The 144,179-nt window shown below is 35.2% G+C and overlaps 1 protein-coding gene and 1 pseudogene across 2 annotated transcripts; one reads left to right on the top strand and one right to left on the bottom strand.

Annotated features, from left to right (window-relative positions):
- Positions 1–31,833: 31,833 nt before the first annotated feature.
- LOC149547099 (ER membrane protein complex subunit 8/9 homolog) lies at positions 31,834–94,580 on the bottom strand. 2 transcript variants are annotated; one of them, XM_089791512.1, is made up of 8 exons: positions 94,446–94,580; positions 80,191–80,248; positions 79,890–80,087; positions 79,495–79,736; positions 53,154–53,306; positions 52,954–53,013; positions 32,492–32,664; positions 31,834–32,254 (listed from the first exon to the last, which is right to left on the bottom strand). In XM_089791512.1, the coding sequence occupies exons 4-8, from the start codon at positions 79,696–79,698 to the stop codon at positions 32,224–32,226; spliced, it is 621 nt and encodes a 206-aa protein (XP_089647638.1). In that variant the 5' UTR covers positions 79,699–79,736; positions 79,890–80,087; positions 80,191–80,248; positions 94,446–94,580; the 3' UTR covers positions 31,834–32,223. The 2 variants fall into 2 exon arrangements, with proteins under 2 accessions (XP_089647638.1, XP_089647639.1); XM_089791513.1 differs by having other exon boundaries at positions 93,621–94,455.
- A 20,147-nt stretch (positions 94,581–114,727) lies between these two features.
- LOC149547098 (glucose-1-phosphate adenylyltransferase large subunit, chloroplastic/amyloplastic pseudogene) lies at positions 114,728–116,289 on the top strand (annotated as a pseudogene).
- The last annotated feature ends 27,890 nt before the right edge of the window (positions 116,290–144,179 follow it).

Here is a 144,179-nt window from a genome sequence, read left to right as displayed (position 1 = left end):
AGCCTCTAATAGAATGTAGATGTATGATATGATCAAGGATAAATAAAAAGGAAAAGAGGTTGCAACTAAAAATTGACACCATAGAAAAAGCATATGGGTAAAGTTTATGAGAAGAAAATCATAGATGGAGTGGAAAAAGAAGTTACAAGATGGAAAACCAAGGAGGAATGTCAACATATTAAGAATGAAAAAATCTTAGAATTTCAGGAGAAAATATAGACAAAGCCTACTAAAGTAAAAGGCTCCATGGAATCTCTTATTAGAAAAGCAATGGAAGTTCAAGAAATGGGTAAATATCTTTAGTTAAGTGTTGTCTTCTATATTTTAAGCAAAGGGCGTGCCATGATAGACTACTCATTATTGAGTAGTTTATTACACTTTGCAAAACTTTTTTATTATACGAGGAGAACTGGTCAGTAACCAACAGATGAGAATGGGAAATTTTTCTTACTGAGGTTGAAAAGTAAGATATCAAAGCAAAAATTAAAGAGTCAAATTTTATTGCATTATCTTTTGATGAGGTGACATCAATAGACAATACTTCCTATGTATGCATGCATGTCTATACTGTACACAATTTTTTTTGCCAACCTAATCTACTAATTTTTGTTAAAATGAACAAGAATTCAATGGCAGAAAACATATTTGAACTAGTAAAGAGTTCCTTAATTAAATATAAAGGTATAGATGAAATGGTGATTACCCAAAAGTTGGTGTGTGTTGGAGTAGATGGAGCTTTAGTAATGCAAGGCCACAAGAATGATGTTTTCACAAAGCTAAAAGAATTTGTTGTGCCTTATGTTGTTGCCATTCACTGCATGACCCACAGAATGAATCTGTCTTTTGGAATTGTCAGCAACTCTCCACAAATATATAGAGTTGAAGTTTTAATCAAAGAGATCTATAGGAACTTTTGTCAAAGTCCTAAATGATTCAAGAAATTTCAATAGTTTTTTGAGGGCCTAACTAATGGGAGAAAGTTTCTTAAGGATAATGATACCAAATGGATCTCTTTAGATAGACTAACTCATCAAAAAAATTATGAATATCCATTGTTGCTTGTTACAATGGAATCAACTCACGATGATCAAGGTGATCAACAAAAAAATGGTGATCTGCTTGAAAGGTTAAGTAATGTAGAGACACTCTTACCATTAGCAACCATTCTCCCTATGCTAGAGAAAATGAGAAATATAGTGAAGAAGATACAACAAAGATATATGTATATTGCAGAATATGATATGATGCGTAAAATGACATATACGACCCTCAATAATCTCTATAGAAGTTCAGATTCATTTTCTAAGGATGAAAAAATTTCAAGGTGGATGAGAATCATAGATTTGGATAATCCTAATAAATTTTTAAATATTGATAAAAAGGGGGAATTACATTCCAGTACATGCAGTGTTGAGATACCAATGCACTACTACCCGTGTCCATGAGAAAAGGAAAGAAACCCACATAGCAAAAATGAACTATTACAAAGGAAGTGTTTGAATAGATTGTTGAGTTTGTAATGAATCTTGTGAAGGATATTTCTTATAATCTTTCCTTAGAAATTAGAGAAATTTTTCCTCAACACGAATTGGTTGAATCAATGTGTGTTGTATTTCCCCATTATTGGAGTTTAAGAAGTGCTAAAGATTTTTGAGATAAGTTAATAGTTTTGACAGATCAATTTTGTAAAAGAAAAGAAATCAATGGGGTGATTATAAATGGAATTTAGATTAATCTCATTTGGTAGAGAAGTCATGTCATTTTTCCTATACAATGATGGAGCAATATGATCTTATGTGGAACCCCAAAGAAGGATCAGTAACCAGACTTCGGACAAATCTAGCTCAGAGCAAAGTGTTGCGAGATTCAATATTGGAAATTTTCAAGCTTTTTGAATTATGTTTTACCATGATATTGCAATTTGTGGAGGATGAGAGAGTTCTCAGTGCTTTTGGGTTCTGAAAATCAAAGGTAAGAAATAAACTAGACAAGAATTTGGAAAATTGTATGACATTGTATACATCCAGATATGAAATCAATACTTTTCCTTACGAAAGGGCACTAAAATTGTGGATGAAAAAATTCCAAAGAAGAGGTTTGGGCTACATTTCAAAAAATGAGATTTGTAACTCAGGTAGTGGTGCTGGTAGTGGTAGCATTGATGTTGAAGTTGAGGATTCATATCAGGATGACAAATGTATGCCTATTGGAGAAAACATGAAGCATGATGGACTATTTGAACTTGATGTCGAGGAATTAGAAGATTCAGATGATGAGATGATGTGGCAAGTTTAACAGTTACATTATGACATGTCAATTCTAAATTATTATCTAAATTTAATCATGATTCATCGATCATGCATAATAAGTTATACCATTTTTTAAATGTCTAGTGTCAAAAAAACAAGAACATTTTAAGTTAGATGATGCCATGATTCATGAATCAAGATTCATTCAAATTTTACCATTACTATTATTTTTTATTTGCATTGTTATGCTCATATGATACGTTTTTATGGTACAATGACAATCCTTGATGATTTTTGTGAAAATATAGCAATTCAAATGATAAAATTCAATGAATTCAATTTGAAAAAGTTAAATTTGAATGTCCAATTTCATAATTATGAGTTAAAAGTACTAAATTTACAACTATAATATTTAGAAAATGACCCTGAATTCCCTTCTATACAAATATGGAAATAAGAGAGCAACAAAAGCTTCAAGTCATTTTGCTTCATGGGAGGATTCTTAGACTAGCATCAAAATCAGTATCAAAAACATTTTTTGCCTTTGCATTTGATAGGCTTGGTAAGCAAAATAGCATTTTAATTCTGCTACAAAATCATATCAAACAATTACAAATAGAAATAACGTAAATGCTACAAAGATGATTAAAATCACTTTCCAAATGTCACATACTCTAATGCGTAATGGATGACTTATGATATGATTGAAGATTTGGTATTAGGATGTTGAAGTTTGCTTCGTATAGTGTTTTAACATTTGTTATGTTATAGTAGATGACCTTTAACTTTGTTAGACTTCCATATTTAGAAGATTTACTTGAAAGAAATGCTACATCCAATAGTGCATTCAGATTCACCAATGGTTTGATGCAGTTAAAAATTCCATCAGTTGTTGAATCCTAAGGAAACTTGACTACTTCAAACATCATTTTGGCCTCCAACTCTTTTTGGTAAGTTTCTTTGCCAATTAATGTCATTGATGAATTATTAGAACAAGGAGTAGGAAAACAAAGACTTATCATTAATATTTCTCTATCATCCATCTTGGTGAGTTTTCTCCCAATTGAGTTCAAATATTCCTCTCCTTCCCTTATACTCTAGCATTTTTGAATGATAGTTGATGACTTTACTGATGCACTAACATGGTCATGAACTCCTTAGCTGGCCAAATACATGTCAATATGTGTGTTGATAATGTGTATAAAAATTCTTGCAGTCTTCTCAAGATTAAAAAGGTCATTGTTCTTCTCAATCTACTCTTTGATACTCACACAAATAGCTCAAAAACTATGATGCAATTCAAACCAATCACACAACCTATCAGTAGTTTCCATAATTTCCCCCACATTTTTTCTTTAATTAACTTGACTGAATTTTTTATTTTTTTCATTTGAGTCAAAAAATTTGTTCTCAAATGTTTCGATTGTATTAGCCTTATGTACCTCTTACACCATTTGTGACAACTAATTTTCACTTTGTTTCTTTATTTTCTCTTCTTTCTCTTCTCATTGTTTTGCTTTTTGCTTCTCATTGTCCAATTCATTATTTATGTTACTAATTGTATGTCCACTAGACTCCAACTTTTTAAAAATATCTAGTACAAATGTTCTTTTATCATCAAGTTATTTATTTGTTTCTTGCAATTTGTCCTGGAGTTCTTTGAGTTTTTCATAGGCTTTCATATTAACATGGTTTAGAGTATCACTAAGTGTTTTATTGCTTTGTTCCAACTATTCCTTCAATATATTGAGTTCTGCTTCTCTCTCTACATTTACATCAAATAGCTCTTTGTTGCCTTCTTCTAATTTTTCCTTTAGAATTTTTATTTTTGCCTCCATATTTTCTGGCTAAGGTTGTGCACTTGGTCCTTGAGAGGAAGCACTTGTAATCCTTTTCTTTATATCTTTGCACCTATTATTTGTTGCTTTCTCCTTTGCCTTTGTATTTTCTAGGTCTTCTTTTAACTTTTCAATTGCCATCTCCAGCCCTTTTTTCTCTCTCTCCACCTTGAACAGTGAACTGTAGACCACAGAGTTCATCTTTTTTGCTACACTGACTTTGTCCACATTTTGTACTTCAAAGAAATCCATAGATAGTGTGCTAACATGAAAATTTGATGGATTTATTTCACTCTCTGGTGGATTATTATCTAGTTGTGGGGGAAAAACAATCATAAACTCCATTATTTCTTTATTGGTGTTATATGTTGGAAATATCCTACTCGATGCAGGTTCTTGAGAATGAACCACCTCTAGTACATCCTTCTTGAATGCCTTATTATTTTTTCTATTCATCTTTGTGGTTTCTTGAAAATTTGATACAAAACTATTGAACTCAAAATTTGGGTCTACTAATATAATACAATGTTTGAAAGGAGAAAGAGCACTTGCAACATTGTACTTGTCTCCAGACTCTCCACCAATTCCTGAGGTTGTAATAATTGCATTTTAAGGACTACCAATACCAATGGCATCACCACTTCCTAATACTATCCCACTACCACCAACAAGTGGAGTTTTGGACTATTCCAAAGGTTTTGTGCTGAGGGAGTTGAGACTAGCATTATATTAGTATTAGTATCTAAAACATTTTTTTTCTTTGCATAGTGACCTTCAACTCCAGGGGCAGGGATCTTGTCAAATTTCAGTCACATAGTATATTTTCTAGAGGAAACAACTTGGGAGGTTATATATCCACCTTGGACAAAAAATTGCTTGGGTTCACCTTTTTTTGAACCTGATGGGTCATCTGACTCATCTCCAATTTTTGATTTATGACCACATTTCGGTACATCTGGTACTAGGAGTGGATACCAATTTCCTTAACCTATTATGCCCAATGCACCATCACCTCTAGATAACCCATTTTTTCTATCAAATTTTCCCCTACACCATATTTTTCCCTTCTCTACTGATTAAGTACAACATATTGTCCAGTTGAATCAAATGTACTACTACTTGGAGCAGTGGATTCAATGGAACTAGTGGTAGTGTCTGTGGCTATGGATGAAGGATCCTTACAAACCTCATACTTAGTTCCTTCATTAGTTGCATCATGTTGTGTTGTTTTTGCATTTGGATGTTCATTATCCCATAATTTGCTAAATATTTCATCCTCAAGCAAGTCTTCAAAATCTAGAGAGGTGTTTGGTTCGTTGAGATTCTTCCTCATCTCCCAAAATGCATTAATTTTTTATCAACAACACTTTGTAGTTGCACAATCATGATTTATGACATCTAAAAGATTTTTTTTACTTGGATGATTCGCTTTTTGGTAGAAATTTTAGGATGTCACAAGCTGCACTTTTTCTTTTTGTCTGTGCAATTTTTTAATTTGTGCTGACAATTCTTGTATTGAAATATTTTTTCACTAGAGCATTTTTCCATCTCTATTTTGACCTCTTCCCATGAGTCCATATTTTTAAATCTTTCAATCAATGGCACACTCTCATGTTGACATTTTCTTGTGAAGTTCCCATCTTGTACAAGCTTTGTACCAATTATGTTTAGTGGGTCATAGTGCCAGTGCTTGGAAACATCAAATTTAAAAACTACAAACAATTCTTGTACCACATCGAATGCTCTTCTCTCAAATGTAAACCCTCTGCATCTCACAGGAAAGGAAGGAAAAATGGTTTTCTTTTGTTGACCATGAAACATACATCTGTGCTTTCCATTTGTCATACATATTCCAATGCAAATACTATCTCTATCACATGTATAGGAAGTTTGTAGGTTCTACAACTAAACTATAAAATCTTGATATAGTGTACTCTTCCATAAAGTACCAGTCGGCCAATAAAATTTGACTTCCCAATTGAATTAATCATTTACAAGACAGCTAATATAGGCATTGAAGTGCCTATAAGTGTATGATAAAGTGGTTCCAAAAAGAAGTCTACAAAGTGGTTGTAATTCCCTTGGGGATCACCAATCCTAATCAGAGATGTCCATTCAAATATTGGTTTACCAAAATTAAGTTGAAGCTTGCTTGTTTCAAAAATTTGACTATGCTTTGATAATAGAAGATAGCATAAGTAGGCCGTGTATCTAAATGCCTTCTGTGATAGAGGATCTGCCACTCTTTTAATTATTAACAATTGTTCATTCATGTGATTTACAATGTACCTAATATAATTATATCTTACAGGTTGTTTTAGACAATGAGTATTGAAAATTATTTCCAAAACACTGGCACCCACTTTCTTGTTACATTCCAAACCTAAACACATTGATAGTTGAGATACAGTATCCTAAACCCACTGCGAAAAAATATCCAATTTGTAAGGAGGTTTATGATCACGAGGAAAATTGAATGCATCTGTTAACCCTCTAATATAACAATGTTTTTTATCTTAATCTACCTTGTCATATATTTCTGCTAGTTTGTCTAGGTCAATGTGGGTTGGGTTTTTTTTCTTCAAAACCCTAGGTTCAATAGTCTACCAAATTCACTCTATGTGATAGAAAAAATTACCTCTTGTGTGTTTTGATTCACAATTGTCTTTCGATTTTCATCATAGTTTTCACCACAAACTATTACAAATTTTGGACAAGGTAATACTTGAAGGAACCCCAAGCAGGCAATTCCACCAGTCCACGTTGCCACTTTGTTTACAATGGTCCCTATCATGGTGTTCGATTTAATATATTTTGATTCCTTTTGTGCATCATTCAACTTATCTTCAATTACATATCTTATTGCCTTAATACTCCTTCCATAGATAACAAGATCCAAAATATCATGGAATTCATTAGTAAAACCTAGCATTTTAACAAGTTTATGCATGTCAAAAACTAGTTTCTAGGTCCATTGTATTTTCTTTTAGGTTGCAATTACACTGCTAGTGCCACTCCTTTTGTATGTTTTTGTTATCATTGAAAATTTTATAGAACTATACACAAACACAAATTACAATTTACAGAAATGAATAACATTTAAACCCTAAATTGTATTTGTAATTTTTTAACTTTTCAAGTTACCTAGCCGCTAAAAAGTAAACAATTTAGGCTTAAAATGCATAATAAATTGGCGATTAAACCCTGAATTTTACAATCGATACTAGTCACAAAACTATCAATAATAATTGTGATCAAGAATCAAGATCTTACCTAGAAAGTTGAAACTCTAATTGATAACTATTTTCTGTGATGTTTTGAGTTGTCTGAGAAGACTAGGTTTCTGATGCTCGTGGCTCCATTACTCTTACTGAATCTTGGTCTTTGGATTGGTAATTTGTGCACACTATAGAAATCCAAGTTTGAATAATGAAAACTAAACCTTACAATATGCACAAATGTAAATTACTCAAGCATGTGTTTGACATTAATTCTAACGTACATTGTACAGCAGACAACTACTATTATAATTATTCGTGAAACCATAAACATACGAAGTTACAATATAATTTAGGATTAACTCTACTATTTATTGGTAATTTATGAAGACTTATTTTTGAATGTCTTTTTGGGGGAAATTTTGAAATAAAATTGAAGGTAGCCAAATTCAGCCTGAAATAAATCTTGAGTCATCGATCTTTGATGCTCCAATGATGTTAGTCGTCAATCTTTACATGTCCCGTTACCTCACCATGGTCTACGTCAATGCCACGTGTCTTCTTTCTGACCTGATTTGTGTATGGTACATGTCTTGTTTCTGCAACATTTGAGAAAGCAAGACTACTCTAGTCAATATCAGCTTGAAATACGACTAGGGCCATTCCATCTTTGTTGATCAAATGGTATATAACATTGTAATGGATGCAGATGCTGCAATAGATGTTACATCAAGTATGTCACATGTCTTCTTCCTGAGGAATATGTGAATATAAGTCAACTATTTCTGAAATTGGCCTGAAACTCATTTGGAGCCGTTGATCTAAGTTGATCGAACGGTGGTCAGCTTGATTCCCTGTCTCGCATTTTAGTATGATATCCACCATCCATGTCAAAATGATTATCGAATAGTCACTCGTATTACATGTATACCATGTATCTTCTCTCTGGACTGATTTGAGAAAATGAGTTAAGTGCTGACCAAATCAGCCCAAAATACATCTCGAGTCATTGATCCTTGCTCATCCAATAGTAGTGGTGGCATCCCCTTTATTATATTAACACTTGCATCATCATATTAAATTATAATTATTATATTATAATAATTACAAGATTCTATTAACAAGGGGAACCCTGGACATGTCGGTATTGGGGCTATTGGTAGAGGCAATGATGGTGGTGCAGTTTTTCTCCTCTCTATTTACAAGGGTCAACATTCTAATAATATGATGGAGGCCCTAGCTATTAAGGTTGCTATTGAGTGTGGTTACTCGTTAGGGTGGTGGAAGATCATCTGTGAGTCTGACTCTCAAATTGTTGTGGATATGTTGAATAACCATAAGTTGGAAGATGTTAGTTGGCAACTTGCCTCTTTAGCCAAACAAATTCTTAGTCTCTATAGGTCCTTGGGCTCTATCTCCTTTCATCATATCCCTCGCGAATGAAATAGAATGGAAAATTGTCTAGCTAAGCGGGCTTCAAAGAATGTGGATAGATGGGATATTAATGGTAGGGATGAGTTACCTTCTGAGTATTGTAAGATCATTGATCAAATATTATTGGAGGACAGGAGTTTGTAGTGTTGTTTTGGGCCTTTGGCCTTTTTCTATGTAACTTGGTTTTGATTGAATAAATTTGTATCCCTCTTTTTTCAAAAAAAAAAGATTCTATTAACACTTGTGCATTTGTGCAATGTGCATTGAATTTCAAACTAAACCATTTACATTGACAAAATATTTATCTTATTTTATGCTTTTTTCGATGCTTAAAATATAATTAAGGACCTAATACGGTATAGTTAAATTATTCTAATTCATATAGCATACTTAAAGTTTTAATTAAAAAGTCATTACAATATGAATAGTTGAGTGTTCTTATATAGCATATTTTAGCCAATAGGCTATTTGTGGGAACTTTGTTCCTAGAAATTGAAATTTTGATGGAAAAGTTGTTGGTTAGAAAAGTTGTGAGTTGGTCGATAATTTGTCGGTTTTAGTGAAAAATTATAAATCCTTCCCATTAATTATTTACTGGCCAATTTTTATCTCACTCCACTTTTAACTCTTGTTTTGATATTTATTAGTTGTTATCTCCATTTTTAACTATAGTTTTTTCATTTTCTATTTATTTAAAAAATTAAATACTTGTGATCTCCAATTAGCTCATGTTGTGATCTCTATTTATTTAACTTTTGATTTTTAAAATTGATTTAGATTTTAGTTTTTAAATTATTTTAATTTATTATTTATATTAGTTTAGTTCTTTAAATATTATTTTTTAGTTTCTATAATTTATTTAATTAATAGAATATTTGTTAGAGATGTTATTTTTTCATATTTCTCTTATTAATTTTTCATAATAGATTTTCTATGGGTTCTTTTAAATGATTTTTTTCATATTTGATAAATTGAATTTTAATAAATTATATTTTTAAATCTATTTAAAAGATATTAGTAAATATTATGTTATTTAAATTGAAAATTATTAATAATCTAATTTGTTCACATAAGATTATATTATAAATCTTCACTTTTAACTATTATTTTTCTTTTCATATTTATTTAAAAAATAATTACTTGTGATCTCCACATTAGCTCATGTTGTGATTTGTATTTGTTTAACTTTTGATTTTTAAAATTGATTTAGGTTTTAGTTTTTAAATTATTTTTATTTATTTTCTATATTTATTTATTTATTTTAATATTTTTTTTTAGTTTCTATAATTTATTTACTCAAATATAATATTTGTTAGACATGTCATTATTTTTTCATATTATTATTTTTTATTTCTCTTATTAATTTTCATAATAGATTTTTTTGATGGGTTTTTTTAAATGATTTTTTCATATTTCATAAATTGAAGTTAAATAAATAATATTTGTTAATCTATTTAAAATATTTAGTAAATATTATTTTATTTAAATTTAAAATTATTAATAATCTAATTCAAATAAGATTATATTTTTTTTAAATAATTATATTATCAAGCACCTATCACCTTATTGTTGCAAGCAGAAAAGCATGCAACTGTTAGTTATTAGTTATTAGAGACTAAAGATGGCACATCTTTTTCTGGTTGCATTTATAAAATTGGTTGAGTGTGCCCCACATTTGCCTGAAAATCATCTCTAGTCGTTGATCTAACTTGATCAAATGGTGCTACTATGCGCATAGTGATTTCACACTTGATCATGTTTGCCACATGTCTTGTTTTTGGGGCTTTTGTAAAAGCTAGTCGGCTATTGCCGAATTCAGCCCGAAAATCATCTGAAGTCATTGATCTTTGTTCATCCAACAATCCTCACAACATGACCTTTTAACTTTATAATATTACTAACTTAGTTCTTAAATATATTAGAATATTTCTAATTTTGAAAATGAAATAGTTTTTCAATGATACTTTAAATTTGATTGTAAAATAAGCCTATCCAATGGAGAGTTAAATCTGATTGTAAAAGTAACTATCGATTACGTTCCACATATTCTATTATTTTGTACTAATAGCATTGAAACCAAATACTGAAGTAAGTGTCAAGTGATCTATTAATTAAATTGATTGTTAAATGTGAAACGTCAATAAGTTAATTTTAATTCAATGTTAAATGTTATATTTTATTTCTTAATGATTTAATAGAAAAATTGGAAAATGACAAAATATTGCATATTTAGGCATAACAATGAAATACAATTTTATATGAAACTTCAGAAATTTCATTGTTATTCATTGTTACTTGAAAATTACAATCTGAGGTAGACTCTAGAGACTCTAGAGGCATGTACAGTGATTGTAATTTTATTAAACAAAATAGAAAGTGAAACCAAACTTCAGGGGAAAACCCTAATACTAATATACTAATGTGTTAGTGTTGACACGGTACCTATTCTCATTCTCCAAAAACTGGCACCCTGTAACCATTTCCACAGCATGAATAATGAAGTTCACAGTATTAGTTAGGAACAACCTCATTGCAAATTGACAAGAGGTTTTCATTAGGGACTTCACCTAAAAAGGTCTTCTATTCCTCTTCCAATTTGCATGTCAGGCAAATTGGAGTGGCCATCTTGACTACAGAGAAAGGCCTACAACTCTACTAGACTACCACCAAGTAAACTAGACTAGAATTGAACGAGCACTAAAAGTATATACTTATTACCATACTATTGACTACCAAAAACAAGATGAGCAATGATGAAAGAAGCAACTCAATTGCCTATAAATAAGTTGAGTCACTAAGAAATGGTCCTGACTCCCTACATATTTGTCTGTCTGGCTTCCAGTTCATTTCTTTTAAATTATTAAATCTTTGCAAATCTTCAACATAAATGCAAGTTCATGCCAAAAAAGTTGTTATGCGTACGAAGCCAATGGAAGAGGGAATTCCACCAATAGTGACAAAGACATGTATGTACTATTTATTGCAAGTGGTACATGCTAGAAGGAAATATGTCACCATTCTAGAAACTTAAACAAGGTCGAGGCTTCATTCCAGACGTTTGGCTCGAAATAAACTTTCAACCATTGATATATTATCATCTGACGGACAATAGTCTATAAATGGATGTTACTTGTTACACATGTATGTTGGAGATATGAAATGATATTAGAAACATTTCCCAAAAATCCATTACTGCATACATCAATTCCTGGTCACATGCGACATGTGTGTTATGTACTATGTACTACTACTAACTAGTAAGTACTTACTAGAAAGTGAATTTACGATTAATGTAAAATAATTAGAGCCCAAAGAAAAACACCATGCCCACTAAAATATCAAATGTCAACAAAAAGGGTTTTACTTTGCATTATATTCTTTGCATCTGCTTTACATTTCATATATATATATATATATATATATATATATATATATATATATATATATATATATATATATATATATATATATATATATATATATATATATATATATATATATATATATATATATATATATATATATATATATATAGTATACCAATAACAGTTGTGGTTTCCCTCAAAAAGGGAAGCGACAAAGCTTCGAACCCTTACATTTAAAACTCATACACTTTCAATAATATGTTTTAGAAAATAAACCCTAACTAAACTGTCGATTCTTCATGTAACACTTCTAATATCCTTCAAAACATCCAAAAGTGTTGAAGTTCTAGTTTTGTTGTTCTGCCACATGTGCAATTTGATCTTCAAAATTAGCAGGGTCAAGACCCATTTCAATAAACATCGCTTGAAGGTCTTCCTTTTCCTACTCCTTTTTGAGCTCTTTGATGGTGTCCCTGGAATTAATAGAGAGGACTTGTGAAGCTACAATAAGCCCAATAGTAAGATCACTTTGTTCCTCATCCTCCTCCACAAACAAATCTAGGTTGACAACAAGGCTTGGATTTTCATTTGACGATCTCTCTTCCATAGACAGTCCCATTTTTGGCAATCAAATACTTTTCTGATAATGGCAACCACTAAGTCGGATGTCTGCAATTTAAAGAATGTTTTTTCAAATAGATTCCACCATCTCATAAATGCAATAGGACATTCCACATATCTATCATCCAGCCACATTCGCCAACGCATTATATAAGTTTTTTCAATAGAAAGGAAAAATCACCTAATGAGAAAAATTGCCTAATCAAATTTTATTTTTTTTCCAAAAAATGGGAAAAATCTCCTAATGCAGTATATATATTTTTCCAATAAATGGGAAAATTTGCAATATACAATATGTACCCTTTGTATGAAAAGGGATAGAATCGCCTCGATTTTATGAAAAATTTTAATGGTCGAATAAAATTTGCATCTAACATTAAACTTTTTGTGAAACAAAAAAAACCTGCTAACAAAAATTATTTTTTTCCCCCGAAAGTAATGTTGGATTCACCACGAATTTATATATTTTTTGGGGAGGGGATTTCTTAAAGTTATCCCTACCTAAGAATCAACATAATTGACAATAGAAAGGAAAGTTTAAGCTTAATTGGCTAAGTCATTGGACAATTGTTAGCACCAAATATAAAGATGGAACTGAAAATGCAAAAACAACAATGAGCGAAAAGAGCAGAAGCGAACTAGAATAATGAGCAGACTTGAAATTGTTAATATTGTGCCCTAAGATTTTATTGTTTATCTATTGATCTTATCATGCTATTTTTAACTCCAAGTTTGTGATCGTGCGGCAAGTGTTGCAGGGCTCTCGACATAATTATTCTTAAGAAAGAAGTTTTTTTATATGAAATATAAGATCACACCAATAATTTCATAGAGTAATCTAGAGATCTCACCAAAAATTGCACATAATAGCGGAAGTCTTACAACCTCTTGAAAACCCTCATGCATGGCCCTAAAATCCACGAAGCTTAGGATTTTCAAATAGCAATACCACACTGAAAAATGCCCTTCGCCTTAGTGTAGTTTAAAAAGTTCCCAAAACTCTATAAGTTTCATTCAAAAAATACTTCTTTGCACTCAATATACCTGGCATATTCAAATCCCAAACCTGAGGCAGAAAAGTGGAAAAATGGTGAGCTTAGAGCTGGCACTGGTCCAAATGATGAATGATTGTTCAAAGACCAGTGCACAGCAAATAGGTCATGACAAGAATCCAAGGTTTTTGGGGAAATCTCAAAACCCTAAATATGTTTCCCATTGCAAGCAAACAATGAAACATCCTTCGCCTTCGTTGCAGAGAACTAGAGTAGAAATGAACAAGTCTAGGAAACCTTGCATCGGCAACCTTCTTGCAAAGTTGAGGTATGCAGTGAAGATGTCAAATGCATTTTTGGCTCTTAATAAGCCCATTGATTTGGAACATGCTAATATCCAGTAGATGAATTTCAATCATAAGCGTAGCATTAAAAATCCAGGTGCGACTATTCCAAATAATCTAGAGGAATCCTCAGAAAGGCTAAGGTTGCAACTAGTGGTAAAACCCAAAAGAAATATATGTGCCAGGATGACTCTGGATTCAAACCAGGACATTTTGGCCCAATTCTCACTGAGTCGGTACAAGGCAAGTAAGCGTCTAGAAAACCCTCAAACCTTTAAAAGTGACAATTTCCCCCATTTAATAAATTTTTTTGCCAAGAAAGGATTTCAACCTAATATCATATTTTCCACTTAAAGTCTTGACAAAAAATTCCACTTTTTTAAGCATATGAAATATGCTACCCATTATATATTTCCAATGTATCCTCAGCAAATAGGTTCTCTAACTGAACCCAATGAGATTTCCCACAATACCCATGAAGCACATTTTCATAAGTTTGATACCTCAATTTCTAACCCATCATATAACCCCCATAATACATATATCCCCCCTCACCGAAGGATTTTTTTTCCCAGATCTCCTCAACAACTCCCCTCTCATCCCTAAATGGCTCCTCACTCCAATATTAATATAATGAAGGAAAAGGTCTTGATTATACGCAATCAAGACAGCGAAGATCATTGGAAAGATTGCCATAATATCAGTGTATTCACATTTTGGAATGGTCCAAAACATGAACCTTGGTGGCCAACCTGGGCAGTTTAGGTCCCAGCTTTAATGTAACTAGTGTTATTGCATGGGGAGTTAAAATGGGTCTGGTCCCAAATTTGTAATAGCTAGTTGGAGAGAATCCACTATAAAGGAAGCATGGCATTCATCATTAGAGATCATGGAATTCAAGATCAAGACAATGGTCAGCGAATTCAGAGTTTGACGACAGAGTAGTGGAGCAGCAGAGGACAAGTGCAGGAGTTGGTCTTGATCACTGGGTTGTCAAAGTTGTATACTAGGTCATAATTTTATAAGCGTGGAGCTCGTTGTAATAAGGACGGCTAAGAGGCTTTAGTCGATCCAATATTGGAGGCAATTTGTGTTTGTTAGCACTACATCCTATCCACTTATTCATTGTGAGTTGGTTACTTTTGAATCAAGCATACTTGGGGAGATTGCCCCACCAAATCTTATGCTCCATGTTATTTGCATTGCACATGTTATGTTTTGATTTTACCTTGCATCCAAAATGGGAGATCTCGGATCTGTAATTAAAGCTTTCGCATAAGCGCATATTTGGGGCAGGCATAGTCTACTATCCTTTATGTAAGCTCGGCTTGCGTTATTCTACAAGGATAGCTAGTGTCACATTGTTCATCTCTTATAGATCGTGACAGGAATTAATAAGTAAATACTTTATCTCTAGTTTACTCAAGCTAAACTTTGGGCATATAATAATTAATTCTTGTATTAATTATTATCATGCATGCTAGGTTTTATCTATTAGGGCTTTGATCTCCTTTTATAAGGATTGATCTCTTTGTAATTGATTCATTCACTTTTGATTATAGCAATCTCTCTTTTTGTTCATCAAAAATGTCTCATCTATGAATCTGGGAATTCCAACCTCCATAGTTTTTGCTTCTCTCTTTTTGTGATAGGTGTTTGCATGCAAGTCATTCTTGGGAGTTGTGAGGTTGACCTTTCATCAACTTCAACATGGTATCAAAGCTCTAGATCTTCATGCCCCTGTTCTATTTATGAGAAGTTTGGCTTGGCTTTCAGATTTGTGTCTTTTCTTTCAAAGGGTTTCATTTTTTAGAGTTATTTTGTATTGAATCTTGGAGGTCACTAATTTTTGTGTCACTTTGAGCCCAAACGGACATCACCATTGAGCTCTGAGCACCCAAAAACCCTTAGTTTCATATAAAATTTGTCCAATTTGGACATAGTTGAAATTTGAGGCAAAAAATATTGCACTCAAATCAAGCATGTTTCCCGAGTCGATGACTTTGTGATTTTCAGCATAGAAATTGACATTTTTTGCACAAAAATCAAGATTTTTTGGTGCATAAACTAAAAATTTTGGCACGCAAATTGAGATTTTTTTCGCATGCACTTAGAGATTTTTTGGCATGCACCTCAAGATTTTTGTACACAAATTAAGGTTTTGGCATGCAAACTGATGCACTTAAGTGCAAAAATTAATGCATCTTTGCATGAATCGTGAGGTAAATTTTGTTGTTGGTGAGCACACTTCCTGAGGCATCCTAGCACGAATCCTGAGACATTGATTTTTTTTGCCTTTCTAGCACATTTTTGACCTGCCTATGGTTTTTTGGTTGTAAGTTCCTCATCTGGACTATTTTTTGGTAAATGAGATAAGTTGATTCTGAGCCCGTTGTGATGGTGTAGTTTATTTCAACTTTTGATGTTGTTTGGTTGCCAGTTTATGAAATCAAAGTCAAAGGTTCTATTTTGCACTATGGGAGACATATCTTGAGACATTTTATTTTCCAGATTCGGCTCCAAGCACATCCCATTCAATTTTTTTAATTTGTTTTTGCATTTTGGTGGATATCTTGGTTGTTTCGAGTCTGAAGATCGATTTTGTTGTTTTAGATGATTTTTATGGATTGTACTCTCTTGTATCATCCTTATGTCTCTTTTGATCTTTGTTGACATCCTTTTGTAGTATTTTTGCAAATGGACTGAAATAAAGTGCCACTTTATTGCATTTCGAGATCTTACACATCTTTTTATTTTGTTGTAGTCACACTACATTATAAAGTGCCTTGGGGGGTTTTCATGTTGGCCATATTTGTCATCTTCCTTTGTCAAGTGAGTGTTCCTCCCACAATATTAGCGTCATGAAGTGTCAATGACACGTGTCATTATAATTTTTTGCACTCATTTTGCACTCTTGATGTTCCTAGTTTTTCTTTCTGCAAAAGATATTGCATTCAGTTTTAGTGTTCATGTCTTACCTCTCAATGTTATAGGGGGGTTATGTTGATTCGATTACTTTCTTGGTTTAATGAAATGAGTTATGTATTCAATATTTGATCCTATGTACTAAGAAATTGCAGTGGTTGGATACCTATGCATTTCAGTGAGACCATATAAACATTCTTTCATTCCTATTTTTGGAGGTCATGAAGATATCTTCCATCTTTGATTGATCAGCTCTTCAGACTTAGTCTTTTTTACCTAGTCATGTTCTTTACAGTGGAGGTTCTTCAAATCAACAGTTTGTACATGTTTTCAACTTCATGCTCCAGTGGTGCTCTCCATAATCATCATTTTGCTCCTATCTTCTGGGACATTCCCTAGTTTGGAGGTTCCTTTAGTCCTTCACTAGTCCTTTTCAGCATTATTCCCATCTTTTTTTGGGGTAAGGTTTTTCTCGCGTGGTTTTCTCTATTTCTCCTATTTTGAGATATTTGGTTGTGCTTCAGTACTTCATCAGGCTTTGTTATTGAGACCCAAATTTGCTTTCACTGGTAGTTTCTAGGTTTTTAGGTACTCCCTAAGTATATCTTAAAGGGGGTTGTTCAAGTAATAAAGTATTTACTTATTAATTAAATCATATTGATTTAATTATTAAGTCACTTATTATCTTTAGTTTACTTAAGCTAAACTTTGGACATATAATAATTAATTCTTTTATCAACAATTATCATACGACCTAGGTTTTATTTGTTAGGGTTTTGATCTCCTTTTATAAGGATTGATCTCTTTGTAATTGATTCATTCACTTTTGATTATAGCAATCTCTCTATTTGTTCATCAAAAATGTCTCATCTATGGATCTGAGAATTCCAACCTCCATAGTTTTTACTTAGCTCTTTCTGTGACAAGTGTTTGCATGCAAGTGATTCTTGGGAGTTGTGAGGTTGATCTTTCATCAACTTCAACAATTTTTTTCTCTCTTCATTAGGTTAGGACATTTTTGTATGCCAATTATCCATTTACTCAAATTCCTTGATTTGCCTCAACCACATCTTTCTACAGATTAATCCCTCTCCAATCACTAACTTGGGGCCAACAATGACTATCCATATTGTCAAATTTTGTTTGTCTTAACAAATTAAAGAGAGGCTTCCAACAAGAACAAATTTGCTTCATCCAAGAGAACCTCATATGGAACTGCTAAATTGACTTAAGGCTAGTGTTGATAAGATGTTTTTCTACTCTTTCAATTTGTTTCCACTTGTGGTTAGAAACATTGCTCCCCAACCCTCACAACCATATAGCACAATTATAGAAAGAGAAGCCCAACTTGCTCTTTTAGAAAATGAGGACAAATTATACACCAGCATGACCACTTAGCCTAGAGGTTTGATTGGCTGATATTCATTTTGCCAAGCATGGCTTCATGATTGTTTGACCTTATGAATCAACTGCGGGAAAATTAAATATTGATCAAAGCTAAAAGATTGCAATGGAAATAAATAACAGAGGACTACACAAGAAAGGAAATAATAAGATAGAGGCCAGCTACACAAAAGCACAGCATTAACCAATTTATACAATCTGAAAACAGCTACAATATAACAAGATCCTATACAGCCAGTTAAACTAAACCATATCACAAAACATGGTACATATTAAGGTTGAAATTTGAAAAGATTGTGAAGAAACTTCAGCACTACAACAATTAAGGTTTTCGGTTACATCCAACAACAAAACTAATTTAATAGATCCTTGTATAATTTATTGGCAAATAGCAACTATTAAAAACAAATCCATGTCTCAAATGCTTGTGTACCATAATTTTTACCAATATTAGCATGCAAATATGGATTGTTAAATATTGTCTATAAAGAGAGTGACAATGATCATTCTTTATCATCTCTTGTCCAATTTCCTTTAGGTGTTTATTCAATTATTCATTTAGGCAACAAAAGCATTAACATGTCAAACAAGCAAATTTTGAAATATGTGCTTGCTATGTACATTTACGACCATTCTTTGCATAATGACAGTTTCTCTCAATCGTCACAAGATACAACTACTACATTAACATTCCATCAAGATACAACAACCACATTAACATGCCACCAAGATTCAAGATTATGATATCAAGAATTTTTAATCAAAGTTTACCAACATCCATTCTTCTATTGGAACTTGTATCAAGTCATGTAATGAATCTCATAATTGTCTTGCTTAGTTGCATATATTAACAAAAATTGAGAACTCAAAATCTTGGTACTTCAAAATTTCATAGTTGGAAAACTCTCACTCAGCAACAACTCGCCAAGCCCCCAATGAAAATTAGGCAAAACTCAGCTAGCTTATGTAATTTTACAAGGGAAATATAGTGAAAACAAAAATCTAAATACTAGTTATGCTCCAAACACTTCTACAACTGCAACTGGAACCACAAAGATATTTAACTCCAATGCTACATACACCATGAACAACTCAACTGGAGTTTTTTTCATTTTAAAATATTAGATGAGGTCAAAAATTTCCAACACTATGATGGTTATATACATCTACATTGTTGTACTATATACATATACAAGCATTTTGACGAAACAAAATTAATAGACTTTAAATACAAAATGTCACTATTTTAATCTCATGAAAAACTAAATAGTAAGTTAGGTCATAAATACTTTACCATGAAGTTGGGTTTTTACCAACTAGGGCTTTTTAACTAAGATGTTGATGTGTGGCCTAAGAGCATGGAAGTCGAAGCAGAGGCAGATAAGCACGTGGAGGCATCATGATGTCCTGTGGATGTCATCTAAATGCCATCTGCAAGCATTCAAATGCATCAAGAAGCCTTTTATAGGACATCTATAGGGCATCCTAACGCCTTCGGACACCTCCGCTAATGTCTGATTATAAAACCCAAAAAAATGTCTTCGACTTGAGTTGCAATTAAAACATATTCAATTTAGGCTTATAATATCATATTTGTTTTTGAAAAACCCTAAAATAGCCCTAATAGAGGCCTTTCAACCATTCAACCATCATTTTGTTTACAGTTGGCTTTGCTCTTCTCATTTGGCTTCCATTTGGCATTTTGAAGACAACTTGATTGTTTTTTAGAAGGAACAATCGTAGGGTGAGAGTTGGCTTCCACAAGTACATTAAAACACTAAGAGGTAATTATTTTATCCCATTCTTGAGTGTTTCAATGATTTTTTTTGAGATTTTGATGAATATTTTCAAGCTTGTGAAGAAATTTTTAAGTTCTTTCTATTTTATTTTTTAAGAAATTGAGAAACAAGTTTAGGTATCTATTTGAATGGTTTTGTATCATTGTTTTTTACTTGTATGTTTGATATTCATAATTTTTTATTGATTTAAATCTATTTAATTTCTTGTTATAGAAAGAAACTACATTGTATTGTGCAAGAATGGTTGCCACTAGTAGTCAGAGTTCAATGGGAGGACAAGGTGGGAGTTCAGTGGCAGGGCAAGGAGGGGATAATTTCAAAATTGATTTAGGGTCTCCTCTATGGAGACATACAACAAAAATATCACAAGTTGCAAGTGGTGGCTCCTATGTTTGGAGCTGTAATTATTGTCTAAGTAACAAAGGAAAGTCTTTCAATAGCTTTTATTCTAAGTAAAACTTCATTTCATGGGCCCTGCTTGTAAAGGTTTTGGAATGTGCAAAGGTTTTATAGCTTTGTGCATAAAAGAACGAGAGGTTGTTGATCATTTGGTTAAAAGATCAAAAAAGGGTTATTATCAACCTCCTTCCTCAAAAAAGAACAAAATGCAACCACCCGTTGAAATGGAACCAATTGTGTCTTCCAAACACCCATTCATGAAAGTCCCTGTACCGGGAGACGAGGATGAAGTAGAAAATTTTGCAACAACACAAAAAAGAGGCCCATTGCACTACATTTAAAATGGAAGCAAGAGACTGTGTTGATGAAGCCATTAGACATTTGTCTCTATGCTAATGGCATTACTTTCAAACCGGTATGATCACCATATTGGAAAGAAATGGTAAAAGTCATCAAAGAAGCACCAAATGATTACACAAGTTTTGAGTATGAAAAGGTGTGTACCGCACTCTTGCAAAAGAAGAATGTTTCCATAAAGAAAGTGTACACTCGAAAGTGTCCCACTCTAAACCCTTCTATCCAAACGATTCCATAAGTTGGAATGTTTGAATGCCGGCTTAGAGCTCCCTATCCATGGAGTGCAAGAGAGTGTATTTCAAGAATAAGAAAGCTCTCAGATGAGCCTTAGAGATACTCTTCTTGCTAGTAAACCATGCAATGGGAGGTTCCAAAGACAAGATGCAAGAATGCAAATGTCCCAAGGAGTTCCTCAAGAATGCAATGCAACTAAAGATTAAACTAGAATGAATATGAAAAGTGCAGCTATTCTAAGCATGGATGAGAGTGTTACAATCCAAATATTAAGCTATGTGAGATAGATTATTGCAAAATAGAAGCTAAACTAACATGCAAATGAATCTAAGCTAAAATGCTATGGTATGAGAGAATGTAGACAAGAAATAGAAGTTTTCCACAAAGCTCCAAAGAAACCTATTAGAAAACCTGCAGCATAACAATATTCAAAATGAGGATTGATGAGGGGGAAAGCTCTCTCCCTTTTAAAGTTGTATGGACGGTAGAGATCAAGATGAAGATGGTGGATGATCAACGGTGGAATTTGAAAATAGGAGTGATCCATGTGCACACACAAGTCAACCAATAGAATATAAGTTGACTTGTCATATAAGACAAAAGTCACAAAGCCTTTTCTTTTAATTGCAAAATAGAAAAAAGACTTTATGTGTGCACTTTAAGTGGGTTAGAAGAATGGGGTCTTTTATTTAATTAAAAGGGGACATCTTCTTTTAATCAGATAATGAACTTAGGATAGCATAGTCAAACTATAGGTTATAATCAAATAAATTGATTATTAGCAATTTGGCTTAGGTAAGTGATTAAATTAATTTAGCCAAAATGTTGAAAAGGGGGCTAATAGTCTAGATGACCATTTTTAGGTGATTACATTTGCCCCTCTTTGACTAATGTGTGATCGATCTAGGAACACATTATGTCAAAGAAAATAGAAAGCCAAGTAGGCGATGATAGATATAGATATCTGATTCCAAAGAATGAAATGCAGAAATAGATAGCAAGTCCTGAATGTACAGCCTGATAGTGATAGTACTGAACACTGGGAAGATGATGTTAAGATCCAAGAAGAATACTAACACTTAGAAAAGCAGATAGAGTGAGAGCAAGTGAGAAGATCAAACAAATGCTCCTAAGCAATGATAGAGTATTTCTGCCCCCTCGGGATCGAAATTGAAATGAGGTAAGGGGATGCAAAAACTGGCTAGAAATGAGAAAATTAGAATATAGCAATGTCCAAGATGATAGATAGATGATTAGAACCCAAGAATGACTATATAAAAAAATTGATAAAATGCCCCAGTTTGACTAGAGTTGACCTTGAAGGATATAGCATAAAAATAAGGTCGAAATGAGTAGAAAGGTGATTTTAGACATGAAATAGTGAATTTAAGTAGATATGAAGTATAGAAATGATGAAGACATGGAGAAATGAAGATGCCCCAGTGATGATTCAGAGATTAGACCTCAAAAGGTCAGCTAACTGCTCAGAAGAAAGTAGAATTTTAAAAGACAATTTTGACCATCAAGATGAACTCAAATTTGGATTTCGATCCCGAAAATGAATCTAGGACGTCAAAATTATTTAAGAGGTCAAAATTTTATATAATGTGATGATAAGATAGAAAAGAGATGAAGCGAAAGATTAAGAAGGTGAAAAGACATGAACAAGAAGAAAGTAAAGAAATATATGAAAGGAGTTAGCTGATATGTCCACAAAAAGATGAAGAGAGAGCTCTCCCCATATGCAAGAATGCAAGACTAAGCTAGAAAATGAACCGAAAATGCAAGCTAATATGCAAAGTGGTTTACCAGAAAGAAGCGCATAACATTTAGACTCTTAATTTCATCATTGAGCATTTATTAGGGACATCATGAGATCATACAACCATCACTAGTATAACTATGAGGATATAAATATGATCGATATTAGATAGGTATGTGGAAATCCAATCTAAGCATCAGAGACATGTAAGTCAAGATAACTACACGATTAGATTCCCTAAGTTTAATTTAGCAAGATTACACCTGTATCAAGGCATAAGCGCCAAGATAAACCCTGAGTGCGATCTTGCAAAACAATCAAGGATGATACATTTATAAGTCAAAGTGTTGAATAGGACAAGCATGAATGCTTACAACACTATAGACAAACAAAAGTATACCCACAAGCAGAAATCAAGAAAATATGTCCCATGCCCCCAGTCTTCTAGTCAATGACATCCTTGAAAGACTATTAGGGAGGGAATACATGGCAAAGAAATCATCATAGACAGCACACAAAGTAGATAAATGTCAGCATAGCTCAGTCATTTAAGTGTTAAAGTGCGTGTGTGTAAGTCAATTGGCCATTTCTTCCAGACTTGATTCTGATAGTGAGATATCGCGACATCGGAGACCGTAGGTAAACTATCTGTAAAGTGTTAAAAAACACTTGATGTCAAAGTGGGGGAAGTGTTGAGAAACACTATTTTGTGAGTTGTCAAAGAAACCCTAATGCAAAAAAATACCTCAATAGGCTAAGTAGCTATGCCCCCAAGATGAGGACAAGAAACAATTCCAAGCCAGGAAATGTGTAGCGAAGTGGATGATTGAGACTGATAGACATAGGTGCGAGGGTTTCAAGTAGTGCCTGTTTCCAGGTTTTCACCACTTTGACAGATTTTTTTTTTTTTTTTTTGGTGATACATCAAAGTGAGGTCTTTACTAAGATGATCATTTTTTCAGGACATTTTCTGATTTTTAAGATTTTTTCAGCATCATATATGATTTTTTGAATTTTTTAGAAGGTTTTAGATATCACTAGTTCTCAAGGAAGATCACATCATTTTCTCCCAATGTCTAGCAAGGTATAGGATATGATGGAGCAATGAGCTAGTGGATAAGCAAAGATGGATGAAAAAAGAGTATGAAGCAAGTGAAAGTGATCCTCAAGGACTGACTCCTCAAGAGTACCCAACCTAGGGAAAGAGGTGAAATAGTCATAAGAAGCATATTTTGGATAAGCAATGGAAGTAATGAGAAAGATAGCATGTAGGATAAGCAATGAAGCCAACAAGTGAGATAGCATGAAGTGTGTAGTCCAAAAGAGTAGCCATGTCAAGAGACCTATAAGAACCATGTTTCATTTATTATGATCAAGACCAAGGGGTCAACTAGATAGGATAGCGATAGGATAGAGAAATAAAAATAAAGCTCAAGATAGAGGCTATGAGTGAATGGGAGAGCACAATAGAAAATTTGGTGGATAAGATAGCCAATATGCAAAGATAGCTCAACATTGTCAAGATCAAAGAGAGAAGAAGGGATAGATGGATGATGGAAGAATTACACATGATGTATGTTTGCCAAGTTTTCATCATGGTACTTATCCAAGGTGCCACAAGAAGTAGTTTTCATCATAGAATAAATTTATTTCTCTTTACTTTTGCTACCAAGGTGCCACAAGATGTGGTTTTCACCAAGGCACATTTTCATTTTTTTCATTTTTTTTTTTTTTTTTGAATTTCTGAATTTTTAGAAAGAGCTCAAGCTTTTTGAATGTAGACAGTGCTCCTATAGGAAAGATAAGTCATGATAAGCCAAGACCATAAGCCAAGACCATAGAAAGGTATGCTCAAAGATGTTGATAGGGTGATGAAAGAGAAATGGTAGTAGGAAGAGTATATGGAGGATAAGAGTTCATGTATAGAAAGTAAGTGTAAGCTTTAAAGGATTTCATGAGGGTAGTTGAAATATTGGACAAGATCAATGTTGACACACACCCTTAAGGGTATTGGAATGATGGAGGAATCATGGATGAAATAGCTTGAGATTTAGATCTATGAGGTGGTAGAAGAGATTTGGAAAAAAGTGGAGTGGAAGGCTTTCGAATATTTTTAGGAAGATTTTTGGAAGAAGATGGAATGGAAGCCTTTGGAAGCATGAATGTCAACTTTGAAGTATTTTCAATATTCAAGTCTTTTAAAAGAGACTTGGGAATCCACATAGCTTTAGATTTTCCTCGTTCTTTGGTTGCTTGAGAGTGCATTTCTTCAATGATGGATTTAGGAACCCACATTTTCTTTGATTTAGCTCTCTTAATAGTGGACCTTTGCGGTCTCTTTTGTGCATTCTCCTTCTTAGCATTCACATGTCGATTAGATGGGACATAGTGATATTTCTTTTTCAATGGATTCTTATGTTTATTCTCACTTCCAAAGGACTTGGGATTTGTGGATGAATAAGGATGATATGACTGGTTTAGATGTATAGATGGGTGAAAAGTCATCAAGGATGAGTGTCTTTGTTGATCTTGAGGTAATATAGGAGAGCTAGGGAATGAGCTAGGAGTGAATGTAGGAGATGGAGGAACATAAGGCCCCAAAATGGATGGAAGGTTTGAATGCTTTAACTTAGATGGATAAGGACCAAGGATAGATTTAGAAGATGCAAAGGGATAGTGGGAAGGGATATCAACATCTTTAGAGTGAGCAACATGGTCAAAGCCATCAATAGACTCATGAGTAGCTTTGATAGGAGCAACATTTTTAATAGAAGCACTTGAAGCTTGAGCACAATTTTTAAGTGGATGTGGAGAAGTAGAACACGAGGGGATGCTTTGATCTTGACAAGTAGCTTTGGATAGCATATGAAGAGAACTTTTCTCATAATTTTCAGTAAGCTCAAGGGAGATAATGGAAGTGCTATCTTCATCATACTTAGGAGGTGGACAAGATATAGGATACGGAGGGAAAAAATATTGAAAGAGATGAAAGGGTGCTTGATCTTGATCTTTCTTGACATTTATAGCTTTTTCCTTTTGAGAGTCCTCTTGACATGGAGCCACTTCTAAGGACAAGGGAGAATTAAGAGAGAATGGAGTAGTGCTTGGATTAGGCATAGTAGTGCATGAAGGTTGAGGATGTTTAGGATTGGTAGCATGGAAAAGGTTTGCAGCCAAGTGAAGGTTAGCTTGAGTTTCTTTTAGAGGCAGCCCTTGAGGATACACATAGTCAATGTGGAAAGCATTAGGTTCTTTATTTGATGGAGGCATATTGGAAAGCTTTGACGTGTTGGGAGATGCATGAGTGTTGGAAGAAGTGGAAGATGTAATGGAGCCACTACTAGACATAGGTTCATCAATGTAATCTTGCTCAAGAGAAGTATCCTCAGCACATGAGTCACTAGAGGTTCCAATAATTCCATTATCAATAAGATCTTGGATTTTATGTTTTAGCTCAATGCAATCTGAAGTACTATGCTCATTATGTTGATGATAAGCACAATAGATATCCAAGAATGGGTTTCCATATGAGCTAGACTTAGGTAACATGATGATCTTGGTGCCAAGAAGTTTTTGCAAAGTGTCATCATAAGAATCTTCCAAGGGAGCAAAAGTTCTATTAGAAGTATGTCTAGGATCTTCTTGTTGTTTCTCAAGTGAATAGAATGCATTCATGTCTTCATCATTATCTTGGTCAAAGATAGGTCCATCATGAAATTTTGGCATAGGCTTAAAGGAGGTATCACTTGCTTGTTCTCTAAAGAGGTCTTTAGATCTAGAAGATGAAGACATTTGATGTCTTGAAGTAGAGCATGTAGACCTAGAAGAAGAGGATGACCTCAAAGAAGGTGACTCACATTCATGTAAAGACCTTAAGGAAGATTCATGTAATGATGCAATCTTCTCCTCCAACCTTTTCTCAAGTTTAGACTTCATTTCTATCATGCGCTTAGAGAGATGAAGGTAAGAAAGATCATTTGTCTCTTCTAGTTCTTTGTATTGTGCATATAGATCTTGAAACTCTTTAGTGACATGGAGGATATCATGATCATCTAGATTTGGTTGAATTTTGGTAGCATAAGGTTTAGATCCCATAGTTTTAGATGCAAAGCCAAGCATAAAATAGTCTAGAAGATAACTTGATGTTGAAACTATAGGAGGTAGAGTGTTCACTTGCCAAGATAGTAGAGGGAGATTCAAGCAACTTGTCAAACAATATGTCCAAGAAACTTACGACATGAATGACTTAAGTCAATAGCTAGGCAAGATGCCCAAATAGCCAAATAGATAGAGCAAGCAAGGTGACAAGTGAACAACTCTCCAACCCAAGCGTATAGTCAAGAAATCAAGGCAACCATTTCAGCAAAAAGATAACTAGCAAGCAAACATAGACCATGAAGATAGAAAGCCCAAGAGCACCAAGATTAAAGAGTTACTTTAAGCATGTTCAAAAACTAGAGACATAGAAAATCAAAGTCAAATGATGAGACTCCCCTTAGCAAGCAACACAAGAAAAATGTTAAGACTTGATGCTTTGACTTGGTTGACAAAGTTTGACAATAGTTGATAGCATAGCAAGTTTGATGTTCAAAAGCAATTTCTTTCCAAGCAAGATAGTGACACATGGAGTAGTCTTCAAACAATCAATCAAGGGACAAAGCAACCTTGCATGATACAAGCATATGTGACGTCTCAAAAGAATTCCCTAGAATTATCGTCATGTGTATGTTCAAAAGATTTTCACAAGTATACCACACTCGAGAACACATCAAGCAATATCTACCTAGAAGTCATGGTTCATTACTCAACAACTTGGCCCACGCTTGATGCTCCTTTGCCTCACACCAAGTGGTTTCCCACAAGAGATATTGGCTTTGTCATGGAAATGCCATAAGCATAACCAAGGGAACACATATGGTGAGTGTAAATCTTGGGGTGATCCGGGTAGTCCACTAGGATCAATCCTTGCACCAAGAAGTTGAGCGGCTAAAAAAGGTAGTTACTAACTTAGGGTGTTTAGATAGGGCTTTCGTTCATAGTGTTCCTCTTGCTCCCAATTACGGGACACCTCACCTTGCGATGAGTAACCGATCTCGCGATCACAAGAGTACCTTAAGCATTCTTGCCTAGTGATCTCCCTATGGTCGAAATCCCATAAGTGATCACACTAGACGAAGATAAACACTACGTCTACCAAGGTTTTGTGTCCTTGATAGCCTTGAGTTTATAGTGGGTTGGAAGAGCCAGGTAATCGGCTTGTTCCCACTTGGGTCGTTCCTCTCAGGTTGTCCGAGAGCAGGCCCTCTAAAGGATTCTAACTACGCAAAGTGGATCAAATTTTGGAAGTCAAGATTTCTGGTTCACCACAAGGGTGAAGAGCATACTCTCCTATTCCAATCATTTTCTCCCAAACACGCCAAGAAGATTCAATTGCCTCTTACTCTTGAAACCAAATGGTAAGTCAAGATTTCTGATTCACCACAAGGGTGAAGAGCATACTCTCCTATCACCAAAAGATCCCAATTGTAAGTTTTAATGTGCCTAAAAATAAACAACTAGTATATGCCGCACATGAAAAAGTAAAGAACAAAAAAAATTGGGTTTTTATGCATTGGGCAGCCCTGCAAACAATGTTAGTAGCCCTTGCGCATTTGAAGCTTTGACATGCGTTCTTTTTATGCAATGTTTTAATTTTTTTTTTTTCATAAGGATGGCAACCTGTAATCACAACTTGTTAGCACCAAAAGTTAGTATGAAATAACATAAAAATATGTAGTAAAAAGTGGTGAGTTGCTTCAAAAATCTAATTTATCTTCCAACCAAGTACATGCAAAGAAAGTGCAAGTTAATCACAAATGCTTTCATTTTTACTCTTTGGTTTTGACTTAGTGAACAAGATTGGACTTGTTTGCTATGATTTCGTATCCAAAAATGAAAATGAAAAGAAGAGACCCCTATTAAAAATCAGAGAGCTTTCCAAAAATACAAGAAATTTTAAAAAATCTCTTCATTTTCTCCCTAGAGATTGATTTTGTCAAAACAGGCCAAATTTATCAAATCGAGTTTTTGATCTTTAATACGGTCTCAAAATTCAAAACACAAAGAAATAACTCCCCTTAGAATTCAAAAATATTTCTGAAAATGTAAATTTTTCTGAAAAATACGCTGATTTGCGATCAGAAACGGCTTTTTATGAAAAATAAAGAGAAATTTATAACTCACGCAAATCATGTCAAAATGATCTGAAAATCGAATTGGGACATTTTGGGCACATAACCAACCCAAAAAAAAAAATTCAGAACCAAACTCTAACTGGTTTAAAAGATATGATTGAATCTTTTAACCAACTGGATTTTTTGCCTGCAAACCAATCTATATATGGCTTGGCCTTAAAACCAAAGTGATAATTCTACAAAAGCATTTGATTAGACCCAATATATTGTTGTAAAAAACCAGAGATAAGAAATTAAAGCAAATGGAGCTGAAAATTTGATTCAAGCCCCACGGTGGGCGCCAGAAATGTACACTCGAAAGTGTCCCACTCTAAACCCTTCTATCCAAACGATTCCATAAGTTGGAATGTTTGAATGCCGACTTAGAGCTCCCTATCCATGGAGTGCAAGAGAGTGTATTTCAAGAATAAGAAAGCTCTCAGATGAGCCTTAGAGATACTCTTCTTGTTAGTAAACCATGCAATGGAAGGTTCCAAAGACAAGATGCAAGAATGCAAATGTCCCAAGGAGTTCCTCAAGAATGCAATGCAACTAAAGATTAAACTAGAATGAATATGAAAAGTGCAGCTATTCTAAGCATGGATGAGAGTGTTACAATCCAAATATTAAGCTATGTGAGATAGATTATTGCAAAATAGAAGCTAAACTAACATGCAAATGAATCTAAGCTAAAATGCTATGGTATGAGAGAATGTAGACAAGAAATAGAAGTTTTCCACAAAGCTCCAAAGAAACCTATTAGAAAACCTGCAGCATAACAATATTCAAAATGAGGATTGATGAGGGGGAAAGCTCTCTCCCTTTTAAAGTTGTATGAACGGTAGAGATCAAGATGAAGATGGTGGATGATCAACGGTGGAATTTGAAAATAGGAGTGATCCATGTGCACACACAAGTCAACCAATAGAATATAAGTTGACTTGTCATATAAGACAAAAGTCACAAAGCCTTTTCTTTTAATTGCAAAATAGAAAAAAGACTTTATGTGTGCACTTTAAGTGGGTTAGAAGAATGGGGTCTTTTATTTAATTAAAAGGGGACATCTTCTTTTAATCAGATAATGAACTTAGGATAGCATAGTCAAACTATAGGTTATAATCAAATAAATTGATTATTAGCAATTTGGCTTAGGTAAGTGATTAAATTAATTTAGCCAAAATGTTGAAAAGGGGGCTAATAGTCTAGATGACCATTTTTAGGTGATTACAGAAAGCACTTCAACCTATTAGAAATTCTTGGAAAACATCTGATGTGACAATTATGTCTAATGGTAGGAAAGATACAAGAAACATGTCATTAATTAATGTGATTGCAGTGTCCCCCAAAGGGGCAATGTTTCTAGAGGCAATTGATTGTCAAAGGGAGGTGAAGGATTCACAATTCATCTATAATATTCTCATTGAGGCCATTGATATGGTGGGTAGTGCGAATGTGGTCCAGGTTGTTACAGACAATGCCAAAAATTGTAGGGGAGCTGGTGCTTTGGTTGAGGGTAGGTATGACCATGTTTTTTGAACACCATGCACTGTACACTCCCTCAACTTGATTATACAATAGATCGGCACTCAAGTAGATTGGATGAAGCAAATATACGAAGAGGGAGAGGACATACAAATGTTTGTGACTAACCACATGTCATAATCCTTTTTTAGAACATACTCACAATTGAAGTAGTTGATGGTAAAATTAATTTTTTGAAATTAATAAATTTCATCGATTTGTAATTTTAGTTAATATTTATAACTTTATTGTCAATTGACATATTGTTGACTTGCTTAGGTTACTGAGACCCATTTTGCATCTCATACTATTGTTATGAGAAGACTTCTCAAGGTGAAAGATGCTTCAAGCCAAATGGTCATTTGTCCTTAATTGGGTGCGTGGAAGGCTTCAAATACAGAAAGAGGCCTAAAGATTAGGGGTATCATCTTGGATGAATGTTGGTGGGTTCATGTGCAATATGTATTGGATATCATCAAGCCCATCATGACTATGCTTCACTTTGCCGATACAGATACTCTTTTCTTGGGAGATGTGTATGATGGCACGAACACCATGGTTGAGAAGGTAAAACATTCTATACAAGCACATGAGAGTAACCCTACAGAATGTCAAGCCTTATGCAAAAAAGTGGAAGCAATAATTATTCATCATTGGGAGATGATCACTACCCCATTGCACCTCCTTTCCTCGTGTGTGTGTGTGTGTGTGTGTGTGTGTGTGTGTGTGTGTGTGTGTGTGAATGTGTGTGCATGTGTGCGTGTGTGAGTTCTAATCAAGTGATCATCGTTGGGAGATGATCACTACCCCATTGCACCTCCTTTCCTCGTGTGTGTGTGTGTGTGTGTGTCTGTGTCTGTGTCTGTGTCTGTGTGTGCGTGCGTGTGCGCGTGTGTGAACGTGCGTGTGAGTGTGTGTGTTCTGATCACCCTCTCCATTGGATGTGCACTCCAAAGAAGCATATCTCATTCAGTAGCTAAAATCATAGAACAAAGATCAAAATAACCAACTTAGTTGACCGTGAATATACAATCTGCACAAATTATTCTACAGCCAGAATAGCCTAAAGATAATCCTTGAGAGCAAAAAACAGAGTGAAAGCAGCAACAGAAAAAAGTGCCAGCGATGCTTCAACCAAAAACACACTAGCAATAGGATATGGACTAAAAGATTTTATTACCTCTGAAAGGAAGAGGAAAAGTGGAAAGCTGACACCAGGTTATTGGAATATAATGTAGATTGACCAAAAAACAATTGAGGAAGCAATCTCCAAACACCACATAATGGAGAAAATAATCACCAAACCTCTCAGTATCATTAAAAAAACTTAAAGAAAATGCCTCTCCACAATGGAAAACAAGAGATTCAAAATACTAGGCTTGCAATTAAATTGCAAATAATTAACCCGCAATAACTATATCCTGTCAGAAATGACAGGAAAATGGACCTGAAACAGGCACTTGCGCCATAAATTCTAACCTTTAGTTGCCAACCTCTATAGATTATAATACAGAAAATATAATGATCTGCATTCTAGTGAAATGTAAATCTAGTTGAAGAGATTGGTGTTCAACCAGTCCCTGCAGAAAACAAGCAGCAGAAGCCAAAAACAATTAGTCCACAAATATGATGCCCAAAAAAGAGAACCAGTAAAAAGACTATTTATTGTACTCACAACTCGCAAGAGATTAGAGAAAATCCACAATGATACATAGTAACTTATCTTTCTATTTCCATCAGGATAGAAAATTATTAGGTGTTTCTGTGTGTGAAATCTAGCATATTTCTTAAAATGGTTTTGTCATATATCCCCTTACTTGCTAATATCATCCAGATGTTCATCAAAGTCCACTACACGTTCCTCCCTTCTCTCACTGATATAGTCCCAAAGAACAGTGTTAGCAGCAGGTTCTTTAAGCACCAACTGAATACCTGGGCTGTTACTTGATCCAGCTTGGCGCCAAACTTTTGACGCATCCTTGGTGTAAAGCTGCATCAATGACAAAGATTTTAAGATCTTATCACTTTCTTATTCGTGAATGCAAAGTGAGATAAAACCAAAATCAAGAGTGCATAGATTAAGCCAAAAAAAAAAAAAAATCATCATAGAAATCTTTGCAATGGCTCTGCCTTACCCTTAAAATATCTCTGTTCCAGAAATGAACCCAAATTTGTTACATTCTCCAGCATGGTTTGGATCTCTATCCTGATCAAACCTTTCGTTTTAAATTCATTTTTGGCAAATCACTGCAAATCTTCCTTTACAAATTATTTGAATTGGCCTTTTATAGAAGCCCCAAGTACAATGTGTAGCTCTAAATGATTTAGAATCAATGGCCGAGATTTAGCCAACACAACCCTAATCCAACTAATAGCTAAAGCATTAAATGTTGGCCAATTACAATTAAGCACCACCCTGTGGGCCACTAAGAAAATCACATTGCCTTTATAAACCAATGAGAAAATAGATTAGGTAGAAGCTCATGGAAAATGGCATCAATCTGTGGGCCAATGATAAAATGCTATGTGGGCTTACAAAAACATCTTCCTGAAGTCGATGGATTAATCCTACCTAATGGGGAAGAGTAATGTGCAATTTTCTGATGATACAGCAATATTGACTGAATTATTGGAAGACAATGTGAGCAACCTCATGACCAAACTTGATCTCTTCAGTGCAGCTTCAGGAAGCAAAGTGTCTCTCCCTAAATCTATTATGCCAGGTTGGATTGATCTCCCGCTAAGTTGGTGTAACAAGTTCTCTCTAAATTGGTGTGGCCATAACCATCAGGATAGCTACCTAGATATAGCTTTCTCCATCAATCCAAACCTAAAGGAGATGTGGGATTGGATTAAACAGAAGATTGACAGAAAGATGAGAAAATGGAACTCTCTATAACTCTCTCTCACGGGAAGATTCCAGAATTATCAGAAAAAATTATCCTCCTACTCAATCTACTATGCATCTTCCTAGCTTTTTAGCCAAGCTCAGTTCAATTATAAATAGAAAAATATCAGAGAATTCATGTGGTCGGATAGTGAAGGACAAAGGAAAAAACATGCAGTCAGATGGGATTGTGCACAATGAGTAAGAAGTTAGGGGGGCTGAGATTAAAAGACTTAAGGATTCAAGGCATCACACTGGCAGTTAAATGGATTGCTAAAGCCACTCTGGGGCAAGAAACATGGAAGATACTCATTAGGAACAATATTGCGAGGGCTACCCTTGCTAAAGCCTCAACCTGGAAGGGTTTACATATCAATGATCTGCACACAGGTAAGTTTGAGATTAAAGTGGCAGGTTCCAATATTTTCAACACCATTTGGAAAAGTTGGGAAATCATTAGACACCTGATCACTACCAATGATTCCCTTGATGAAAAGAACTATATATGTGGTGAAAGGTCTGTCTGGTGGAATCTTAAGCATGGTGAGAAACCCCTTGCTCTCATCCAGGGTGCTCTGCCCGAAGCTAGGCTAATAAATGTATCACATACGTTGAAGACATTATACAAGATGGGAATCTCATCAGTTGGCATTAACTTGTGCAGAAATTTGGAACTCGTCTCTCCCATTGGAGAGCATACTCCATGATCAAAGATGCTCGCAACAAACTGTAGCTTCCCTAAACAAATTGAGACCAGAGATGAGTCTCCCTTCTTAAATGCATGATGGCGCCCTGCTTCCTTACACCAAGGCTAATCTCATTTACAAATTCCTTGCTGATAATTTTAAGGAACTATGGCATAAGACCAACTCAACCCCAAAAAGCATGTTTCTTGTGGCGTCTCTTCCTTCACAGATTACCAGTTAAGAATCGCACCGGAGACTATGACGTTTGCTCCTTCAGTAGGCCCTTTCAATCCATTCATCATATCTTTTGACTGCTTTTTTCTCCAAAGAAGTGTGAGGTCTCTTTGGTTTACATTTGCATCACAACTTTAGTCTAATCCATATTTTATCTGGGAAATGCTTGAGCTTAAAGAAAAACAGTAGTCTTTTTTGGTCTGTTCTTTCTCCTAATATGTTATGGTCATTTTGGAAGTTAAGAAATGATGATGTTTTTTAATGGCAAACCAAGGAACCTTACTGAGTCTCTCAGAAGACTCAAATTTCATAGGGTTGCAATGCAGGTGACTGGCATCCTGAAAATTGGAGAGAAAAATTTACTAGAGCTAATTAATGATGGAGCAGCAGAGATGCTTAAAAAGGAAATAGCCTTTGGGTTCCCAAACATCCAGAATCAAACAGAGTGTAAGACATTTGAGCACAATGAACCAGTTTGCTAAAGAACTGAATGAGAACAAAGACAAAAGTGAAGTAGGAAATTCAAGAAGATCCAATACAGGCTATACCAGTTGCAGCCATTCCACCAGCTCCTGTTCCACAACCGAGAGCAGCTGTCCCAGCCCACCCTTAAAATGCATTTGTACAGAATGACAAAAATGATGGAAGGCCCCAGTGGATGGACCTCCTGGGTAGACAGAAAAGGAATGAGCAATGAGCTCCCTATTAGGTCTTTGCTATGATACGTCATAGACTTCCAATACTGTTTTGTATATTTTGCATGTTAAACTTTCTGTAGAATATTCCTTAGATATGGGAGTGCTCTTATAAGTAATTTGTAAACTTAATCCTTGATGTTAATATCTTATAGTAGAAAAAAAAATCTTTAGAAGATAATCTCTTTTCACTTTGACTTCTTCCATTTTGAAAAACTCGATTAATCTCGACATAACATTATTGAGCTCTTCTATGGGGACACTTGGCAAGATCTGAATGATTGGAGATGAATGGGTGCCACCTCAGCATGCTTATCTTATAGACTTGATCAATCCTTTGGTAATGTGAATATATCTCTTGATACTCAACACTATCAAGCCTCCAATTGATGTTGATAGCTCATATTCCCAAATTGCTTCATCTTCATAAGTTTTCTCTGTCCTCTGAAATTGTTCACCTTGAAACCTCTTCATTGACATGGCCTGAAATTGCTTGTTCTGGAATTCTTGATTTCTTGGTCTTGGTCTACTTGAAGTGATGAGGTCCTTCTTGTACTTGGACTATTGCTCTTGATCCAATTGAACTTAGATTCCCAAAGGGAATTCAAGTTAATGATAATTCTTCTTTACTTGTAGCCTTGTCCATTGCTAGTTCTCTACTCTCCATCTTTTTGAAACTAAAGCCCAGAAATCCATGAAAATAACCAGACATAAGAAAGAGACAAAAACTGAAATAGAGAACACCAGAAATATCCTGGGAAAACCCTTTGAGAATGAAGGGAAAAACCCAGCCACACAACACAAAAATATCTTTATTGAAAATGAAATGTTCAAGTGTACAATATCCTTTGCATGATGCAAATATATAACAATAGGAGAGACTCTTCACATGATAACCGAAAGGTCTCTTGAGATTCCTATAACTCCTATAATTAATGATAACTCCTCGAATATTCATGCCACAATGCATGTGAATGACACATGTCATTACATTCAATATTACAATTTAAACATAAGTGTCCTTTTCAGCTGAACGTAACAATAACGGTAATAACGTTCATATTTCCAGAGATAAGATCTCTATCGCAGCTACCATATTCAACACATCTTATCTAGATCCCTTGGGTTTGCATCTTTACTTTGATCATCAACCTTGAATCATCTACTTGCTTGAAGTCTTGGGTGTTGCATCTCATATTTTATTTTAATTAAAAAATGTTCTGAATATAACTTATAGCCACTGAGATTTCATGTGAGTTGGAAATGTTTGGTTAGTTTCGTTATTCGTTATGATTTCATGTGAATTGGAAATTGTTGGTTAAGATGGTTATTTGTTGTGGTTAGATAATTTGCATTAAAATTTATTGGAAGTGTACTTTCACAATGTCATTTTCTTTGAAAGTGTGCAATCAAGGGGGGGAGCATTGACTGAGAGAGGCTAGGCCACAAACACCAACCAGCCACCGAGTTTATTAGGTATTCATCCAAACCACTTTGGCCAGGGAAAGCAGACTAGGGCAGTCTAAATAATACCAAGTTCTCACTCTGAACTGACTAGGTCATCTAATATAAAATATATATTTATATAAATAATAAAATTGTTACCTTTAAATTGGAATCTCGAAGTTTTGCATTATTTGATGTCGGATGTATTATATCATATACGTAATACCCATAGTATTTGTGTATATTTGTACATATTATAGATAGATAGATAGATAAATAGATAGATATATACTTATATTTTTGATATAACTTATATGTATATATATATAGATAAATAATACATACAAGTATATGTAAATAGTATAAGTATTATTTATATAACAGTATGGAAAAGATTCAATTTCCATATCAAATTTTAATTTAACTCGTGAAAATGTCCATCGGCCTCTTATAATTCTTTTTATTAATTTGACCTTTTTATATTTCTTCCAGTATTGCCATCAGCCAAGATTGTAACATATAGACGCATGTCTCTGCCACCCTGTTCTTCATGCAAATTGAAACTCCATCTTTTTGCTCATTCTTCCCTATGCTGACTGATCGTTCTTCTTTATAATTATCAGTCACTATTTATCATTGTTTTTTGGCAGCTCATTCATTATTATACCCGAGTCTACAATTGTATGGTTTATTCAAAATATGCTATCATACTCAGTTAAGCAAACTTAGAACGGTGATACCAGCTAAGGAATTCATTAAAGTTCATTGTCATCGACTTAAGCAAGTGATACAATCCGAAGCCCCTTAATCAAGCCATTTTCCTTGAGATTGTTCATTTTAATTTCCATGATAATGATAATAGATTATCATTCATAGCATACACAAAGACAGTCCAGTCCAACCTTTGAATGTAATGTGAAAAGTCAGTGCCAACTGAAATGGAGCTATTAGACTAGTCATGCCAAGAGCACCACAGGCTGATAAATTCTCTATTATATAATGTTTCTTTTCTGAAACTAAATTAATTGTGAGTCAGGGAGAATCGGCTGATCATGCCATCTATACTTCCAAAATACAGTGATGTTAATTGCATACGTCCCTGAGATTTTATGGAAGCTTGTCTGTGGTTAAAAGTAAATCTGGCCAAAAGGGAATTATAGTAATTTCTTTTCTTTTTATTTCTGAATTATGGATACAGAAAGATAATCCTTTACATAACTGATTAATATATATATAATACAAGCTAGAAAATCACACCAAAGATCATAAGGATAGCCAAGAATGGCTGAGATGAGTGGTGTAGTCCATATGAATTGAATAGAATAATAAACTTGCAAAAACAGGAAGATGAATTAGAACTATGAAAAATAGTTTAATTGGAATCGAGTCAGCTCATAGTGGGAACTGGATATTAGTATGTCTGTCAAGTCGAGCAGTGGGTGATCGAGAATATAGTGTCTTTGGGAAATCCTTGGCCAGGGTAGGTTTAGTGGCAAATGATGTTATGATCACCAGAGGTCAGGATAACTCATTGTTGGATGGATCGTCTATTGGGTGGTACCTGCAATCTAGCCGACTATGTAGTTGACAACTCTAACACCAAGTTGCTCAGGTGGCAAGACAAGATGGTGTAAACATGTCTTATCTCGTGCAGGGTAGGGCCATCTCAATAGAGAATGAGTGGGGTTTACACTAGGTTTGTGGTTGGGAGGTTAAGCCTTTGTCAATGCTTTTCCTCTCCTCCAAATGCGTAGACTTGCACAGTTCAAACCAATTCCTACTTTTCTTGATGTGGTGCGATCTAAACCTTGTTAGTAATCTGTTATGTCCTTTCAGTTGCATTTTTATCTTAGCTTTACCTTTAGCATCAGCTTTGTATTGTATGCAATTACTTTCTTGTTAATATGAAATGATGGTTAAGATTTTGCAATTAGATATTATTTTATATTTCATGTGTAATGTGATAGTTAGATAATCCATTATGTTGAAAATGTTCTTTCTAGTTCCTCAAAAAGGTAGTTTAATTCTTCCTATTGATACTTATGATCTCTTCATGAGAATGTATTTACGATTTAGCAGTTAATAAGTTATTTTCCATTAATTCCTTTTCATGTGAATGGGTAGCTAGCTTTACTTTCGATTAAAGAAAGAGTATCTTAAGGTTTTTAGTCCTTTAAATTTTAGGTTGTTACATTAGGCTTGATCTTCCCCTCCACTTGATGAAACCTTGTCATAGAACATCATTAGTCAGGCATGTTTCTATTTATCTTAAACCACAAAGACTAGTACTTAAAGGATCAAGACTTTCAATAAAGATTTTCAATGAGCTATCTCACACAAACTCTCATTCTTCCACTCTACTACTGATGCAGGAGCATCTTGGGTTGCCTTGCTTTCCTACTCATCTTTGTTCATTCTGCTAGTGTGTGCCGAGTTGCAATCATTGCCAAGCTCCAATGGTTGTCGTGCTCCAGTTACTGCCGATTTGTTCAGTTGTTGCTGAGTTGTTCAGTGTTGACCACGTGCTTTGATTGCCGAGTGTTCCTTCTTGTGCCGAGTGAACCTGATGTTTGTTTATGTTCGGTCCCTTCTTTGACCGAGTTTGTTTGAGATTGGTTCTTAGTGTAAGCTGACTTACGCATTTAATTTGGGTCATGAATTTAATGTAAGGATCCTATCTTGGGATGTGTGCAAACCATTTTGAGGTCAGCCTTCTATTATGTAAAGATATAGAATCTTCTATAAGCCATTTTGGCAAGTATAAATAGAGGTGTTTAGGTTAGGTTAGGTATGCTTGAAGGAAGAGTGTGAAGTGTAGAGAGATGGAAATCGAAATTAAGGATCTGTGAAAAATTCTAAGTCTAGAATTTCGTAAATCTTGTTGGCCGTAACCTGGAAGGCCTCACAGTCGAGCATGTATGCGGACAATTTGATGAATCAATAAAATATTTGTTATTCCTTCTCTCATTGGTGTTGTTCTCTGTGTTTGCTTCTGTTGTGTTTATTCAACCAGGTGATTGGATACTTAGGTGTATCCCTGGCCCTAGCTACCCTTCAATCCTTGCGCCAAGTGGTATCAGAGCCTAGTTAGTCCTTGAGGAGATTGGATCGTGTAGAACCTTAAGTTGGATTTGGTTGTAGGGTGGCAGATCTACAGATTTGACCTATAACTTGTAAAGGGTTACGATCTTGCATGAACATGTTTGTTAAGATGGTTTGAGGTAGAGGAAATACTAACACTGCTATTATGGATATGTTGAGACAGATTGCAACCAAATTGGATGTTGTGGAGACAGCCCAGAGGAGAGGAGCACATCTTGATGATGTGAGTTATGATGAAGCAATTGCACCAAACCCTAATCCAGAACTGGAAGAAGATCAAGATGAGGAAAGATTGTTGGGAGTCTTCTATAGAGCACATTCAAAGTTTGTTGTGGAAGTTATTCCTTATGATGGAAAATTGGACACCAATGTTGTATTGGATTGGATCTCTGATATGGAGAAGTTCTTTGAGTTTGAAGGCGCTCCTGATAATAGAAAGGTGAGGATTGCAATCACTAAGTTGAAAACTCGTGTCTCACCGAGGTGGGAGCATTTACAAACAGATAGACAAAGAAGAGGAAAGGAAAAGATCAGAACTTGGTTGAAAATAGTGAACAAGGTGAAACAAAAGTTCTTTCCTGTTGATTACCAAGTTAGCTTGTTGAAAAAGATGCAAAATTTGAGGCAAAAGGACATGATTGTGAAAGAATATACTAAGGAATTCTATAAATTGGACATCGCATCTAGACATGTAAATGATGAGGTTGAGAAAGTTGCAAGATACCTGAATGGATTGAGCTCTGGAATTCAAGATGAAATCAGTTTTGTGAAATTGGAGAGTGTAGAAGAAGCATATCAATATGCCTTGAAGGCTAAGGATATCTTGACAAAGAAGCATGAGCAAAGACAGAGAGGTAGAGGTAGAAGATTCCAGAGAGGCAGAGGTAGATCTTCTGGAGGAGGCAAATCTGACAATTCTACACAAGACAAGGGCAAATCCGAAGGGAAAATTGATGAGAAGGGCAAGACCAAGTGGAAAGGTGGTAATTCTTACCGAGAAGATACTGGTTCTTACTGAGGAAGAGGTAATTTTTATTTTAATGGTGGTTTTCGAGGTAATTGTTTCAGATGCGGCAAAGAAAGGCATAGATCCTTTGAGTGTGGGTACTCTAGTGAAAATGAACAAGGTAACAAAAATGTTGTGATTCAAGGAGATCTTGAGGGTTCACCTTGTGAACCTGAGGTTGGAGAAAACTTGATGGTAAGGAGAACTTTGTGTGATAAGACAGTTGATGAGGAACCTGTCCTAAGGAGAAGTGTTTTCAAAACCAGATGCTATATGGCAGGAAAATGTTGCAAAGTAATTGTTGACAATGGCAATTCAGCGAATTTGGCATCAGAGGAGCTCATTACAAAGTTGCAGTTGCAGAGGTTGAGACACCTTAAACCCTATCATGTTTCATGGATCAAGGATAAGCATAAATTGTTGGTGAATGAGCAGTGCGTTGTGAAATTCAAGATTGGAAACTATTTTGACGAAGTTTTGTGTGATATTATGCCTATGGATTGTTGTCATATTCTGTTGGGTAGACCTTGGCAGTATGATAGACATGTTATGCATGATGGTAGATTAAATCAATATACTCTCTGGGGGAATGGAGAAAAGAATATATCATTGCCTTCGATTGAAGCTCCTGATGAAGTGAATTGTATACTGTTAGAGTTTGCATGGTTAATGGAAAAACATTTGAGAAGGAGATGAAAAAGAACCAAGTTTGTTTTGCTATAATTTCAAGAGGGTCGAGTTGTGCTAGTAATGGCCTACGGACAGAGTATAGTAATGACCGAATGACAGATAGAGGTCGAGCAATACAAGATAGTAGAGGTTGAGTGACAACAGAAGCTAACAATGCTAGCCAAGTGCCAACAGAAACAGAAAACTTGTTAAATGAGTATAAGGCGATTGTTGCAAAGGATATACATGATGGTTTACCACCAGTAAGAAGTATAAGTCATTGTATGGATCTAATTCCTGGAGCTAGTTTGTCAAATAAAGCACCATATAGATTGACACCTACTGAGAATGAAATTAATAGACATGTGCAAGAGTTGTTATAGAAACTTAACTAGTCACGACGACTTTGTTTAAATTATTTTTGTCTAAAAATAAATACACTTTGACATGTTGGTTCACGGCATGGGAATAATTTTGATGTGCTTACATTATACTATCATCTCTGTTATCTCCACGATGACATGGCAGTGGCTTCTAACTCATTTAGTAAAAGCTTTCTTCTATCGTGGCTTCCTAACTTTTCTTTGTTTCTTCCTCGGATTTCACCGTCCAACTCCCGACACAATTTGTGTGCTTGTTCTAGTGCCTTCCAGCACGCTGTCTCTACATAGTGAAAACTTCTAGTGACTGACATATTTCTGGCGCATACTCAAAACATTCATTGTTTGAGAGATAACATCGAGTTTTACTGCCCTTTTATTTGTAGATGCACACATGGCATGGACATGGGCGGCAACATGATACTGGTTCTTGAGTGAATCCTGACGGTATATGGACATCTGAGAAATGTTGAGTTTTATATAATTTAGTGCCAGCTCCCTGCGCAAACAAATATGGAATGTGGTGATTAGCTGATGAACTGTCTACTAACGTTTTTTTATCTCTCTCCTGCCTTCATATTTTCTAGGAGCCGGAGCTTTAATATGGATGATAATTTCTCTTCATAATTCGTAGTACTCTTCATGAACTTTATTTAAAAGTATTTTTGGAGCAAAATGAACTAAAAATGTTCATGAAGTAACATACAGCAATCTGTCATCTTCCAACAATTGTGATGTTTTGATTTCATGGGAAAACAAAAGAAATCTCTGAACCCCATCTGTGATATGCATATGCATCCAGAATATACAGACTCATTTCTCTTTCCAAAACTAGAATGTTGTATGTAATCTGAGAGCTACATGAAATCTGTTTTTATTCATACTGACCCAGTTATCTCATCATTTTGTTCATTGTGGCTTGAACAAATCAAACTCCTTCAATTTTGTTGCTGTAGGCCTTTATGTCACTACATAATGTATAAATTTAGTATTCTGTGCTCATATTTGCATGTAAATTTCACATCTGCATAGTATTCTAATAGGGGTATGTAAACAAGATCTTTTTTTGAGATGAGTAATCTTTGTTGTGATCTGAAGATGAGACATTGATCTCCAGCCTTATCTCTTAAATTTAGACAAAAATGGGGCTTCTAAATTTGGGCTCCATCAGTGACTCTAGTTGGGGACACATGCCACTTGTGGGCATAATGAGATTCCAGCTATCTCTGGAGGAGCAGACCGAGCATCCATGCTTAATATGATGCACCACAAAATTGGGTAGCCCCAGGACTCTCAAAAAATGTACTTTGGTTATTTCCTCTATCAAACACCTTATTTTGCTCAAGTACCACTTTCAACCTGCTGATCATGATATGCTTTCCCTTCATCATTTGTTTAGGATCAGAATTCGCCCTTTCTTCATCAACAAGAGTATTTAAAAATGAATAAATTTCTGAATCATTCAACCCCAACATTTGAACCCTTGCTGAAGCTGATGCATCATTTTTATGGACAACACTTAATAGATTTGTTTGATCAATACATTCTCTAGTATGTATCTTATGTTTATCTTTTGAGAAGTCATCAGGTGGCCTATGATTTTTGTTGAATGGAGGATCCTCATAGTCATGGTTTTGATCAGTCATGCAAACATTTAGATCACGGTTTTGAATATCTCCTTGAACACAATATGCTTTGTTCCCACACTCCGGATATTGCTTATCCTCACAGTAAGGCATTGAGAATGGTTTATCTTCATCAACTGTTGCTACTTTTATATCAAGATCAGATGGGATACCACGATAATTTTCAGAATCATGCTCAAACATACTCTCCTCACTACGCCTTTTTGATTCTATTGCTCCTTCACATATTTGCTGCAACTCCTGCTCATGGGATGCGCCGAAAAATGTTTCACCTTCTAAATACACTTTATGAGTTTCATCAATTTCAAAATCAGACCCGTTATCTTCATCATGGTGCTGATGGATTTGGCTGCATGGAAAATCTTCCTCAAACAATGGATTTGAGAACATAGTGAACTCAGACATATCCCTTTCTGCTTGCTCTTCAAACAACGGGTTTAGGAACATAGAATATTTAGGCATGCCTTCATGAGAGCTTTCATTTGGATCATCAAGTGTGTCATCAACAAAGCTGATGTCTTCATCAACATTACCTTCGAAACTTTCCTCTTGTTCATACACCATTTAATGTTCTACTTCATCCTCACTATACGATTCCTCGAAATGATCATCTCTTTCATCCAATGCTCCTTGAGAATGCACTGATCCATCAACTTTCTCACCATGGTGAAACAAGACAAAATTTGAGCATTTTTCTCAACATGTTTCTGATATTCCAGATCTAACAAGGCTGAAATCTCTTCCACACTTAGAGAATCCACTTCCTCATTTTCACATTCACTATCATCTGTAGGCATATAAGTATTATCATGGGCTGATTCTCCTTCAGAATATTCAAAATTTTCATCTCCATTTGAATATGAAACTTCATTCGACTCATATGTTACTTTAGTCTTGAATTCATTCTCCTTTGCAACCAATTCACTATCCACAAGTTTGAGAAAGCTAAGAAACCGATGATCATATAAGAGGCCAAATTCCAGCATCCTATAGAGAAGATCAGATGATGGAGGTCTATATTCTGAAGGTATTTCTTGATAAGCATTAAACATTCTCATAAAGAATTGTGTTGCAAATTCATCTTCTTGCTTTTCTAAATTCAAATATGCATCCAAAGGAGATATATGACTCGGACCTTCATCCAATATTTGGAAGAGAAGCATCAAATCAGGATCTTTTGGCAAGTTTCTCAACTCGCGAAACTTTCTTATCAGTTCCTTGCGTGGAGGCATGACATCTGAAGGTACTTCTCGAAAAATATCCACCATCCTTATAAACAAATGTGTCGATGTCTTGCCTTCATATCTTTCCAAATTGAAAAATGCATGTAAGGGGTGTATGTATTCTTCCTCCATGGTGTAACATAGATCCGCCTCTTGATTGTAGTACATATTGTCCATGTTAGATAATCTAATCACTTCCTTCTAAGTCCTCTCCCTCAGCAGAGCTACCAGCTGAAATCCTTTATTAAATAGAGTCGCCACCTCTTTCGAGGAATGTATTGATCTTCCAAGTTCTTACATCCAGTAGAGTACACTTCCAAACAAATTGATACAACTTCTGATACTGATCTACAAACTTGGAAATTCTAGGTAACTTCGCCATATGTACTGCGAGCAACTCTCCCCAGTAGAGTCGCCAATCTGTTGGTTCCCAAAACCACAGATTGGAAATCCAAGAGCCTGCCACTTCTCTGATAGGACTTCTCAATCAATTCTGGCCAACGCACAGGAATACTTCTCGATTCCCCTACACTTCAGGCTCCACTACACCTAGGCGGGTAGACCTTCTCCTCGAACCTGATCACCTAATTCAGAACTTTTCTAAAGCGAATTGAAGCTTTGGAGTTCTCCGGCTAGCAAGGTCCTCGAACTTGATCAAAATGAAACTGAATATTGGATAATGGTTCAATGTTTTGTTAAATTGAATAATAATTAATTTGATGCTTGTAAGAAGGAAGTTATAGATCTTCTGACTTCACTAATAAAAAGACCAGTGCGTCTGCTCATCTGAGCAATAGAGTCAACTTCAGTGAATTTTCACATACAACTTCATAATGTTTTACACACTTTACTACCAACAATTAAATAATCAAGATGCGAAAGATCAAATTTATATGCAATCTTAAATCAGTACAGATTGAACTTTAACTCTTCTAGTAGGGAGACAAACTAGACACAGATACGGAAATGATTTAAAATTTCACAATATCTGCAATGATTAAATTTAAAATGCTAAATGACCACATCCACTTATTTGACATTTATATTGTATACAAAATTTTAGAAAATAATTACAAAGGACGATTCGCCTGCAATTTAAATCTCCACGCCTTTAATAATAAACAAAGAACATTTTATTTTATTAAAATAAAATAATAGAATTTATATTACAAAGTCATAATGGGACCCTTTTGCCAATAGTGGCATGTTCTGATGGTTAAGTTGTTGTGTTGTTATCCTTGCCATCAAGGTTCAAATCTCATGGGGATGAGGTCCCCCATTTGTGGCCTCACTGGTTCATAGCTCCAAGTCAAAGCGTTTACGCCTCTAATAAAAATTTAAAAAAAAAAAAAAAAACAAACGTAATGGGACCCTTTTTCCTCTATACAATAATAAAATATAAAATACTTTTCTCCTAAGAGAATATGGATGTTCAGATATATCTATCTTTTCTTACAATTCATTCCATATTTATATCTTTTAACTCCAAAGGATGTGACTTTTGAAAGTCAAGAGCCATGGTGTTAGAATTTAATAATTACAACTTCCCATTAATAATAATAATTCTTTTCCTATCATAAGAGGCCTTAATCGCACCCTTTGGTAATATGCTTTTAATTATTTATGTTTGCAAAGTTAATTCATCTAAAAACTTAACTGGTCATGATGGCTTTGTTTACATTATTTTTGTCTAGAAATAAATACACTTTGACATGTTGGTTCACAGCACGGGAATAATTTTGATCTGCTTACATAATACTATCATCTCTGTTATCTCCACAATGACATAGCGATGGCTTCTGACTCATATAGTAAAACCTTTCTTCCATCGTGGCTTCCTAATTTTTCTTTGTTTCTTCCTCGGATTTCACCATCCAACTCTCGACGCAATTCGTGTGCTTGTTCTAGTGCCTTCTAGCATGTCGTCTCTACATAGTGAAGACTTCCGGTGACTAACATATTTCTAGCGCATACTCAAAACATTCATTGTTTGAGAGATAACAGCAAGTTTTACTGGCCTTTTGTTTGTAGATGCACACATGGCATGGACATTGGCGGCAACATGATAATGGTTCTTGAGTGAATCCTAACAGTATATGGACATCTGAGAAATGTCGAGTTTTATATAATTTAGAGCTAGCTCCCTGCGCAAACAAATATGGAATGTGGTGATTAGCTGATGAACTGTCTGCTAACGTTTTTTCTCTCTCTTGCCTTCATATTTTCTAGGAGCCAGAGCTTTGATATGAATGATAATTTCTCTTCATAATTCGTAGTACTCTTCATGACCTTTATTTAAAAGTATTTTTGGAGCAGAATGAACTGAAAATGTTCATGAAGTAACATACAGCAGTCTGTCATCTTCCAACAATTGTGATGTTTTGAATTCATGGGAAAACAAAAGAAATCTCTAAACCCCATCTGTGATATGCATGTGCATCCAGAATATACAGACTCATTTCTCTTTCCAAGACTGGAATGTTGTTGTATGTAATCTGAGAACTACATGAAATCTGTTTTTATTCATACTGACCCGGTTATCTCATCATTTTGTTCATTGTGCCTTGAACAAATCAAACTCCTTCAATTTCATTGTTATAGGCCTTTATGTCACTACATAATGTATAAATTCAATATTTTGTGCTCATATTTGCATGTAAATTTCACATCTGCATAGTATTCTAATAGGGGTATGTAAACAAGATCTTTTTTTGAGGTGAGTAGTCTTTGTTGCAATCTGAAGATGAGAGATTGATCTCCAGCCTTATCTCTTAAATTTAGACAAAAATGGAGCTTCTAAATTTGGGCTCCATTAGTACCTACTGTATTGGTAGCTAAGAAGAATGGAGAATCGATTCCAAAGCTATTAACAAGAAAACACTAAAATATAGGTTTTCTATGACGAGGATGGATGACATAATGGATTGTTTGATTGGAGCAAAGTATTTTACCAAGATTGATTTGAAGAGTGGTTATCATCATATTAGAATTAGAGAAGGTGGTGAGTGGAAGATTTCTTTTCAGACCAAAGATAGTTTGTATGAATGGTTGGTTATACCTTTTGGTTTGACTAATGCACCAAATTCTTTCATGAGATTGATGAATGAAGTTCTAAAGAGGTTTTTGGGTAAGTTTGTGATTGTTTATTTGGATGATATTTTGATATTTAGTAAGACTAAGGAAGAACATCTTGATTATATCAGGCAAGTATTGCAAAGATTGAAACAGAAGTTGTTGATTAATTTGAAAAAGTGTTCATTTATGCAAGAGGAGATTATGTATTTAGAATTTGTGATTTCAGCTGATGGTTTGAGAATGAATCCTAAGAAGGTTAAAGCAATTTTGGAATGGCCTACACCTGAGAATGTGGGTGAGGTAAAATCATTTCATGGTTGGCTAGTTTCTATAGAAAGTTTATAAAGAATTTCAATTCTATTTGTAATGCTATGACTGAGACTATGAGAGGAGATAAAAAGAATTTCAAGTGGACACATGGAGCTAATTAGTTTTGAGACTTTGAAACAAAAGGTTGTTGAGTTATCTGTATTAGCTTTGCCAGATTTCAATAAGGTATTTCAAATTGAATATGATGCAAGTGGTAGTTCAATACGAGTTGGCTTGAGACAAGAAGGTAAACCTATTGCTTTCTTCAATGAGAAGTTGAATGATGCTAAAAAGAAGTATTATGTGTATGATTGAAAGTTCTATGCTATTGTTCAAGCTTTGAAAAAGAGAAGACATTATTTGTTGGCTAAGGAGTTTGTGTTGTACACTGATTATAAAGCTTTACAATATTTGGGAAGTCAACATAAGTTGAATCAGAAACATATGAAGTGGGTTAAATATTTACAGAATTTCACATTTGTGATAAAGCATAAAAATGGAGTCACTAACCGAGTTGCAGATGCATTGAGTAGAAGATGTTCATTGTTGACCGAGATGAAGGTTGAAGTTATTGATTTTGATGAGATAAAGAGTTCTATGATACTGACCCTAATTTTTCTAAGGCATGGAGAGAGTGCAGAGCACCAAATCTATCAAATCAACTGGATAAGTATGATGAGTATTTCATTCAAGAAGATATGTTGTTCAAAGGAATTCAGTTGTGTATACCAAGAGGTTCTATGAGAGTTCATTTGATTAAGAAAAGCATTGTGGTGGGTTAGTTGGACATTCTGGCATTGATAAGACGTTGAGTTTGCTTAAGGATAAGTATTATTGGCCACAGATGTATAAGGATGTTTCGAAGTTTGTAAGGAATTGTGGAATTTGTCAAGTTACAAAAAGAGTAAGTCAAAATACTAGATTGTACACACCAATTTCAGTTCTTGAGAAACCTTGGAGTGACATCAGTATGGATTTTGTTCTTGCATTACTTAAATGGATTTTGTTCTTGGATTACATAAGACAACAAGAGGGTATGATTCCATATTTGTTGTTGTGGATAGATTTTCTAAGATGGCACATGTCATACCATGTAAGAAGACATCAGATGTTGTGCATGTTGCTGAGATTTTCTTCAACGAAATTGTTAGATTGCAAGGATTACCAAGAAGTATTATTTCTGCTAGAAACAACAAATTTGTTGGTTACGTTTGGAGAAGATAGATACTGAGTTGAAGTCTAGTTCTAGATTCCATCCACAGATAGAGATTGTGAATACAAGCTTGGGTAATTTGTTAAGATGTTTAGTTGGAGATAAGCTGAGTAATTGGGACATGGTATTGGCACAAGCTAAGTTTGCATATAATAATTTTGTGAATTTTTGCATATAATAATTTTGTGAATAGGAGTACAGGGAAAACACCTTTTGAGATTTTTAATGGAATGCAACCTAGAAGTATATCAGATTTGAGGGATGTTGCTGGTGAGGAGAAGAGAAGTGTTAAAGGGGAAGTAGTTGTTGATTTTATGAAATCTTTGCATGAGGAAGTAAAGTTGACGTTAGGACAAAGTAATCAGAAGTATAAGGAGAATGTTGATAAGTCTAGGAGACATCAAGTTTTTGAAGTTGGTGATGAGGTGATGGTTCATTTGAAGACACATTTCCTGTTGATCATACAGTAAGCTGAAATTGAAAAAGTTTGGTCCTTCTAAGGTTTAGAGGAAATTTGACAATGGTAATGCATATGAAGTTGAGTTGCCTGGTGACATGGATATATCTCCTATATTGAATGTTGCTAATTTACATAAGTATCATGAGTCAGATGATGAAATTGTTGTACCAAATGATTATCTTAAGAAGCAGATTGAATAGATATTGGATCAAAAAATCGGTAAAAGCACAAGAGGAAAAGATTACTATGAATATTTGGTGAAGTGGAAGAACAAACCAATTGAAGATGCTACATAGATGTCTCAATCTGAGTTGGATTCAGCTCAAGTTGTGACACTTGCACGATTCAGGAGAATCATTTCTTTCAACCCCGGTTGTTTGATGCAAGTGCATCCTAGGTTGCCTTGCTTTTCTGCTCATCTTTGTTCATTCTGCTAGTGTGTGTCGAGTTGTAGTCATTACCGAGCTTCAGTGGTTATCGAGCTCCAATTGCTGCCAAGTTGTTCAATGTTGGCTGAGTTGTTCAATTGCTGCCAAGTTGTTCAGTATTGACCGAGTGCTTTGATTGTCAAGTGTTCCTTCATGTGTCGAGTGAACCTAATGTTTGTTGCTGTTCAGTTCCTTCTTTGACCGAGTTTGTCTGAGATTGGTTCCTAGTGTGAGCCGACTTATGCATTTAATTTGGGTCATGAATTTAATGTAAGGATCTTAAGGATCTTGTCTTGGGATGTGTGCAGAACGTTTTGAGGTTGGCCTTCTATTATGTAAAGATCTAGAATCTTTTGTAAGCCGTTTTGGCAAGTATAAATAGGGGTGTTTAGGTTAGGTTAAGTATGCTTGAAGGAAGAGTGCTTAGTCTAGTGAGCTAGAAGTCGAAATTAAGGATCAAAAGTTTAGAATTTCGTAAATCTTGTTGGCCGTAACCTGGAAGGCCTCACAGCCAGGCATGCATGCAGACAATTTGATGAATCTATAAAATATTTGTTGTTCCTTCTCTCCTTGGCATTGTTCTCTATGTGTTTGCTTCCATTGTGTTTACTCAGCGAGGCAGTTGGATAGTAAGGTGTGCTTCTAGCCCTAGCTGTTCATGTTCCTCCTAGCGTCAACTACTCTCTTACCAGCACTTTAAACCACTGTTTTCCCAGTACTTTGAACAATTCACCAGTATTTTGTAAAATGTTTGTGAAGACTCCAACCATTATTTTTAGCTCTTAAGGAGTTTAGCAGTCTACAAACAGCAATCTTGCCCCCAATACCCTCACCAAGCCTGGTAGGTGGCTTTGTCTTTCATTCTATCATCAAAGAAACTTGTTTCTAGCCTTGCCTCCTGGCGTCTCACTTTCTTTACTATCAGCACTCTCTTTTTCATTCTAGATTACTTGCATTTCTCACTACTATGTAATTCAAGATACATATAGAATGAGAGCACACACTTTGTTTATCAATATTTCTTTGTCTAGCTGCTTGTGGAGGATGGAAAACCAAAATAGGAGCTTGACCATTCATGGCAAACTCTTTTGCAGCTCAGCAGTTTCTCTCTCTCAGCTACAGTTATATGGAACACCACAATCACATGGAGGTTTCATTTTCTCTTTTACTCTTCCTCGTCATTACATCATTTAATTTGCTCTAGTTAGTTCATTTCTGTATCATTTGGTTTCATCTACTTTATTGCTTTGGTTGTCTTTTGCGTTCTTTGTGTGGGTAGGTTCAAGATCTGATGAAGACTTTGGATTTTGCAACTCTTTTGAATGACAGTGTCACACCTCGGCAACATACATTGCATGGAAGTTTGTGCATCACAACAGCTTCTTGGGCAATAAGTTCCAACTTTTAATGCCACGTTCTTTATTTTCTGCAAGTTTAATTTCTGTATCTCGTTTGTTGATTCTGTGATCCAAACTCTTTGAAAACTAACATTTTATTTTCTACCTCAATTTACATAAATATGGATTTAGCAGTACCTCGAAATTTTAAATAACAGGTTGAATCTAGGATGTCTTTTCTTCTTTTCTAACCATCTCTTTTTTTTGACTAGAAGAGAAAAATTAGTGATAATATCAAAGAAATTAAGATGCAAGCGTGGAAAGCAACCCTCTTCCAGGTAATTTATCATTTACGAGCTAAAACATAAAACAATGTTGCAACTATGATAAATCTTATGTTGTGTGCCAAAAAAACTACCATACCCATGTCAAATGGGCAGGGAACCGAACAAACTTCACAGCATCCATTGTCTCTGAACTTTAAGAAGCTGGACCTGCCCTTATCATAATTAGATAATTTTCTTGCTGTGAGAAGGAAAAAGCTTGTACAAGTTTTAAAGATTAGAGGTGTCCATTTTATAGCTTAAAACAATTGCCTCTGAAAAATGATGTGAATCATGTGCCATGATTCTGCAGGTTTCTTCAGAAGCGGGGATCAAGAATTGATATGCTCATATAACACATTTGCAACAAATTAAATTCCTGTATTGTGTAGCTCTTATAATCTTGTGCCTAAAAAGTATGATGGGAAGATGCTCAACCTCCTCTTCTTGAAAGTTGGTTCAATGCTTCAAATGCACAGCAAATTCTATAGTTTTTGAATCTACATTTACCCAGGGATGCACCCCCAGGTTTTTTTCAGCCATCCCCATCCCAAAAACATCCCGGGGAGAGGGGACAGCTAGGGGACTTTGAAATCTAAAGGCAATTTGACTTGGATTCTCAAAATAACACAGATTTGGCATAAGAATTTTGCTGCAACTTATATTTATAATATAAAACTGCGTGTTTTATCCATGTTTTCATATAAATATTTTAAATTTCCTTAAATATATTTTAATTTTCCCTACTTTTATATAGTCATCCCATTTTCCGTCCCCTAGCCATCCCCAAAATTGGCAGAAAAGTTTTCCATCCCAGACACACATCCCCCTATCCCCTGCCATCCCCGCCCTGAAAACTTGGGGTATCCTTGTTTTGAATATATTAAGTGCATCACCATGACAAGAAGGACTAACAGAATCCTATTTCAACAATTGTGCCAAAAAACAAAAAAACAACAGTGAATTGTTTTATTTTATCAGTTTGTATATGCAGGAAATCAAATTTTTAGATTTTCAGGTTTCAATAAAAATAAGGCACTTCATTATGTATGCGCTATGAAATATGTTTTGCTAGCACATGCAATTTAATTTTATTGGATTTTCAAAATAAATCATTGTACTCTTTCATTATTACTGATCGGGATTTCAAAAGAACCAACCTGAACAACTGGTTTCTTGCTACCACCTTTGTGCAGTTCTTCTAAGAGTTTGTTGTCAAGCTGCAAAAGAAAATGCGTATAAGAGGATATATGTAAGTAAAATCCAATATATAAAAATGATCCTCTTTCTTTGCACAACTAGAAGAAGCAAAATGAAACTGAATCTACTAAGTGATAAGAATTTCACTACTTTCACCTACCAAAAGTATGGCAACTTGAGGGAAATAGCGACTGATATGATCACCAATTTTCTTTGCTAAAGAGCTGAGCTCATGATCCTCATACCTTTCATTTGCATGGTAGTAACCCGCTATAAAGAGCCCATCTTCTTTAGAAGTAAAGTACTCCTCCGCCTATCAAAAAAAGGAAGCTACCATTAATTGTGTAGCATTCATAAATCTCAATTTTAATCTCTTGAATGTTCAAGATAAAACTCACTTCCATATTTACAGAAAATTATATTTTGTGAATGTCTAAATCTATTTTTTATTTATGAAAACTTTCAATAATTTTTCCAAAATAGTTTATTGAAAATGTTGATGTTTGGTAGCTTCTGTCAAATAAACCTATATATAATTATATATGAGATATAAAATATATATATATATATAGTTAGTGTTATATTGTTATATGAGAAATCAATGATTAAATGTTTATTATATTAATTATCTAATTAATGAATAGACAATGGGACATGTCTCTTCATGGCTTATTCTCAATTTAAATAAGAGGTCGTTGCCATTTGGAAAACACATACCAATTACATGGCAGTGCCATTACACTTGCAGCGATCCTACAAACTTAACATGGTATCAGATCCAAGTTCCCTTAAAGAAAGCTTTACTGCTTAAAGGAAGATCTTAAGGACCTGAATGATAAAAGGACAAAGATTGCAGAAAATTTGTTATGCAGGGGTGATGAGCAAAGCATAGATGAATGCAATAACAACTTATATGAGTTCTATTTATATAATATACAATTTGATAAAAATGAAATAACATGATGGTCAAAGAATGATTATAAAGATTAATAAAAAGTCTTACAATGCAATGGCGATGAGATTTTGATCTGATGAAAGTCCCAATCTGCAAAAAATGATCAATCGCCACAACTGAATATTGAACATTGAATGATTAAAATCCCGGGTCTATACAATCAGAATATCAGAATGCTTGATCTATCCTTGTGATCTAGACTGTAATCAGTCTACCAACTTGTGCTTGGGCACGGTTCTTAAGGGGACACAGATAAAAGATTGGATTTATATATGTGAACAATTCAAATCAGAGTTTCATCTGTCAATCACAATCGCTGAGCATTGGAGGTAATTCAAATGTATGTGAGCAAATACAATGAACGAATAACGTCAATCGAATCATAGCAATCGAAGAAGTAATACAAAGAAGAGGAATAAAGGCATAAAGGCTTCCAAATGATGTCAATTGTATTTGCAGAAGTTAATGAAAGGTGACGATCTTACAATAACTTAATTTTTTAGTATGATGGATATCTTACAATGTCTATGCAAATCATGATAAATTACTCTGCATGGTGGATGTTTATATGATAAGCATTATGAGAATGTGCACATACCTTATAAACATTTTTTTGAGTACATGGTGAATATTATGCATATTGATATTCTGGAAGGACATTGCATAGAGTACTTGGTGAATAATATCACGCATCTTGATGTTCTAGAAGGCCATTACTCACAGAGTACTTGGTGAATATCACATGACTTGATGTTCTGGAAGGCCATCACTCACAATATTTGGTGACTATCTTGCATCTCCATATTCTGAAGGCCATTACTCAAAGAGTATTTGGCAAATATCATTGATATTTTGGGAGGTCAATACTCATGATATCATATGTGATATCAAACATTTTTGAGTAATTGGTGAATATCATGCATTCTAGTAGACCAATTCTCAGGATATCAAATGTGATATCAAACCTTATTAAGTATTTGGTGAATATCATATGTTGATATTCTAGGAGACCAATACTCTTGATATCAAATGTGATATCAAAATCATGGATATCTTCTGATCAAAGATATCCTTAATCTTGCTAACTTGATATTACTTTGAAGTAATACATGTGTTTATCCTCCCTAACTAAGAGGGAGTGTTGATATACATATATATTGTTATATGAGAAAAGTATATATATAACAATGATTGATTGTTTAATTATATTAATTATCTAATTAACGAATAGACATGTCACATTCATGGGACATGTCTCTTCATGGCTTACTTTCAATTTAAATAAGAGGTCGCTGTCATTTGGAAAACACATACCAATTACATGGCAATGCCATTCCACTTGCAGCAATCCTACAAACTTAACAGAAAAAAGCAAGAAGTTGGAAGTCCATGATTTCAAGCAAATATAGGAAACTCTCCAAGACAGTATATTTGTTCCAAATAATGATGGAGAAAATTTGTGTTCATGTTGTCTCTTAATAAGATCAACCTAAACAACATAACTGACAACATAAATCAGAAAATTTATATGTTGTCAAACAATTAAGAGATTGTGGTAAGCTTTGTTTTCATGTCTAACAAATCTGTGTGTTTGGTGGTTACACAATGCATCTCATTAAATTATTAATATTTCAAGTTTGTTGAATCCCCCTGTAGGATGACTTTTGGCTTAGATGGCACGATTAAGGGATATCTATTTTGTATTCCCCTAAGACTCGCACCCTGCCTTGTCCATTGGTTACATGACATGATGTGCCTTGCCCATTCAGTTGGATCTGGTATTTTACCCCACTTCAAAAAGCTCCCTATTGGGAAGCTAAGGTAGTAGAACAACTTCCTAAAACTTGAGAGAGGGGTTATATCAAAACTTTCTCAAAGCTTTACAACAGTTATGGACAAGGCAAAATAAGTTATAGACAACTTATTATACTTTATTAAAATACCAATGACAAAATGTCAAGTTGATTAAAACATTTCAAAGGTGAGTCAAAGAATATCATTAAATTTAAGTTAATTAGCAAGTTGGTCAAGATGGTAAAGAAGTTGATAGAAAATATGATGCATGGTTTCCGGCTTCACTGTGTTGGTAACTCATCCAAAAATGCAGAAGTTGAGTTCACAACTAAAATCGACATAATGAAGAAAAAGCATGAAATATTTCAGTATTTTCACTAAGTTCCATAAAGGTTTGAAGTAATCGAAAGCTAAAATTGAAGGTAGTTTTATTGTAACTACCTTGAAAACTTATCATATCAAAGAAATGTTGTCTCAAAGCAAGAAATGACTACATGGAAAGCATAAAATAGAGTTGACAAAAAGGCTTTAGGAAATTTCAATCAAATGCAACGAGAAGGCGCAAAGCCAAAGTTGACCTGCATCTCTCCTTCACAGTAGATATGAATGCGAAATGTGGAATCATGGATAATGCAGCTGAATTGTTGAACAAAATTGCCCAAAGAGGTGCAATCTCAAGGAAAGAAATGAAATTACAGAACCTGTGCTAATTGGTTTTGCAAGGAAGCTCTTAAGATATTTGATTCCACAAAATGCTCTCAAACACACCCTAAAACAATGCCAGTGATTGGTTTTCATGATTGCGGTTACTTTCTTGAGAACCATTGAAACCTTGTTATTAAAAAGTCAATCTGGATCTGTAGCAGTTGTCTAGACATGTTTTCCTAATGCATGCAAATCATATATCGATATTGGATGAGTTGCCCATTGTTGGAGTTCTTGTACCAAGCAGATATATTGTGCCCAACATGAAAACAGAAATAGCCAGTGTTACATCCCCTATTTTGATCAATTTTAATTATTCTATATGATCATTGAGACTTCATGCAAATTTGAGTTGATTGGTTAAATTGGTTATTCGTAATGGTTTCATGTGAAATTGAAGTATTGGTTATTCGTTATGATTTCATGGGAATAAGGAATATTGATTAATCGTTATGATGTCATATGAATTGGAAATGGTTATTTGATTTCATTTAAATGATTTGGGAAATATGTTATTTCCATGGTAATTTTCTTTTGCAAGAACACGACGAAGGGGAGAAGCATTGCCAGAGATGGAATTGGGCATGAGGGCACCAACCTAGCATTGAGCTAACAAGTATGAGTTCTAAACCGCCATGGCCAAGGGAAATCGGGGTAGGCAAGCAAGAGTATACCAAGTGATCACCATGAGCTAACTAGGTCAACATATATAATTAAATAATAAAGTAACTACTTGAGCATAAATCAAACTAAGAACAATTGTTACCTTAAGGAACAAGCCAATCCTTCTTGCATATCAGACATGTTCTAGCATATTTAGAATATTATGTGTATATATGTATGTGTACATACACATATGAATATATGTAACTATAATAGGCACCACTATAATAAAACATGAGGGGTAAAGTTATTAATATTATTCTATTTTATGTCAATGCTTTATTGTTATATTTTCCATAGGCCTTTATTGTAATATTTCCAATGGCCTTTATTGTTATATTTCCAATCAGCCTTTATTGTTATTTTCCATCAGCCTTCATTTGTGGCTTTTGATTATCCAAATCAAGAACGTGACTTATGTTGCCACCTTGAGGTCATCTTGTTTGTAACTTCATTTCAAGAGTATAACATATGAACTAAGCATTGCTTAAGGGAGGGCAAGATCAATTAGCCATTTGATATATGCGAAATACTTCCTTTATTGCGTATTGCTTTTCATAGTGGTGATTGCTTCCTTTCCTACGATTAGCTCTTTCATGTGATTCATACCTTCTTGAGCAAGAGCCAAAGCTTGCAACTCCTAAATATGTTTCTCTCTTCTACACCTGCAAAATATACTAGCAACTACAAATCATTCCAAACCTCTCTCCTCTTAAAGTTGGAAGTTTTGTTTTATACAGTCAAGGAGTCGTACTTGGCCTTAGCAAGCTTCTACCAAACAGTTGAAAGTGACATTATCTCTGCTTTATTTGCCAGGTCGTACGTCTCTTTTGCACTTCCCTTTTCATGTTTATTATGATTGAAGACTCAAAGATTCAACTCGTAGTATGAATGAATTTTTTATATATATAGAGCAAAACAAACTAAGGTCCAAAATTGAATGATTTATTTACATAGCTTTGATGGCTTAAGTGTATGCAATTTGCCTAATTTATCTATTGTATACTTCCATGAATTTTCTTTCACGGCTTAATATAATTGAGGAAGGACATAATGCTTTGTGTAATACTTATACAAGGGTATCATCTATATGCTTCAGCATGGATTAAGCATGCATACGTAGAAGAAAATATAAACACTTATTATGTTAAGATGTAACATTTGATTGACTTAAAATTTCTTTGGAAATTGTGGTGACGAGATGGGCATGAGAGCCTAGGTCACATGAATGGAAAAAGTGGATCAACTAGTCTTTACAGGTAATTGGCAAGCATGCCCAATATGATCTATTCATTTAGTGAGAACCATGTGTTAGATGGTATGTATGACTAACTCATTTCAGTTACTTATGGTCAATTTACAATCTAAAGACAAGTTAAGAAATTGCAACTTTAAAGATAATGTTGTCTCTTGATGTGTAAATGAAGATATTTTCTCTTGAATTATTGACATTGTGAATGAACTAAAGGTATTGTGAGGGTACGATATGACAAGAAGTGGATATAAAATATCTACTAGTAGAATCAAATCCATGAGATGTCAAGGTATGGTACGAAAGCACAGGTATCTGTGTGCTATCAATTGATTTTAAGATAGTAAGCAACTTAATTATTATTTTGTAATTTTAAGACATTGTGATGATGCTATATGGGAAGATTTGATGAGATCTTCCACAAATCCCCCACCTCTTTCCAAAATAACATAAATTATAGTTGGCTATTTTTATTTCATAATTTGAAAACATTGTGATGTGATGTTATTTGAGACTGTATGATGGCTAATTCTTTCATTATCGATGTTCCTTGTGTATTGATATTGCACTATTCATCGAGGACGATAAAACACAAGCGAGAGGGTATGTTACATCCTCTATTTTGCTCAATTTTAAATATTCTATATAGTTGTTGAGACTTCATGCGAATTTGAGTTGATTGGTTAAATTGGTTATTCGTTATGGTTTCATGTGAAATTGAAGTATTGGTTATTCGTTATGATTTCATGGGAATAAGAAATATTGGTTATCGTTATGATGTTGTATGAATTGGAAATGGTTAGATGACATGGTTATTTGATTTCATTAAAATGATTTGGGAAATATGTTATTTCTATGGTAGTTTTCTTTTGCAAGAACACGACGAAAGGGGGGAAGCATTGCCAGAGAGAGAATTGGGCATGAGGGCACCAACCTACCATTGAGCTAACAGCTATGAGTTCTAAACCACCATGTCCAAGGGAAATCGGGCTAGGTAAGCAAGAGTATACCAAGTGATCAACCTGAGCTAACTGGGTCAACATATATAATTAAATAATAAAAGTAATTACTTGAGCATAAATCAAACTAAAAACAATTATTATCTTAAAGGAACAAGTCAATCCTTCTTGCATATCAAACATATTCTAGCATAATGGTACCCACAGTACTTACATATATTCATACATGTACAAACATACATATGTGTGTGTGTGTGTATGCATATATTCAAATATAACGCACATGTATGTCTATGTAAACTTTAAATATAACGTATACATAATATACACATTTTTAGAATATTACGTGTCTATATGTATGTGTATGTGTACATACACATATGAATATATGTAACTATAATAGGCACCATTATAATAGAACATGCGAGGTAAAGTTAATAATCTTATTCCATTTTATGTCAAAGCTTTATTGTTATATTTTCCATCGGCCTTTATTGTTATATTTCCATTTGCCTTTATTGTTTTATTTCCAATCGGCCTTTACTGTTATTCTCCATCAGTTTTCATTTGCAGCTTTTGATTATCCAAATCAAGAAGGTGACTTATGTTGCCACCTTTCGGTCATCTTGCTCGTAACCCAATTTCGGGAGTATAACACATGAACCGAGCATTGCTTAAGGGAGGGCAAGATCAATTAGCCATTTGATATCTGCAAATTACTTCCTTTCTTGCGAATTAATTTTCATAGCGGTGATTACTTCTTTTCCTGCAATTAGCTCTTTCATGCAATTCATGCCTTCTTGAGCAAGAGCCAACGCTTGCAACTCCTTACTATGTTTCTCTCTTCTGCATCTATGAAATATACTAGCAACTGCAGATTGTTCCAAACATCTCTCCTCTTATAGCTGGAAGTTCTGATTTATGCAATCACGGAGCCGTGCTCAACATTAGTAAGCTTCTACCAAACAATTGAAAGTGACTATCTCTGCTTTATTTGTCAAGTCGTGCATCTTTTTTAAACTTCTCTTTTCATGTTTATTATGATTGAAGGCCCAGAGATTCATCTTGAAGTATGAATGAAATTTTAATATATATATAGAGCCAGACGGACTAAGGTCTGATATTGAATGATTTATTTACATAGCTTTGATGGCTTAAGTATATGCAATTTGTTTGATTTATCTATTGTATACTTACATGAATTTTCTTTCAGAACTTAATATGATTGAGGAAGAACATATGCTCTATGTGATACTTATACAAGGGTATCATCCATATGCCTCTGAGATAAGAAAGGGCATCATCAAAGAGTTAATGAAATTGTTATGAAAATGCCATGAACTTTTATATTCTATATCTGTTAAAGGCCCAGGATGGGTAGATAAATCCTGTCTGTAATGAGCAGAGTTTAATCAAGAAACATGGACAGCCACACCAAGTTTCATCGCGGATGACCAGCAAGGTCGAGATGAAGGGTGTTGTCTAATAACCATTGAATATGGAAGATAACCTGCAAGACAAAAGGTGGAATATCAGCTCTAAACTAATCAATAAATAAACAGAAGCAAATATGATTAAACCAAGTTAGCTCATGGTAGTCAATAGGTGTAAATCTTGTTTTGGGCCAAGGTGGGTTAGTGTAAACTTGCTGCTATGATCACTAGAGGTCAGGGTAGCTTGCAGATGGATAGATGGGCTAATGGGAAGGACTCCATAGCCTAGTCGGTTGTATAGCTGACACTCTAACACCACAATGCTCAGGAGGTAGGATCAGTGGTGTCCCATGCCTAATCCCACACAAAAAGGGCCTTTCTCAGTTGAGATTGTGTGGGGATTCTTAGGGTCTGCAGTTGGGTGGTTAAGGCTTTGACAGTGCTTCTCATCTCCACCAGATGCCAACACTTGCACAAGACAAGGTCAAGATCTGCATTGTTAAGCCTTCATAACTATCAGTATTATTCTTTTATATGTTATTCAAGCTCAGTTAACGATGAAATTATCATGTGACTGTTGCAAATATTTTCTTCAGTATTGATCAGTTGAACTTACTAAAAAAAATCTCTTTCCATTAGGTAATGGTTAGTTATGATGGCAGTTATATATATTGCATTTGTTGGTTGAATGCTCTTTCAATTGTTAGCTAAGATAATTCAGTTAATCTGTTATAACCGTTAATCTCTTTCATATGAACATATAAAATGGCTGTTATAACTACCTTCTCATGCTCATGAATATGAAAAAGTAATCGTGTTCAATGATATGATAGTTGTTAGTTAAGGCTGGGAAAAACAGGATGTTACAGCCAGTATGCCACAATTGGAGTTCTGGAACAGGTTACAGACATCTATTGAGGCATATATAAACCTTTGTCAAATTTTGTTATAGAATTGCAATCACCATGATTGGTGTGTTTGTAAAATGTAGAAGCATGGATAAAATGTCTCAAAGAAATGTTATTTTATAGAAAGCAATAATTGTAGGATATCCACAAAATGGATGGAAACTTTCAAACAAATGTAACTGGTTGACAAAAACCCTCCCTGCCCGCACCACAATGAGAGTTTTTGAATCGCCTATGAACATCCATTCATGCAAAATGTAGCCATAATTCATAGGGAGATTATTGGTCATAAATTATAGTTGGAATGGCTCTTGTAGCCATGCATGCAAAATGTGTTTTCAATGTTCATAGACAACACAACCAAATGATTTGACTGAGTATCTCAAAAAGATGCCACCTCATGGATTGCAATGATTGCAAGACTTTCGAAAAAGGATTTGTTGAAAAGGCTTTCAACAAATGCAGTTGGTAAGAGTGAATTAAAATCCAAAATATCTTCCTGTTCCCCCCCTCGGCTGTGCTGAAATGAGAGGTTTGGAACAATGTTGAACATCGATCAAGGCCTAAAGGATAAAAGACTTTTGTCAAGTGCTACCATCAAACTGTCATAGCATACATATATGTGAAATATGGAGCCAGCGACCAAACTTGCAAGCTATTTGATGGGCCATCTCAAAGAAATGTGGTTTTACCTGGATGTTATAATCATTGGATGTGCACAGAATGGATTTACTAAAATGGCTGTAAAAACTTAAAACCAAATGTAATTGGCAGGCAACACCCTTGCATTAGCATTCTCACTGGCCAAGCTACACCGTGTGAGCCCATCAAAGGCATATTCAAACTATTATATGAATGAAGGACATAAAATGGTATGTGCTTACAGCCATAAATGATAGAAACCTATGCAAAGTCAGATAAATTGGTTTGAGCAACTAAAGGTAGCAGCATGTATTGATCATTAATGGAGGGTCATTTGTTAATCTAAAAGCACCCATAGACATGTTTGAAAATCAATATATTATAGTGGGAGTCCAATTCTAAATGAGAAAGTATAACTCAAATTCAGATACTGTATGCTGTTTATGGGAGAGAATATCCACCTGGTGTTTCAAACTGGAAGGATTAGTTGGTTCGGTTCTTCCTACTCATAAGGTTTAAAAGGACAAAAATCATGTAGACAATTAAGAAATATTTCCCCTCCAAGTATTGCAAACATACAAGTTGTGGTGCAAAGGAACTCTGTGAGTATCCAAAAGAGATGATGCATTCTTTAATTCATTGTCAATCAAACAAAGACAGTGGTGGAATCAGCAAGTTATAGGAATAGAATTAGAATGAGAAACTTTGATAGAGCACTTCTAATGCACCATCTTCAAGAATGACATAAGCAAAGCCTTCTACTTAGAGGCCTGATGATCGTGATACAAAAAGGAAATTTGGTATCATTTTGGACTCTCACAAATTTTTACAAATATGCAATTGGAGCAGATTTCTTCAAAGACAAAGGTGTTCATTGTTAAATATTTTAGCATTATATGAAATTGTGCATATTACAATTTAGAAATGGCAAATTTGTATTAAATATTAATTAACATATTTCTGGAGGAATTTGTTTGTGTGTCATTCAGGTGTCTTATATTTCATCACTTCTTGCATTCTGGGTCCCACATATTAACTGGCAATGGTTATGTTTTCCCTTTCGGTTACGTATACGTATTGGCAAGAAAGATATCGAATGAAGGCAACCCAACACTCTGAACAATGGCAAGCAACGTGGGTGCTTCCTTTCCATCACCACTCATACAGGTTACTCTTTATTATTCACGCGATGATGGAATCATGCGGATTTGTAACCTATCTTTAGAATCATCTCACGGCAATGCATGATCATTGCTGAGCAATATGATAAGCCTCTTTTCAGGGGAACGATATATATACAATCTGTTGACTGGTCATCCTCTCTGTATGTGACCTGTCGATTGCACTCTTTGATCTGCAATTCAAACTTTTATGAAGTTTTGGTATTCTATCACTCTGATATGTTCTGATTATCGGATTTTACCTGCCTTGATCAGAGTTGATTGTATTGATTGTTCTTGTGTTCTTAGAGCAGTAGCTCTGACCTTTGTGATGAAGTTTTTCTAAATAAATAAAGGAACCATTTCTTGGGGCTGGGTTGTTTCCCTCATTTCAGAGGGTTTTTTCCAGGATATATGGAGACGTTTGATTTCAGTTTCTAGTTCAGATTTAACATTCATGACTGCAAAAAAGATAAATTGTTACATATATAAAGCCAGTGAGTTGTTTTCTTTTTGATATTATAGGAATGCTTCATATTGCCTTTTTGTAAAAGTAATTTATATCACTCATTGTAACTAAAGTCAGATTTTGGGCCTTATGCTTGTAAAAGTTATGTAAATCCTAACTTGTCTTCAAAAAAGTAGTAAGTAGAAGTAAGCACTCAGATACTAAAAGTGGTCCTTTAGGTAGTTATCTTATGTGGTTTACCTAGGTAGTGATGTTGAGTCTTTACATCGGTGGTTAATTCAAGTATTTGCCTAGATGGTTATGCTAAGTGGTTACAGGTTTGCTATCAAAGAGAGCCTATAAATACAAACTCATTTGTAATGTAAGGGAGACTTACAAAGGGGATACTATCAAGAAATTTCTAAAGAAACTTTTGGCTTTACACTATATACACATGAGTCTTTAGACTTGTATATTTTCCAAGAGATAATGAAAAATGCAGTTAGTCGTATGTTGAATATATTCATGAGTTGTTATTACTAATTTCTCAATGTTATGTTAAAGATGTAATCCAATGATTTTCTAATTTATGTAATTGGTGGCACAAAATGCACTCGTTTCTTGGTATCTTGATTTAAATGTGTTCCCATGGTGTATCTTTTCGTATCTCAAGGTTTATTATCCTTCTTTTGTCATCAATGCATTTTGTGCTAAAACCTCTTTCTAATCATAATCCATAGTGAATTTCAACTAGGATTCGTATGTCTACTATTGGGGTTTATGTTATCTATTTGCTGAGAAAAAGTGTAATCTGATCACAATCTAATTGCAAACTCTCCAACTGTTGGTGCAGTTGTCATTGCTCTTTGGGCAAACAAGGTCGGTTATGAAGACATATTCGCAGTGACAATATAGTTTACCAACATGACCTAATGATAAACAGCCAGGATTCACAGTGACAAATTAAAAATGAAATTTTGTTAAACAACCAGGATTCACAATGATAAATTAAAAAAAAAATATTGCTAAGGGAAGCTGGCCCCAGCCCCAAGCCCGTCAAGGGCACCGATCCTGCAAAGGAAGTACAGCTCTTACAACCCTCTGCACTCATATATCAACAATAACCTTCTATCAGCAGCACCTTCCCATCATTGCAAGGTTGAGACACCATTTTCCTAACACTTCCTTCACATTGAAAGCTTTAACATCCTATAAGTCAAATACTTAATTGATTGATTGATTTTATTGTTTAGACTTTGATGGTTTTTTTTATCCCTTAAAAACTTATCCAATTTTGCTACCGTTCCATAGAAGCTACTTATCCAATTTAGCTACTCTTCAATATAAGTTACTTTCCATTTCTGCTGTGATTTGGACTCTAATCAATGAATAACTTTCCTGAGAAAATTTATTAAATATTTTCAGCCAGTTGTGGAAATGAAGAAAGTTAAACAACAAGACAATAACAAGTACCAGCTAATACACTGCAATGGTGTTTCTTCTGTACTACCTTTCACCAATTGAATATTTTTTCATAAAAAGTTCAAATTTGAATTCACCAAAACCTTCATATCAAATGTATATTGACTTTGGTCTATCCCTTGCCAACAAGTTTGATATTTTTAATGTCCTTCTAAGAAGTTTCATGAATATTAGTAAAGGCTATAATATTTTTTGGTCTATTTTCTCTGTTCATACTTTACGGTACATTTAGAAACTTAGAAATGCTAATATTTTCAATGGTGGATCGAGGAGTCATACTAAATCTGTGCAGAGGCTCATATACAGTAATATTGCTATGCAGCTCTCTGTGATGCTCAAATTGAAAGAAAAAGACTTCCTGAAGCTGTTCCAAGAGGGTAAGGCAGAGATTAACAGGAAAGTTATTGCCTTTGGAAACACAACAGTCAAAGCAAATGGAGGAGATGAGTTTGGCATTGCTTTAAACAAATTCCTTAAACAAATTCAAGAGAGGAAGGCCAAATAGAATCAGAATGGGCAGAGATCATCCCAGACTGCTGCTCCAACTGAGGAACCATCATCTACAGGTGTACCAGCAGTGTAACCTCCAGCAGCAAGTCCTCATGCTGTAGCTCCTCCTCTTGTTGTTCAAATATACCACCACATGGTCTACCTCCTCCAGCTGTACCACCAGATGTACCACCAAGTGCTGCACCTCATCCATCTCTGTATGACATTCTCCCTGGTTGAGCACGTATGACATATCTGTGCACTTTTCATTAAGAATGAAAAAATGCTGAAGTGATTTGATGGACAAAAAAGATGGAGAGCATGGTTCTAAGCAGCTGCATGGTCTTTTTTGTCACACCCTTTTTTATTCTACTATGTTTTGTTACCTCATGCTATTTTATGCCTGGATTTAATTGTTTTCATTTTAACAGTGGTTTTGTAAATGTGCCCTAAGTGGGTAGAAATTATTAAAACATTGGTTTTAAATGCCCTGGGCGGTATTGGAATTATAATATACAATGGTTTAATTTTTTGTGCCCTAAATGATTTTATACGAACTAACCCCAGTTTTGCAGATTGTGCCCTAGGAAGATTCTAGTTTCCGGATTCAGGACATTGTGAAGTTGGGAACTTCATGATTTATGTCATTTTGATTAAGATTGTTAATGGATTAGTTGTGATCTAATGAAATTGATACATATTTAAAATAATCCCTTTTAGTAATAATGAGTTTGGATACATGCTGAAGTTTTTTAACACTCGGAATTGATCGTTAATGATTTGACCACTATGTTCTGGATAGGATGCTGGAAATATCGCAATCAATCCCAAGGGGGGAAAAGGTATCACCAGGAAAAAGGGAAGTTGGATGGTCGAGGCCAAGATAATCAGTGGATGGTAAGATCTGACAACAAAAAAAATGTACCTAGGTGGCCAAGGTGATTAAGCTCTAGGAGTACTTCAATATATCTTCCTCCTAGTGAATTTGATAATTCACCATCTCAACCTTTTCTCCTTGTCAATCTAGTTTCATAGATCAGAAATTAACCTAGCCTAGTGCTTTGTATTCAATTCTTCTGAATGTCATGTTAACCAGGAGCACTCAAATTTTAAATATCAAATAGAAGATGAAATTTTAATATAATTAAACAATTAAGAAAATTAATAGTAGAAGATTCATCCTAAACCTTAATAAGAGTCTTATTGCACATATATATTATCATCCTACAAAATCTCCATCAGCACAGATGGGAACCTTTCCTATCAATTTGAATTTGTTTTGTGTCGTACCAATGATCTTCCATATAATACGACCTTAGAAATTGAACGTTTAGATATCTATAGAGGATTACCATTTAGTAAGAGAAATGATACAGTTATATGATAGAATTTAACCTTATTATTGTACATCCGAAGGCCATTTACCTGGGCACAATAGAAGCTGGCAAAATTAGGAAATCTTACAAATGAGAAGGCAACAAAGATAGGGTTGGCAACTGAAGAGAAACTACTTCAAGAAGTGAACGGATGTGGGATGTGCAGAGAGTAGAGGAGGCAGGTCTGCAACTCAAATTAGTTTGGACTTTGAGGTCTAGCATATAGTAGTGACTCCAGAGCATAAGACTCCCAGAACCTCAACTATCTGAGCAGTGCTAGAGAAGTAAGTCATAATTTGTTCACAATCTCTAAGTTTCCAGAAATAAGAACCGACGTCTGGTGCTAGCAGGGGCAAGGAATTCTAACCGTGGTGTCTTCCAGCAGTCAGGTGGCTTAGAATAAGAAAATACATGGCAAGTACCAACCTCTCTGAAGTCTGTAATGACTCTTAGTAGGAACCAGAACTTTGTCTTCCTTAATGAATAAAACTTAATCTTTCCATTTCATAATTACTGAGAGTTAATTTGGATATAAAACTTTCTTCATTTAGTGCAAGAACTTAAGAGTAGATACTTGAGAGTAGAAGCTTATCGAGAAAGAAAATATCTAGATTGTGTATCAGTCTAGAAATGAGTTTGATGTTTTCCTTCTTACAATTAATGAAGTTTACATGATTTCTGTTGTCAGATGTAGACCAAGAGTTATCGATTGTAGCAAATACCTGTTAATATCTGTGGTAGTCTCAGGTCTATGCAAGAAATCCATGTTAGCATTGGATGAGCCATGAAATAGATATGACTGGTTTGAACCCAGACCCTTCCATGCCGGGCTGTACTCTAGTATACACTTCCAGTTCTCAACTGGAACAGACTTATATTGAATCAGTCTTGATGGTAACCCTCGTAGCTATCCAGGTCCCCTGTTGCTACCGTTCCATTAGATGCCATCACAGATTTAATGGAAGAGCCTGTTGATACATCCTAGAGCTATAATCCAGTCTCTGTCATCTCGTGAGCTACTTCTAACTTGTGATTTCATAAAAGCATACGTCTTTGACTAACCAGAATGGACAGGCTGAACAAGACATGATGATATCAAGTGTGAATGATGAAAACAGTTCCCTTTCTGCTATTAAACTTTATTCCCTTATACTGATAAGAATCATTAACTAGTAATGAGACTGGGCTTAGATAGAAAACAGGTAAGAGTAATCATAGTCCCTTAAGCAATTTTACATTCAAGAGAGCCACTCTCGTCATGAAGACTGGATTCCCCCGAAACTTTAAATCATGACAGTATTAGCAGACTCCCTGTGTAGACCATCCAGAAAATTTAGATAGTTCTGAACCTTTGGAAACCATTTCTTAAGTTGGCCTATAACATGCTGCCTGGTCCATTATTAAAAATTTAAATGTTAGCAGAGATAGCTTGTGCTTTAATATTATGTCTTAGGAAAGATCTCCTATGGAATGAGGACTCTTAAATACCAATAGCCACGAGGAGTGTCTGCTTATAAAACTGGCTGCATACTTTCAGGTTATACAATGGGAATCAGGTTCACCTTGATATCTATCTACTTGCATCTATCCTTACAACAGATCCCAAGAGTCTTGACATTACCATCTATCATCCCTCACGGAGGGTCGGGTCTGCTTCAGGTAATGAAGTAGGCAAGGGGGATCAAGTACAATCCATGGTTGGGTGGATAAACGCCCCACTGATGCCTATTCCCCCTGTTCGAGACATGAGCAGGATCACGAGACACTTGATACTTGGGACCCTCATAACAGACAGCCATCAACCACATCCAAATATTGAGTATTCTTAGTCTGTTCTTGCTTCAAGCTTTTATAATTTAAATACATATTTAGATTGAATTGAAGATTGTATTTCCGTTTCTTAAAGTCATACATGTTACTTCCTTCTTTTCATGAAATGAATACATGTGTAAATATGCCATTTATTAAGTAGAATTAGAATAGAAATCTGAGATATCTTTACTTTGATAACTTCAAATTTGCATTAGAAAAGTAGCCATTTCATTTTAATTTTGAAAACTCAGAAAATTATATTTAGAAAATTAGTCGAAATTTTCATGTTTAAAATTTCGTATTTTGCTATATTTTGTTCTCAAGCTATGACTTTAAGCCTAGAATTGACATGTATTTATGGTACCTATAATGTAATCAGAAGACTGATACAAACAGAATGCTCCATAGACAGGATATTTGAACCTGCGTGAATATTGTTGTAACAAGAGTTTATGCTTTATATTCAATACAAAGTTATTGCGTTTATAAGATATGCATGTATCAATAATAACTATACTGCAACGCCTAAAGTTTGTGTTTTGTAAGTAAGAAATAATTTCAAGGCATTCTTTGCATGTAAAAAAGTTTCCAACGCTTAAGGCTTTGCTCTCTGCCTCAAAATAAATCGATCTCGGCTTTCACCGGGCTGTCAAAGGTCTGAATCCAGGCACTGGAACACATTGCATAGTCTGTGGGTAAACTAAAGATCCTTAAATCAAAATCAAGGGAAGAATACTCACGTGATCACAAATGCAACAGAGATGACGAGGTTTTGACTAAGCAAGAGAAAATTAAGAAATTAAACTAACAAAAGACGAGTGTCGGTCAATGAGACATTGTGATGCCTACCCCTAGTTGACTTTTCAGATTGTTTTGCCAAATTCTTTTAGGCCTGTTCTATGATTATGTTTTATGATTAGCGGTACTTGGTTAACCAATTTGTTTAGATGTATTTCATATTCAGTTGATATATGTGTTGAGTTACTTAGTTATTTCATGTGTTCATGATTATTTCGATGATGATACATGTATGTTCATATAGTGATTTCAGTTATCTCATGATGATTAGTTAGATCAATGATTTATACGCAGATCTATGGTTACTTACCCCATACTTGCATGTCTATGGTGTACTTGTTTGTTTTACATTATGATTAACGTTCCTGATGTGGCTGAGGGAGGGAGTTGTAGACACCTGCTAGTTGGGATCTACACAATGCACCACTCCCTGCCATTGCTTGTTTAGTATAGATTACATGTATATGTACATGCGTGGATTTTATGCAGATTGCAAGTACCGGGCATCAACTTCCCTGAATTGCCAAGATGAGCGTGCCCTATCGCAGTATCTCAATGGTAAAATGTGGAGAGATAATTTTTGAGTCCAAACCCTAACCTAAGCCAATTGTCCTAAAAAGTAGGACAAGTATCTAAGTTGTTTACCCATCTAAATTCGTCAAGTGACGTGAGTTTGTGATTTTGACCTTGGAGTTTGATTATATTCCGTCTTCAATTGAGTTATCGTATTTAGTCTTTTAGGTCTGTTGTGATTTTCAGTTATAATTAAATCAAATTAAAAGATAATTTAATGAAAATTTTATAAAAAAAAATTCAATATTCAATTATATTTAATTAATTGATAAATTAATTAAATAAAAGAATTAAATTTAAAAGGTTATATTAAAGTTCTAAATTTGGAGTATTTATATTTATTTTATTTAATCATAATTTATTTAGGAGTTTTATTTAAATAATAAGCTCTAAATAATATTATTAGTTGAATTAATAAATATATTATTAAAAATGTCTAGTGATTCAATAAGAGAGAGAAAAGAATTATTTTAATAAAGATTATGTTAATTTAATTGCAAAAAGTTTGTGCATGAAAATTAAAATATAATAAAATAATAAAGAAAAAGGGTTTCACGTGATTGCAAAATCAAAAAAGCCCTAATTTGGAAAAATCCGAAAAACTCTTTATTAGGAAATTAGAGTTCATTTCTCCATAGACAGGTTTGGAGGACTCAATTTCCAAGAAGAGTGTTCTCAAAAGAGACGGAAAATTCTTGTGTGTTTTGTGCGTTCATTGTTTAGCATCAAATCCAAGTAAGATCTCGTGAGTTTTGCGCAATAGTTCTTCCTTTGAAAATATTTGTCTTCTCCGTGTCTAAATGAAATTGTTTTCAGAATTTCAATTTGGGTTGAAACCCTTGTTTATGAATCTATTGTTCTTTGCTTTCGATGATGGTTGTGAATGAATTTCATCTTTTTGAAACCCTTGTGTTGAAATGTATTGTTCTTGAACATCTATGAACAAATTTATTATCTGAAACCCTTGTTTGATTATATTGCTAGTTTGTAATTGGATTGTGGATTCAGGATAGGGTTCAAAAAAGAATGCCAAATATTAATTTAATAAATGTGATTGTTTACAATTACTTTCCCTATTAGATTTATTTTGTAATTTTATTTTATTTTAAATGATAATAAAAATTACCATAGTAAATATTATACTGTGACAATTTTTATCACATATATTAATGTTGAAAATCGTGAAAGTCCCTTTTAATGGGGGCTTTGATATTGTTTGTTTTGTTTATAAAACAAAATAAATAAACAAAAATTTAAATAAGTTTGGAGGTGGGCAGGGCCACCAATCCCCCAACCACCCATGCGACTGCAAAGGCAGGCTACATTGCGGCAGCCTGCTGTTGCCGTAGCAACAAGTACTCCCTTATGGCAGTACGCTGCTGCTGCAGCGTACCGCGACAGCACTTCCCAACCTGTAAGCTATAATCGTATGAGGGTAGGTGTTTATTTTTATGTTTTTTTAATGTGTTTTATATTTAATATATGTAAATTTAATATATTAAATTTTATAATATTTTATTATTAATAATTATTAATAATATTGTTATTAATTATTAAATATTATAAATGTTATTAAAATAGTATTTTATTAATAGAATAGTAATTATTTTATTAATGATTTAATATAAATTATTAATAAATCAATAACAATTATCATTAATAAGTTAACTGATTATCGTGAAATTTTAATAATATTAAATTAAATAATTTTATTATTAAAACATATTGAAAAGTAAATTTGATAATTGAAAATGGGGTTTCGATATTTAAAAGATTTCTTTTATAATTTGTTGAGTGTTGAGACTCGTATGGAGTCGAGAACTTTAGCGAATCTGTGACTTAAAAAGAAATGAAAACGTAAACCCCGATTGTTATCAAAAAACCCAATCAACTTGTAATACTTGAAAACGAAAATGGAAACTTGAAAACTGTTGTGAGGTTTTCACACCATTGCCCCAAAACTTTGGGGACCCCCTTTTCCAGGCAAGCTTTGGCAATTTTTGTTGATTTTTTTTTTGGAATTTTTTTTCGATTGCCTTAGCAATTTTTTTGGAGTGGTCCAGAGGTTTTCGATTTGAAATTTTTACACCTTGGATGCCTTTGGGCCAAAAGGGATTTGATTTGGTTTATTTTTCACTCAATGCAAAACTTGATTTTCCGGAATGTGTAATTTTATCCTTAAGCCAAACAGAATTCAAAAACAACATTTTTCGATGATTAAAATGAATACTTGGCAAGATAAAATTGCAACTTTTTGGACTTGGATTTTTTTTTAAAATTTGAAATAATTGTGTAAGCTTGAGCATTTTCAAAATGAAATTTTTAAAATTTAGTCATTTTGGAAAATCTTGAATTTTTTCAGTGAAAAAGAAATTTTTGATCGTGAAATTGAAATTGGAGTTTGAGTTTTGACTGCTAGGAAAGGGATTTATTTTGTTCAAAAAAAATTCAAATTGTATTGCAAAATTGAAATTAGATTAAATTGCAAATCGCATTAAATTGGTTGAAATTTAGCCTAGAGGATTTAGAAATATTAAAAGAAATTGATAATTTAGAATTGAAAATTGATTTTAGCTTGCTAAATTCGATTTAAATGATATTTTAATTGCCAAAACATTATTAAATGAAAATTTTGACATCTCCTAAGCCTCCCTTGTTCCTATTTTGTAATTTTTGATCAAAACTAGCAATTAAATGGGCCCATTTCACTATGGGCTAAGTAAATTTAATGTTGCATTTAAATTTGGGCTATTATTTAAGAGGCTAATTTAATTTTCTTTTTCCTCCAGGCAGGTCAGCCCACTTGGAGAGGCAAGGAGTGTGGTATAAGAGGGGCTTCCCCTCTTATTTTCCCATTCCTTTTTCCTCCTCCTCCTTGTGTGTGCAATTTTCTTCTAGAGGCGAATTTCAAACTTGGGCAATTTTTTGGAGAGGCAAAATTTTCCTTTTCTTAGCAGCATTTTTCTCCTTGTTTGGGCGAATTTCTACCCTAGGGCAATTTTGGAGCAGATCTATTTTTTTTCCAACTTGGGCGATTTTTGTTGGGTCTGATTTTCCCATCTTTGGTTACGATTTCTCCTTCCAAATTTGGGCGATTTTATTTGATGAAGAGGCTATATGATTTAAGGTCTAATTTTTGGCAAGTATGGGCAATTTCAAGGAAGTTGAAATTCTAATTTTTGCTAGGGCATCATTATTTGCAAGGAAGGTTGAAATTTCCGAAATCTGATCCGAATTTGAGGAGGGCCTAATTATTGGTAAAGGCAAATTTAAGGTAAAATTTTACTCATTTTTAAATGTGAAGATTGGTTTAAAGGCGGATTCTATTCCTTGTTTTTACTTAGTTTGTTTCCCTTATTTTCTTCTTGCACTCATCATCCACCACTTCATCATTCCATTGATAAGTTGAAGTTGGGAGATATAAGTGTAGATTTCATGATAGGACGCTTGAAGAGGCAGAAATAAGCTAAACCACCCTAGGATTGAAGTTGGGAGATATAAGTGTAGTCTATCCTAAAGTAACGAAGAGGCAGAAATAAGTGGTAGTCCCAACCCTAGGTTGAAGGTTGGAGATTGATAAGTGTAGAGATAGGACTTGGAGAGGCAGAAATAAGCTAGATTCCATTGATAGAACGAAGGTTAGAGATTGATAAGTGTAGTCCATATCATTTAAAACAAAAGGGCAGAAACAAGTGTTTATGATGGTAGATGTTAGTGCAAGCAAAAACCCAGAGGGAACGAATACCACAAAGGACAAAAAAGACATGATGCCAAAGACCACCTTCTTCTTGAAAGTGAGGTGAATAAGTGATACCATTATCGGCACAGTGAACATGATACAGTTAAAGGATAGATTGAAGGAAGGGCAATACCCCATGGCAAAGAAGATCTACAAGAGCGGAATTGTTCACGTGGTGGCTTTCCCTCCTACCTTGCCTTGTCCAGAATTGGTAATGAGTGCGCATCCTCGTTTGATATTGTTACTAAGTTCATCATTTTCGATGGAAGGAAGAGAGTGTTAGCCAACATCGGCGGAAAAGTGGTCCAAGAAGCATTTAATATTCCCCAGTATAAAAGCATGACAGTGGTAATGATGGGTCAGACAGCTAAGTTATTTCAAGATAATCAGGAGGCTTATTTCATTCATCTAAAGCAGAATTGGTTGCACAAAGGCAAGAAGGAAGTTACCAGGTCATCAAAGCTCACCAAGTCAAATTTCAAATCAAAGTATGGTGATCTTATTGTGCTTCTCAGTCAAATCATGGGCGTAGCTCAAGTGGGTCGGAGCAATGTTTGGTGCATGAGTACTAACCACAGCTTCATTTGCACAACACCAAAGATTATAAGATGTTTTATGATGCCTTTGCCATGAAGACGGTAAGGATATTACAAGGACACCCACTAAGAGGCTCTCATTGGAAGCTGAAGAAAAAGTTAAGAAGTATGGGAGATGGTTCATCCAAATTTCGCAATTCACATATATTAGAGTGGTAGGAAGTATAGTTTATCCCAAGAGATTTCCAAGGTACCCACCTAACAAGGTAGTTTTGATGGAGTTGGCTAGGAAACTTGAGCATTATGACAAGATGATGAAACTTTAAGGTGAGACAAGGATTACCTTTTCAATTGGAATAAGCAATGATACTTGTCCCAATCCTGTCGCCTTTGCAGCTGCGGAGAAGGAGTTAGAATGGTATCATTTAGGATGGTATAGAGCAAGACAAGGATTCGATCATAATGGTCTTATGAAGGCATCTCACGGAAATACATTTAAACATGTTCCTACTATAGAAGATTTTTGGGCCAATGCATAGATGACTTTCATGTGAAAAAGCTAGCTTTCTCAAGATTGTCAGTGGGTATGATGAGGGCAATCAGATGGAGAGGCCTTGATATTCCTGATCAACTAGAAGATGATGAAAATGTGCTAAGAGGAGATTATGATACAATGGATGGAACAGAATTTAGTCCAGTAGATTGGGATAATCATTAGGATCCTTCCTTAGAGATAGTTACAAGAACAGTTAATCTACACACCGAGTTATGGTACAATGAGAAGTTAAGACAATTACAAAGTCGAAAGGTATGCTTACTTATGAGAAGATGAAACCCAAGGAAGAAGGTCCAGCAAAGTCAGTCGCACAAAAAGGTGAGAGCAGTAGCCAACAACAAAGAGTAGTTAACAGCAAGAAAAGAAATTTGGAGGTTGAGAAAAGTAAAGAACATCAGGAACCTCCAGCAAAGAGACAAAATTTGGATCAAGATTGGATGAGTTAGAGAAGGTTGCCATCAAGAAAAAGCATTTGGGCACCCTTGCCTCCCTCAATGTCTTTATTGGATTTGTGAGAGAGTATGATAAGGATCATGAGAAGACACTGCAAGCAGCGAGCAACATGATGAATTCAACCGAGCTCAAGATGAAGCACACGCTTTGCCCTCCCATGAAGGAAGTCGATGACAAGCTAGCCAAGTTCATTGCTTTGGCTCAGAAAATGACAGAAAAGGGTAGAATTATATTAGAAAATCATTTGATGTAAGCCCAAATGGCAATTTCTCCTTCTTCTTGGGTAGGATAGGTGTTTGATTCTGATTGGCTACCATTTTGGTGCCTTCTAATTGGTTGCCACTTTTCTTTTTTTTTCATTGGTCCATTGATGAGGTGGCGTCTTCTCATTGGCCAATGGGGTGGCAACCCTAATTAGGGTTTCTAGGATCCAATCTGGATCGTTGATTTTGCCTCTTAATCTCTATCGTTGGTTGTAATTTTGGCCCCTATATAAGGCCATTTGCTCTCATTTTTAAAGGGTTGATGAAAATTGTTGCTTAAGATAATACCAAAATTGCTTCTTTATTATTGTTGTGACTTGCGTGGTGATTTAGAACACTTGGTGTTGTTGCATGGTTTCTACTTCCAATAGTTAAATTTAGATTTCATTGAAGTTGTTAAAGTAGATTTTATTTCAAGAAAGTTGTTAAGTAAGAGTAAGAGTAGATGGATAGTTGCATGGTGATATTAGTGGATGTTTGATAGGGATCTATAAACTAGGCCACTAGCATCCTAGCCGCTTGTTATGAAGCCTTACATGGTAAACTAATCTTTTCCCTTGAATCATTGCATCTATGGAGGTAGAGCCACTAGTAAACTTTCATCAAATTTGATCCCCGTCCATTTGCTAATCTTTCCATTCATAGGAGTAGGAATAGAGCAGCAAGTAGTTTAGTAATTGAAGTTCATTCTTAAGAAGTTAGAACAGGAGAAGCATCATTGGCAAACACACCCTCTATCACCATCACCATCAACATTATTTGACATTCATATACTTCACAAAGCTAGATTCATCACCATCACACCAAAAGTCCAAGTTATCCTTGAATGAACAACGTAAGGCCGCCTACATGATTAACTAGCAAATCACATTAATATAACTGAGTTAGTATCCACAAGTGTAAGGAACATTGGAGTTTTTCTCATGTCTTCATGAGTATTAACTTTTTAAGAGAGGAATTGAGTGTTTGATATTCCATATCAAGTATTCAATTGCTACATTTTATGTAGTGGTACAAAACTAACATCAACAAAAACCTTTAGTGAAAATTGAACTTTTATGTTTTCAAAACCTAATGAATTACAAAAGTTATTTTGTTTGTACTTTATGTGATGTGTGGTTTACTGCTGTGGGTTTCTGGTTTTTGGTTGACAGTTCAATGTCATATTTAATTGACTTTTAATAAGATTTTTGAATCTATTATTCTTGTGAACTAGGAAACATTAGCAAATCAACACTAGGGAAAATGAAAAACTGTAACCCTGTTTGTTTATTGAATCTTTGTGTTTTGAAAACCCATTAAACTATGAAAACAATTGTTAAAATTCTGTTGAGATGTATGTTTTATTTCATGTCAGGGTTTGGGTTGACTTAGAGTGTTGACCAATATAGGATGTTTACTAGAAGCTTGGGAAAGTTTTTATTCAGTGATGTTGTTATGTATACGATCTTTTATACCTAACCATGGTGATATGTCACGTGTTTTCTGTGATGAGATTTTTGATCTATTGGTTGTTAATGCTTTCCAGTTGCTTGCATAGAACTGAGGTGAATGGTGTGTTTTCCTGATGTAACCTTTAAGTTTTTGATCAGTTGTCTTTTGGATGCTTTCCAACTTCTTGTATAGAACTAAGATGAATGGTGTGACTTTTCTAGTGTAACCTTTGAGTCTTCGATCAGTTATCTTTGGTTGCTTTCCAGTTGCTTGTATAGGACTGAGATGATTATTGTGTCTTATCTTTTGGAGCTTTCCAATTGCTTGTATAGGACTGAGGTGATATTAAGATTGGTCTTTAGGTGCTTTCCAGTTGCTTGTAAAGGACTGAGGTGAATTTTGTGTTTTATCCATAGGTGTTTTCCAGTCCTTTGTAAAAGGCTGAGGTGAAAATTGTGATTCTGTAATTTATACTTTTATGAGCCTAGGGTAGGTAATCTATGTGTACGTTGGGAAGTGGCTTGCAATGGAGGCCGGAGCCCAGAGTGGCTGCCTGAGTAACCTATTGTAAATTGTTTTTAATAAGTGATAACATTTCATTAAATGGATTTTTTAAATGAATTAATAAGAGTCATTGTTTTTCCTCGCCCATGCTTCGAGTGCTAGTACAAGCTAGGATGGGAGTAGAGAGGATGCTTGGTTGCGACCTTACTTCATTAGTATACCTTGTCTATACAAAAGGATACTAGTGCCGCATAGAGACACTAGGGGGCCGGAGTCTCAAGTGGTTGCCAAGGTAACCTTAGAGTTGGCTCATGCGATGACACTTGCCCACTTGCATAGTAGATTTCCTATGTGTCTTTGTTGCCTCTAGGATTAGATGATACTTGTGTCTTGGTACCCTTTGAGATAGTTTTCTTTCAAGTGTTTCCTTGACCTAGATGTTGGTTTTGACTTATGTTTTGATATTTGTATGGGACTTGAGTTTATCTCCTCAGCACAGTGGGAGTGGACCATTTAGGTTCCATGAGGTTGGGTGGTAGTGCATTTTTCTTATACCATTGAGATCCGACCGCTAGATATCATTGCTGGATGTATGTGTGCAGATGTTCCTTTCTATCTGATCTTGTATTTATGTTGGATGGTTATACTCTATTGTATTATATTTGATTATCAGAGATCTTATGAGATGATGTATTATATTCATGATGTATATATTCTTTGAGCTTTTCATACCCTGTGACTTGTACAGTGGATGATTAAGCATTCTAATTATGCCAAGTGACATCCTGTAATTGTATATTATTTAAATGGATTCGTACTTGTGATTATTCTTTGATGTGGATTTGTTATGTATGGGATTTAGTGTTAATTAAACTTAAATGTGATTTAACATCATGGGACCCTTAAGAGATGTAATCTGTTTATGATGGTTGTATGTTTTGTGAGTTATTGCTTCTGCTATTATATCTGTTGCTATTTAATTGTTATCTTTAAAATAAATAAAAAATATTTGACAAACTTGTGAAACTTTAGGTTAATTTCTTTTGGGTTCCCTAGCGGGGCGTTACAGACATTGAAATTATGCCCAATTATAAGAAAACCTTGCTAGGGTAGATGAACTTTGGAAGCTTCAAAGTGACAAGAACAAGATCTATAACCCTAAAACAACTGAAACATATAATTAATAAATAGTCTTACAGATCCCAGACCCAAACATCACAATCTGTCTTCTGATTTCTAAAATAAGATGTCTTTTAACATCCTTAAGGCTGATATGATCTGTAATACCTATCCAACTGTGATTATATCTTTACAACATTATTTTTGTAGATGTTAAGTTTTAAAAGAATACCCTAAACTTATTTAATTGTATGGATTCAAGATTTGATGCAGTAGATTATCAGCACAAATAAAATCAGTGTTGATTCTATAAGAGTTCATTTCATATTAGACATACTTCAGAGTCAAAATGGAATAACAAAAAGAGGAAAAATATAATTGGTGTACCTTAAAGAGAGAAGTGACTAGTGAGTGTGCCTTAAAAGAGCAAAAATATTTGTAAATTTACCTGAATGGTGGCAATCTCCAAAGTCGGTAAGAGTCCCAGCTGCCCATGTGACAAAGGAACGGCATCTATGATCTCCAAGGCTTCTGTTTTATCAGAAAGCCTTCCAATAAGAATGCCATTGACTGCAGAGGTTTTGTGCTTCAGTGCATGCAGCACCAGCTTCACATAAGCTTTTTGGCTTATTTCATAACTGCTCTCAACCATCTTGATCTTCTTCGCCTGCCTTCTTGTCCCTTACAGTTCTGATTTTATAACAAACTCTACTTTAGAGGGTGGATTTTATGGCAGATCTAAACTTCTATAGGTTTTGAAAGTGACTCTTTGTCTTAATTTATTTAATCAAAATACTCTATCGGATTGAAAATGGATTTAAAAGGCTGGTTTGGAAAATATACCTGATGCAGATTTAGGTGTCAGTATTTTATCAATTCATAAAGTAATTCTAAAACACGCTATGTGCAGCTGGAATCCCTCCTGTCTGCAATATTTAGTTTCTGTTGTCTTGTGTGTAGCTTCCTGCTTCCTTAGTTTTTATTTTATTGTGTGTAGCTTACTGCTTCCTTGTGCTTTCTCCTTATATGCTAATTATCAACCTGAGTAGACCAATGTACCAATAGAGAGATTCAATATTAGTGCGTGAAACAATTTGAACAACAGCCAGTACTATTAAAAACATATAAATGGAAATCTATTTACCGATATCCTAGGAGATCACAGATTTCTCTTGGATCATATGCCACTCCAATCAAGGTTCCTGCCAAATCATAGACAAAACAAAAGTGCAGCTCTGTCAGTGCTACCAGAGACAAGCATGACCAAAAAACATGTGTGAGAATTGTTAGTGTATTAAAACACTCTTCTGCATCAAACAACCCTATTTTTTCTGATTCAATTAACACTTTGAGCAAATCTTGTGATAGGGCTGACTACATTCATGGGCAAAGGTGAAAGTTCTTAGTTTTCCAAAAGTAATAGTTTAGCAATTTTAGCATAATACTGGTAATTTAGATAATAGTTTTTACAAGCAAATACTTGCACAAGCTCTGCTAGATAACACATATAAACTTTTTGTGCATTTTGAGAGGTATTTACAAAAACTGTTAATAAATCCATACCAATTATAAATTCAAGTCTAGATTAGAATATCATTAAATGGGTGTGAATTAAACCTGAATCGTTTACATGAAACTCACTGCTAAAAGAAACTATACGAAATATGAAATCCAAATTGTGACAAATTGTGTGTTATTCGAAACCCACCTACAGAAACATGAGCATCTCTAAAACCAAATATGCAATTTGTTGCTATATCCATACCAAGTCCAAAAACAAGTCAACATTAGAATACAATTAAATGGGTGTGAATTAAACCTAGATTGCATATATTATGAAACCCACTGTTGAGAGAAATAGGTGCATATAAATAGGAATTCCAAGTTATGCCAAACTGTGTATGACCAAGGTGTTCATTTGAATATGGCGGAGGTCATGTCAATCCAAATAGAGCCTTAAATCCCGGCTTGATATATAATATAGCTGGTGAAGACTACTACACATTCTTCTCCAGCTTGGGCTACAATTCAACCCAGATGAAAATCATAATATTCTTCTACAGTTTGGGCTACTATTCGATCCAGATAAATATCCTAATATTCTTCTGCAGGTTGGACTACAACTCAACCCAGATAAAGATCATAATGGGAAAGCCTTCACCATGAATAATGATATTATAGGTTGCAGATGATATATCTTTACTTACAATGTATTGACAGGGCTTAATTGTGGAAATCTGATATCATGGATAAATTTGTTTGATGGGAATTACTCAAATGGTCACGACATTCCACAATTTTGAAGGAAATGCAGTCCAAACAACATTTTTTTTGTTCTGTGGCTGGCATGCAGAATTTTAAACATATAGTAAAATATCAAAAGTTATACGGCATCATAGTATCTTCATCATCTTCAGTGCGTGCCATATTATATGTTTAGTTTGTTGGATGATTTTAAGCTTCATAAAGCACATTCAAATTGCACTTGGTAGGATTTTGTTCCTTCAGATTAGAGAGTCTGAGAAATATTTAAGGCTTAATTCTTCAAAAGTCGCACATAAATTTATCCTGCTTCATATATTTGTTTTGCATGGTATCAACCAAATTATATTGCTATTGAATGGAATTTCACATGGCAGACGAATGAACTTTCACACAAAAAGTATCTCAACAAGCATCGGAAGAAACTAAAATAATCTAATATAACGAAAATGAGACTGTAAACAAAACTAGCAATTTCTTGAATAGCTAGTTAATAATCCTAGATGAATATAATACCAATTTTTTAAAGACGCATTTTTCCCAAGTAAACTAGAACTAAAATATGAAAAAGCAGGGGTAACATATGTGGATAATATCCGTGTGCCTCTACACTTGCCTCCACTGCTTTCTTGTCAATCTGTGTGCTCTACTGTGATAAGCCAGCCTCCACATGCCTCATTGGAATAGACGTAGATATATGGATTCAAGAAGGAATGATGATTTAATAATTCTAAAAGGGAAAATTGGAGCACATCCACTTTAGTCTTTAGGTCTATTAACTATTAAAATGGTAACCAAATCAACAGTTTGAAATTAAATTTTAACTAGACATATCACAAGAACTTAAGTAGTTGTTATTTTTATTGTAGATGTATAAGAGTTCAAACTGGCTTGTTGATATCAAGCACCCCCTATGTTAATATTTTAATCATCTTGGAATGGTAGCCTCCACATGCCTAACTGGAATAGACATAGATATATGGATTCGAGAAGGAATGCTGCTTTCATTATTCTAAAAGGGAAAATTGGAGCACACCCATTTTCGGTGTACTAAGTATTGAAAAGGTAACCATAGCAATAGTTTATAATTAAAGTTTAACTTGTTGTACCACAAGAAACTTGGCAGCTGTTGTTATTATTTATGTATATAATAGTTCAAACTGGCTTGCTAATATCTGACAGCCCCTACGTTAACATTTTAAATATTTTGAGTGGTGCAAAGAATTTCTACAAAGTTAGCAAATTTCGATTGCCATGATATTGGAGTTTAGTCTGCTTGCTATGTATATTCTATCGAACAGGCGGTGAAGAGGAGAGCGACGAGGAGTGATGGATGCCAGCTGGGCTAGGGCTCAATCCCTAGCCCGTGTCTGTTGTTTGCCCTTTTTGCTGACATTCTTCCCTGTTCTTGTTGGATTGACGGCAGCTAGACAAAGTTAGTGTGGGTTCCGGATTTTGGAGAGCATTTGCAAACAATTTTGGATTGGGGTTTTTATTGTTTGCATGGTAGGGCCTGGGATTTCTTCTACATTGGTGAGGATAGATGGTTCTTCTCCAACTGTGCATGCAACAAGATCTGAATCATTTTATTCAGGGGAGAGCTCCAAGATGAAAAAAGTTAATGGTTGTTTTCCGTGTAGCCATGATCGCCCTATTTTGGTTATTCCTCCAGCAGTGGTGATGGAGGACATTGAATATTGGACCAAGCATGCTTTGATATGCAAATTTCTTGGAATTCAGATTTCCTTATCTACTCGAGGCATGGATCCGTCGCTCATGGCAAGTGGAAGGAGATATGGAGATCATGCTGGTTGAGAATAGCTATTTTTTTGTTGTATTCTCATGCATGTCTGATTGTGATCATGTTTTTGAAGGAGGGCCTAATTTCTACAACCATGTGGGGTTATTTGTCAAACCCTGGCATTCAAGATTTAGTTCTGCTGAGGACCTCCCTTCAACAGTGCTAGTTTGGGTTAGCTTGCCTCACCTTCCCTTGGAATTCTAGCGAGAAGACATTCTCCGTCAAATTGTTGCTTTGCTAGGAAAGCCAACTACGATTGCACATCAATCCCTCGATAAAAAGGTTATTTCTTTTGGTAGAATTTGTGTTGAAATTAATTTGAATAACCCATCACCAGATTCTTTGGAAATTTGTCTTGGGGCTTCTTCCTGGGTGCAGCAATTAGATTATGAATCCCTCCCTTTCCGATGCCGGATATGTCGTGAGTATGGTCATTTACAGCGTCAGTGTCCTCGCAACTTGACTTCCAAAGGAGTGGATGGTTCTACAACCGGCAATGGTGGTGGTCTGGCAGATGTTGTAGGGAAAGGACAAGCTCAGATGGATAATACAACCAAAGGGAATAATCAGCTAGATGCTATAGGAAAGGGAAAGGCTCAAATGCAAGATAAGGATGGATTTACCCCTACTCACCCACGAGCTAAGGGGCGTGGTCAAAAGAGGCCTTTGAAAGATAGACTATCTGATTCGGGTTTTAATCGCTTTGAGGTACTGGATAGTATAGTTCTAAAGGAGGGTATTCCTCCTCGTATCTCTTTTGACCCAGTTTGCCTAGATGAGGAACTTTCACCTGATGACGCTTGTGGGGCTTCCCAGGTTGTGGTACATCAGAACTGTGAGGTTCCTGTAGCTCCTGTGTCAAATGCTCTAGTGACACCTGTGGTGTCGGAAGATAATGACATTGTTCTGGCAAACCTGGTTAAGGATGTGCTAGCATCTAGTAAGGGTAAGGGGTCTCCTCTCCCCTTGGAGTTGATGCATAGACCCTTTAAGAGGGTTTCCTTTACTCCTCTAAGAAGTGGGCACAAAATAGACCAAGAGAAGATTAAACTCACAGGAGATATATTGATAGAGTTTAGGTCAGTGAAACCATCAGATGCTCATTTTCCCCATTCTACTCAATGATGATAATTCTCTCATGGAATGTTAAGGGGTTAAATAGCATCCATAGACAAAAGGCTATTCAGAATTTGGTGGTTGATCATTCTCCTAATGTTTTTTGTATCTAAGATACTAAGCTCTCTGTGGAGTCTATGGTTCGATATGCCTCTAGTATTTGGAGAAGTGGGCAATGCCAATGTGTTGGGGCTATGGGCAGTGCTGGTGATTTGTCTATTTTTGGGATCTGCGGAAAATTTCTCCCCTTGGTTGGGTGTTGTCTCGCTTAGCTCTCTATGGTGGCTTTTGCTTTGGACTCAAGAGAGGTAATCATGATTACTAATATGTATGCACCTATTGATTTTGTGGGAAAGGAGGAACTTTGGAGGCATATTCAGTATGTTAGAAATTGTCACCCTTTTCATCCTTGGGTGTTAGCAGGTGACTTCAATTCAGTTTTAAGTCTGGAAGAGAAGCAAGGTGGTTTGGCTAGATTGGGGCCTTCTTCTGCTCTTCTTTGGCAACACATAGCGCTTTTGCACCTCTCTGATGTTAATCCTTCTAATGGTCTCTATACTTGGAATAATCGAAGGACTGAGGCTGCTGCTATCTCAGAACGTCCGGACAGATTTCTTGTTTTTTGTTTCTAGGTTAGTGGCACCCTTACTCTCTCTTCGGAAATTCTGGATTGGAGGGGTTCTGATCATTGGCCAATCAAATTTTTTGCTACTAGGGCTTTTATTCCGAAGCATCCACCTTTTAAATTCCAGTTGATATGGCTTCGTGACTCATCTCTTCGTGATCTTGTTTTTTGTTGGTGGAGAGATGGCGCTCCTGCATATGGTACTGTTATGTTTTCATTTTCTAAAAGGCTTCAATATGTTAAAAGGCAACTCAGGATATGGAATAAACAATGTTTTGGGAACCTTCACTTAATGAAGAGGCTTGCTCAAGAAGAATTTGATGTCATCACCAACCAAATTAGAGATCGAGGTTTCTCAGAGGATCTTGGAAGGGTTGATTCCCTTGCTTCTAGAGTTCTAGAAGAATGAAACTTCAAGAGGAAATTTTTTGGAAGCAAAAGACTAGAGTTGATTGGCTCCAAGAAGGTGATAGGAACACTGCTTTTTTCCATAAAACTATGCAATCCCGTCAAAATTAGAGCAATATCTCTTCATTGGTTAATTCTCAAGGTATCCAACTGACTTCCTTGCCAACTTTGTTCCAGGAGGCTACTCGGTACTTTTCTACCCTCTTCTCTGAGGACTCTCCTCCTACTGATAATGAAGAAAATATTATTTTGTCTTGTATTCCTTCCCTTATTACTCAAGAAATGAATGTTTATCTCATGCGACCGATCTCTTTGGAAGAGTTGGAGGAGGTGGTCTTTGGCATGCCTAAGGGAAAGGCTCCTAATCCTAATGGCTTCCCAGTGGAGTTCTTTCAGGAATTCTAGGACATCATTAATCATGATTTGTTGAAGGTGGTTAAGGAATCCTATTTTAGCAAGCAGATGCTTTGAGCATTGAATTCTACTTTCTTAACTCTTATTCCAAAAAGAGACGGGGCTAATCAATTGGAGTTTTTTAGACCAATTGCCTTATGTAATGTGGTTTACAAAGTCATTACTAAGTTGATTGCTAAGAGAATTAAAAAGTGGCTCCCCATTATTATCTCAAAGGAACAAGGTGGTTTTGTTGTTGGAAGACAAATTTTGGATGGGGTGGTTACTGCTACTAAGGCTATTCACTCTATGGCTAGTTCAAGGGAGCGATCAGCGTTTGTTAAGTTGGATATGGCTAAGGCCTACGATAGAGTTAAATGGAGTTTCTTGAGGAATATTCTTCTCACCCTTGGCTTTAGCTCTGACTGGGTGAGTTGGACTATGAGTTGTGTTAATGTTGCCTCTTTTTCAGTTCTTCTTAATGGTCAACCTTCTCAACTATTTGATGTTGCTGAGGTCTCCGCCAAGGTGATCCTCTCTCCCCCTATCTTTTCATCATCATGGTTGAGCGCTTGGGCAGATTCATTAAGTATCAAGTGTCCCAAAATTCTATTTAGGGGTGGCGGTGGGGTAATGGTTTACCTACTCTTTCTCACCTTCAATTTGTTGATGATTCTACTCTTGCAGGTCTTGCTAGGATCAAGGATGCTAAAGCCTTTAGACATACTCTGGATATTTATCTAGCAGCTTCAGGCCAAAAAGTTAATGAGCACAAATCTTCCATTTACTTTTTTAACACTCCTGATTCTATTCAGCGAAGGTTTGCTGATATCCTCCGGTTTCAGATTGGGTCGCCTCCTTTGACTTATCTTGTCATCCCTATTGTTTGCTTCTAGGCACCCACGACTCTTCTGGCAAAATTTGATTACCAAGCTTCAGGATAAGGTAAATCATTGGACTCATAGATGGCTTTCTACTGCTGCTCGGGTTACTCTTCTTCAATCTGTTATTCAAGCTCTTCCTACTTATAGAAGCATGATTCAAGCTGCTCCTGTTTACTTTCTCAAAGAGTTTGATGCTCTTTCTCGGCAATTCCTTTGGAGTAGTAATTTCCGTGGCACTAAATGGAGTTTAATTAGCTGGGAGACTGTTTGCAGGCCTAAAAAGGAGAGTGCTCTTGGTCTTCGATCAGCTCTCTTGAGTAGTCAAGCATTAGCTGCTAAGCTTTACTGGCAATGGTGATCTGGACAACATCAACTTTGGGCTCGTATTATAACCCATAATATTTTCGTGGTGCTGATCCTTGCTCTATTTCTGCACTTCCTCTTGAAGGTCGTGGCTCTATGGTCTGGCATACTCTAAAGACTGGTATTGAGTTAGTCAAGAGAGATTTGTTCTGGATATGTAAGGGAGGCTCTGAGGCTTTGTTTTGGTCTAATGCTTGGGATGGATTCCCATCCATATTATCCATGTACCCTCATCTTCAGACTCTCTATGATTCTTTTCATGCTGCTGGATGGGATAAAGTGGCTCATTACAAGACTCCTTATCAAGGGAGACCTGTTGTTGGTTACAGATTGAAGCACTCCTCTGATTGGCCTCCTGGAGGCACAGAGGTGGATCGTCAGGAGCTTTCTCATATTTTGGTCTCTAGGGAGTGTTTCTCTTTGCTAGGAACAGATGTTTTGGCTTGGGGAGGTACCCTGTCTGGTATATATCATGTCTCTGCTGGGTATCAGGAGATAACTAGACAATTATTCGAGGATGTTGAGGTCCCTTGGTGGAAGCAAGTTTGGAATAAAGTTTCTTGGTCCAAGTGCAATTTTTTCATGTGTATAGTGGCTCACAACCGCTGTCTTACGTGGGATAATCATTGTAAACATGGATTTCAAGGCCCCTCTTATTGTGTTTAGTGTGGTAATGGGGAGGAGTCTGTCTCCAATCTATTCTTCCATTGCTCCTTTTCTACTCAATTATGGCACCTTTGGTGGAGTGCTTAGGGTTGCTCTTGTAGGCATGCTTCCTCTTTGCCTAAGTTCTGGGCCCACTTGGGCAGTGCTCCCTCCAAGTCTTCTCCTGATGCAGGAGCATCTTGGGTTTGCTTGGTGACTACTTTCAAGTTCATGGGAGGAGGCTCAGTAGTTGCTTTGCAGGGTGCTTGGTCGAAGAAGGACTGGTGCTCAACATGGTCTCAGAGCCCAACATTGGCTAGGAGCTCAACATGCTCTAGGAGCCCAGCATTGGCTGGGAGCTCGGCATGGTCTGGGAGCTCGGCATGGTCTATGGAACTCGGCAATGCTTGTGGGAGCTCGGCGATGCTTGGTTTTATTGGTGCTCGGCTTGGTCTTGGTTTCTATTGGTGCCAAGTTGTCTATGAGCCGACTTTTGACATTTAATTTATGTATGGGTATTTAATTTGTGTTGTGGCCGACTTGTGGCTCAACATATATTTAATATGAGGGGTTTATTTTAATTTGTAATTGCTAGGCCGACTTGTGGCTTAGTTAGGTATAATTAGGGGGTCTTGTGGAATCTTTTAGGCATTAATTCATGGAGTGATTAATTCATTCAAAGGGAGTGGATCCTGAGTTTAGCGTGGAGTAGTTGAAGGGCGAATTTTCCAGAGTCTGTAGACACAGCACCGAATGTGAGGCAGTTTACGGCAGGATTGTGGTGGAGTTGCGAGTTTATGAGAAGAGCTAGTGCTTGCAGTTTAGAAATAAGGAGGTTGCTTGGTGGGCTTGCGAGCACAAGTTGAGATTTCCTTGGAGGTTTCTACCAGAGTGTCGATCTGGACTAGCTAGTGTTTGGATTGGATCTTGAGGGATCTTGCAGAACTATTACTTGCTTTGTATTTGGCCGTAACCAAGAAGGCCTTACAGCCCAACACATTGCATATAAACAGTTATTTTATGAATAAAGAGTTGCATTTGGTATCAGATTGTGTATCTTGTGTTGTGTTTCCGTTGTGTGGTTATTTGTTGGGGGCTAGGACATCTCCTTTGGGGATTCTCCTGCCTTGCACTGCGTCAAGTGGTATTAGAGCAAAGGTTGTTCCTAAGCATGTAGACAGATTGCCAAAGTTGAGGCAGTTTGCACCAGGACCTTGGGAGGACATGCAGATGGATTTATGGTTGCGAAGATGGAAGGTTGATCTTGTCGAGGCATGATCACAAAAGAGTTTGTGGGTTATAAATCCATGGTCGTGGACTTGTGATGTGGTTCCTGATTGTTCATGCGAGGTGGCAGGTTGCGATCTGACTTGCAAACAATTTCGGTTTATCACAAGTAGCGTGGGACAAATTTGTTGCAGAAGATTTACAAAGATCTTGCGAGATGGCTCCGAGAGGATTGGACCCTGAGATGTCTGCTCGGTTTGAAGCTAGCATGGCTGATCGAGTTAAGGACGAGGTGAGGAAGGCATTCCATGGATGTTTGTGGAGTTGGAGTCTACCGATTCGGAAGAGAGTTATCTGGCTAGTTAAGAGACTTGTTCGAGAGAGAAGATGGCATGGCAAGGTCGAGGTGGAAGAGGGTGGTTTTGTTGATCAGTTTGTAGAGCTTGATGCAGAACCTGCAAACCAACTTGAGACTGTTGCTGAGGATATTCCTAACCTTGTTGATGTTGGGATGGAGGTTGGTTTTCATGATCAGTTGGTTGAGTCTGACATGGAAATTGTAGAGCACTTGGTCGTGGATGATCCGGTTGCTATTGGTGAAGAGTTGTATATTGCAGAGCATATTGTTGTGAGCAATGAGATTGTTGGTGTTGTGAGTTTGGCATGTGTTGATGGAGATCTACATATTGTTGTTGATGTGGAGTTTGTTGTTACTGATGTGGATTCACTAGTTGTTGATGTGGATTAGGATTTGATGTTGAAGCATTATGTTTAGTTTGTTCCTAGGAGTGAGCATGCTAATTGGATGGTTGAGATTCTGGTGTTTGACAGAACGATGCAGATGTAGATGATGTGCAGATTGGTTTTCTTGTCCGTGTTGGAGTGGAAGCCTTGGTGAAGATGCAGACGGTTGTTGATCTTTCTTTGGGCATCAAAGTGTGCGACACACTTTTCTATTTACCTGGGGAATCTAATGCAAGAGCATCTTGGGTTCGCTCAGTGGCTACTTTGGAGTTCATGGAAGGAGGCTCGATAGTTGCTTTGGAGGGTGCTTCGACTGATACTTGGTCGAAGAAGGGCTGGTGCTCGACATGCTCTGGTGGTCTGTTGCACTTGGCATGCATTGGAACTCGGCAATGCTTGTGGGAGCTTAGCAATGCTTGGTTTTACTAGTGCTTGGCTTGGTCTTGGTTTCTGTTGGTGTCGAGTTGTCTGTGAGCCAACTTTTGACATTTAATTTATGTATGGGTATTTAATTTTTGTTGTGGCTCAACATATATTTAATATGAGGGGTTTATTTTAATTTGTAATTGCTAGGCCAACTTGTGGCTTAATTGGGTATAATTAGGGGGTCTTGTGGAGTCTTTTAGGCATTAATTCATAGAGTGATTAATTCATTCAAAGGGATTAGATCCTGAGTTTAGCATGGAGTAGCTAAAGGGTGAGTTTTCCTGAGTCTGTGGACAGAGCGCCGAATGTGAGGCAGTTTATAGCAAGATTGCGATGGAGTTGCGAGTTTGTGAGAAGAGCTAGTGGTTGAGGTTTAGAAACAAGGAGGTTGCTTGGTGGGCTTGCGAGCACAAGTTGAGATTTCCTTGGAGGTTTCTACTAGAGTGTGGATCTGGACTAGCTAGTATTTGGATTGAATCTTGAGGGATCTTGCAGGACTATTACTTGCTTTGTACTTGGCTGTAACCCGGAAGGCCTTATAGCCTGACACATTGCATGTAAACAATTATTTTATGAATAAAGAGTTGCATTTGGTATCAAATTGTGTATCTTGTGTTGTGTTTCCATTGTGTGGTTATTTGTTGGGGGCTAGGACATCTCCTTTGGGGATTCTCCTGCCTTGCACTACGTCATCTCCTCTCCATGCTGCTTGGATTGCTGGCTCATCGTTCATTCTTTGGCATATCTGGCTGGAGAGGAATCGTCGAATCTTCCAAGATGTTGGGATTGGTGTTATGCATCTTTTTGTGGCACATTCTCTTCAGGAGACTATTCAAGTGAAGTGTGCGCTAGATGGGGGTATGGATCTGGTTGACCTTGCTATATGTAATCGCCTCAATTTTCACCTTCAAGATGGGGTTGCAGCTCAATGGTATCAAAGAGTGCCCAAGAAGCCTCAGCAACAAAGGAAAGGACGGGTGAATCAGGAGGGGCATTGGACTCCGCCTCCCCATGGAGTTCTGGAAATTAACACTGATGTTTCTTCCCAGGGGAATCCAGGCCCTGCTGGTATTGGGGGAGTGGCTCATTGCAGTTTTGGTGAAGTTAAATTCTTTTTCTCAGTGCATAAGGGTGACTACACTAACAATCTCATGGAGGCTCGGGCCATTTTATGTGTTGTGGAACAGTATTGTTTGTGGAGATGGCGCAAGATTATCTATGAGTCTGACTCCCAAGTGGTGGTGAACTTGCTTTCCTCGCAAGAGCTTGAGGATGTTAGTTGGCAGCTCACCACTGTTGTTAATCAGACTCTTCTCTTTTGTACCTCTCTTGAGTTCATTAGGTTTACTTACATTCCTTGTGAATGGCATTGAGCTGCTGATTGTTTGGCCAAATGGGCTTCTGGTCATGCTCCGGGCTAGAATATTATGGATAGGGGGCAGCTTCCCTTTGAGCTGGTGCAAGAATTTGATGAACTCATTGCTCAGGACAGAGCTCTGTGTTGAGCTCTCCTAGTTGTAATCCTTTCTGTCTTAATAAATTTTTACCCCTCTTTTTCCGAAAATAAAAAGATTGCCATGATAATTCTTTTCCTATGCAGGTTTTACCAATATGTAGAAGCTTCTTCAGAAGGGATTATCTTTGTTTTTTGAGACTAATTTTTCCCTCTGGTAACAAAATAAAGGGATCTAGATCATTGAATACTTGACCTAGATGGCTATTTCTCTTACAGTTCAAGTCTTCTCAACAATCCGATTTAAGTTGTATGCTTAGGAGGCCCTCTTCTTTTATTACTAAAATAAGGATTTATTTTATAGCTTAAATCTTAAAGAATTACGCTATGGGATCATTTGTTAAGAAAATAGATCAAACTCAAAGTACTGTTTTTGTAGACAATACCATAAGGGTGAAGAAGGGCATTTGAGGCTGAATGGGAATAAGCATAGAACTTGTGATGCTGGAGAGTCAATTTTGTTGAAGGGAAATGACACTATTATTCATCATGACATACATTTTTATCTGCAACTCAAATTTATACCAAAACTTCTACGGCCCCTATCTCAATAAGGTGTTTTGATAAGTGAGATCATACATACTAGTAAAAATCATATTCAAAAAATGCCTGAAAGCAAGATAACCCTACATAGGTCAGTATCATTATTTGAGACAGGTATATGATAAAATTCATTCAGAAGAATTAGTCAAAAGTGCTACAGACTTATCAAGGTAAAAAAGATTATTTATTCTTCTCTGGTTCAGCATCTGTATTCTTCAACCATTAAACACATTTTTTGATGGTACTGAAATCTGGTAAGAGGGAAAGGTTTAGAGTAGCCAATGGTAATTTCTACTAACTGAAAGTGTAGAAAACTATGTGTTGAAGAAAAAGACGATGTAGTCATTCAAACAGAAATAACTGTCAAAATTACAGAACAGCATACTTGAATTAGGACTTGGATGAACAAATACAATACAACCAGTAAACAATGTTGTCGTTCTGTACTACACAAATTACTTTATTGTTCATTTACTTTATTGTTCATTTTGATAATATTTACTTCATTTAAATGATATTTGAGGCATTGAATCTCTATTTAGTAGTTTATCCTTCACCTGCTGCAGGTGGATTAGACGGACTTCTTTGGTAATACAGTAAAAAAAGAACAGATGCCTTCGTTGACAATTTAATTAGATAGTTGATAAAAGGTTTCATAGATGACAAAATACTATATGAATATCCAACAAGATGGAAAATGATGGAAGAATGAGGCACTTAAGACTTAACCAAGTTTTAATGAATTTCCGAAAGAAAATTGTGTGATTGTGCGTATTGATGCAACTGAGAACATGAAGGCTTGTAAATCAAGATCTGTTGAGCTCAAAACCAATTTTTAATGAGTTTTCAGAAAGAAAATTGTGTTAATGCTTATAAATGTAACTGAGAATATGAGCAGTATAGGGGAGCGACTGGATTGGAATATGCCTAAAAAATGAAGCTGATAGTTTCGTTTTGGGGATTTAGGTATTACTATTACAACAAATCTTTTTGGAGTTGGGATATTTGTGCATATGTTCATATAATATAGCACATAACATGACACAATAAACAGAACGACCACAAAACAATTTCCCATTGAAAATGCAAAGACTACAAACATTGGCGGAGGCAGAGGTAAAGCTCAAAATTTACGAATGCAAAAGTTCATATGCATTAGACATTTAAGAAAGAAAATGGAGATGAGATATGCAGATTCATGGATGACCAAAAATTGAGTTGGAACTTAATTTGCTCTGTTTTGTTACCATGAAGGATGGTATCTCCCTTAGGCTTACAGAAGGTGATGTCAGATTCCGCTCATTCTACAACAAAAAGGCAGAAAAATACAGCAATAATGTAAAAGTTGCATTGTAAGGAGGAAGGCAAGGAGACCTGACATAGCACGGGTACACACACCTAGCTAGCCGGAGGCATAGCGCGCGCGCGCGCGCTCGAGAGAGAGAGAGAGAGAGAGAGAGAGAGAGAGGCAGACGAGCATGCTATCCTTCCAATAAAAGCAACGAAAAAGAGAATGAAAATATCTCACAGGACAGAGAGGTGTTTCATTATATAAAAAATAAATTTTGCGAGCACAAATTAGGGGAAGCTCTCTTCTTAGGGTGGTGTCTCCGATTATGTCTACCTTCTAAAACTTCCTGTTACTCCAGAATGCATGCTCCGAATTCGATTCCCAATCTCCCTTCTTTACTTTCAATTCATTCTGGCTAGATAAACATATTTACGTCGACTTTGTCACCTGGCAGGCAAGAACTTGTGTTCCACGTTTCGACATGAATTAGCCAGAAGAGAAGTTAGGATATTTCTCTGCAACTAGACAATGGCCACAAAATGGAGCCCTTTCTGGTGGGAGGCATCTCCTGTCACAATTTTTGCTTGCAAATAGATTACTAATGGCAATGGCTATTCGCTGCTATGGGTAGGTTGCAGGTTTTAAAAAATGTGAAAAACCTAATATAGGTTTCGTTTCTCGCGACTAAGATCCAAATACAGTCCAGCCCCCAAAGGCCGAATGGAAATTTCTTTCGCAGCTCAAATAAATTAGCTTTGACTCTATACCTTCGGAGATAACTCAGGATCTAAGGACGGAATTGATGAATTTATATAGCACATTCGTTTAGAGTCTTAACAGACCAGGAAAATCCTCCGCTATAAAGCGCCCTTGTGCACACACAAATTAGAAATCTGACAAGCCACCAAGGGAGCTATGTAGAATGGAAATAAAAATGGTTTGCAATCGATAGGGAAATCTATAATATGAGATTAATGAGGAACAGTATCTTCACTGCAAATGCAATCAATGCAAATTAGAAATCTGACAAGCCACCAAGGGAGCTATGTAGAATGGAAATAAAAATGGTTTGCAATCGATAGGGAAATCTATAATATGAGATTAATGAGGAACAGTATCTTCACTGCAAATGCAATCAAAATGAAAACTGATACTTACAGGTTGGGGTTTCAAAATCATCAGCACGGACTCGGATATAAAGCCACGGTGCCTTTGGAAGCTTCTTCCGTGGTGAAGATGATTGAGCTCGTAGTCCAATTTCCCGGGCTGCCTAATTCTGGTCCTTATTAATTTCTAATATTATTATTATTATGTTTATTTTTAATTTTTTTTCCACGAGTAGACATTTTTCATTAATTATAATTTAAAGATACATCTTCTGAAAAAAGGAGCCGAGGGATACAAGATTATTCTGCGAGTTCACTTGGCACAAGGTTGCATAATCAATTATTCATCAAAAAAAATATTAAGCAAAGACAAAAAGCCCTCAGGCTACAAGAGCATTGTCAAGTAAAGGAGGGTCTTTATCATCAGAACCCCAGAAGTCCTTGGGGTTATTGGTTGGCTCACGGGGAGTCCAATCGTCATGAGCAACAACATCAGCTTCTTTATCTCCCTCTGGCCTGGGCAAAGAAATGGCTAAGTTCAATCGAGGAAAAGCCCACTTGGGGTCGCTTTGTGCAGATGGCCAACCCGAATCAGGGGCAACAGCAGGAGCCAATGGGGACTAGCCCAAGCCCAACCTTCGTGGAGGCGAGGCCAAGCGGTGATGGCCACCAAAACCACCACTAGGTGAGCAGCGATGAGAATGCAACCGAGGAGTGTGCAAGCAACATGTAGATCTACTCTGGCCTCGCCATCGTCCGCGAGGAATGCAGTCACTGGACAAAGCATCTGGAGGCAAGGGGTATTTCCCCAATGAACAAATAACTCTGTAGATGAGCCACCTCCAATGCAACTTTGTCATTTTGTACTTGAATCTGCATCATGACATTATTACAGATATGTGCTTTAGAGTACAAAGCAACATGTATATCAAGAAAGTTGTAAGAGAATAAAACAACATTACGATCCTTCCAAATAGTAAACAAAACCTCCATTCTGAAAGCATGCCAAATCTAGGCATATCTAAAAGGAATTCTGGGCAGATCTCTCAGAACTACCATATGCCAAGTGAAAGCCTCTGGATGGAAAGGCTTGAAAAATTAAGGATTCAGAGTCAATAGTTCTGAGCTCGCCTACAAAACCAAAAAATATGCAGGAAGCTTTCAGGCTAACCACAAAAAGGGCATCTAGGATCTGAGACTCCCAGATGCCGAATCTGAGGGCCTAAAGACAGACCCTAGAAAAGGAGACACCAAGCAAAGTAAGCAATCTTGGGCTCCATGATGGTATGTCAGACAGTAGCAAATCTAAGACTCCAAGTCTTATGAGAAGAATGCAAATGCCAATGTTGATTGAGAGTATCAACCATCGGAAGATGGGGCACCAGCCACCAATGCCCTAGCTTGGGCTTTTAACTAGTCATAGGAGTGGAAGGATACCACTAATTAATTAAACAATTATTTAAAATTTAGTTTAGAAATTGTAATTATAGTTATTATTATTAAATATTGTAATCTTAGTCATTATTTTAATATTTTTAGGATTAACTTTTTTTTCTTTTTTTTTTATCAGTAAGAGGTCAAAGCCAAGATTTGATGTGATTAATTATTATTATTTATTAATTTTATGGAGAGTCAAACCTAGGGCCTCTCAGATAAGATGCTCACAATTTACCATTGTGGTGTAGGCTCTTGCCTAGGTTAATTTATTATTATAAAATTAAGATATAATTAATTATCTTAATATAATAATTTTATTAAATAATTAGTTAATTTAAATTTTTAAGAAATTAATTAAAATTTTGAAAGTGGTATTATAAATAATTGATTAAAATAGAAATCTATATTATAACAAAGAATATTGTTCCCAAGCTTAATTTGTTCGTTTCTTTGCTTTTGCAACATGTCGTAAAAGATAAGTTAAACAAGCAAAAGGCAACCTTTGTCAAAAACAAAATATGTTATGCATGTCTTCAATCCCTCGAAGCCCTATCTGTGAACTTTCCTTGAGCAGATGAAATTTAACATAAAAAAATGTGTGAATATCAACCCTAATAGGAAAAAACCTCATCATTCTGAGGGTAGAGAAAGGGAAAATCCTCAAATCCTCTCTAAGGGCTCTAATGGCAGCCACAAAAATTCTAATGCATGGCAATTGGTTCAAAACCGCAAAAAAAGAAATGCCTAGAAGAAGAAGGCTTCTCAACCCATCTTTAATAAGTTGGGTGGCATGATTGAGACTCAACCCAAGAATATATGTATTAACAACACAATTAAAAAGGGTGAAAACCCTAAGAGATTTCCTCTTATAGTCATTTCTAAAAAAGATTTAGGGCCTAAGGAGGGTTCGGTGAAAGGGAACCATCCAAACCCTAAAGCAAAATATGACTATCTAGTAGTTTGTAAGGAATTCTCAAATGGTCTATGTGAATATTGGAACAATCATGGCATTTATACATTTTGGGGTGGGGGTGGTATCTTTGAGTTCAATTTTTTTTTAAACTCCCTCAAGGGACAAGTAAGTATTACGAACCTAAATGATTTTTTTTTTTTGGATTGCAAAAATCCTAAAGTGAGGAGAAAAAAATTAAAAGGGCGGTCTTTGTTTTCTAGGGACTATTTTGTGAAATTCTTCAAATGGACTCCAAATTTTGATGTTTCTAACTTAAAATTTTTCTCAACTCTTAGATGGATTAATATTCAAAACTTCCTAGTAGAGTTGCTTCATAATCATGTTCTTATTATTAAAGTAGGTAACATGTTAGGCAAGTTTGAAGGATTAGAGAAGGTTTTATGGCATCTAATAATGTTAAAGTATTGGTGGATTACTGCTCGACTGGGGTTTTAAAATTGATTTAATTAATTTCCAACTAGTCCAGTTATACACTCAAGCCAAAAATTTATTCTAGAGATATCGAAACTAAAATTATATTTTGAAACACTAAGGTCTCACATAGTTCTACAAAACTCAAATTCCTGAAAGATGAGATATTCAAACTACAGACAATAATAATTTATCTATTAAATTAAACATGAAAAAATGAGTTTTTGTAATTATATAGCCTCCAAATTTGGATATAGAGGGGGAATTGGTGGAAAATAAGGACTTGGTCAACAACTTTGTTGCAAGAAGTACAAAGATCTTCCTTTCGAAAAATCTCAACTTAGAGAAACCCTTAATAGATGTGATCTCCCAAAATACAAATATATAGTCTAAGGATAACTTGGAACCTCTAATTGATATAAACTTTTTCCCCAATACAGATTCTTAGCTAAATCCCAAAACTTAGGTGGACTTAGGGAACCCCAATAATACTAATAACATAAGTGACCTCAATAAAAAACTCTTTAAAATTGATATCCCTGATAAAATTAATTATGAAAAGTAAGTTAAGGATGCATCAATATAAATCCCAAATATAGATAAAATTAATAATTCTAGACTGATCTGTGATCAAAATAAGTCTAATTTGGCACATCTAAACACTCTAAGTGATATAAACATTTTTCAAGTAGACATAGTAAAAAAATAGAATCCAATATGGCGATGCTAAGTAATATGATGCGGTATACAATAAACATCCATGGAAAAATTAGGAAGTAACTCAAATTATGACACCAATTATAGGCGCAGGCAAACAATTTAACAAATGTTTACAATTCCTCGGTTGACATACTAGATGATAGGGTTGATGAAAATAGTAATACAATAGTTTGGATCCTCAAATACTAAAAGAAGAAAAGGAGATTCCCCCAAAATTGGAAGTAGCATATGAAATGATGGGAATCAACCAAGAATTTGAGGAAACTGACATCCATCTAAGTTTTCCTACAGGTAGCTAGTATTCATTTAGGAAACAAATGATTGGTAGAGTTGAAATCTAAGAGAAGAGATTGACCCTGAAGAGGAGGATGATAATACATAAATTGATCAAATATTACTTGTAAATGCAACCAATAACCCTAGCCTAGGCATAGCCTATAATTCATGAGGAGGAGACACTCCAAATTGTGGGAAAATATTGAAAAAGAGGGGCATGAAATTGACCTTGAGCTTATACAACTTGATGGAGAAGCAAAAAAACAAACTAATATCTTGAATCTCTTTCATGTAGGAAAGGGGAATTTCCTTCCCACAGAGCCATGAAGGTCTCTACTTAAAGTGTTAGGGTATTAAATGCCCCTAACAAACAATGCCTCCTAAAGAATACTTTAAAATTATTAAACTCTAAAGTACTCTTAATTCAAGAAACAAAGTTAATTAGTAATGAAATTGAAAAAAAGTAAAGTAAAAGACTAGGTATATGGAAAATTGAAAGTACCAAGATTATTATTTCATTTTGGGGATTAGTAGTTATTTGGGACCCTGAGTGATGCAAAGGGTTCAAGGATCTAGACTCTAAGATCAACTTGTTGCAAAAATGTTGAAATAGTACTAGCTTCCTTTCTTGTAACTAAGGCACCTTAAGGTTATAAGAGGTCAAACTTCAATCTATCACTTGCTTATGACTCTCAATGATTCCAAACACCTATTCCAACCTAATAAGGTGTAATTGAAGTGGTTTCAAGGTTCTAACCCTCTATCTTATATGCAAACCCCAAATTCTTCATTTTAGGCCTAGTAGCCCAATTAGGCCTCCAATTACAATTTTTGGCTATTTTCTCCAAAACCTCCCAAAATATTTGGAAAAAAAATCAGCTTTTTAAATACCCTTTTTATATTACTACAACATATTAAAATTTTATATACTGTTGTTTTGGACCATACCTTGTTGTATGCATGCCTGGTACTATGTTTAGGGGTAAAATGACCATTTTTACAAAGGAAGTACCCTTGAAACTTAACCCCAAACATCAGGGATTTAAAAAGAGTTTAGTTATGTTCCCAAACTAAAAATATTCAACCTTTTTTCCACTATGGCTTTATTTCATAGGCAAACTAAAAAACCCTCACTAAATTGCACCAAAAACTAGGTCATCTTGTAAAATGGCTTTCTCAGCACTTATGAACCTTAAACAAAGTTCCTACACCTTGTCCTTGACCCAATTAATCAACAACAATCATAAAATAACTCCCTTATTCAAGAAAATATCTTGCTGCTATAGCCTTGGCTCGTATTTCATCCTCTTTTCCTACTAGTCTCCATACTGTGCACCCTCAAATTCCACTCAACCTACAAGTTTTGGTTAGTAGTCATATATTAAAAATCAAATGGAATCCATTCTATGAGAATTAGATCCTAGAATTCATAGAATGGATTCATGCATCTTAAAAACCTTCATAATCACAAAAATAAAGCACTTTATAAAGCTTGTCAGTAGATGTATGTGAAAATTGGAACCTTATGTTAGGATTACAGGTCCAGTTGGCACTTGGACATTTTGATAATATTTAATATTGATGACAGGTTTGTCATTGATGATGACATATATATTTGAGTTCATGACAGACAAGGATTATGTATATCACAAAGATTTACTAAATCAACAAAGTTGGCACCAAACAAGTTAAGCTATGTGAACTTAGGATTGTGTTCATGGATGAGTGTAGATGCTACATCTATGTTCTCTTATATTTATGTTGAGTATTAGATGTGTTACAATTCATTTGGTGAGGATTGGTAGCAAACCAATGTACAAGAAATTTTCCCAAAGATAGTTGCTAGTAGATTGGTTGTATCTTATCAGCGAGGTGGGATTGAGGTTAGCAAGCTTGGATCGTGATTAAAGATATGTTTGTTATTTAATATTTGTGTTATCATATCTTGGAGATTATTGTGGAGAGGTTGCAGAAGTAAAACATGCAATATGTTTTATTGGTAGTTAATTATGCTAGTGAAATGTCTTGAGCATTATTGCATAAAGTGTTAATTGTATTATAATGTATGGAAACATTATTGCAATATTTGAAATGATGCTTAAGAAGGAATGTATTCCTTAAGGAGGTCCTATATAATCATTGCATGTTGGGAAAGCCTTAATAGGCTGACCAAATTAGTTATTTGAATAGGGTATAAAGGAAAGATATTTTCCTTGGATGTTATGTAAGTGTGTGTGATTTGTGGTCAAAGGATGCAAATTTTTGCTCAAAGAATAATATAGATAGTTGGATGTTGGATTTGGACTATAGAGGAAATGTATTGTTAATAAGTTTTAGTATTGGTCAATTCAACTTATTGGATCTATTATCCTAAAGATATACTCTTCATTGTTAGTTGTCTTCCTAAAGGCCTTCAATAGGGTTTTAACCTTCTAACAAGGTTTCAAGGTCTCCTATATAGGGACTTTTCCTTTAACAGGGACTATTGTATTGATTTCCTTTTAAATTGGCTCCTAATAGGATCACATCCTTTCTCAAGGAATATTCATATTAGTACACTATCTTATGGGTACCATCCCCATAAGGGTTTTCCCTCTAATTAAGGGTTCCCTTAGTGAACAAATCATTGTGTCATTGTGTATGATTTATCTCCTGTTATGCTTGTTAGAGTAATAAAGTTTTTTTTTAAAAATTAAATCATATTGATTTAAGTATTAAGTCACTTATTAACTCTATTTCACTTAAGCTAAACTTTAGGCATATAATAATTAATTCTTTTATTCTAGGTTAGACCTTTTTAGGGTTTCGATCTCCTTTATAAGGATGATCTCTCATTGTAAACACTCATTCACTTTTGATTATAGCAATTTGTCTTTTTGCTCATCAAGAATGTCTCATTTGTGGATCTAGGAATTCTAGCCTCCATAGCATTTTGCTTCTCTCTTCTGTGCTAGGTGTTTTCATGCAAGTGATTCTTGGGAGTTGTGGGGTTGATCTTTCATCAACTTCAACATGGTATTAGAGCTCTATATCTTCATGCCCCTATTTTGTTCTTGAGAGATTTGGCATTGGTTTTCAGATCTATGGCTTTCAAAGGATTTTGTATTGGATTTGGGGAGGACTTATTTTTTGGAGCACTTCGAGCCCAAATAGACATCATTGTTGAGCTCAAAGCACTTGAAAACCCCCATTTCCATATAAAATATGTCTAATTTGGATGCTATTGAAATTGGAGGCAAATTTTTTTTGCACCCAAGTCATTTTAACCTTGGCACACAAAACGAGGTGGTGACTTTTTTATCAAAAATATATATATTCAAAATATTTTTTTATTATAATATTTCTTTATTTGAATGGGCATTATTTTTTTTAATCAATATCACATGTATTGGGAGGGCATGTATTAGAGGCGACATGTTTTTATGTGCTAGTCTATGTCAAGTTTTTTGACTTGTGCCTGTCTGTTCAGCCAATTGAGTGACATTTTTTGCTAACCCTCTGACATAGTGGCAACCTTTGTCTTTATGCATTGCACGTCCTCCAATCACAGGGGAGACTTTGTTTTGTTCTCTACCTACCATGCCTTCCCAAGCAGGTCTAGCTCCGCATCGATCCTTGCCTAGCTTCATGTTCACATCAATATTTTGGTGACTAAGCTTTCCTTTTTGGGGATTTTCATGATAGGTGAAGTTGGGATCATCCTCCCTATAACAAAGCTCATGATCGATCCACCAAATCAGCCGCTTTAGCGATTTGATTATTGGAGATTTTGTTTGGATGTCATGCAAAGTTATGCATGGTTTGGTTTTGTGCTTGCTCGATGGTAAATGGGATATGGAGATGTCATTTTCATCTCTACCTTCAACATCGAGTCACATCTTTTCTTGGTGCTAATTATGCATTTAGGGCCTTAATCACCTCCACATCTTTTCCAGACCCTCTGACAAGACTAATTTGCACTTGCTTTGGGATGCCCATGCAATACTTTTTGTGGGTAGCATTTATTTTGGATGCCACAGTGAGGAAGATGCGACATTTTTGGGGGTAATTCATGCACCTACACCTTGTCTAGTGGTTTTTTCTGCCCTTAATGGTGGCTTACACTTGTTCGTGGTGGTAACTGATAGCTCAACAAGCCCAAATCCCTTTGCAAACTCAAGGAGCAGGACCAAGCACCTCTAATACTATAGGTTTCAAGAGAAGACCTATCTACATGGAGAAATATAAGAAGATGTCTTTTGTGGACATACTTGGTTTCCCTCATCCCATTTCATATGATTTAAGAGATAAAGTCAATAAGTTTTTAGGCAACAATGTTGTAATTGGTGAAGAGCATCTTAGAAAGTTAATTGATATGCTAAATGACTATGAGGTAGAACATGAGGATGTGGTGATGAAGTTATTTGTTCATTCACTTACTGAAGATGCTAGAGATTGGTTTAGGAGGTTACCTGATGACAATATTTGTTCATGTAATAATTTGGAGAAGCTTTTCAAAGAGGAGTATGGTGATAACACCAATGCAAGTTTTATGTTAAATATGTCCAATAACATAAAAGGAAATCCAAATGAATCAACCTTTGATTTCAATGTGAGATTTAAAAAGGGAATGCACAAATTGTTCCAAGTGATGAGGTTAGGAGAAGATGTTTGTCTTACAAATTACTTCAATGTTTTTAATAATAAGATGGCTTATACCCTAAGAGATAAAGACCCTAAAACATTGAGAGATGCTTACAAGATGGTTGTCAACATTGAAAACAACATAAAAGCATTTGTAAGCTAGGGAGAAGGGATGATCCAAAGTTGTTCAATCCAAGGGGTAATAGAAAGGAAGGTGATAAGCCTATTGTAACCAAGAAACTTGAGGAGGATAAAATGGACCAAGTTTTGAGTATGCTTAAAAATATGAATCCACTAGTACATCACTATAACAAGCCAAATATTGGCGAGAAGTCCCAATTCAATAATAATTACAATAAGCAGACCAAAATATAGAATTATCCCTACACCACACAATGGAAAGATGGTAAATCCATTCCTAACCATACCCAAGATACAAAAGATAAAGGTACACCAGATCCATTGTAGAGAAACTCTATAAATATGATGGAAGATATGCCTTGGTGTATTATATGCCAATCCCCTCATTTGCTTGATTATTGTGCAGTTGCCTAATCTTTTTCAGCAAACTAGCAAGCATAGAATGAAGAAGAAGAGGAAGAAGGAAAGAGTCATGAAGATGAGGCATGTAATATGATAAACCTATGTGATAATGGTGAAGAATCTGATCTGGAAGATTCTAAGATTGATGTTAATAATCAAATGAATATGTATCAATTACATCATTAACAAGTATTTTTAGATGATGAAGATCAAGATGAAGATAGGATGCGAAATATGACATTAGATATTGAGCTCATGAATTTAAGGAAACCATCCAATGAAGAAATAGATAGAATAACTGTAGAGATGGTAGCCCAAGTTCATAGTACATATAACCTTAGAAATAGGACAATGAACAAAAATGCTAGTAAAGCATCTGGTATTTTCATCAAATATATAACTCATAAAATGAATGATGGAAATGAAGAGGATAATCATGATAGTCAAGATTAAGGACAATAAGAATAAGAAATGGGAACCAAAAATTAAAGTGCAAGTCCAAGGCGCAAAGACAATTAAGGTCAGTGTACAAGAAAAGAAAATAAGTCTTGATGTTATCAAGCAAGTAGAGGACTCTAATGTTTAAGAACAAGCAATTAGAGGTAATTTTCTCAAACCCATTGTATATGATCCTATAGACATGATTTCCATACTGTCATGGATTACTGTTAAAGCCCCACTATCTGAAATGTTTAGGAAAGAGGAACATAAAAATAAAGCCCTCTCTTGGTTAGGAGGAATAGGGAGCAGTAATGTGCTAAACAAGACTCATTAGTAAGGCAGTAAGTGCCACTTGTATTGAAATAAAAGGAAGACAAAGGAGTCATGTCCCAAATACCTCAGATGCATTTGGATAATTCATTTGTAGCCTACATAGAAAACATTGACCCTTTCTTTCTTACTCTGGTCATAAATGGTAAAACTTTAAAATTGCATGATTGATTTAGGAGCATCAAATAATGTTATGCCTTTCAAAATTATGGAAGCCCTTGGTGTGAAAGTAGATACCAAACATGGTAGGTATAGAGTTATGGATGCAAGAGAGGTCCATGTCATAGGCACAATCAATGCATTTCCATTTAGATTAGTTGCATACCCTTATGTTGACCTAACGCTAGTAGAATTTTGGCAAATAAATGACCATGTGACTAGAATTTTTAGTCACAAGACTAAAATTTTTAGTGACGTGACTAAAAATGATTGAATTCTAGTAATGTTTTACAATTTATAAGTATAAGTGACTAAATAAATGACTAATTTGATCATCGTTCTACAGCTGGCAATGCTGGTGGTTTGGCAGATACTACAGGGAAAGGATAATCTCAAATGGTTAATACTACCAAGGGGATGAATCCACAAGATGCTACAGGTAAGGGTAAGGCTCAAATGCAGGATAAGGATGGATTTACCCCTGTTCGCCCTCGAGCTAAGGGACGTGGTCAAAAGAGGCCTTTGAAAGAAAGGTTATCTGATTCAGGTTTTAACCGCTTTGAGGTGCTGGATAGTATGGTTCTAGAGGAGGGTATTCCTCCTCCTATCTCTTCTGATCCAGTTTGCCCAGATGAGAGATCTGTTCCTAATGATGCTTGTGGGGCATCTCAAGTTGTAGTATATCAGAACTGTGAGGTTCTTGTAGCTCCTGTGACAAAGGCTCTGGTGACTCCTACAGTGTTGGAAGATAATGATGTTGTTTTGGCTGACTTGGTTAAGGATGTGCTACCATCAGGTAAGGGAAAGGTATCTCCTCTCCCCTTGGGGTTGCTGCCTCGACCCTTTAAGCGGGCTTCTTCTACTCCCCCTCTAAGGAGTGGGCGCAAAACAAACCAAGAGAAGATTAAACTCACAGGAGATATATTGATTGAGTCTGGTTCAGTGAAACCTTTGGATTCTCATTTTCCCAATTCTACCCAATGATGATTATTCTCTCATGGAATGTAAGGGGGTTGAATAGCATCCCTAGACAAAAGGCTATTCATAACTTGGTGGTTGATCATAGTCCTGATGTTTTTTGTATCCAAGAGACTAAGCTCTCTGTGGAGTCTATGGTCCAACATGCCTCTAGTATTTGGTCTCGTGGCCAATGCCAGTGTGTTGGGGCAACAGGCAGTGCTGGTGGTTTAGCTATATTTTGGGATCCTCAAAAAATTTCTCCTCTTGGCTGGATGTCTTCTCGCTCAGCTCTCTCTATGGTAGCTTCTCCTCTAGACTCAGGAGAGGTAATCATGGTTACTAATGTGTATGCACCTGTTGATCTTGTGGGAAAGGAGGAACTTTGGGAACATATTCAATATGTTAGAAATTGTCATCCTTATCATCCTTGGGTGTTAGCAGGGGACTTCAATTTAGTTTTAAGTCTGGAAGAGAAGCATGGTGGTTTGGCTAGATTGGGGCCTTCTTCTGCTCTTCTTCGGCAACACATATCTCTTTTGCATCTCTCTGATGTTAAGCCTTCTAATGGCCTCTATACCTAGAATAATCGCAGGATTGGTGTTGCTGCTATCTCAGAACGTCTGGATAGATTTCTTGTTTCTTGCTTCTGGCTTAGTGGCACCCTTACTATCTCTTCAGAAATCCTTGATTGGAGGGGTTCAGATCATTGGCCAATCAAATTTTCCGCTATAGGGGCTTATGTTCCGAAGCATCCTCCTTTTAAGTTCCAGTTGATGTGGCTTCATGACTCCTCTCTTCGTGATTTTTTTTTTTGTTGGTAGAAAGATGGTGCTCCTGCATATGGTACTGCAATGTTCTCATTTTCTAAAAGGCTTCAATATGTTAAAAGGCAGCTCAAGATATGGAATAGGGAATGCTTTGGGAACCTTCACTTTATGAAGAGGCTTTCTCAAGAAAATCTTGATGTCATCACAAGGGAGATTAGAGATCGAGGTTTCTCAGAGGATCTTGGCCAGGCCGAATCCCTTGCTTCTAGAGCTCTAGAAGAACGGGAACTTCGAGAGGAAATTTTTTGGAAGCAAAAGGCTCGAGTTGATTGGCTCCAGGAAGGTGATCGAAACACTGCCTTTTTCCATAAAATAGTGCAATCTCGCCGGAATCAGAGCACTATCTCTTCTTTGGTTAATTATCAAGGTATCCAACTGAATTCCTTGCCAGCTTTGTTCTAGGAGGCTATTTCGTACTTCTCTACCCTCTTCTCTGAGGACTCTCCTCCTGCTGATAATGAAGAAAATATTATTTTGTCCTGTATTCCTTCCCTTATCACTCAGGAAATGAATGATTATCTCATGCGTCCTATCTCTTTGGAAGAGCTGGAGGAGGTGGTTTTTGGCATGCCTAAGGGGAAGGCTCCTGGTCCTGATGGCTTTCCAGTTGAATTCTTTCAGGAATTTTGGGACATCATTAATCATGATTTTTTGGAGGTGGTTAAAGAATCCTATGCTAGCAAGTAGATGCTTCGAGCTTTGAACTCTACATTCTTGACTCTTATTCCTAAGAGAGAGGGTGCTAATCAATTGGAGTTTTTTAGACCAATTGCCTTATGTAATGTGGTTTACAAAGTTATTACTAAGCTGATTGCTGAGAGACTGAAAAGGTGGCTTCCCATTATTATCTCTGAAGAACAAGGTGGTTTTGTTGCTGGCAGACAAATTTTGGATGGGGTGGTTATTGCTACTGAGGCTATTCACTCTATGGCTACTTCAAGGGAGAGAGCCATGTTTGTTAAGCTGGATATGGCTAAGGCCTACGATAGAGTTAAATGGAGCTTCCTAAGGAGTATTCTTCTTTCTTTTGGATTTAGCTCTGACTGGGTGAGTTGGATTATGAGTTGTGTTACTTCTGCCTCTTTTTCTGTTCTTATTAATGGTCAACCTTCACAACTATTTGGTGCTTCTAGAGGCCTTCGCCAGGGTGACCCTCTCTCCCCATATCTATTCATCATCATGGCTGAAGGCTTGGGCAGATTCATTAAGCATCGGGTGTCCCAAAATTCTATTCAAGGCTGGCAGTGGGGTAATGGCTTACCTTCTCTTTCCCATCTTCAATTTGTTGATGATTCTGCTCTTGCCGGTCTTGCTAGGATCAAGGAAGCTAAAGCCTTTCGACATGCTTTGGACGTTTATTTGGCAGCTTCAGGCCAGAAAGTTAATGAGCACAAATCTTTCATTTACTTTTTTAACACTCCTGATTCTGTTCAGCACAGGATTGTTGGTATCCTACGGTTTGAAATAGGTTCACTTCCTTTGACTTATCTTAGCATTCCTATTACTGTTTCTAGGTAGCCACGTCTCTTCTGGCAAAATTTGATTACCAAGCTTCAGGATAAGGTAAATCATTGGACTCATAGATGGCTTTCTACTGATGCCCGGGTTACTCTTCTTCAAGCTGTTATCCAAGCTCTTCCTACTTATAGAAGCATGGTTCATGCTGCACCTATTTACTTTCTCAAGGAGTTTGATGCTCTTTCTCGACAATTCCTTTGGAGTGGTAATTTGCGTAGTACTAAATGGAGCTTGGTTAATTGGGCAACTGTTTGTAGGCCTAAAAAGGAGGGTGGTCTTGGTCTTCGATCTGCTCTATTGAGTAGTCAAGCTTTGGCTGCTAAACTTTATTGGCGATGGTCCTCTGGACAACATCAACTTTGGGCTCGTATTATCACTCATAAATATTTTCATGGTGCTGATCCTTGCTCTGTTTCTGCACTTCCTCTTGAAGGTTGTGGCTCAATGGTTTGGCATACTTTGAAGATAGGTGTGATGTTGGTGAAGAGGGGTCTGTTCTGGATATGTAAAGGAGGTTCTCAGGCTTTGTTTTGGTCTGATTCTTGGGATGGATTCCCTTCCATTTTATCCATATACCCTCATCTTCAGCCTCTTTGTGACTCTTTTCTTGCCGCTGGATGGGATAAAGTGGCTCATTACAAGACTCCTTATCAATTGGGACCTGTTGTTGGTTACAGATGGAAGCATTCCTCTGATTGGCCTCCTGGAGGTACAGACATGGATCGTCAGGAGATTTCTCAAATTATGGCCTCTAGAGAGTGTTCTTCTTTGCTTGGTCCAGATGTTTTTGGCTTGGGGTGGTACCTTGTCTGGTAAATATCATGTCTCTGTTGGGTATCAGGAGATAACTAGACAATTATTTGGGGATGTTGAGGTCCCTTGGTGGAAGCTAGTTTGGAATAAAGTTTCTTGGTCCAAGTGCAATTTTTTCATGTGGCTAGTGGCTCACAACCGTTGTCTTACCTGGGATAATCTTTGTAAACGTGGATTTCAGGGCCCCTCTTATTGTGTTTTGTGTGGTAATGGCGAGGAGTCTGTCTCCCATCTGTTCTTCCATTGCTCCTATTCTACTCAAATATGGCACCTTTGGTGGAGCGCTTGGGGTTGCTCTTGTCGGCATGCTTCCTCTTTGCCTGAGTTCTGGGCCCGCTTGGGTAGTGCTCCCTCCAAGTCTTCTTCTCTCCATGCTGCTTGGATTGTTGGCCCATCTTTCATGCTTTGGCATATCTGGTTGGAGAGGAATCGTCGCATATTCCAACATGTTCGGCTTGGTGTTTTGCATCTTTGGCAGAAAATATCACATTCTCTTCAGGAAACTATTCTTGTGAAGTGTGAGCTTGATGGGGGTATGGATCCAGTTGATCTTCCTATCTATAATCGCCTCAATTTTCATCTACAAGATGGGGTTGCATCTCATAGGTTTCCTTCTATGTCCAGGAAACTTCACCATCAGAGGAAGGGTCGGGTTAATCGGGATGGGCACTGGACTCCTCCTCCTTGTGGAGTTCTGAAAATTAACACTGATGGTTCTTCCCGTGGGAATCCTGGTCCGGCTGGTATTGGCGGAGTGGCTCGTTGTAGTTCTGGGGATGTTAAATTTTTCTTCTCAGTTCATAAGGGTGATTATACTAACAATCTCATGGAAGCTCATGCTATTTTATATGTTGTAGAACAGTGTTGCTTGTGGGGATGGAGTAAGATTATTTGTGAGTCTGATTCCCAGGTGGTGGTGAACATGCTTTCTTCGCAAGAGCTTGAGGATGTTAGTTGGCAGCTGGCCACTGTTGTTAAGCAGATTCTCTTCTTCTCTTCCTCTTTTCATTTCATTAGGTTGATCTATATTCCTCGTGAATGGAATAGAACTGCTGATTGTTTAGCCAAATGGGCTTCTAGTCATGATCCGGGTTGGAATATTAGGGATAGGGGTCAACTGTCCTTTGAGATGGTGCAAGAATTTGATGATCTTGTTGCTCAGGATCGAGCTCCTTGTTGAGCTCTCCTTGTTGTATTCCTTTCTGTCTTAATAAATTTTTACCCCGCTTTTTGCAGATGATACATCATTGTTTAATCTATAAAACAAGTTAAAAATTTAGTAAACAATACAATAAAATTTAACTCATTAAGAAGTTAAAAAACCATTCTAAAAGGTTACATAATTCATTAATTTTAAATTTTAAATTGTAAACATACATGATGAAATAATTAAAACTTTAAAAATAATTTGATTATTTGATAATTAAAAATATAGATAATGTGAACTATTTATGTTTTTGGATTTTTAGTTTCAATACAAGATATCAAGACAATACTTAAAGGCCAAATTTCTAAGATTAACTATTTAAGAAAGTGCATAGAAGAATTATAGGATCTCTAACCTATAGTCAAGGAGACCACATCTTGATGCACTTTGTTAAAGAGTTAATAAAGCTACATCTCTAATGTATTTTCTAAAGAATTAGTAGTAATAATATTTTTCTTTATAAGTCACTAGAATGAGATGGATTAAATAGAAGAACCAAATAATCAAATTGTGAAAATGTGTGCACACCATTAGTAGTTTATTAACATCCCTACTTAAATAAATTTATATTTTTGAATGGGTTATTTCTAGGAATACATCATGAAATTGAATTTCTATTAAATTCTAATACTATTTTCAATATAAATCTAACACATAATTTAAATGCTTCAAATTAGATATAATGTGATTTAGAAGATGTCTTTGCCAAGAAGTTGTACAAAGAACAATTTTTAATATTTCCATGTATGAGGTTAACCTTATAGTACAATGTTTATCTTACACCGTGCACAATTACTTGCCTTATAATTAAAACACATGTCACATAATATATAATAATTGATAAGGTCAAATCCAAAAATGCTATGTACTAAGTCACTCTATAATATATGCAAACTCGATCCATTTTTAGCATTTCAATGTTTGAGCTTTTCCATGGTCAAATGGAAGTAATTGGCTAGAAATGTAAATAATATTTTACCTAGGAAGATAATGACAGTGCACTCGGAAGTGAACTAGTTGGGATCTATTTTAGAAAAACCTAAGCAATGGATAAAAGTATAATGATGGTGTGGTCACTAGAAAATAGGTTGGGATGTATTTTAGAAGAAATAAAAAAGAAGCAAGCTCGCATAATGCAACATATGGCATGGCAGAGATGATAAGAATTGTTGGTGCATCATCAAGACATGTGTAATATCTTCCCTATTAGAGCTTCTATGCTCCACATTCACAGAGCTATAAGTGAATTACATAATGACACTGCTAAATATTTTGATCTATGCCTAGCAAGCAGGTAATAATATCCACCTGTGGTGCCCTAGACACAATCGTACATGCTTTAGTTAGAGAAAAACATGGAGGTGAAGAAAAATGTGGCTATAGTGATCATATCTTGGATACTGTGGAGAATTATAAACCCATCTTTGGGGATAGTTAGATAGTTCTGAAAGTAATTTTAGACCTCATTCGGATGGGGAACCCTAAGTATACTAAAGATGCCATAAAAGTCCTTTTTTATTTGGTGCTTCATCCATTGAATAGACCTAAATTGGTGTTTTCTAGTGTTGTGGTTGTGTTGTTTTCACTGGTGATAAATTTGTCTATGAGACTAGTGGAGGATGTGACAACTATCACTGTACAAGTTGCATGGTGCACTGAGAGGGGGCAAGGGTTTCATTTTTTTTTTTTAATTCAAGTGAGTTTTTTTTCCTTTTCTCTTTGCTATCATTCATATATACATTTTAATTGACTGTACTTTTTTCATCTTATCCATTATGTAAAAAGTAGAATATATGTTCATCATCTATGAGAATTCAAGATTGATTACCTAAATTGGTGATTTTGTAGAATATGACTTTTTAAGTTAGTTGTTTATTTAGTTGGTAGTTTAATGTTTAATAAAAAAATCTTAATATGAGCACAAAAATTCAAATGAAAACTTAAAGACCTAGACATAGAAAAACATATACCATAAAGAGATTGGGTCTATAACCCAAGCTTAGTGTTCTAATTTTAATGCAGAAAACTCTAGGTTAAACAAAGCTTATTTCCCCTTGGGAAGTCCTCAAAATGTTAGTCCCTGAAGATGTCTCTATGAACAACATGACACCTTACTAATCCAGGGTTAACATGATGTTGGTTTGCAGAATTTTGACTAGAAACAGAAGATGGTGGTGACATTGGGACTACTCTTGTTTTCACAATAATTTTAGTTGTTGAATGACGATCATGATGTTGTGGGTTTCTCCTATTAGAAGACCAATAACTTACTATAGATGCTTCCATTTTTCCTCATCTTGAGAGTGAATAGAGTAACTCCTTAGATCACAATATGTTCTTATTACATTTTGACAGGACAAATATGCCAAACTCATGGTTGTAGGATATTCGAGATATTTCACCATGACCTTAAAATTCTAAAAATAAAAAAATAAATTAAATATCTTATTGGCATTGAGACAAAGAAAAGTAAAAAAATTAATATCAATATTGTTGTTCGAGTCATCTATATAGAATCAGATCTAATAAGACAAAGAAAAATAGGAGATTTTGGGATCATGCATGAAAATCCACATACACCCAAATCATGGATTGGTATCCAATGACATTCCTAACTTACAATACTAATGTTTATAGTTGAGGAATTCTAGACTTCATCTATAGAATAATTCACAACATCAACAAAGTAACAAATAATAGTCAAGGACATGTCTTGTTTCACCTACATATTTATTATCATCATTATAACAATAAAATATTGGTTTTCTCTCTCTCTTTGTCTACCCTAAACTTGTTGGTCTGGTTGAACACAATACCTATGTGTTTGTAGATTCTATCAAAGTATTACGGGTGGATAGTTATAAAGTCAGCTCATTAAAAATATATTTGATAGTCATAATCTATAAACAGGGGGATTTATATAACCTTTCTTCTTTCCAGATCATGATCTTGATCATTCACCCAACTAGTACTCAGAGACAAGGCCAATTGGTTATGGGACAACCTTGCTGGTAAAGTCTAATATAGGTTTGTATTAGTTAAAAGAAAACCCATTTATATGGCTAGGTTCTATTTTAAGTGCTCCTCTACTTCCTCTTAGTAAATGATTTGATATGAGATGTCTTAAATCTATTATGATGTGAACCAAACTCACCTGATCTATGAACTTTGCATCATCTATGCCATGTTCATGCTTATCCCTTTTCAAAAACTTTGCAGTCTTAATAAGATGAAAGTGACTCATGACATATCTAAATGTATGTAGGAATATATATGTGCATGGTATTCTTTAATGTACCTATAGAAATGATAACAATATCTCAAGTAAATACATACACTTATACCTTGATGGTAGGAAACATGCATCTATTCTTATTTTATTGAAGGTATTCTCATAATATATAGTACATTGATGGTACCATGTCATGATACATGTTGAATTCTTCTTTATTAGATTGTGATCATGTAATAAAGGTGTTGGACAGATGTCTTCTCCTACTCTGATGATAGTATCAGATTTGTAAAACTGTGTGATTATTCTCTTGTAATCTTGTGTACATTTATGTGACTTACTTATTTGCCACTTTATAACATAGCTTTAATCTATTTTTTTCTAGATTCATATGTTTCCATAGTCTTTTGTGTTGTTTTCATTAGTATTCAGGGAAGGAATATATATTCCATTTGATAAGCCAATAACCTAAAAACCTACAAGAATTATTGTCATTATTCAACCATGCGGTTATATAAAAATTTAATCAAACTTTGAGGATAAAATTTTAGAAAATAGTCTCCAAACTTGGAATGGTGAAGATACAACATGGTAGACCAGTTTCCATTGAAGTAGACTGTAGCATAGATTCATAACCCAAATTTAGCTTAAGGCAATTTGTACATATTTTGAAGTAAAATAGATTGGTTGAATCTATAGCTACAAACCATATACACTTTTCTAAGTTCCTTACCATAATTCTATTATTTTCAACTCATTTGGTTGTAGGCCCAAGCTAATTTCATCTTTGACATATTATTCTCATTAAAAGACTCCAATCACATATACAAGGTTTACTTTTATTGGTTAGAAAAGACAAACATGCAAAATTAAGGATTGTATAAAAATACAAAATTAAGTGTTGTATAAAGCTTAAACATGCAAAATTAAGTATTGTATAAACATGATTAGAGGACTCAACAAGCTTATATCTATGTCGTAAAGAAAGATCAATTAGAAAACATGCACCTTATTCCTAAGCACCTTTTCCAAGATTCCATTTTCACAATACTCAACCTGTAATCCATTATAGTGCCTTAGCAAAGTTATTTCCTTTATTTGGGAAGCCAGTGAAATAATCCTTATAGATGAACATTTCAGTGGCTAACTAAGCATGATGGATGTGCATTTCTTTAGAACCACAAGTTGTAACCAACCAAAAATTGTGAAAAATTTAGCAATTGTCCATTTTTGCATGTTAAACAATGTCTCAGGTGATAAATTCAATAGAAGACTGATTTGGGTGCCTGGAAAATTGAATAATTACTCGCCTTCTCTTATTGATTTACCATAGGAGGAGAGGGCAGAGTCATCCATCACATTCTTATTCATTTTAATGGCGATGGTGTAATGTAGGCATTCTCGTGACAAATCTCTTTTTTTAACGACTCCGTTGTAGCACACCAAGTCACTATAGAAAAAATGAAAGGGAAAAGTAAATAGAGGGCTCAAGTTATTCAAGCTAGTTTTGTCCTTGCTAGGACTCACATGCCAAGAATGCACCTACATCATAATTATTACACCATCATTTTGAAAAAAGTCATTATAAATGAATAATACCTTGCTTAAACTAGTTTAGATGAGAGGTTCTTTCTATATATATAGTAGCTTTTGTCTAAGATTTGGTGCTTTGGTGCTTGCTTACCAACCACACAACATTTGATTTGATTTGATTACGAAAGGAGTGATTATTATATTTTTGGACTATGGAGGCCTGAATCTTTTTTAAAAAGGGAAGCACTGTGATTTTGGCATGTACCCATTTTGTGATCTTTTTCTCTTGTTAAAGAGAAGAGTAGGGCGATCAAACATAAAAATAGTGCAGATGGGTAGTGTTGTTCTTCCCACATTCAATGCTACTCTATGTTCTTCTTCATATTTCTTTGGTGAAAAGTTGAGGCTTTCCATGAAAAAGGGACTTGTGAAAGACCAATTAGATGTAAGGAGAGGAGGAGGATTGGTGAAGAGAAAGTAGAAGATGAGGGTGGTGTTTGTTGTTGTCATTGACATTTCCAAATAGCTCTTGACCTTGTAGGTGTCCAAATTTGAAAAGCCCCATGCAGATACCAAATCAGTCTATGCCATCATATTAGCTAGTGGATTTGGGACACACCTTTTTCCTCTTACATAAAGAAGAGCCAAGCCAGTAGCACCAATTGGAGGATGCTACAGACTCATTGATGTACTAATGAGAAATTGCATTAACAGTGATATCAACAAGATATTTATCCTGACCCAATTTAACCCTGCATCACTCAACTATCACCTTGCAAAGACATATAGCTTTAGAAATGGTGTAAACTTTGGAGATGGATTTGTTGAGCCTCTAGTTGCTACTCAGACACTAGATGGCAAGAAATGGTTCCAGGGCACAACAAATTCAATAAGGCAATTTACTTGGCTTCTTGAGGATGCCACAAAAAACACATAGAACATGTCCTCATTTTGTTTGGTGATCACTTGTATCGCATGGATTACATGGAATTTATATAGAGGCACATTGACACTACAACTGATGTAACAATTTCTTGTGTCCCAATGGATGACAGTTGTGCATTCAGTTACAGATTAATGAAATTAATGATAGAGGTCAAGTTATTTCTTTTAGTGAAAAGCCCAAGGGAGCTAATTTGAGGGAAATGGAAGTTGATACAATTGTCCTAGGGTTATCTCCCCAGGAAGCCAAGTTGAAGCCCTACATTGCTTCAACGGGCATATATGTCTTTTGTACAATATTTTTCTCAAGCTTCTCAGGTGGAGATACCCAACTGCAAATGGTTTTGGCTCAGAACTTATTCTTGCATGTGCAAAATAATACAATGTTCAAGCATATCTATATAATGACTACTGGGAGGACATAGGAACTATTAAGTCCTTTTTTGATGCCAATTTAGCTCTTGCAGATCAACCTCCAAAGTTTTGATTTTATGATCCTATGAAGCCTATATTCACTTTACTTCATTTTCTCCCTCCAACTAAAATTGAACAATGTCGGGTATTAGATTCAATAGTATCACATGGGTGTTTTCTGAGGGAATGTAGTGTACAACATTCCATAGTTGGCCTCTATTCATAATTAGAATATTATGCAAGATTGAAGGATACGATGATGATGGGTGTTGATTATTATGAAATTGAAGCTGAAATTGCATCTTCTTTAGCTTAAGGGAAAGTTCCTATTGGTGTTGGGAAGAACAAAAAATAAGGAATTTCATCACTGAAAAAAATGCAAGGATTGGAAAGAATGTGATGATTGCTAACACTGATAATATTGAAGAAGTAGGCAGACCATTAGAAGGATATTACATACGTTTTGGTATAACCCTGATATTAAAGAACTCCACCATTAAAGATGACACTGTAATAAAGAGGAGTTTTTATAGTTAGGAATCAGTGGCTTCTAGATAGCATCAAGTAAATTTATGGGCAATTAGCAAACATGATAATGTAGATGTCAAAGGAGAGATTAGATCCAATTCTTCACAGTCAGGTGGTAACGATAAAGAATCAGACAAGCTTGGGTACCAACTCTTCATAGTCAATCGTAATAGTAGCATTAGCAAGAGTAGCTAAGCATCAGAGAAATAAATTTTGAAGTATGCTAGGTTGTTCAATGTTGGACAAGTCTTTCTACCAAGCCAGTTTGTAATTTTCTAGTAGATGACTAAAAGGTAGCTTAGATGGAAAGGCTTACATGATCAAGTATAGAGGCAAAATTAGTTGATGAATATTATGTTATTTGTATGGGCATCAACCTACATATTTAATTGGTTTTCATATGTGTCTACATTTTCCTTGTGCTTGAGTGTTGATACCTAGTTGAGTTTTACTATGCAAATTGAAAAAAATTTGGAAGAAAAATTCAGAGGAAAATGTCTAGTTTCTACTTTAAAAAAAAAATAAAAATAAAAATAAAAATAAATAAAAGAATAAATAAAGAAATATATATATATTTTTCCTTCAAAAAGTCACATGTATGGAATGTTTGAATTTGTACACAGATTTGTAGTGTATCTCTTATGAGGGCATTCAGTTGAATTGAGAGCATCTACTTCTTATCTATGGTATCTTTTTGCATTTGCTTTCTAACTTGTTTTCAGTGTAACACTAGTACTAGGGTATGTCTGGACATTGAGACATTGAGATGAATTTTTGGGATGGAGAGAAAAAGGGCCTTGATTTCAAAATGGCCTATGGTGGGGGTAGGTGGGCAGCAGGGTGTGGTTTTGTGTGGTATATATATAGAACTTGAAATGATGTTTCAGTATAGCATCTACCAAATTAAAATACTTGAACATAAGACAATTGCAACATGAACCAGAACTATTGAACATTCAACATAGTAATATAGTACATACCCAATAGTAACATTCAAAATAAAAATTCAAGTGACTGTCATGGCAGTGACATGGTTACAAAATGGTAGAGGTGGGGGTACTTGGGTACTCCAAGAAATCAGTGCAGGAATGTTCTAGGGACAGGCACTTCAAGGTTTTGGGGAGGGTGTGAGTCTTGGGATTTCACTACTTGTTTTTAATAGAAATGGATAAAGCTTAAGACTCAAATCCAATACACATATTTTATAATGTCAAATTTGAAACCTTGACCATACCAAAGTTCTTCAACCAAGGGTATAGTAATGTCCTCATGTTCAGAGGTAAAATTTAATAATAGTAAGTATTAAATATAAGATTAAATAATAAATAATAATACATGATTAATATCTACAATTAGGTAAGCTTAAATTAAGATTTAAACTTAACTATTGATAAACATATTTTATTAAGTTATATTATTAATATAGTATGTTATTTGAGAAAATACAATAAAAAATAAAAAATAAATATAATAATTAAATAGATAAGTAAAAAAATAAAACTTATATCATATTAATAATCCTCATTAATTGTTTATATTCATTATTGACTGGATTTGTTTAACTATGAATACATTCGTCAATCAAATATATATCTGTTATGAAAAAAAAATAAAAAAATAAGAAAGTATTTATTAATAAGATTTAACAAATTAATAAACTTATAAATAGTGATATTGAATGCCCAAACAAGAATGAAATTTACATATTATAACCATTTACTATAGCTATACATAACTTCCATGTTATAAAAGAATACACTATGATAGCATAGCTTGATAATATAAATAGATATGATTGTTCACTGTCAATAGAAAGTCATCATCACCTATCGCATACTGTTGATAGGATTTTTTGTGCAATCTAGGCATCTTCTTTACTCTACACTGGAAGTAGTAATGCAACAACCATTCTCAAAAACCTCCGAGGATAGGTTAATGATCCTTACTAATTTCTTCCATAGATATTCCTTAATAGTAGTAATTGGAATCTAATTTAAGCTAGAATTATAAAACATGACGAATTTTCATTGTTTGAGGAGTCACAATTGTTAGTGATGAAAGATATTAAGGAGGATAGAAAAAATTGGAGTTACGGGAAGGGACATGAGAAAAGGAATGCATACAAACTTATTACAATAGAAGATACACAATTCATGGGTAATCCAAAACAAAGGAAATATAGTATCCATCATCATGGTGGAGAATAAGAATCAGAGGGACAATTACGTAAAGCACTATCTAAATAAATGTATTAGGTTTGAAGATATAAAATAGGGGACATGCTAATTTCCAGACAAAATGCACTAAAGACAAAACAAAGTTAATTTTTTTTCCAGATTCATGAAAATGTAGTGACTTTTTTTCCAATTTTTTTTTTTGTTTTCGATTACAAACTATGTAGATCATGAAGATCAAATGCTGAAATTTTTAGAAAAATCGATGATGTTTTCAATTTTTTGAAAATTGGTCAACTGTACAGTTTGTAGGGAGGATACCCACGCCCATAAAATAGGAATCCAATTATATTCAAATTATTTACTTTAGTAGATAGGGACATCAAAATCAACAAGCGTTAATAAATAAATGTATAAAGAACAATTCCAAGAAAGAGAGAGTCGTTACCGGGCAGACAATGATGAAAAACAAGAAGAAATTTCACCATACACAGAACATGCCTTTACATAACCATAATAGTGATTGAATATACTATAACTTAAAATCATATATTTTTATGATCCATCAAAGAGGAACTTAGGAGGAACATGTGAAACCTAAGAAATAACGTATATTCATTCAAAAGGAAGATGAATTCTTATCAGGTTTGTACATTAAAGAGTATCAGGTTAAATACTTAAGAGATGTTATTTCACATTAATTAAATAGAGGACAATAATCTTTCAATATAGTATTCCTATATGTCTTACATTATACAATGAAGTTGTCTCCTATTAATAGTAAAATAAAAATGCATAAACATACAGATTCCAATTAGGCATAAATAACAAACATTATAGTTGAGTAAATGTTCCTATGTATATTAGATAAATTCATATATAAGTATAAATTATAAAAATCTATAAAGATAACAATCATGTATATTATTGATATATTATAGTTAAGCTACAAGTACTTAGTGAAACAAGTCTCCCACAAACTAGAGGAATCAGTCCCCAATTTCCACCAAACCAATTAGGGGCCATTACAGGTACACATTGATCATTGGAAGCTAGATATTAAGGTACTTCAGGGATTACAACTAATCTTAGGAGAAATCAATGGACCTTTGCAATGGAAAAAGCTTAAGTCTTGACTGACCTCTTTTACTGCTCTGATCAAACAAACATCAAACTGACATTAAAAGCTTCTTGCCTCTAGTAAAGCAAAATAATAAAATGTATTATAATATGAGACCGCTTAAATTTCATCAACCATCTATTCCTTATGGATCTGGTTGTAGCTTTAATATGTGATCATGAGTATTTTACATTGATTGATCCCAACATCTTCTTATGGGCTTAGTTGAACATTCCACTAAATAATGATTTCCCCTTGTGCTTTTCCTATTTCACACAATCAAATAAATAAATAATGTCACTACAAGCATGGAATGAGGAATTATATACATTTCTAGAAAATGCATCATTTGGTCATTCCATCATCTCTAGCATAAAGAAAATGGAATAAATAATAATTTATTACACTTTATAATTATTTTAGAGTCCTCCATTATATAAGATCACCTTCATGATTTTACTTCAAATTTCTTGGTTATTGTCTACTCGTGAGTTCTCTATTTATATTTTCTCACAATGATCAAATTTTTGTTTACATATGCAACTTTGTTTGATAGAGTCTAATCTCTAAATTTAACTTCCTCCTTAGCCAATAAATATTAAGCTTACAGTACTATCCTATTGGTTTAATAAGTAAAAAATAACTTTAGACATCTAGTTTGTTGCTTAGAACTTATGAAAAACTTGAGCATTACCTTTATGTCCATAAGCAATAAAAGTTAGAGCATTTCAAGTTCTTTTTCAAATTTTTTGTTCCAACTCTTTTTCCCCTACTACTATACATGATTATTAAAGATTTGAAAAGGCAATTATTAATGAATGCATTATCACAGCCTATAAAACTTCAAACTACTTACATCTACCTGTCAGTTTGGAGAAGGGTAAAAAAAGAAATCATTAATAAAAATTTGGTGACACAAACCCTACAGATGTTGATCACAAAGGAGCATAAACCTACAAAAATTGAACTAGACATCAATGTGTTTGTATCAATAAGATTTTTTTATTTACCCTAGGTAAAGATCTTCAAAGAATTTTTAATTTGTTTTTTATTTGTGATGTAGATAGTCTAAAAACTTGCAACATCTGTACACTAGAAAAGAATGCGTGTCAGTGGGTGTTTCCATTATTCTACATCAGGATGTTGAAAATATATGCAAAACTACACTACTTTTGTAAATGAAAAAGAGAACAATGCATCCCAATGCATATAAGACATTTAAAAAATCTACACTAAGATAAGAAGGAAAAAAGAAATTTATGTATGCGTCTGAAACAAAACTCAAGTGTTTCTTATTGTAGCCAGAGCTCTAGCAAGAAAGGGCTATTGATTTTACTCCTGAAATAAGAAAAGGATTGGAAATCATGATAAGCCATGTTTTATGATATATTGAACCTTGTCTCGTAACAAATGTTTCCATCATGCTCTTGAATTTTCATAAGCATCTTTGGAGAACACAACACAATCTCCTATTTTCATGAACTTAAACAGTACAAAAGGTAAATCTCATTGTTGATTAACATGATTATTGCTATGATTATGATTATATTTAATTTAATTTTTGTTTAACTTTTTATTTAGGCTCTATTATCATTCAAATCTAGCTCTTAAAAGGGCACATTACATTATGTTCAAGGATATGAAGTTTATGGTTATGATCAACCATCTCAGGATCCATTAATGTATGGTTGTGGGGCTTATCCTATAATTGGGGTTAGCAAAAAGTTAAGCATAGCCATTGCCTACCAGACTTTACTAGTCCATAATTTCCTTTTTTATAGGTATTTTAAAGAAATTTATCATAAACATATTATTTAGTTTGTTGTTAAATTTATGAATTGGCACCACTTTCCCTATTACTAGGAATAACTTAATTATAGATCATTGATAAAAAAATTCTTTTCATGTGCCTTATTTTTATCAAATTCCTATTTTTATATTGTTTGTAGACTAAGGTTCAATAAATATCAACATCAAGTGTAATGAACACTTTTATCACCCACTTGAGTGTAAGGAAGAGAAAATATTTGATCCTTTGGCAACTCCATATGTTAAAAAGTGAGTATTTCAATTGATTGTGTTTCATAGTTTTTAATAGATGTGATTTTTTAAAGGGATTTGATGCTTTTATTTAGTGTAAAGGTCTATTTTCTTGACATAAATTGCATAGTCATTTGTATATTTTTTTGCGAAATTAGCACAAGACACAATACTTGTGTCTGGCCAAAGTGCTCCAAATTATATTTTATAAGAGTATCGCTACAATGATTTAGAGAAGTGTAATTGACATGAAATATAATTTTAAAATGCTTGAACAAAAGAATTTAAATTTTTTGAATTGTTATTGATAAAGATTTAGATTATGAATTTTCATAATAACTAAAATTTGTGTTCTTTGAGAAGAGTATATCATGTTATAGTGACCATGATCATGGTAGATCTAATGTTGGGAAGACAAATTTATCAATTTTTTGCATTATTCTTTAAAGGGTACTAGCTCAATGAAAGAGCACCTGCTTTATAAGTAGGAGGATGGTGGTTCAATTCTATCATGCCCTAATATGACTAAATTAATGATTAAATAAACTACCAAATATATTACCAAATATACTACCCTATATACTACCAAATATACTATCAAATAAATTACCAACTAAACTACCAAATATACTACCATATATACTACCCAAAAACTACCAAATATACTACCAAATCAACTACCAAATATAATACCAAATATACTACCCAAAAAACTACCAAATAAACTATCAAAATTACCAAATAAACTACCAAGTAACAAAAATAAATGACTAAATCAGTGACCTAATCAATGATTAAAATAGTTTAGTCATAAATTTGGTTGGGAGATAAATATTCGACAATAAACTACCATTTGGTCACGTGATCAAAATTAGTCACATATCTACAATTTTTAGTAGTTTATTTAGTAATATATTGTTGTTTTTGTACTAGTGTAACCATGATTGTCTTAGTAGTTGATATTCCTCCACATTATGAAATGTTGCTCTCAATAAAATGGAGTGCTTCAATGGGAGGTGGCCTACAATGTGATTTGTCTTATGCTACATTTCACATAGGAGACAAAGCCATTAAGGTTGATAGATAACCAAGAGTTACCCACATGCTTGAAGATAATATTGACACTGATGCTACATGTTTCTTAGACATTAAGGTCAATGCTTTCAAAGTTGAAATCACCATTCAAGAAATAGAGAAGTCATTCCTATTGATTTCACAAGAAACAATAAAATGATTGAATGCTCAGAATCTATGGACTATGTATTTTGATGGGGCCAACTCTAAAAAAGGCTCAGGAGCTCGGGTAGTTTTCATATCTCCAAAGAAGAATACTTTTAGGTATTCATTTTCCCTAAATTTCACAAGTACCAATAATATTTCAGAGTATGGGGCACTTTTTCTCAGGTTCAAAGTAGCAACAAATCATGGTATAAAAAAGCTACATGTTATTGGTGATTTATAATTAGTTGTGTCTCAAATCAAGGAGATATATGCATCCAAGAATAAGAGGCTAAAACAATATAGGAATGTTTCTTGGGATCAGATGGAAACATTTGATGCGTATTTCTTGGATGGATAGAAGCAACAATAAGATGGTTGATCTGTTGGCCAATGTGACAATTAAACTTGATGATATATCATTTGTTGGTGTATCCAAGATTGAAATGAAGAATAGACCATATATTCTTGACAACATTGAAAATTGGTAGGTATTTGAGGATGATAAGGATATTTTTAATTTTCTTCTTAATGAGGACAAATACCATGGCCAAGAAATGGATTGCAGTACCTTGGTCGAAATAGTAGGTGGGAAGGAAACCCTTTTTGGTTAAGAAATTCTACAATTAAAAACAAACAAGGTACCTAAGGGATTAGTGATATTAGAAAGTGTATTTGATGATCAAGATAGAGTGCATTTAGATGCTAAGGATCAAAAGCCACAAGAGTTGGAATAAATCAACCTTGGCACAACTAAATCACCTGAGAAGGAATACATTGGTAAGACTTTGTCCCCTACAATTAGAAAGTCTTTGATTGATTTTCTCATAAAATTTAGGCATGTTTTTGCATGGTCATATGATGACCTTAAGGCTTATAGGGATGAACTTTTTCAACATGTAATAATCCTTAAAGAGAATGTTAAACCATTTAGGAAAAAGCAAAGGTTTGTCAATCCCACATTAGCCCCTAAAATGTAGGAAGAACTTATGAAACTTAGGGATGGAGGAATAATCAAGCCTATCAAACATTCTTCATGGGTGTTCAATTTGGTACCAATCATAAAGAAAAATGGGACATTAGGTTGTGTGTTGATTTTAGAAATTTGAATATTTCCTCCTTAAAAGACAACTATGGTTTGCCCAATATGGAGGTTATGTTGCATCAAGTCACTAGTTCAGAGTTAATGTCCATGCTAGATGATTTCTCTGGATACAACCAAGTGTTGGTGGAAGAGAAAGAACAATTTAAGACAAGCAAGGTTGGCCAAAACATAAGTGAACAAATACATTAGAAAGTCAGCCCAATAGTAAATAACTCGGGTTCACTAAACTGACTCAGTGACCTTCTGATACATGACATTCACTACATTACTTGGCATCATCATGCACTCAGTAGAAGTGAAGGCTTAGTCCATACTAATCACTCGATGTAGTTCTGAACTCGGTGACCACTGGTGACTCAGTAGATGTAGTGTCACTTGGTAGATACTGAGTCTACCTTGCTTCACTTGGTAAACACTAATTCTTCCAATGCTCAGTTTACATAGAATCTGCATGACACAAGCTTACTGCTCGGTAGACATTGTGAAGCTTGGTAGACAATGTTGATCTTCATATTGCCTGTATTCACTTGGTAGCCACTGTCTTCTTAGTGTAAACTATTGAACTCTTCAAAGCTTAGTTAACACTGGAATGCTTGGTGAGAGTAGAGAATTAAGTGCTAAGCTCGGTAGTTATACTGATATGGATAAGTGTTGTCACTAATGGCAATACTAACTTAATGCCAACAAGGTCTTGGAACATATTGCATGTTTGAGGAGAATGCTCCTATTCCAAATCTCATGAAAATAGAAGAAGGTACAAATGGATTGTGGAGTATGTTCATTGATGGCTCAAAAAACATAAATGGTTTAGGTGCTGGTGTAATGCTTGTTTCACCTAATTTAGAGAAATACTGCTTTTCATGTAGACTCTAATTCAACTACACTAATAATGTGCCAGAATACAAGCATTAATCCAAGGCCTCCAATAGGCACAAAAGAGAGGCATTAAGCTTTTAAGGGTATTTGGGGATTGTGAGTTGGTTGTTAATCAGATTAGAAATCACAATGTCATGAAGAAAAGCCTTCTCAAATCATACAAACATAGAGTTTGGGATCTACTTGAAGGCTTTTAGGCTATCAACATTCAAAGTGTCCCAAGAAAGAAAAAAGAACATGTTGACAGGCTTGCAGCCATTAGTGCTCATTATGATATACCAGAGCATGTTGCTGATGAAAAGAAGCAATAGATCAAAATTGTTGTAAGGCTTGCCATCCCAGATAATTGCACAAATTGGAAAGTATTTGATTCTAATTTATAGAATGTTATTTTCTTGCAAAATGAAGTAGAGTGCTCTACTAGAAATTAGTCCAAGCTACAAAGTCAATATGGGGACTAGATTATTAACCTAAACTCTAACAAATTACCTAAAGGTCTAGTCACCTTAGAGGGCATTTTCAACTTTGATGATTAAGAAAAAGGCAAAGGTTCAAACTTGACTACAAAGAGGGATGGTTACACACCTATTGTTGTTGTTGATGGAAAGACTCTTAACTTGGGAAAGGTTGTTAGCATGAATGCTGATGCTATGAGAAAACATTGTAGAACAATGTTATGACTTTATTTGTCATTGATGATAAGATAGTAAGTATGATAGAACAACAGACTAAGATCTATGTATTGAGGGCATCATATTGCATATCTGACCATGCACAGTTAACAACATATACTACAAAATGTATTTGACATGTGGTCAAGTGCGCAGAACTTGAATCGACATCATACGAAAGATATTGACGATTTACTGAGAACTACAGGAAAAAGAAGCATTAGGAAAATAGTTTCTATTGTATGATCAATATAACATATTCCGCTTGGAATGAAGGGTTGCACAGTTAATTGGAGGAAGTACACTAACTACTAATGATGTCAATAAGTACATAGGTACAAAAGTTGCACGTATGGAAGTTTGGAAACAACTATGAGCTCATAGCATTAATTAAATGCGTATTTCATTTAATTAAATATGGAGCTGACTCTAATGAAAGTGAAGTATATAGAGCCAACTCAAATGATTAATAATTGAGTATGGTATAAAGGAAATATGTTTTCTAAAAGAAAGTTTTGTGATCGTGAAGCAAAGAAGACTTGTGAATTGTGAAGTAGAAGAGCAGAGTAATCTACTAATGTGTATAAGTGACCTTAAGGGTTACTAATGAGTTCCAGATCTGTTTGCATGTTTTTGAGGTGAAGGAGTTCAATGTACTGGATAGAGGAAGAGAAAAGAGATTGTTCCACGTCTATTGTTCTAAAAGGAATAGTATCGAGATCAATTGGACAGTGGGTTTGTTGATTTGATCCTGAAGTTGTTTGGACAGTGGGTTCAACTGCCTTCTTCAACTCCTAATAGAGATTTAAGGTTTCCTAATAGGGACTCTTTGTACTAAGCACTATAATAGAGTCCTAATAAGGTCTATCCTCTAACAATGAATATTCAAATTAGTACATTATTCTGTGGGCATCATTCCCATTGGGGTTTTCCCTTTGATCAAGGGTTTCCCTAGTCAACATATCTAGTGTATGTGTGTATGTGCATTTCTTTATGATTGTTGTTTACTTTGGTGGATAAAGTGAGAATTTTTTAACTTTGATAAATAACTAATTCACCCTCCCCCTCTTATTTATATTGGTGAACTATTACTTCTAACAATTGGTATCAGAGCATTAGGTCCTTCAAATAAAGTTTAAACAACTTTGGGAGATCCATGGTGAATATGTTCAGAAAGGAGAGTCCTAGGTTCGATGACACAAACTATGATAGCTCGAAGGATAAAATGAAGACTCATATATTGTGCATGGGACAAGGATATCAACAAGACATCCAAAAATGTTACAGAAGAAGACAATCTTGAAACTTGCGTTGAAGAATAGAGAGAAGTATTTATGTGCACATAAGGGCAAGAGAATAAATACTATCAACATTACCTAAAAGTGAGTACAACCAAGTAAAACTAATTAAAACATCTCATAAAATTTGGAAAACTTTAGAAGCTAACTATGAAGGTGATACACATGCAAAAGGAGTTAGATTGCAAAATTTGTATTGTGCATTTCAAGATGCTAGAATGATGGAAGATGAATCTATGAGAAGCTATGTTGGAAGAATATATGTGATTGTTGTAGGTATCACATCTCTTGATGGAAAGAAATTTGATGATGAAGTGATATGGAAGATCTTGAAAAGTCTGACACCACCTTTCACATCAGTAGCATAAATGATTCAACTGATGATAACTTGCACTAGTAATTTCACCAAAGAGACATTGCTTGGTAGATTGGAAGCTAAAAAATTTGATCTAAAATAGTTTGGAGAATTGGAAAAAGTTGAGATAGCATTCAGTGCATTAAACATCAAACTTGCTTTAGCAAGGAGCACAAAAACACAGGGAGACATTGCTAATAGTAAATCCATTGAAGAAAAGATCCAAGAAGGAGTGGCTCTTCTTGTGGAAAGAGAAAAAGATGGTAAGAATATCTTTAAATATTGGACTTGTAATGAATATGGTCATTATGCATCTAAGTGTCCTAAAAGAGAAAGGGAGTTTAAGGGTAGATTAAAATCTAGAAGATCTAGAAATTTCTTATATGCTAATAAAGAAGAAGATGAAGAAGAATCTGATAAAAAAAAAAGTGAAGATGAATTAGAATTTGTAGCTATAAAAGAGGATGATCTTGATAAAGAAATTAGAGAGGAAAGTGTGCTGATTTCACAAGTTGAAAAGAAAGGTTGGATCATTGATAGTGGTTGTTCACATCACATGCCTGGTGCTATGAGAAAGTTTGTCAAATTGAGAAGCTATGATGGAGGAATTGTCAAAGTAGGGAATAATGTAGCCTGTCATATCATAGGAATTGGATCTATAACACTTGATGGTAACACATATACAGATGATGTTTATTTTGTTGATGGACTTAAGCATAACTTGTTGAGTGTTGAACAGCTTATGGAAAAGGGCTATCAACTGCAATTCGGTAATAATACATGCATTATCAAGAACAAGGAAGGAAAACTACTTGGTACTAGCACAAAAACTAGAGGTAATGTATTTTAGTTAAACTCCACTAAAATAACATGTTTAGTAGCAAGGATTGACAATAGTTGGTCATGGCACTAGATATTTTGTCACATTAACTTTGATAACATTGTGAAGGCCAATAATGCACTTGCTATAAGAGATTTTCCCAAAATCTCTAAGTCCACTGACACTATTTGTAAGGAATGCATTTTGGCCAAGCAGAAAAGAGTCTCATTTCCTAGCAAGAAGTTTTGTACTACACAAAAGCTAGAATTGGTACATATAGATCTGAGTGGTCCTGCAAGAACAAAAGGATTCTATGGAGAAAGGTACTTTATGATTTTTGTTGATGATTTCACTAGGATGATGTGGGTAGCTTTTCTTTAAAAAAATCAAAAGCATTTGAGAAATTCAGGATATTTAAGAACAAGGTGGAAAATGAATTTGGAGTTAAGATCAAAAGCTTAAGATTAGATAAAGGAGGAGAATTCACCTCTAGAGAATTCAATATCTATTGTGAAGAACATGTCATTAGGAGATAACTATCTTCACCCCATACACCTAAGCAGAATGGGATTTCTGAAAGAAGAAACAAATCAATTGCTGAAGTAGAAAGAGCTATGTTATTTGAGAATGAGGCCAAAGAACTTTTGGAGAGAAGCCATCAATACTGCAGTATACAAACTAAGCAGAGTGCAGATTAGAAAAGTTATGGACAAAACACCCTATGAATTATGGTTTGGTCACTCACCATTAGTCAAGTACTTCAAGATATTTGGAAGTAAATGTTACATCAGAAGAGATGATGATATTGGTAAATTTGGCCTGAGGAGTGATGAATGTATGTTTCTTGGTTATTCATTAAAAAGTAAAGCTTATAGATGTTTCAACTATAGAACAAAAACTATAGTAGAGTGTGCAAATGTTAAAGTAGATGATAAGTTTGGTACGAAGGAAAAGATAATGGACTATAACTCTAATGGAGATGATTAATCTAGAAAGGTTGACAGAAGTAAAGAGTTATTTCTCAAGACTAATAATGACTTGTAGAATAATGTGCAAATTGAAGATGTGAGAGAAGAATAAAGCAAAGTACTTGAGATAAGAATTGAAGTAGTAACTTCTACTCCAAATAGAAACATGATAAGAAATCATCATATTGATCAAATAATAGGAAGTAAAGATAAGGGGGTAATGACAAGGAGCATAATTAATGAAGAACTATGTCTAATATCCTAAGTAGAACCAAAAAGTGTAGATGAAGCAATCAAAGATAATTATTGGAAAGAAGAAATGAAGGAAGAACTTTCGCAGATAATTAAAAATAACACATGGGAATTAGTTCCTAGACCCAAGGATAAAAATGTGATTGACACTAAATGGGTATTTAGAAACAAAATGAATGAACAAGGAGAAGTGGTAAGGAACAATGCAAGACTTGTGTGAAAAGGATACATTTGTATACCTAAGAGGTATGCTTGGGGTTATACCCCTACCTAGCTCAGAGTAAAAGATGTAGAAGTGCATCAGTCTAGGGTACACATCGCCATTGTTAGATTGGATTGAATACTGATGCTTCCTCAATGGGGGAGTATCTGTGATGAACAAAGTTAGTCAAGGACTCTTGGTAATAGGTAATTAGTATACAACAATATCTTTAGATACTTTTGTTATTTAGTAATATGCAAGGATTGTAAAGCAATAGCCCAGCTTGTGGTCATGCTAATAGGTTATTATGTGTTCAATTTTTGTACTACCTTTGACATTGATGTCAATGGGGGAGAGAGAGAGAGATATGAAAAACATTAGCAAAAGAGAGAGAGTTATATGAACATTAGAATGGGAGAGAAAGTGATATGAGAAAACAAGAGAACTTGCACTATGGGGGAGTAGTGTTACATGAAGCAAGATTTGATTGATAAAGAAAACTCATTGGTATTCTTGGAACTAGATGTTTTTCATCTATGTTGCCATCAATGTAAAAGGGGGAGATTGTTAGCATGAATGCTAATGCTATGAGAAAACATTGCAGAACAATGTTATGACTTTTTTTTTTCATTGATGACAACATAGTAAGATTGATAGAGCAACAGACTAAGATCTATGTATTGAGGGCATCACATTGTGTATTTGACCATGCATAGTTAACAACATATACTACAAACATGTATTTGACATGTGGTCAAGTGCACAGAACCTGAATCAACATCATACAAAAGATATTGATGATTTACTAAGAACCGCAGGAAAAAAGAGTACTGGGAAAATAATTTCTATTGTATGATCAATATAACATATTATGCTTGGAAAGAAGGGTTGTGTAGTTAACTGGAGGAAGTACATTAACCATTGACGATGTCATCAAGTGCACAAGTACAAAAGTCACACATGTGGAAGTTTGGAAACAACTATGAGTTGACAACATTAATTAAATGTGTATTTCATTTAATTAAATATGGAGCTGACTCTAATGAATGTTAAGTATATATAAGAGCAAACTCAAATGATTAATAATTGAGTATGGTAGAAAGGAAAGATGTTTTCAAAAGGAAAGGTTTGTGATTGTGAAGCAAAGGAGGCTTGCAAATTGTGAAGTAGAAGAGCAGAATAATTTGCTAATGTGTGTAAGTGACTTTAAGGGTTACTAATGAGTTCCAAATCTATTTGCATGGTCTAAAGGTGAAGAAGTATGATGTATTGGATAAAGGAAGAGAAAAGAGATTGTTCCACATCTATTATTCTAAAAGGAATAGTACCAAGATCAATTGGATAGTGGGTTCATTGATATGATCCTGAAGCTATTTGAACAGTGGGTTCAGCTGCCTTCTTCAACTCCTAACAAGGTTGGAATCTCCTAATAGGGATTCAAGGTCTCCTAATAGGAACTCTTTGTACTAAGCATTGTAATAAACTCCTAACAGGGTCTATCCTCTAACAAGGAATATTCAGATTAGTAAATTATTCTGTGGGCGTCATTCCCACCGAGGTTTTCCCTCTGATTAAGGGTTTCTCTAGTCAACATATCTAGTGTATGTGTGTATGCACATTTCTTTATGTAATACCCCAAAATTGGCTCATTGCCATGATCACCAATTCTGGTCTATTTCAATCATATCCAAAGTCCTATTTCACTGGGCAATTCTTATTCTAATATTTGCTTCTTGACTTAATTGTCAAGTGTAGAAAACCCTAATCTACATTAATCATGCTATTTATTTAATTCCTAAAGTATTGACTCATATTAGTTGCATTAAACCTATTAATTAAGATTTGATTTAATTTAAAGTATTTATACTTTAATTAAATTAAATTATATCCTAAGACTAATGTACTGGGAAATTAAAATATTTAATTTAATATTATGCCCACTTTAATTAATTGAATTAGATTGTTCAATTAAATGAAAAAGGTATTTGTGAGGTCATATCTCACCTATTAAATTAAATAATATCTTCAAAATCCTCTCTTTAGTTCTAAATGGAAATTCTAAGTGAACTACTTCTCAAAATTGGAATCAATCTAGTTAACTTGCTCTCACACTTATGACAAGTTTAGTTAACTACTTATCATACTCAGATTTGAAATAGTTCACTTCACATGCACAAGGAAGTTTCCATCTTAACTAAATCTTCTATCTAATCCTAACCATTCATCAAGGTTGATCCTGACTGTTGATTCACTCTTGGATTCTATTTAAGGGACTCATAATTCCTCATTACAAAGGTTGAATTGAATTGCTATCGAATCTTTGCTGAATTGTGCACTCATTTAAGTTCATTATTCTCATAAGCTTTCATTTCTTAGATTAAATATCATATAGCTTTAATATGTATACATCTAGTTAATTTTACTTTATATATTCTTAGATCAAATGCATATCTCATTTAGATTACCTGCACACTCATATATACTTTGCATTTAAATCCTTTGTTCTAGAATGGTCTGGTTGCCTGCATCTCAACTCTAAGAGTATAAATAGGAAAAATCCTTCTAGATAGAAGGCAACAGGTCGTCTTGTAGGACCCCTCTTGGGTGAACAATCTCATGTTCATTCCATGATGAATTTGCATACAAGGACCATGTTGAAGTGTGTGTGTGTGAAGTCTGAGGCCACATTCCACATAAATTTTGGGCACCAACTGTGGGGCCAAAGAAATAGTTTTTTGGCCTCACTTATTTCATTTTTTGTCATTTTTACTATTCTTCCCGTACTGTTCCATACAGATTCTCAAATTTTCAAGCGAGAAATTTCATTTTTGCATGAAGATTTGAAGGGTTTCACATGTGTCTGAAAACTTTCTTGTGCAAAAAAGTGCCTGATTGTGCAAGTCTTCATGTGGCACCTTATTTTCTTGCATAGGTTGATGAAAGATTTTGTGGGGTCCTGTGCAATATTTCACGCAAAATTATAAAATTGTGAGGTTCATTTCATTATTTTCAGCATGCTGTTCATTATTTACTGATGTCTTTTCCTCTAAAGCATTATTGTTCAATTTTTCTAGTTCTCTATAGCTTAACGATTGTCTAGAGGACATCTGATGAAGATTCATTTACATAAACCATTCAAAAATGAACTAACTATTTGTTGCAAGATGATTGTCAAAGATACATTTGTCAAAGATCAAATCTTAAAACCCACAAAACAATGTGTTTTCTTTCTTGCTTTCAAAAAATAGTCTAATTAGGGCTTGTGAACTTCCTAGGGCACAAGACAAAAGAATAGGGGAATATGCTCTTCACCACTTGGAGGTCATGACTAAGGGTGAATTAGAAACCTAGATGCTTCTGAAAGATGACATTCCAAAGAAGGAAAGAAACTTAGTGGTTCTCTAGTGCTAATTCTTTTCTATGATGAGATGATGGTTTCCTTTCAAAGGAATCAAAATCTTTAGGAAGGGTGAGTCTAGATTGATTAAGCTAAGTTAGTAATTAACCTGTTTTGCATGTTTGGGTGAGAAAGTAAGGTAGAGGAGTATGCTCTTTCCCCTTGAGGAAAATTAGAGGGCCTTCTGGAGTGATCCAACCTCCAAGAATTACCTAGGTGAGCACACTCCTTTAGCCAGAGATTCCAACTCACTATAATCAAGATGCTTTGTAGAGAGAAAGACTCCAAAGCCAGATTAATTTCTTTCCCTTGATTCTTGATATCGCTTATCAAGGGGAAGCTCTATCTGTTGCATTGGCTGGCACCGACCCTAGTCTTGCTAAGTAAGTGTGTGCACTCTCAGATGTTGGTGTGGGCTACTGGTCTCAACTCTACTTGTGGAGCCACTAGGGATTGATTCAAATGAAAGCCAAGTAAAAACCTCTTAGTTAAAAGCTACCTGGTTCACCTCTGAAAGAAGGCATAATCTTTGTGCAAGGAGGGGGAAGAATCTCTCCTATAGAAATCACCATAGGCATGCTACTGGACATTTGAAGGTGGTATATGTGCTTTTCCCCTACCACAAGGGTGCTCATTCAGCATATACTATTGAGTCCTTTGAATATACCAAAAACATGGGTGCCCTCTAGGGGGTGACATGGCTGTGTGAGGTACATGCATGCACATAAGATGTGGGACAAAGGTTTTTCTTTCTCTACCATTTTCTATTTCTAGGGATAAAGCATGTTTTTGATCGAGTCATAAATAGTCCAAACCTATCTAAAACAAAAAAAGGTCAAGACTCCCTTGTCCCTCTGAGTTGCTTTGCCCTTAGTTGGATTGTATTTGACTATTGCTTGCTTCGTACATTCTATAGAAAACACTTTGTCTTGCTTTGAAATCAAACATCAATTTCACAAGTCTGAAAGTCAACTTACATTCTGTCTATTATCTGTCAAAAAAACCTATAATTTATCTAAAACTATTGAAAATCTTTTCAAAATCCAACTCTGTTGTCAGTTTGGTCCTAAATTTTGTGCACAGTCTTGCATTTCTTCATGTGAGCTCACTTTTTCGTGTGAGCCAATCTAGGTCTTTGTGCAAGAACTTGTGTATGCCCACACAAGATCTTGCCAAGTGTCTTTATTGAACCTGTCACTTCTTCACATGACCTAGAGAAACTCTTTGCACAAGTTTAAATTGATGTTTTGAGATTTTGCATCACCTAGTATACTTTCTTGCATGCCTCATAGAGAATCTTCACGTGAGACCTTGTTCTAAAACTACCAAATTAGCTTATTTGAGCAATCTATGATTTGTGTTCAGTCTATTTCCTGCATCAAGTTGTCCCTTCTCTATCTGTAAATAGTCCCCAAATGATGACATTTAGCTTAGCCAAAGATTTGTGATTTGTACTTTGACTAGTCTTGTCCTTTAGTTGTCTTGATTCTCGTTCTTTAGTGCTTGTCGTACTCTACATTATGATAGTCATAATCTTTGGCTATTCTAGCCTTCAAATCAAACTACTCGCACCTTAGTATATATCATTCTTATTTTTTTCCTATTGAGACTAAGTTCTAGTGCGGTCCTTGTCTAGGTTCTTGCTTTTATCCTTGTCTATAACTGTCACAACATAGAGCGATAATGTGTTTTATCCTCTTAGACTTAGGTGAGGTCATGCTAGGGGTTGTAATCATAGAAGAGGCCACTTTACTTTTGTTACACGGTCTGCATCCAGTTCATCTAGTGAGGCATCTTCACGATCTCTCTCACCCATCAAGTCACCTCAAGTCTAGCAAACATTCTCCATAAACTTGTGACAAACCATGAATCCTTTGTATCAAGCAGATCCTGAGACTAGTAGAGGTCTTGTATCTCTAAACTAAATTTCGTATTTCATTTTCAAAGGACCTTTTGAATCAAAACATACTAAAACTGAACACATTTGTACAATGACTGATCGTGAACCTGAACATGGTAGTCACAGTAGAAATCAAGAACCACCTAGGAATGAAAAAGAGAAAGGCCATGACATTGATGAGGAATAGGAAGAGGTGGAAACACTTTCTGAACATAGCAAAATGTTGAAGAGACAAAAACTTTCAAAAGGTCATGGGAATCCTACTCAATGAAGAGAAAGAAATGTACTTTCTCCAACTTTCCCAAGAGGGAGCTAAGCTACCCTCTCATTTCAATGGAAACCATCATCATGCGTGAAGAATAAATTGAGACTTGCAACCTCCAAAAACAACTAAAAATTATACAAGACCAACTGGCTCAGATGATGCAAGAAAAGGACAAACCTACTAAAACATACACCTTAGACACTCTTTGTCCATTTCCATTTGACAAGAGCATAAACATGCCTCCTTTCCCATGAGGAGTATAACTACCTAAGTATGACAAGTAATTTGGCACCACTAATCCCCAAGATCTCTTGTGGGAATTTGGTGTCTTGGCTATGGAGTTTATGCATGACCAGGCATATCTTATGCATTTATTCCCTAGAAGTCTAGGTGGTCAGGCATTGGAATGGTTCTCACACTTGCCTCTTGGTATCAAAACTTTTGATGAAATCACTAACTTGTTCGTACAACACTATTCTCATAACATTCAACACCCTATCAATATTTAAGATCTATGTAACCTTAAGCAGAAATTTGGGGAACCTTTAGTTACATTCCTCCAACGGTGGAGACAACTTTACACTAAGTATTCATGCAAAATTCTAGAAATAGAAAAGCTTGACATTTTCACTGATAATCTCCTACCTGATTTTGGGTATAGAGTCCAACTTCAAGGACCTCATACCTTTGAAGACATGATCGCATAGGCTATCTACATCAAGGAATTTATGGTAAAAAGGGTGAACTTGCTCTTCAGAAGGACACAAAACAAGGCTCTACCTCAAACAAGGACAAAACCAAATATGTCAACAAGAACCGAGAAATTGTACATGATGGGGTTGTTGACAATGTTACTCCCAAACCTACTAAGGTGACATTTAATCTCACAGATGGTCTCAATGTAGCCAAAAATGCTAAGAAGCTTCCTCCTGACAACAAGACATCTAGGAACAAACTGAGAAACTCATGGGTGACACACCCTAAGCGGGAGTATACACCCCTAGGTGAAACTTTGGATGGGGTTTACAAAAAAATGTTACAACACAAGCTTATTTCACCACTAGACAACCCTTGCCCCTATGATCCACAACCATGCCCACCATGGTGGAATGAAACCTCATTCTATGAGTATCAACAAAATAAGGGGCACAAAACTAGCAACTGCATAAATTTGCACCACAAAGTCCATGACATGATTGATGCTAGTGAACTTTTGGTAGATGAACATAACAAGAACTTGGATCACAAGGCCTTCAAAGATCCTTTCCTGGCTTATGAAAAAGGAGAGAGTTCAAAATCAAAACCCAACAACAAGGATAGCTATGCATATTCCAATGATGACAGTGTGATTAACATGGTTGAACTTGTGGATTTTGAATACTGTGATGTCATTACCATTAAGGGAAAACAAGAAAATGATAAACCAAAGACACCATTTATCTCAAAGGGCCCTACTTCTAACACAATAGACAAAACACCTTCACAACACTATGTTAACACTGTCACATGCTCTCACACCAAGTTGGTTCTTAAAGGCCCTGTACCTCCTACTCCCGATCCTAAACAACATAAAGACAAAGCCCTAGCTGGTCCATCTAGAAAAGGTGCAAAACTCATAGTGAATTCAACAACTAATAGCTATAGTGTTCTCGATCAATTGAAATGAACTAATGCTCAAATCTCCATCTTCAAGCTACTTAAAATCTCACCTGCTCATAGGAAAATTCTAGATAAAGTCCTCACTGAGGAAAATGTTCCTCAAGATCTTGATCTTGAATGAATTCAATCCATGGTAGGTCACCTAACCTCACCTTATTTTATGTCCTCTAAGAAGGATGATAACTCACTGAGTCACCTGCACAATCAACCTCTACACATTGAGGTCATGATACATCAGACACGTGTTCATCGAGTACTCATTGATAATGGTGCTAGCCTAAACATTGTCTCTGCTACTTTTCTTAGACAATTGAATTATTCTAAGGACTCTATTGATCCTTGACACAAGATCACTATCAAAGAATATGACAAAGTTGAACGAAAGTCTCTAGGTCTTGTGGTCTTACCCATTCGTGTTGATCCTGTAGAAAGGGATGTCACTTGTCAAGTGCTCAACATTCCCTTGGCCTACAACATTTTTCTAGGATGGCCATGGATACATGAGATGTGTGCTGTGCCATTCACATATCACCAATGTGTCAAATTCTTGTTTCATAGCTCTGAGGTCACTATTCCTGCCACTGCTAGCTATACCTGCAATATGCTTGAAGCTGCTAAAAATTTCATCCCCGCTAATAGATAGTCCACTAATTATCAAAACAATAAATTGAAACAAATTGAGTAGTCATTCAAACTATGTTAGAAGTTGTAATCTTTCCTTGGTGTGTTTATAAACCAAGGTTAGACTTCCTTTCTTTATTGTTATAATATATTAGGATATAGGCCAAGGTATCCTAATATATTTCTTTTTTGTCCTTTTTCCACTACATCTTATTTTGTCCTCTAGTGGAATATGTGAGGACAAATATATATTGTAATTTGTAATTTAGATTATTCCTCCTTAAGAGGAATCTCACACTTGGCCTCACACACTTATGAATGGTGGCATTCATAGACATGGGAGTTACATTCTAACTCCTCTCTCTCATCTCTATTTAAGAGATGACCCTCTTCTCTCATTTCTCAATGAGGTTTCTTCCTCTTCTCAATTATTGTATGAGCAATTGCTCTATTGCTCTCTCTCTCTTTCTCTCTTCCTTCTTAGGCTTTTCATGCCTCATTCATAATGTCACAAGGGGTTTTCTTTGCTTTCCCCTTTCCAAATATCTTGTCTCATGGTGTTGGATCTTGAAGCTTTCTATCTCCTATTTTATGGTAATATCTTTTCATGCATTTACTCACTTAGATTCTTTCCTGGTATTGCTTATTTACAGATTTCTTTTTCCATTTCTAACATGGTATCAGAGCAGTTTAATCTTTGTTTTGAGTGTTTGCATGAAGGTACGATTCGAAGGAGACTCTTGAGAAAGATTTCATTAATTTCTTCTTTAATCTTCTTAAGATAGAAGAAATTGATTTTTGTTTTGGGTTTGGCTAGTTTACCGCCAAACTTGATTAACTTCTGTTTGCTCTAATTTGTGCAGGTTACTTCTTATTTTATATTAGTTTTCATCTAACCCCCTTTGGCAGGCTTGCCACCAAAAGGTTTTCCTATCTAGATATTTTTTTTACTATGATCCAATCACTTCCCAACTGCATATTGGATTCTGATGTGTTTGATAATGGGTGCGATATTTTTTGAAGGTTTTATTTTTCTGCCTGTGTTTTTTAACATATAGATTTTTTTTTAGCAATTTCCTTATTCTCTTGATTGCTTAAGTCTGTCTTTTCTATTCCTTTGTGGAGGCAATTTTTAATGCATTTAATTGCACGAAATTTGACTATGAAAGATTAGATGTAGATTTTCGATGGGCTGTGTAACTTTTTCATGTTGTGCCACACTGTTCTAATGTAATCATGTGCTTTGGGGTTGTGCGATCCTATATTATGATATTCACTTTGATTTCTTTTATGATTTTACTGTCTTGTACAGACATTTGAAGGGCAAAAGCCAAATCTTGATCCTCTGGGCCAACTTCTGCCATATGAGTATCACCCATTGAGATAGCCCCAGGTTGACTTGTTCCAGGATTATCCATTGACATTGCCAAAGCTTGCTCTAGTAGGGCAGTCTCATCATCCATTAGATCCGGCCCTTTTCCAGTTGTTCCTATTGCATCAGAAGCACTCAGTTCTGCCATTGAAACATCACGAGAGCTTGATGCTTGCTCTTGTCCCTCCTGTGCAGCCTTTTGTTGAGTACCTTCTTGAAATCAATCCAAGAAAAAGACCTATTGCTGGTGACGCACTGAAACATCCCTGGCTTTCTTATCCTTATGAACCAATCTCATCTTGATCCATAGATTTTCTTCTACAGGATGATATTCACAAAGTATTTCACATTCTTGTAGCCTAATAAGACAACATTTGTGAAATTCATTAAGCTTTGCTAACATTCATACAAGCTACCCTCCTTGAGAGAAAAAAGGACTAATGGCACTAATTTTGTCATCAGGACAACTGTTAGTTCTGGTGCAAGATTGTGGGGGAAATTCCATGTTGCTTCATTTCTCACAAACAAAATTAACTGTTAGAGAGTAATTTCACCCCTGAAGCATCGTCTATCAACTGCACCTTGCAGTCAAAAGGCATCTATGCATGTTGTATAAAGGTCACAACCATGGCACTAAGATTAAAATGAAAGATTGATCAGAGGCCAGCATGTGTTCAAGTATGGCAGTTTTCTTTGCTTTCACCAGGCATAAATCCTCCAAATATGCTATCAAAAAAGTGCGAACCTTTGGACCCTCCAATACCTCCACACGACATGCCAAATGGACTTCCACCAAAAAAAAACAAAAAACTCTACAAATATGTCGTCCACACTCCTGGGATTGAACCTAAAAACATTCGGCCCTCCACCTCCTCCATTGGAAAATCCTGAGGTGGGAGGCGGCACCTGTCCCTTCAATCCCTCCTCCCCATACTGATCATAGATCACCCTCTTCTGCAGATCACTCAGCACATCATAAGCTTTTGATATTTGTTCTGACTCTGCAATGTTGTGCTCCTTAAGCTTGGACTGTATGGCTTGAAACCTCTTCTTCATACTTCTCATCTTATACAGCTGAGAATTACTTACCTCATCATGCAGAGACTCCTTAGCCTGCTGGTAAAATGCTGCCATGTTAATTTCACCTTCGGTTGAACTGCATTCCAAGAGTGCCATGGAGAGAGAAATCTCCTCCTTGCCGGACCATTTCTTAGCAGAATCACTCATTCTTTTTGTCAGTTTTTTTTCCTCTTGCGGTTGGATCTGTCACTAGAGCCTTCAATTGGTGTTTGCTTTGAGCTTTCTGCCATCGCAGAGATGTGCTTAGGGTAAGTTTGCGGTAGGAATTCTTGAGCCTTTGCGGCCATTATCTAATGAAGGAGTGACTGCATATATCCAACCTTTCCCTACATCCTGGTGATCCTTTCCAAGCTTCTTAAAATTTTATTTCTAGTTTAGTTATGGCAACATTAGTTCCAGGCATTCTTTTGAAGCTTTTGTAGAACATAAATGCAGACTTTAAAGTCACAGGCGAGTATTGCTCGGCCTTATTGTAGGTGTTTCTTTTGGCCAGCTATGATTTCATTTGGATTCCTCAATTTGCTATAACGTATCTTTACTATTCTGAAAACTATTATTTTAGTAACATTTTCTTGTCTTTTCATGCAAGATTCTTTTTTCTTTTTTGAGCTCTAGACAGAGGCATCTTTCACTTTTATCATTGCCTTTTGTCAACTTATTTTTGGCATGTAATCATTCATTGCTTTTATCATTGCCTTTTGTCAACCTATTTTTGGCATGTAATCGTTCATTGTCAGACAACTCAATATGCATTTGCAAACACAAGTGCAATATTTTCTTTTAAATCTCTTCCTTTTAATATAAGATTTGACTTTATAATTACGTGGTCTCAACTAAAAAAGGAGACGTTAAAGATTTTTTTTTACAGAAGTTCTTAGTATTAAATATTAAAACTAATTAAATTTTTATTATTTCTTTTACATAAAAAGTTAAGAGTTTTTTATGTTTTTTGAAAATAAATAAATATCCTCTTTTCTAATTTTTTTTTGCCATAATCTAGGAGGATTATTGTCTTTGATGGTGAGCCCATCCTTAATATCTTCTCACTTGTGTTCACCTTGCATGGAGATTTTAACTAATAACTTATGCTTATTGCTCTTCCAAATATTTTTTTTATCTCAATTATTCAGGTTTATGAGTATCTTACACTATTGCCTTCATTAATTAATGATTTGAGTTAATTGATCTATCTGCACATGGTTGCAGTTTTATGATATCGTTCCATGCCCATGTTGGCACTTTATGGTTTTATACCATTGATTTATATGATATTTTTTTTGTAAGTTGCATCGGGAGACAATTTATCAAGGTTAACTATGGTGGACCCGACAGTTTTAAACTGACTCGTAGTTGCCTTATCTGGCCCGTGGAGTATCCCTCCAACCTATAATTGGTGTGCACTTACTTCAATGGAGTTTTGCTCCATTTGTTCCACTTTGTTCCTCAATGCGAGGATGATATTTTATGGGGATTCCCACAAAACTTAAAACAATCTCTTTATCTCCTTAGTCTTTGCTCCTAGTTTTGATTTAATCATGGTATGACTTCCTACACTTTGCTCATTTTTGAGTGTATAGGTGACGAGGCTACCATATCTTGGAGCACTCCTATATTGGAGACTTTATTTGAGAAAGTTGTTTTGACCCATGTTGATATTTTTCCTCATGGCAATGATGTTTCTTGTCCATGATGGATTTCTTATTTGAAGGCAATATGTTGTTACTCCTCATAAACCCTTCCTTTGGTCCACTTCAGCTATAATTCTTGGCAAAACTGTAACTTGAATTATTTAGTGCTTGAGGCACATGTTCTACTTATTTATTATTGTCTCTCTTATATTTCTTTGATAAATATACAATGTGATAATGTTTTGCATACTTTATTGCCTAGATCGTGGGTCATGTAGGTGATGGATTCATGACCCATTCACCTGTAGTGGGATGACTCATTAGTGGACTGTCTATATCCATGTGATTGACGCAATCTTGATGCAGGTTTCATTAGTTGGCCTTGTCTATGGTCATTTGTGCATTAGTATGTTTCTTTCATGAGAGATTTATTGCATAAGAATTGGTCATTTTGACCCATATTATGATCATTTTTGAGCTTATGACTTATTTTAGATATCATGTTAACTCCATTGCATGTTGGTGAACACATTCATTTATTCTCATCTCTCTTAGTTCCTCCTTGATTAAATTATTATAACTTCAATTTTTACTAACTGGACCATTCAATGTAATTCTACTTGTGGATAGTTGTCTTGTTGTTCTCTTTTTTCAGGTGATCCATCAAGGAACCTTCTCGATTTTTCACATATGAAGATGTGTCTATGCTTCCTCATTTAAAGGACTCATGTGCTTCTCTTGGATCTAAAAATGTACCATATGGCTTGAAGACAATCAAATTACTTCATATTGAAGATTACGTTGCAGATTTTTGTAAACTATGGGTTTAATACCCTTTGATGTAATTACCCCACGTAAAGATTAAAGGGGGATGTTAGAAGTTGTAATCTTTCCTTGGTGTGTTTATAAACCAAGGTTAGACTTCCTTTCTTTATTGTTATAATATATTAGGATATAGGCCAAGGTATCCTAATATATTTCTTTTTTGTCCTTTTTCCACTACATCTTATTTTGTCCTCTAGTGGAATATGTGAGGACAAATATATATTGTAATTTGTAATTTAGATTATTCCTCCTTAAGAGGAATCGCACACTTGGCCTCACACACTTATGAATGGTGGCATTCATAGACATGGGAGTTACATTCTAACTCCTCTCTCTCATCTCTATTTAAGAGATGACCCTCTTCTCTCATTTCTTAATGAGGTTTCTTCCTCTTCTCAATTATTGTATGAGCAATTGCTCTATTGCTCTCTCTCTCTTTCTCTCTTCCTTCTTAGGCTTTTCATGCCTCATTCATAATGTCACAAGGGGTTTTCTTTTCTTTCCCCTTTCCAAATATCTTGTCTCATGGTGTTGGATCTTGAAGCTTTCTATCTCCTATTTTATGGTAATATCTTTTCATGCATTTACTCACTTAGATTCTTTCCTGGTATTGCTTATTTACAAATTTCTTTTTCCATTTCTAACAAACTAAAAGAAACTAGCATGGGAGAGTAACATATTGAACTAGTGTTATCATTAACATCTCATCCAGAGTCTCCTCATAATTATGGGAGACCCTCAGAGGCAAAGAAATTATTTATGCTAATGCCTCAAACCAAGTATAATGACACTTTTATCAAGGCTACAATTCCCCTAGAGGATAGAAGTGAAAACAGAGCCATTTTTGCATGGCTTTACAAAGAAGAGACTCTAGTAGACTTAACAGAGCAAGCTTGAGAAATCACTCCTGATAAATATGGGCCTGGTCTTAGGCTCATGAAGCATTTTGGCTACAAGGGAACTGGCCCTATTGGGTGCAATAACAATAGCCTAATTGATCCTATCAAGGAAACAACTCAAAGCAACAACGATACAACTAGTCTAGGATTTAAGAAGGTTCCTTTCCATTTGGGAACTAATAAATTCATACTAGAACCTAAGAGCTCATCTGGAAATGAGTCACAAGCCGAGTTAGATACTCAAGAGGAAAAATATAATGATGAGGACCCCTATCCTTATCTTATTCCTCATGATCTCGCTAAATTATTTGCTAAGCCAAATGACTTTGTGCCATGTGTTAGCACTGTGGATGATACTAGTGATTCTTCTGAGGATAATACTGATCAATCCAAAGCTCATTCAGAAAAGGGAGAGTCTAGTTAGTCATTATGTATTGAGTACCTGTGTAAGAACCCAAATGATGAAGGCGAGTATGTCCCTATCATTGTTGGGGAGTTCTATAGTCTCTCACCATGTAGCACTGATTCTAGGGAATATGAGTTTGACTCTCTTTTAGAAGTGACTACTAATAAAGATATTGACCAAGTTCATGTCTATGGAAACCAAATTGAAGTGGGTGAAACATCTAGGGTTAGGTTGGATGGGTTTGATCCAACTAGTGTCCTAAAGTCATCAATTGCTAATGTTAGTACTTAGAGGCATTCAAATGCACTTGTGGATGAAGTCGATGTAGGTCTTGAATTGCTAGTCCAAGTGCTTAGTGACTATACTGTGAATGCAATCGAACCCATCACTACTCATTCACTCACACATCTTGAGCTTAAAGACTGGAACCCTAATGCATCTAGTGAAGTCCCCATGTTCCAGAATGACTATGCTCTTGCCTGCTACCTAAATGCTATCGAACCTATAATATCTTCCACCAATGAACAAAGCATCAACATGGCTGAAGCTGGCATCAAATATCTCAGTCATACAATTAAAAAGAAAAATGCAAAAGGTCCAATGGTGAAAACCACATTGTGGCAGTGTTGGAACCCAAAAAAGTAAAAAAAAAGGGATGTATCCAAGGGTGAAAACCTCTCTGAGGCACTCGTGGATGAGATATTTGATGCACTTCCAAGTCACATTTAAGAGAGATCATCAGTTTTGA

Source organism: Cupressus sempervirens, chromosome 7 (genome assembly GCF_028749045.1).
Source record: "Cupressus sempervirens isolate cs-2001-9-10 chromosome 7, ASM2874904v1, whole genome shotgun sequence".
Taxonomy (NCBI): Eukaryota; Viridiplantae; Streptophyta; class Pinopsida; order Cupressales; family Cupressaceae; genus Cupressus; species Cupressus sempervirens.
The sequence above is the reverse complement of the archived record's forward strand: the minus strand, read 5'-3'. Positions and strand labels throughout refer to the sequence as shown.

Coding starts and splice junctions, on each gene's coding strand:
- LOC149547099 (XM_089791512.1), bottom strand. CDS start 79,698: ATGGTTGAGAGCAGTTATGAAATAAGCCAAAAAGCTTATGTGAAGCTG. Junction 53,307..79,494: donor TGGAGATTGCCACCATTCAG/GTAAATTTACAA, acceptor TTTTTTTGATAG/GCGGAGGAGTACTTTACTTC. Junction 32,255..32,491: donor CATCTGGATGATATTAGCAA/GTAAGGGGATAT, acceptor TGTTTTCTGCAG/GGACTGGTTGAACACCAATC.